Here is a 144,179-nt window from a genome sequence, read left to right as displayed (position 1 = left end):
GTAAGCTGTGGGGAGGCAGTTTGCTTCTCTTTCACAGGCTGCTACTCAATTTGGGGGAAAAAACAGCTTTAAAGAGGAACTCAATTACATCCCCAACAGCTGTTCAGGGAAAGCTGGATTGCCTGCCCTTGCTCACTTCTAGCACTGTCTGGCAAGCGGAGGGTGAAAAATGGCCATGTTATTAGTTCTTTAAGATGTGTCCTAAAGAATACCTACTCTAAAATATACTTCTTAAGTAATGGATTTATCGTTTCCATCAACTTAGAAAATGCTGCATATGCTATTTGCCTCTGGAAATTCACAACAAACCCTTTCTAGTAAAGCTCTGAAAAGTTCCACAATAAACAGTTCTTCATTTTAAAATCAAGCAAACAAAAAGTATATTACATGTGTATGGTACTAGAAAGGATCAACTAGAATAGAGCTTCTTGGAAACAAGAACCGTGTCTTAATTCACCTTTCCAACCTTGGCCCTTAGCACAGTACCTGATACATGACAATGTTCACATTTTTTTTTTTTTTGAAAAACTGGAAAAGCCTGGAGCCTGGAAATACGGCAAATGCTTTTAATTAGGTCCTGCCTAGCTAAAGTAAAAAGTATTAAGAAAATGCAAGTGTAAAAGTAAAATGTACAGCCACAAAACAACAGTTTCCATGAGGACAGATAAATAAAATCGAGCCAATAAGTTCCATGACACCCTTTCCTTAGGCACTAAGGGGGAAAGCCGGAAACAAAATACACCGCACAGGGCTTATGAAAGCACTGTGCTCCACACGAACTCGATAAACATTAGCTGACGTTTCCCAGCAGTGTCCATAACTTATTTATCTAGCCACTTAGGTTCCCAATGCCTCAATTTCTCTGTCTATAAAATAATCACATATTTACTGTAAAATAAAACAGCAATCCTTACTCACTGAGAAGTTAGGATGCATATGACACCACCCTTATGGCAGAAAGCGAAGAAGAACTAAAGAGCCTCTTGATGAAAGTAAAAGAGGAGAGTGAAAAAGTTGGCTTAAAACTCAATATTCAGAAAACTAAAATCATAGCATCTGGTCCCATCACTTCAAGGCAAATAGATAGGGAAACAATGGAAACAGTGAGAGACTTTATTTTGGGAGGCTCCAAAATCACTGTAGATGGTGACTCCAGCCAGGAAATTAAAAGACACTTGATCCTTGGAAGAAAAGCTATGACCAACCTAGACAGCATATTAAAAAGCAGAGATACTACTTTGCCAACAAAGGTCTGTCTAGTCAAAGCTATGGTTTTCTCAGTAGTCATGTATATGGATGTGTGAGTTGGACTATAAAGAAAGCTGACCACTGAAGAACTGATGCTTTTGAACTGTAGTGCTGGAGAAGACTCTTGAGAGTCCCTTGGACTGCAAGGAGATCAAACCAGTCCATCCTAAAGGGAATCAGTCCTAAATATTCATTCTAAGAACTGATGCTGAAGCTGAAACTCCGATACTTTGGTCACTTGATGGGAAGAACTGACTCATTTGAAAAGACCCTGATGCTGGGAAAGATTGAAGGTGGGAGGAGAAGGGGACGATAGAGGATGAGATCGTTGGATGGCATCACTGACTCAATGGATGTCAGTTTGAGTAAACTCCAGGAGTTGGTGATGGACAGGGAGGCCTGGTGTGCTGCAGTCCATGGGGTCGCAAAGAGTCATACACAACTGTATTGAACTGAGCCTCTAATAATCTTTACAAATTCCAATTTTTCTAGCTGTCCCCCCACCAATTTTTTAAGGTTGATTTGTTCAAGAGGACCACATACATTTTGTTGTAAATTTCCTTTAATCTGGAATTGTTCCTTGAAGAACTATTTTTTTAAAACCATGTCACAAGGGAAAAATTCAAATATACCAAAAAACAAGAGAGAATAGTGGGATGAACTCCAAGTACCCATCACCTAGCAACACTAAGCATCAACTCATGGGCATTCTTGTTTAATCTCATTTGCATCCTCTTTCCCATGCCCCACTTCCTGGGTTATTTTGAAGCAAATCCTAGATATCATAGCATTTTACCTGTACATATTTTAGTCTGCTTCTACAAAAGTTGAGTTCTTAAAGAAAAACTACAGTACGTAAAAAAAATTAACGATGATTCCTGAGTATAATCCAATGTCCAAGCATATTTTCCTATTAAAAATAGTTGGCTTATTCTAATCAAAATGCAAATGAGGCTCAAACACTGCATTTGGTTGATATGTCTCTTTATTGTTGTTGTTTAATTGCTAAGCTGTGTCTGACTCTTTTACGACTCCATGGACTGTAGCCTGGCAGTCTCCTCTGTCCATGGGATAGTTCCCAGGCAAGAATACTGGAGTGGGTTGGTGTGCCCTCCTCCAGGGGATCTTCGTAACCAGGATCCAACTGAGGTCTCCTGGATCACAGTCAGATTCTTTACTATCTGAGCAACCAGGTAGTTAGTGTTAAAACTTTTGATTTTATTCAGTTTTTTTTTTTTGGTACAAATACTCACCAATATAATGTCTTGTTTCTTTTTGTTATACTAGCAGCCATTGATTATCATTGCGTAGGACTATTATGTCACAAGGGGTTACCATCTCATTTTTTTAATGTTGTTTTTCATGACATTGACTTATGGATAACATCAGTTTAGATATTATGGAGATTGTCTCCTTGGATTTATTAGATCATTTCACATGCCATTTAACTTGTTACTTTGACCCTTGAAAGTTCCTGTAAGCTGGATAGTAGCACTTAAAAGTTTGAAAGTTTAGTCACTCAGTCGTGTCCAACTCTTTGTGACCCCATGGACTGTAGACTACCAGGCTCCTCCGTCCACAGGATTTTCCAGGCAAGAGCACTGGAGTGGGTTGTCATTTCCTTCTCCAGAGGATCTTCCCGACCCAGGGATCGAACCTGGGTCTCCCACATTGTAGGCAGACACCTTACCATCTGAGCCACCAGGGAAGACCCTTCATTAATTCAAGTTAATGTTTTTGGCATGATTACTTCATAGGTGATATTGTGTACTTCATAGTACATCACTTGAGCAGGTACATAATATTTTTGTGCCCTCATTTTGAAGGCCCCTCTCCAAATCATGTCTATATTCATCAGTGTATCCACATTCTACATTAAAAAATTAAACCGTAACCATTTTAAAAGACTTTAAAAATAATTTCATAATTTTAAATTTAGTTCAGAATAAAATTTTCATTTTGTTACTGGAACTTTTAAATTGATTATTTATGTAACTATATGAGATGGTTTTCAGTTGATTGGGTAATATCATCTTATTTTTGAAGATTCTTTTTTTCCTTTTTATTATGAAGAATTTTAATATATACAAAGATGAGCCAGCTCCCCATCCACATCTCCCTTCTTGGATTATTAAAACTTTTTTTAATGAGATACAATTCACATACCAGAAAACTCACTCTTTTCAAGTGTACAGTTCAGTGGTTTTTAATATATTCACAAAGTTATGCAGCCAATACTAGTCAGTGATTTTTAATATATTACAGTTATACAACAATCACAAATCTCTTTTTAGTCTATAGATTTTTTTTCTCCAAATCTCTTTTTCTTTCTTTTAAAAATTTTATGTATTTAATTTTTGGCTGGTCTTTGCTGCTGTGTGAGAGCTACTCTCTAGTTGTGGTGCAAGGACAGGCTCTAGGGTGCCAGGCTTCAGCAGTTGCAGGGTGTGGGTTTGGTCGGGCAGTTGGGCTTAGTTGCCCGGAGACATGTGGAATCTTACAGAGTAGGGACTGAACCAGGTCCCGTGCATTTGCAGGCGGATTCTTAACCACGGATTACCAGGGAAATCTCCAAATCTTTTTTCTTTGTAATTTTTGTTGAAGAAATTTGTTTTTTTATCCTGTAGAATATTCATAGTCTAGATTTTGCTTTTTGCATCTCTATAGTATTACTTTTACTTTTCACTTTCATGCACTGGAGAAGGAAATGGCAACCCACTCCAGTATTCTGGCCTGGAGAATCCCAGGGATGGGAGCCTGGTGGGCTGGCGTCTATGGGGTCACACAGAGTCGGACACGACTGAAGTGGCTTAGCAGCAGCAGCAGCAGTATTTTTTTAATGTTTATCTGGCCTCCATATTTCTTATAAATTGGTAGTTAGATATAGATGTCTGATGGGATTCCGGTCCAATTTTTTATCTACAAGAGTACAGTCATGTTTCCATTCTAGAGGCATATGTCTCAACTTTTTGTGATAACGTAGTTGATGCTCAATGACTTAATCTCTCAATTAATTAGAGGTTACAAAATGGTGATTATCATTCATCACTTATCACTCATCATTTATTACTTGGAATACTCCTATAAAAAGAAAATTTTCTTCATCTACTATTTCGTTACTCAATGGTACGGATTCTTTATAAACATTAACATTTTAATAATTTTAATATTTTAGAGCCATAGACTACCCCCCCGACCCCACCCCCACCCGCCAGATCTCAAACATTTTCCTAAGTAGTGCTTTCTAATGCTTCATGGGAAAAATTATCTGCCCACAGGGACTGAAAATAACAAAAGAAGGAGGCGGGGACAGTGAAACTCCAAACATGCACCAAGAGGATACACATCCTCAGCTCCAGCAGATTTTCTTTTTTCTCCGCATCACATAAGGTTTTCCTGTATGAAGCATCATGCAAAAAAAAAAAAAAAAAGTCACCTGATCTAAAAATCTTGAAAAGTTTTGTTTCTCTTCAGGAATTAATATGGTTTTCTCTTACCATTCATAAACATCAGTGAACAACCTATTTTCCTACTTTGCACTGTGCCCAGTTAAGTTCAAAGCCAATTTTTCCATTTAATTTTGGAACAGTAGAGTTCCTCATCTCTGCATCTACATTTTTCTTTGATCTTCATCCTCTGTACCTGTTCCTGTCTTCCGGCTGCTTTGAATTTTCTACTAGCAAAAAGGAGTTTGACTGAACAAAAACATTTACAGTGCCGTCAGTCATCTACGAAAGAACCTTTTTCTTGGCACTCTAATTCTCTACTGGATGTTATTTAAGGAATCTAAAGTAATAAGCTTGAAATGGTTTCTCATTGGGATCTCAATTTGTATTTCTACAGTTATTAGTGAGCTCGAACATCTTCCCACATTTGATAACCAGGTTTAAAATTGTTCGTTTGCGTGGGATGTGGCTTATATTAAATTAGGGAGGAATTCTCCAGTGGACCGAAAGACAGGACAAATGAAATCTCATTCTTACATTTAAGCTTTGACTCTGTCTCTGTTTTTTTTCCCCCGTCCAGGACAGCTCTTTGCAGAACACTGTATTGCCTCAAAATATGTGTACTGTGTCAGCGTCCTGTTTCTGCTTTCAGTGTTTATGGGGGAAGAGTTCCTGAATCCTGAACACGCCTGGATTCCCGGCTATCGTCGGGACTCTTTCTGCAGGCGTGGCCTCTCTCACTCGGCCTTCGATTGGCCCGCCTGACCCCTCAGGAGTCACCGCGCCGCGGGTTTGCTTAGCGCGGTGGATGCTAGTAATGAGTGACTGCTTCTGCCTTTCTCCACCAGCCCCCAACTTCTTTCTTTTTTTTTTTTTTTAAGCCATAGCTATGGTTACCACGTATCTCCCCGCCTCCCTCCACCTACCAAGAAGACGACTGGCCATTGGCTATCTGTCACCAAGTTACTCAGTCATTGGCCGCTGGTGAGACTGGGCGCTCCCCCTTCCCCGGTCTCCCGGGTCTCTTGAGGAGCCCAGGAAGGAGGCTCCGCTAGTGCCGCCGGGCCACGGGCTGCTGCGACCAGGCTGCGGCAGTCGTTAGCCGGTCATGTCGGCCGCCCAGGGCTGGGACAGGAACCGCCGGAGGGGAGGAGGCGCAGCCGGCGGTGGCGGCGGAGGTACGCGGGGCCGGCGGGGGCAGTGGGGGCAACGGGGGTCGGGGGACTGGTCAGCTCAACCGCTTCGTGCAACTCTCCGGGCGGCCGCACCTGCCAGGTGAGTGGTGGAGCACGGTCCTGACGGCTCGCAGGCGGGGTGGGAAGGTGACTGCTCCCTTTTCTTTTCTCCCTGCCTTTCTTTTCCTTGTGAGGAGCAAAGGCAGGCCCCACGCACAGCAGAACGATGGGGGCTTAGAGAAAAGGAAAGGTGTCTTTGAGGTCAGGGAGGGAACAGGAGCCCGGCGGGGGGGAAAAAAAAGTATTTTTGATCTGTTGAAAGCTCTGTGCTGAAAGTTGTTGTGTTTTCTTTTCAAAGGAGAGGCCGTCGTCTCATTGACATTCCCAAATGTTTCGCTTACTCGGTTCCCAGTCTCGCCCTCTTCCGCAGTTTGATCTTGTAAAAGAAAGACATTGTCGCCTGCCTAGCTGTGGGAAATTATTCTTAAAGAGAGAAAGAGGGAAGAGCATTCCAAGGGGTGATTTTTGTAAAAACCACCTCAAGTGTGGAAGAGTTAGGCATTCTGAAACAAGAAAGGAGGAAGAAGGGGGTGGGTGGGAGGTGGGTAGGAAACAGAACCAAGAGAATTAGGGAGAACTAGTTGAATTATTAATATTTTGGAATATACATAGAATGGATAGCGTGTATGGATTTTAACGGGAAAAAAATGAAGATCAAGAATATCGTTAGTGACAAAATTATGCTGTCTACCATATGAAATCCCATGGACTGAGGAGCCTGGCAGGCTACAGTCCAGGGGGTCCCGAAAGAGCCGGACCCTACTTAGCGACTAAACACACACCCCCCATATGAACAACTTATTGAAAACTGGAAAATGTACCCAGTGTGATTATTTAACGTTTTTGTCTAAATTTACTATCCCTGTGTTCCGATGCCTTGAAAGACAAATCAAATCGATGTGTGTGTGCAGCAAATTTTAAAGAGCTACATTTGTAGGTGAATATTCAGTATAGAGAATGAAAGTGTACTACCCAGAATGTCAAATATTATGTTGAGCAAGCTTATTTTTACCATGAAGAGAACTATCAAGAATGTGTGTTAATCATTCACCATGTTTTTGTGAATAAGATTGACATTGATTTTATCAGTGATTTTATATTTGTTTAGCTGATGAGTTTTGAGAATGAGGGTGTTTGAAATGTGTTTACTACCATGCCTTGTACTAAGTAGTAAAAAAATTATTTGATTAATTTGAAGAGAAAGGGAATTTTGCATATTAAGTGCGACACTTGCTTATGTTTGTGATAAGGTTATTGATTTATGCTAGAAATGCACATTAATCTGTTTATATGCACCATTAAAATTAACTGTGAAGCAGTTTTAGTCAAATATATAATACACCAGGAATTGGGTTTGAGATGATCGTATCAGACTGGGTATTCTAAAATTGCTAAATATGTACTCTTTAACGTCAAAAAGGAAAAAGGAGAAATCTTTTTTTTACCCCAAAGTAATAGCAAAAACTTTCATTTTTGTGTATTGACAGGTTAGCAGATAAAGCTCTTACCAAAGACTGTAACTAGTTTGTCTTCTATTACTGCAATCTTAAATCTTTGAGCTTAGATTAATTGTACCATAGTCTTCATATTGGCATTCCCAGGCTCCAAGAAACTGGTTGGTGCACTTCCTCACTGCCACCACTTGATGGCAGTGGAAGCCTTGGTTTCTGAAAAGGGGCTTCGGTGTGGCGCTATTTCTGCATTCTCTGCACATAAGACCAGTAACAGCCATTTGTCCAGAGGTAAAGATAAACGTGTTTAAATTGTGAAAATTCATGCAATGGGGCCATCAGCTCTTTTTTTCTGCTTTCTTTCCCCCTTGAGTGGCATTTCATTCTTTCTTCCCCAAGTAGAAAGCCTCAGTCTTCTCTTGACTCTCAGAATTGGAAACATCTGATATTTCAATATATACTTTGAAATTCTTTCACACCAATTCTTTTTTTTCCTCCCCAAGCATTTCATTTTAAGCCTTGCCTCTCCCCTTGATTGAAAGGTTTTATTTTGAGACATTCAACAAGATTTTAAGTGAAAGGGGTAGAAATATCTAGGCTTTTTTATGGCTGACCCTGAAGATTCAAAAATAATAATAATAATACATCTTTGTAGGTAACTTTCTCCCACCTTTGATTTCTAATCCCATTTAACATTTTTCCTCCTGCTCTACAAAGATTTTCAGGTACCAAGCAGTGAGCAACCCTTCTTACTTTTTTGCATATCTACCTTCTACCTGGGAAGCTCCGGTGGCTCAGAGGTAAAGAATCTACCTGCCAATGCAGGAAATGCGGGTTCAATCCCTGGGGCAGGAAGATCCCCTAGGAGGAAATAGCAACCCACTCCGGTGTTCTTGCCTGAAAAAAGGCATGGACAAAGGAACTTGGCGGGCTCCAATTCCATAGGGTCAAAGAATCGTACTCGACTGAGCATGCACACAATACACCTTCCTCCAGCCACCAGTGAACCAAAAACAGAACTATCTGGTCTTGGGGTGTTCTCTCTTTCACCAGTAGCATCTTTATCCCTGCAGTTATGCAAGCCTGAAACTTGGGCGTCCTCCTTAACGGTTTCCTCTTCCTTGCATTTCTGTTGTAATCAGTCACCAAGTCCTATTTATTTTATTTGTGCCGGACGATGCAGCCATCATCCCTGCCCTAGGTCTCCTACACTAGCTTTCTAAGAAGTCTTCCTGCTTGTGCTCTTGCCCTCCAGTTTGTACAGCACACTCATCTTTTGCATGCACAAATTTGTTTTCATCTCAGCTTACAACCCCTTACTTGCTTTTCATTGCTCTTAAAATAAGGCAAAAATCCTCAACATGGCCTAAAAGCCACTGAGTGGTCTGGCCCCTCTCTAGCTCTCCAGATAACCCTACATCATGTTGTCTTGTTCTTTGAGCTTTTCCCACCTCTTTAGATCATGCTTCCTTCTGCCACAGGACGGTTGTACTTGCTATTCCATCATCTAGTAACCCTGTTAATCCTCATTCTGTTCTCTCTCTCTTTTTAAGCTTCTCTCCCATTGGATCTCAGCTTAATCACACTGTTTTTCAGAAAAGTCATCTCTGACCTTTTATTTGTTCTCTGTATACACACTAGTAGCCACATGTGGTTCCATTTGTATGTAATTCTTTGATATGCATGATTTGCTACTCTTTACATATATTTACACACACAAACATCAAATATATACATGTATTAATATACAGACACACATATGTATTTTTAAATTCTAAATTAATACATTGGCATTATGTGTAAACAGTTAAATTCTTGTGAAGGTGATTGATCAGTGTGGTTCAGTTCCCTTTTGCCCCATTGACTCTGGACAAATGGATACAATCAGTTTCTTGAACATAAAGATAGTGGACTAGACTTTGCATCCGTGGTGGCAGCACAAATAATGTTTTGTGAAACCTTGTTTGAGCAGCTTCTCACCTTTTTTTTTTGTCTCCTAAAATACAGTAGTGATTATGCATTTGCCCCATAGGCCAAGAAATTCATAGCTTCTTAAACCTGGGTTTCTCCCCACTCATAATCTTTCCGTGCGCAGCAGAGAAGAGGGACAGTGCTCTTGCAGCCATAGAGCTCGGGCATGGAGCTCACGGGGACAGTGGAGCCCATGTTATCATTGTGATTTAAGTGTAAATTTGAGTGAATGCCATGTGTTACCTAGGGAAACAGCTAAACAATGTCGCTAACATGGGGACTGGAAAACTGACAAAGAAAAAGGAGGAAAAATGTAACAATTGGTAAAGCTGGGTAAAAATAATACTGAAGATATTAACTGAGAATTTTTCTTGTGATATATGTTTATGATATAAGGCACAAATGGTAAAAGGCAACTTTTCCTTCTTCCTTTGACCAGTAATTGGCTTCTTTCCCTTGAAGCACTGATTTCGTGTGTATCTTTTCCAGAAAAGTGTGTGTGTGTGTTGGAGGGGAGAAAAATGGTAGCATTTCTTTGTTTGGATGGGCATTTAAAACGTTTACAGTCTTACTAATACAAAGGATAATACAGTTAATATTTTTGTATGTATATAATTTTGCACATTAGTGAGTCTGTCTTTAGAATAAATTCCTAGAAGTACAATTGCTGGGTCAAAGGATATGTGCTATTTAAATTTTGATAGACATTATCAGTTGCCTTTCATAGAGGTTGTGCTGGATTGTGTTCATTGATGTTGGAGTTCTGGCTTCCCATAGCTTTGGTAACAGAGTGGGTTATTAAAGTTTTTTTACATTGCCAATTTAAAAGGTATATTTTTCTTCATCTTTTCAGTAGATATAAAAACCATACAGCCATATTTGTTTCCTTTATTTATAACATCTGCTTATATTTCCTATTCACCTGGTTATGTTTTTTATTTCTCTGTTGGAATGTTTAACATTGTAGGAGCTCTGTTTTACAGAAATTAGTTCTTTGTCTCAGTTTTGTGTTGCAGGTACTTGTCACAGTTTCATTTAGCTTTTGACTTTGTTTACAATATATTTTTTCAGCAGAAATTAAAATATTTGTATAGTTTAATTATTAATCTTTTTTTATTTTAGGTTTTTTTGATCATAAAAAAGGCCTTTCCTATTTCAATCTTATTGCTAATTAAAATTAAAATTCTTGTTTTTTTTCTTGGTAATTTTATAATTTATTTTTAAGTTAAATGCACTTATTGATACAAAATTTAGTTAGGTAAAGTATTTAGGGAGGATTTAACTTCACTTTTCTTCTAGGTGGCTACCCAGTTATCACAGTATTGAAGTATTGCCTATCGGTGTGCTTAGTTTCTATATATAATTTGGTATTTTTACTAGACTTTTATTCTGTTTCATTGATCAGATTACCTATTTATACCTAGTGACATCATTCTTTGATTATAATCCTCTTTCATTCTACTTCTTGGAGTTTTCCTGGATACTCTTTGTTTGTTCTGTAAAACTTAGAATTAGTTTATTGAACTCCCTCCCCCCATCTTCTGGTATTTTTATTGATACTGCATTATATTTGAAGATTGATTTAGAGATCATTGACTTCTTTTTAAGGTTAGTCTCCTGTTCAGGAAGAGGGTGTACATTCATTTCTTGTTTTTCAAATTTTTTTTTTGTATCCCTCGACAGTAATTTAGTTTTTTTCATGTAGACCTTTTATCATTTCTTTTATATGTATTCCTGGTATTTTACCTTTTTTTGTTGCTATTGTAAATGGGGCTTCTATTGCTGTTATATCTTTTATCTTGCTCTTTGAACATGGTGATGCTATTAATTTCTGAGTATTAATTTTGTACTTGGCCACCTTTGGAATCTCAGTACTATCTGTTATGGTTTCCCAGTTGTTTTTCTAAGGTTTTGCAATTAAATAATATCATTGGGCTTCCCAGGTGGCTCAGTGGTAAAGAATCCACCTGCCAATGCAGGAGACTAGGAGGCGCGGATTAGATCCCTAGGTTGGAAAGATCCCCAGGAAGAGGAAATGGCAAACCACTCCAGTATTCTTGCCTGGAAAATTCCATGGGCAGAGAAACTTGGCGGGCTACCGTCCACCGGGTCACACAGAGTCAGACATGACTGAGTGACTGCACACAATATCGTTAGCAAATAGAGATAACTTAATCTTCTCTTTTCCGGTTTTTATACTTATTTCTTTTTTTTGGCAAATCAGTTTAGTTAGTACTTTCCAAAAATGTTAAACAGTAAAATAGTAGTGGGTTTTTGTCTTATTCCTGACTTAAATGTGAGTTTTTTAGTGCTTTCCTATTAATATTAGGCCTGACTTTAAGTTAAAGTGTACATACTATGTTAGTCAGCTCTTACCATTTTATAAATATCTTTTAAAATATGGAAGTTAAAATTTCAGCCTCTGTGGGAATTATGTGATTTTTTTCCCTTTGTTTACTATTTTGGTGAGTTGTACTAATAGATTTACTCTCACTGGAACATCCTTGCTTTCTTAAATCAATTCACTTTGTTATTGTGTATTATTTTATATGTGCTCTTGGGTTCTGTTTGCTAAACTTTATTTAGAAATTTTGCATCATCCCTCTTAAGCTAAATTGCTTTGTAGTTTTCTTTTATGTATTTTATCTTTGTTGGATTATGCCACTTTCATAAAAATAATTTCAAACTCTTATTTTTCTGTGCTTTTTTCTCCTCTCTGGTTAAATGGCATTCGAGTTAAATATTTGGTTGAATTGCCTGTGAGATTATTGGACCTTGAGTATTTTGGGAGGAGACTAGTTCTTTGACAGTTATCTCTTTACTTCTATGATAATTTGCTTATCGTTTATATCTTTGTGAGGAAGCTTTGCCAATTTGTATTATCCTACAAAATAATCTGATTCACCCACATTTTCAAAATTATTTGTGTAACATGAGCAAGGTACTCTTTTGTGATTAAAAAAAAATTTCCTGTGTCTGTGACTACACTGTCACTTTACTCATTATCACTTCTTATTTAGTATATGTGAGGCCTTGCCTTTTTGTTGTTGTTTACAACCAGGTCTTGGATTTTTAAAAAAATTAGTTCTGTTATTTTCTTTTTTCTTTTTTATATTTTTCTTTCACTGTTTTAAATCCTTCCTTTAGCTTTTGTTAGGTTTATTTTGTGGCTGTTTTCCTGTCTTCTTGTGTGGAATCCTTAATGTTCTTTTCATTCTTGTGTTTGTGAATGTTTGTATTCGTGCTTAGTTATATCTGACTGTTTGTGACCCCAGAGACTGTAGCCCACCAGGATTCCCTGTCCACAGAGAATCCAGGATTTTCCAGGCAAGAATACTGGAGTGGGTTGCCATTTCCTTCTCCAGGGGAATCTCCCCGACCCAGGGATTGAACCTGCATCTCCTGCATTGGCAAGCGGATTCTTAACCACTGCACCACCTGCGTGTTAAATTTTGAGTTTTCTTCTGAACAGTACTTGAGTTGTGTCTTGTAAGTTATAGGTTTCTTGTATTTATTTTCTGAATATTTTTGTAGTTCAATTTTTGATTTATTTTCTTTAGCACAGGAGTAGTTAATCCTTTTAAACTTTAACATATCCATTTATATGGCTTTAGTAGCGTTATTGAAATTTAATTCACATACTGTACAGTTCACTATTTAAAGTGTACAATTCAGTGATTTTTAGTATATTCAGGCTTGTGGAATTATTACCACAGTCAATTTTAGAACATTTTCATCCCCTCAAGAAGAAGCCCTATGTCCGTTAAGTTGTCCCTCCCTTATCTTCCTGCTCCTCTTCTCCCTCACCCTCTACCCTAGCTCCTAAGTAACCATAATCTGCTTTCTTTCTCTCTGTATTTTCCTGTTATGGACTTCCTCCTATGAATAGAATCATAGTCTTTTTGACTGCCATCTTTCATTTCCATACTGTTTTTTAAGTTTATTAATTTGATGCAGATATCAGTACTTCATTCCTTTTTCTGGGTAAATAATATTCCACTATATGGATAGACCACATTTTGTTTACCCATTAATGGACATATAGATTGTTTTCCCCTTTTTGGTTGTTGTAAATAAACATTTGTGTATCGATCTCTGTGTGGACATATGTTTTCATTTCTCTCAGGTACATGCCTAAGTAGGATTTCCCTGGTGGTGCAGTGGTAAAGAACCTGCCTGCCAATAGAGGAGACATGAGATGAGGGTTCGATCCCTGTGTCAGGACGATCCCATGGAAAAGGAAATCCCATGGAAAAGGAAAAAGGAAATGTATCCTGGGAAATCCCATGGATAGAGGAGCCTGGCAGGCTACGTCTATGGGGTCACAAAGAGCTGGACATGACTGAGCAACTTTACACACACATGTACACACACACATATCTATGTATAGAATTGTTGGGTCAGTTAGTAACTATGCTTGACATTTAATCATTTCAGAAACTGTCAAACTGTTTTCCAAAGTGGGTGGAATTTTTCATTCCTACCAGCAGTGTAAGAGGGTTCCAGTTTTTCCACATCCTTGCCAACACTTGTTGTTCTCTGACTTTTTGATTTCAGTCATCCTAGTGGGTATGAAGTGGCATCTCTTGTACTTTTTGACTTGCATTTCCCTCATGACTAATGATGTCAAGCATCTTTAACTTGTTTTTCTCTTTTCTTTCCTCCTCCTTTCTAGTTTTTTTTCTTTTAAGCTGTGATTGGCATTGTTCATCTTTTCATGTATTTGTTGGCTAATTGTATGTCTTCTTTGAAGAAATGTCTATTAGATTGTTTGCTCAATTTTTAATTGGATTATTTGTCTTTATTATTGAATGGTAAGAACTCTTTATACATTTTAGCTTTCTTTACATTTTTTTAAATGTATTTCAAGTCCTTTGTCAAATATATGATTTGCAAATATTTTTCTTGTTCTGTTGTTGTCTTATCAGTTTCTTAATTGTTCCTTTTGAAGCATAAAAGTTTTAAATTTTGGTGAAGACTGGTTTATCTTACTGTTGTTATTTTATTTTTTTGCTTTTGCTTTTGTTGTCTATCTAAGAATCTTTTACCAAATCCAGGATCATGAAGGCCTGTATTTTTTCTAAGAATTTTATAGTTTTGCTCTAATATTTATGCATGTGGTAAAGGTTATCTTAATTGACTGTCCTGTTGAAAAGACTGTGCTTTCCCCCATTGAATAGTCTTGGCATTCTTGTTGAAAACCAGTCAACCTTAAACATGTATAGGCTTATTTATGGGCTTTTAATTCTGTTCCATTAATCTATATGTCTGTCCATGTGCCAGTGTCATAGTGCCTCAGTTACTGTTGCTTTGGACATAGTTTTGAAATCAGAAAATGTGAATTCTCCTACTTTATTCTTTTTCAGGTTTGTTTTGGCTATTTTGGGTCCCTGCAATTCCATATAAATTTGAGAATCAACTTGTCAATTTGTAGGAAGAACTCAGCTGGGGTTCTCATAGGGATTGCCATCTGTACATCAGTGTGAAGATATCACCATCTTTTAATGTTGTCTTCTAATCCCTGCACATGGGATATTTTCCCATTTATTTGGATTTTCTTTAATTCTTTCAACGATGTTTTATGGTTTCCAGAGTTTGTTTATATTAATATCTCACTTGCCTTTCTCAAGCAAGAAAATGTTGTTCAAGTGCTTTACTATATTTTCAGCAGTGTTTGTACTCCTTTGTGTTAGTTACAATGAAGATTTCATTTCTGCATTGGTTTTATTTTTTTCCTTCCATTTCTTTTCTGTTCCCTGCCTGCTGACATTTTGTCTCTGTTATCTTGTCTTCTTCAATTAGAATTACTTGTCTTTTCTGCCCATGAGGCAGCATTAATTTTGGTAAAGCTTATTGTCTTCCACTTCCTACCACCACTGTAAAAGGAATACAAGCTCTCATAGTGGCATTATTTATAAAAGCCAGTATATGGAAACAGCTTAAGTGTCCATTAACAGATTAATAAATAAAGATGATGTGGTGTATATATACAATGGAATACTACTCAGTCATAAAAAAAGAATGAGATTTGGCTATTTGCAGCAACATGGGTGGACTTGGAAGGCACTTTGCTAGGTGAAATAAGTCAGAGAAAGACAAATACTGTATGATATTACTTAAATGCGAAATGTAAAAAACATAACAATCTAGTGAATAGAACAAAAAAAAAGAAGCAAGCTCACAGATACAGAGAACAAGCTAGTAGTTACCTGTGAGGTAAAGGAGGGGGGAGGGGCAATATAGGGATAGGAGATTAAGAGGTACGAAATATTAGGTAGAAAATAAGCTGCAAGGATATATTATACAACCTATGGAATATAACAAATGTTTTATAATAACTAAATGAAATATAATCTTTAAAATTGTAGATCACTATATTGTACATCTGTAAAATATATAATACTGTATACCAGCTATACTTCAATTTTTAAAAAAGGATTACTGCTCATTAAAATTTGGAAAATATTAAAAACTTGAAACAAGAAAATCATCTATAGTAATTCCATTTGATACTTGTGTCAGCATTTTGATATTTTGCTTTTTTAGTCTTTTATCAGTGAATTGTGTTATATTTAATATTGTATAAATCATTACATACTACTAGTGGCAACTTGGGATTCTCTTAAACCTGTTCTGTATTAAATGTTTTCTCTTATTTTACCAAGTAGACTCTGTTTCTCCTCAATTTTCATACAAATAACTGTTTAGATTTTTTTCTAGCTGATGTACTATTTTCTTTTTTCTTCACAGCCAAGGTTTTGGAAGAATAGACTCAATTGTTTAATTTCTTTTTTTCCTCTTCAGTCTATTGCACTTCTGCCTCCATTGTTCTACTCAAGTCTTCTTGCTGAAGTAATAACTTCTTAACTGCCAAATTCATTAGATATCTCTTAGTCTTCATCCTACCCAGTTTCTGTAGATTTTGATTTCAACTAGCCCCTTTGCTAAAGCCTGGGAATATATAACTAGACACAGTCTGTATTCCTAAAGAGCTCTTAGTTACCCTTTTTATCGCTTGAATTTCTCATTAGTTTTTCTTTATCTGGTGCTTAATACTGATATCCAAGAGTATATCTGTTTGTTTCCCACCTCATTCTTATATTTTCCTCTGGGTGATGTCATTAATATCCTGACAACATAGATCAGACCTCTTTTCCTGGCCTGTTTGCCAGTGGCTACTAGACAGTGCCACTCCAGTGACTAACGAGTGCCTTAAATTCAGCTTGTCTGAAAACAATTTCAATATCTTTCCTGCCAAACCTGTTCTTGCTCCTGTGTCCCTTATTCTGACTAATTTAATGGCTACCTCATCAATTTAGTGAATGAAGCCAGAAATCTGAGAATCACATTAGATTCCTTTCTTTTGTTCACCCCTTGTACAGTTGGTCACAAAGTCTTGCCAGTTTTTCCTCTTTACTCTAATTATTTTTGACCTTTTCCATGACTACAGCCTCACCACTTATCTCTTTCATTTTATATTTCAGCTATAGAACTATTTGCAGTTAGTTGCTTTAAATTCTTAGAAGAAGTTAGCTTGGGAGGGTGAGATTTTTTTAAGTTGCAATTTCCTGCAGTACCACACTGTGTCATGATTCTACACATAACCATTTTTTTCTTAGACTGCCATTTCCTAAATCCCTTCTAAGACCCACCCAAGTATACGTTACACAGCTTGTTTTCTGTTCTCTCTTTTAATACAAATAGATTACTTATACTGGGTAGTTACTGTGTGTCTGCCTCTGTTCAGGGTGTTTTACAAATATTAATTCATTTAATCCTCATAACTTTGTGAGGTAAGTAGCTTTCTTATCCCCTTCTGTGATGAAGAACTGAGGCTTATAGAGAAACTGCAGAACTTGCACGAAGTGCATATAGCTAATAAATGTCAGAGTTAGGATTCAGACCGTCTGTTAGACTTCAGAGTCCATGCTGTTTTGCCTCTTCTTTGTGCCATCACCTTCTTTTATATATACAAAGGATCACAGTACTTATATTGAATTGCTTTGCAAGTATTTGTTTTCAAACTTATCTAACTATTGGCTTTTTTTTTTAATTGGAAGACAGTTGCTTTGCAATATTGTATTAGCCTCTGCCTTACAATGTGGATCAGCTGTTAGTATACATACATATATCTCCTCCCTCCTGAGCCTCCTTGCCACCCCCTCTACGTTGTCACAAAGCACCGGGAACTGAGCTCCCTATGTAACTATGGGCTTCTTAAAGGGAAAAATAATGTCTTATTCTCTGTCACCTTCCACAGGACTAGAACACTGCCCCATTTATAGCTGACTTTTCATAAATATTTATTGAATGAATTAGTAATTGTCAATATCTGTAGTTACTCAGGCAGAAGAGTTGAGTTTAGGTTATTTTACATTACATAAGGCTAAATAAACTTTTTAACCTAGGTATTTAGCACATACAGTTTTTGCATGGCTTTTCCAAGTACAGTTTTATTGTTTGATCTTATCAGTGATTGTTGTATCCTTCTGTCTTTTCCTCAATTCCACCCCTTCCTGCCTTTTCAGACTTTTCAGAATATTTACATTTTTATAACTTATCTGTCTTCAGACCCTTTCTTTTGATCAAGTCATCCCTTTAGCATTTGAGCTTGCTCAAGTTTTATCTTTCTGGTCTTCTAGCCTCTCTGAAATAGCTCAGTTGAGAGAGTGTTAGACCGAAGATCTTTCTGGTCTTCCCCTTTTCTTCAGAGCCAAGTTCGTGAAAATATTGACTAGAGTTGAGGTCTTCATTGCCACATCTCCTCTTTTCTTTAAAGTAGCTCTTGTTAAAGTCACAGGTGACTTATGTGTTGTCCAATCAAGTGATGTTTTTCAGTTTCCACCTTACCTGATCTCTCTTCATTTTGAAACATCCTTTTTCCTCTGCTTCTCTGGCATCAGCTCTGGTTTTCTTTTTGTGTCTGGCTTCTCATACTAAGTCTTCTTTGTTGATCCTTCTTCTACCAGGCCTTTAAGGAATTTGAGTTCTCAAGTCTTGGTCCCAGGCCTCTGCCCTTCTTTTTTCAAATTATTTTAGGTATTTTTTTTTCCAAATCCGTGGTTTTCATTTTTCAGTTATACATGAAGAAGTCAGGCCACTTTGTAATTCTGCCTAAATCGCTCTTGAGAGCCAAATACTTGCTTTCTTCATGTCTCCACTTACATGGCATTTACCCTTCAAGTTCAGCATGTCTAAAACGGAATTTGTGATGTTTCTTTATTCTAAGCGGGGGAACTATTGGACAGTTTTAAGCAGGGTAGTATGTGATGTGATTTACATTTTTTTGTGTCTGTGTGATTTACATTTTTTTAAAGCTTCCTGTAACTGCCAGGTGGAGAATGGATTGTGGGAAATGGTAAAAGTGAAGCATAAAGGCTATTTAGAAAAATACTGCAATAGGTCTCCTAAAAAGATGATGGTGCCTTGGAGAAGGGTATAGTGGTATAAGTGGTGAGAATAATTAAGTATGAGATATATTTTGAAAATAGTATGAACAAGATTTATTGTGAGATATGAAGGAAAGAGAAAGATCAGGATGACTCCAAAGTTTTTGTCTTAAGCAACTGAATGGATGATGGTGTCATTAAATGTGACGGAGCAGACTGAGACAAGAAGGATTGTGGAAGTCAGTCAAGAGTTCTGTTTTGGCTGTGTTAAGCTTGACATGCCTATTTGACATCTAAGTAGAGGATATAAGGTAGACAATCCCCATATATAAATCAAATCAAGGGAGAGGTAGAGGCTCAGGATATAAAATTTGGAATTATTAGCATGCAGATGGTACTTACAGTCACTGTGGAAAATTCTAAAAGAGATGGAAATACCAGACCACCTTACCTCTCTTATGAGAAACCTGTACGCAAGTCAAGAAGCAGCAGTTAGAACTGGACATGGAACAATGGGCTTGTTCAGAATTGGAATGTCAAGGCTGTATATTGTCACCCTGCTAATTTAACTTATTTGCAGAGTATATCATGCAAAATGCCAGGCTGGATGAAGCACAAGCTGGAATCAAGATTGCCAGGAGAAATATCAATAACCTCAGATATGCAAGTGATACTACTTCAGTGGCAGACAGTGAAGAGAAACTAAAGAATCTCTTGAAGGTGAAACAGGAGAATAAAAAAGCTGGCTTAAAACTCAGCGTTCAAAAAATTAAGATCATGACATCTGGTCACATCACTTCATGGCAAATAGATGGGAAAACAATGGAAACAGTGACAGATTTTATTTACTTGGGCTCCAAAATCCCTGGACAGCGACTGCAGCCTTGAAATTAAAGACGCTTGTTCCTTTGAAGAAAAGCTATGACAAACCTAGACAGTGCATAAAAAAACAGAGACATCACTTTGCTAACGAAGATCTGTACACCCAAAGCTGTGGTTTTTCCAGTAGTCATATACAGATGTGAGAGCTGGACCGTAAAGAAGGCTGAGCACTAAAGAATTAGCTTTCGAATTGTGGTGCTGGAGAAGACCCTTGAGAGTCCCTTGGACAGCAAGGAGATCAAACCAGTCATTCCTAAAGGAAATCAGTCCTGAATATCATTGGAAGGACTGATGCTGAAGCTCCAACACTTTGGCCATGTGATGCGAAGAGCTGACTCATTAGAAAAGACCCTGATGCTGGGAAAGACTGAAGGCAGGAGAAGGGGGCAACAGAGGATGAGATGATTGGATGACATTACCTACTCAGTGGACATGAATTTGAGCAAACTCCGGGAGATAGTGAAGGATAGGGAAGCCTGGCATGCTGCAGTCCATGAGTCGCAGGGAGTCAGACGTGAGTTAGCGACCAAACAACAACAGATGCGTTTTAAGGTTCAGTTTGTCTATTGTCCTTGAGCTATTTTTAAGATTTTTTTTTTTTTAACAGTCTTTAGTGTTTTTGAACACCCAGGTCATTAGACTGTTACCAGTATCTATACTGGGCAAACTTGTAGAACACATAAAAAAGTTATGCTCACTTACATATGTAAATATGATTTCTTATTATTGAACTCAACCTTACCTGCCTGTCTTTTTTTTTTTAATTATTTTTTTTTAAACTGAAAATCACTTTATAAGCCTGATAAAATAGTACACAAGGGAGACCAAATCTCTCTTCTCTTTAGATCACTAATTCTCCAGTTTCTCCCCAGAGGTATCACATCTGTTAGTTTTTAGTGTATCTTTCAAGAATTAAAATTTGCATATGTATACATATAGGTATGGGGTTTCCCTGATAGCTCAGTTGATAAAGAATCCGCCTGCAATCAGGAGACCCTGGTTCATTCCTGGGTCGGGAAGATCCGCTGGGCAAGGGATAGGCTCCCCATTGTAGTATTCTTGGGCTTCCCTTGTAGCTCAGCTGCAATGTGGGAGACCTGGGTTAGATCCCTGGGTGAAGATCCCCTGGAGGAAGGGAAAGGCTACCCACTCCAGTATTCTGGCCTGGAGAATTCCATGCAGTGTATAGTCCATGAGGTCGCAAAGAGTCAGACATAGCTGAGTGACTTTCACTTTCACTACACATATAGATATGTAGATATGTTATCTTTATTTTTGAACAAATTAGAGTAAATACATAAAGAATACATGGAGTACGTATTCTTTCTGCATCTGTCTTTTTTTATTTTTACTAAAAATATATTGTTGGAATTGTTCTATATTAGCATATTTAGATCTGATTCTTCTTCATGGCTGAAAGTATTGCATTGTGTGGATGTATAGTAATTTACCAGCTACACAGTTTTTTTAAAAAAAGTTTATTGGAGTATAGTTGATTTTCAATGTTGTGTTAGTTTCAAAGCATACAGCAAAGTGCCAGCCACACAATTGATAGATATTTATATTTTTTCTGGTCTTTTACTCTTTAAAAAGATTGTGTAATGCACGGTGGTAAATACTGCTGACTCGCCCTTCAGTATCTGTGTTTATTAAGTTTTCTTCAAGTTATAGAATTTTAAAACTCACATGATAGTTATCTCTTTACCTTACTCAACTTTCCCATCCAGCTAGTCTTTAAGCCCTTGTGTTTTATCTGCATATAGTAACTATTATTAGCTAAGAATTTTTATAAACATTTACTCATCACCTAATGAGGAGTAGGTACTGTTATTGTTCCCTTTTCATAGAGAAAGAAACTGAGGCCCAGAGGGTAACACCGTTTCTAAGGCCATATAATTCACAAGGGACAGAACCCTTATGATTTGGATACAGGCAATGTGGTTCCAATGTCCATGCTTTTAACTACTGTGCTGTCCTCATCTCTGTTGCCTGTCTTTCCCAGTAGTGCCATAATTCAGGCATTCATTGCCTCAAATTTGACTTTATTAATACAGGTAAAGGCTTCCCCAGTGGCTCAGTGGTAAAGAATCTATCTGCCAAGCAGGAAACGCAGGTTCAGTCTATGTGTTGAGAAGATCTCCTGGAGAAGAAAATGGCAACCCACTCCAGTATTCTTGCCTCAGAAATATCATGGACAGAGGAGCCTGGTAGGCTACAGTCTCTGGGGTCACTAAAGAGTTGGACATGACTTAGCAACTAAGAAAACAAATAGACAAATACAGGTATTTCCCACTTTTCCAAGTTTACTTTACACCTCTTTTAAGAAAGTCCTGTGTTAGTGTCTCTTTTCACTAACTGAAAGAAATTGGAAGAGGATTGTCACTTTTATGATAAAGCAAAAAAATGGGTTCAACATTTGTTTTGCAGTGAGCTGGTACAGAGGCAGCACACACCCCAAAAGCAGTGAGAGTGGCCCTGCCAGGCTCCTTCCCTGGAAACTACACTCATCATCTCAGCATCAAGCCACCATAGCTTTGCACTGTGTCTGTGAGCATCTGGGCTTTATCAGGATTTATTTTTTACATCAGTTAGCACAAAGGTAATTAAGGTAATTGCTTCTTCACATACCACCATTTTGCTTAGGAAAGGTTTCATTGGGAACACGCTACTTTAGGATAACAGGGAAACCTGTAATGTTTTTGTCACTCTCAATCTTCCTTTCCTATTTCATTCTATATACTGAAACAAGATTAATCTCCCTAAAGCGTAACTATGATTATTGCTTCCCAGATCAAAATCCTTAGTAGCTTCCTGCTGCATTTAGAATTCAGCTCGATCTCATGCTCTTCCTTTTTATATGTGCTATACTGTCAGTTTGCTCCAAGCTTTATCTAAGGTGTGATCATTGAGTTGTCTAAAGACTAGACAATGAAATTAGAAGTAATTAAGCCAAAAAAAAAAAAAAAGATGAGGTAAATATGGAGTTGAATGGTGCTTTTTTAGAAAAGTTGTTTCCCTTTTTACTCAGTGTCCCTTGCCATATGGTTTCATCAGCAAACTATCAACCCAGTTAATTTGAATCAGATGTGTAATTGATCAAACCAAAGCTTAGCTGCAAACATCTTGGTGTCACATAAAATAAATTCCTTCAAACACATGGAAGTACACAAACTTGATGCAGAAATTGAATTTTCTAATGTGAATTGAAAAGGGAAAAGGAGAAGCCCCAGCAAGACGGTAGGAGGGGTGAAACTGTGTTTAGAACCAAACCCACCAGAGACTTTCAGAGGGCTCTAACAAAACCTGGTGCACACAGGAGACCCCACAGAGACTGAGCCAGACCTGCCTGTGAGTGTTTGAGTGTCTCCTATGGAGGTATGGGTCTACAGTGGCCTGCCACAGGGGCAGGGGCTCTGGGTGCAGCAGACCTGGGTGTGGCATAAGCCCTCTTGGATGAGGTTGCCATTAACCCCACCATGGAGCCACCAGAACTTGCAGAGGACTGGGGAAACAGACTCTTGGAGGGCACAAACAGAACCTTGTGTGCACCAGGACCCAGGAGAAAGTAGTGACCCCACAAGAGATTGACCCAGACTTCCCTGTAAGTGTCCAGGAGTCTCCAGTGGACACGTGGATCTGCGGTGGCCTGCTGCAGCATTGGAGGCCTGCTGCAGGGTTGAGTGTGGCAGTGCATGCATGGGACCTTTTGAAGGAGGTCACCATTATCTTCATTATCTCCACCATAGTTTTGTCTCAGGTCAAACAACATTTAGGGAACACAGCCCTGCCCATCAACAGAAAATTGGATTAAACATTTACTGAGAATGGACCCACCCATCAGAACAAGACCCACTTTCCCCCACAATCAGTCTCTTCCAACAGGAAGCTTCCATAAGCTTCTTATCCTTATCCATCAGAGGGCAGACAGAATGAAAACCACAATCAGAAAACTAATTGAACTGTTCACATGGACCACAGCCTTGTCTAACTCAATGAAACAATGAGCCATGCTCTGTAGGGCCACCCAAGACAGACGGGTCATGGTGGAGAGTTCTGACAAAATGTGGTCCACTGAAGAAGGGAATGGCAAACCACTTCAGTATTCTTGCCTTGAGAACCCCATGAACAGTATGAAAAGGCAAAAAATATGACACTGAAAGATGAGCTCCCTAGGTTGGTTAGGTGCCCAATATGCTACTGGAGAAAAATGGAGAAATAACTCCAGAAAGAATGAAGAGATGGAGCTAAAGCAAAAACAACGCCCAGTTATGGACGTGACTGGTGATGGAAGTAAAGTCCGATGCTGGAAAGAATAATATTGCATACGAACCTGGAATCAGGGTAAATTGGAAGTGGTCAAACAGGAGATGGCAAGAGTAAACATCGACATTTTAGGAATCAGTGAACTAAAATGGACTGGAATGGATGAATTTGACTCAGATGACCTTTATATCTACTATTGTGGGCAAGAATCCTTAGAAGAAATGGAATAGTCAACAAAAGTCCAAAATGCAGTACTTGGGTACAATCTCAAAAATGACAGCATGATCTCTGTTCATTTACAAGGCAAACCATTCAATATCACAGTAATCCAAGTCTATGCCCCAACCAGGAGTGCTGAAGAAGCTCAAGTTGAACAGTTCTATGAAGACCTACAAGACCTTCTAGAACTAACACCCAAAAAAGATGTTGTTTTCATCATAGGAGAATGGAATGCAAAAGTAGGAAGTCAAGAGATACCAGGAATAACAGGCAAATTTGGCCTTGGAGTACAAAATGAAGCAGGGTGAAGGCTAATGGAGTTTTGCCAAGAGAACGCACTGGTCATAGCTGACACCCTCTTCCAACACCACAAGAAAAGACTCTACACATGGACATCACCAGATGGTCAATACCGAAATCAGATTGATTATGTTCTTTGCAGCCAATGATGGAGAAGCTCTATACAGTCAGCAAAAACAAGACTGGGACCTGACTGTTGTTCAGATCATGAACTCCTTATTGCGAAATTCAGACTTAAATTGAAGAAAGTAGGCAAAACCATTAGACCATCCAGGTATGACCTAAATCAAATCCCTTATGATTATACAGTGCAAGTGACAAATAGACTCAAGAGATTAGCTCTGATAGACAGAGTGCCTGAAGAACTATGAACAGAGGTTAATGGCATTGTACAGGAGGCGTGATCAAGACCATCCCCAAGAAAAGAAATGCAAAAAGGCAAAATGGTTGTCTGAGGAGGCCTTACAAATAGCTGTGAAAAGAAGAGAAGCTAAAAGCAAAGGAGAAAAGGAAAGATATACTAGAGTTCCAAAGAATAGCAAAGAGAGATAAGAAAGCCTTCCTCAGTGATCAATGCAAAGAAATAGAGGAAAACAATAGAATGGGAAAGACTAGAGATCTCTTCAAGAAAATTAGAGATACCAAGGGAACAATTTCATGCAAAGATGGGCACAGTAAAGGACAGAAATGATATGGACCTCACAGAAGCAGAAGATATTAAGAAGAGGTGGCAAGAATACACAGAAAACTATACAAAAAAGATCTTCATGACCCAGATAACCATGATGGTGTGGTCACCCACCTAGAGCCAGACATCCTGGAATGTGAAGTCAAGTGGGCCTTGGGAAGCTTCACTACGAACAAAGCTAGTGGAGGTGATGGAATTCCAGTTGAGCTATTTCAAATCCTGAAAGATGCTGCTGTGAAAGTGCTGCATCAATATACCAGCATATTTGGAAAACTCAGCAGTGGCCATAGGACTGGAAAAGATCAGTTTTCGTTCCAATCCCAAAGAAAGGCAGTGCCAAAGAATGTTCAAACTACATACAGCTGCACTCATCTTACATGCTAGGAAAGTAATGCCCAAATTCTCCAAGCCAGGCTTCAACAGTATGTAAACCATGAACTTGCAGATGTTCAAGCTGGATTTAGAAAGGCAGGGACACCAGAGATCAAATTGCTAACATCCATTGGATCATCGAAAAACCAAGAGAGTTCCAGAAAAACATCTGCTTTATTGACTACTTCCAAAGCCTTTGACTGTGTGGATCACAACAAACTGTGGAAAATTCTTCAGGAGATGGGAATAACCAGACCACCTGACTTGCCTCCTGAGAAATCTGTATGCAGGTCAAGAAGCAGCAGTTAGAACTGGACATAGAACAACAGACTGGTTCCAAATCGGGAAAGGAGTACGTCAAGGCTGTATATTGTCACCCTGCTTATTTAACTTCTATGCAGAATACATCATGCGAAATACCGGGCTGGATGAAGCACAAGCTGGAATCAAAATTGCTGGGAGAATTATCAATAACCTCAGATATGCGCAGATGACACCACCCTATGGCAGAAAGTGAAGAAGAACTAAAGAGCCTCTAATTCAAGTGAAAGAGAAGAGTGAAAAAGCTGGCTTAAAACTCAACATTCAGAAAATGAATTTCATGGCATCCGGTCCCATCACTTCATAGCAAATAGTTGGGGAAACAATGGAAACAGTGACAGACTTACTTTTTTGGGCTCCAAAATCACTGCAGATTGTGACTGCAGCCATGAAATTAAAAGACGCTTGCTCCTTGGAAGAACAGCTATGACCAACCTAGACAGCATATTAAAAAGCAGAGACATTACTTTGCTGTCTGTCTAGTCAAAGCTCTGGTTTCTCCAGTAGTCATGTATGGATGTGAGAGTTGGACTATAAAGAAAGCTAAGCACTGATGAATTGATGCTTTTGAATTGTGTTGGAGAAGACTCTTGGGAGTCCCTTGAACTGCACGGAGATCAAACCAGTCCATCCTAAAGGATATCAGTCCTGAATATTCATTGGAAGGACTGATGCTGAAGCTGAAACTCCAATACTTTGGCCACCTAATGCAAAGAACTAACTCTTTGGAGAAGACCCTGAGGCTGGGGACGACTGAAGGCAGGAGGAGAAGGGAATGACAGAGGATCAGATGGTTGGATGGCATCACCAACTCAGTGGACATGAGTTTGAGCAAGCTCCAAGAATTGGTGATGGACAGGAAGCCTGGTGTGCTGCAGTCCGTGGGGTCGCAAAGAGTTGTATACGACTGAGTGACTGAACTGAACTGAATGTGAATTGGGTACCTTAGAAAGAGGTAATGTCTTTAGCTTTAAATACTATGCATATACAAAGGAAAACAGTGAGGAAAGCATTCAGGAAGAAAAATAACTTTTCAAAGCTGTAACAAAATCTTTTCTATTCAGTTTTGATTTTAAGTCCAAAATTTATCTGTGCATTTTTAGAAAGAATACTTTAGCGCAAGTGTTCTTGTGAAATGTTACTTTTTGTAATTTTTGTTTCTAAGTAAAGAATAGCTATTTCTGAATATAATGCTTCATGAAAATATTTTACTAGAAATCATGTGTGGCCATATTCATATCTGGCATTTTTTTTTAGTTTTGCATTTAAGATATTGGCTCTCTGCTTATTATCTAACAGGATTATTATCAATTTTTCAGGATAGTTTCTAAATATCAAATTTTAAGAGTTTTTTTTAAAATCCAATATTAAAAATTAATTATTTAATGAATATTTTGTTGCTTTTGCCCAAATTTAGTCCACCACAAGCTCTCATTGCCATTGGTTGAGTCTAAATCTTTTCTTGGAAAACACTGCATTTACCAATAGAAAATGGTGACTTGAGAGAAAGCAAAGTTAATTCATATAAAACAGTTGTGTCTTCACTTTCAAAACTCATCACTTTTCTAGTTTTAATCAAGAAACAATGAATAGAAAAAATATAAATGGCATTTCTGGATACAGTTGTTTGACTGTTGGAATTTTTGAATTTCCGTCTCCTTAGGAGTTCCTCAGTTTCACTTGCAGAAATAGCATGGACTCTGTGTCTCTAAGGATCTACCCATCTTCAGTGTTCCTTAAAGGAGGGAGGTTGCAAAATTTTAGATCAGCAGGCTTTGTCAAAATGTATTGATTTAGAAATCTGTTTTTCATATTTAGTCTCCTTACATCTATACTCATAGAGTACATAGTCTTTTTTTTTCTCTCTCTCTCTCAGGGATGTTTTTGGGGAAAGAAGTTATTCTCTGGAAATTCAAGTTACAGAGTACAAGAAATCCAGGAGCAAGTAAAGACCAAACAGTGTAGTCTAGCTCTTGGGTGAATTATTACTGTAAATTTTCATTTCAGTATAATTAGGATTCAGATATGTAGTTGTTAGCAAAGAAACTGATCAGATTATTTTTTAGGGTTGTAGAAAAATATTTGCTATGTTTAATACAGATTCTTTTGCTATAGTTTACATTTCTAGACAGGCACACATCAACACGACATTGTAAATCAACTATACTTCAGTTAAAAAAAGCCACATTGACACAGATAACTTATTTTTTTAATAGACTTATAAATTTATTAATTTATTTTTCATTTATTTTTATTAGTTGGAGGCTAATTACTATACAGTATTGTAGTGGTTTTTGCCATACATTGACATGAATCAGCCATGGATTTACATGTGTTCCCCATCCTGAACCCCCCTCCCACCTCCCTTCCCATCCCATCCCTCTGGGTCATCCCAGTGCACCAGCCCCGAGCACTTGTCTCATGCATCCAACCTGGGCTGGCAGTCTGTTTCACACTGATAATATACATGTTTTGATGCTGTTCTCTCAGATCATCCCACCCTCGCCTTCTCCCATAGAGTCCCGAAGTCTGTTCTATACATCTATGACAGATAACTTAGAGCACAAATGCAGACTCTTTTTTAAATCTTAAACACAGAAAACAACCTATAAGAGGTAAAAAAAGTTTTAAAATTACTTTTGATTCTCCCCTTTTCCCCTCCTCTAAAACTTCTTAGAATCATAAAACATTAAAATTGAAAAAGACCTTGGAAGTCATCTTGCTTTATCTTTTACCCAGTGTAGATATCCTTTCCACAATAGCTCTTAATTTTTTTTTTTAATCTCTGTTTAAAGAGATCTGCTTATTTTGATTTCTTCATTTATTGGGTTGCCTGTTTGCAGAGAGAGCTGTCAGATTATTTATTGTCTCTAATTGTTACAAAGATTTGCCTTAAATTCAGCTGCAACTTTGAGTTTCTCCCAGTTGTGTTTTCTGGTAGAATACTACTCTTTGAAGACAGTTATAATATTCTGGGTCTAAAGTCTTTTCAGTTGTATCTTCTGGTAGAATATGGAATAAATCCATTCCTTCTTCATTTAACTACCCTTTGAAAACAATTTTAACTTTCTGGGTCTAAATTCTTTTTAATTTTTTAACTTGGGGTCTATAAATTCACGAGTCTGTGGATAGTCTTCAGAGGATTATATCATATGTAAAATTGTGAACATATATATGCATTTTTCTGGGAAGAGAGCCATAATTTTTATTAGTCTCAGTGGAACCCAGTTCCCTACCAGAGTTAATGTACCAGACCTACTGGAATGGACCTGGTAATCTGCTTTTTGTTTTTATATTTTTTAATAAGCTTGCAGTGAGCCATCTAGTCCAGCATCTCAGGAACCATTGCACTGGGTAAGTTCTAAGATTAAAGCCTTTCTGATTCTGTTGAAAATGGTAGAATTTTTAGAACTTTGGAGACTGTCTAGTATACATATAGTTTGTGATGTGCTTATAGTTATATCCTTCCTGTCAAAAGATTAAACTGGTCCAAAAGGGTGGGGTTTTTATTTAAAACTTTATTTCAAAGTCTTGGCAGCCTGCGATGATGTCATTTTAAATTAGAAGTGTTCCTAGAATTTTTGTTTGTTAGATCCAGATATAATATTTCAATCTAACACAAGTTTATGAATTACAGTACTTTTTGATTAATTTTTAATCTGTAAAAATTTTAGCCTCTTTCATTTTTACTATTTCTAAGGAAGGATAGTATCATTTATGAACACTGGTTTCACGGCTACCTTTTGGAACAGTTTAGTTACAGCTCCTCCTGTGCTCCCTCCCTCCTCCGAAGACAAAACTACTCACCCAACAAGCCCACCTTTTTTTTCCAGTAAAGTAGTACTTGAAAAACTAATAATATAAACTGAAATGACAAAGAATAGCTTAAGATTTGAAGATGTCTCTCAGTGTGCTGTGATTACTTTATTCTTAAAGAATAAAAGAAATCTATGACAGGCCTACCTTTTGCTACACATGTCAGAGGAGTGATGTCAGGAGAGCAGAGAGACTAAAGTGAAAGAAAACAGAAATGAAGCATGCAAGGTAATGAGTATGTTTTAATGACCAGTGGAAATGGCGGCAACAAAAAGGCGAGAACCGGTGATTTTAGTTCATTTACCACTTATTTATAGAGTTGGCTTATAAGCAGATACATGTGAAAATGGAATATTTAAAATAAATAAGGAGTGTGGTTAAAAAACAGAAGATATAACATCTGATGTCTGGGGGGCAAATAGCTGCTTTTGCTTCAATATTGTTAGTTCTGTAAAGATACATTTCCTTTGCATGTATTTGGGAAGTGCAATAGAAACCAGTAAGTAGTCAACAGCTGCTCACACTCTACTTGAAAGCCTCTAAAAGAAATCAGAGTGGTCTTCAAGTTGCCAGCACAGTTGTTCGTCACAATTTTTGACTCCTAAAAACCTAAGAGATGGGAAGTATTAACAGTTATTCCAGTAGTTAGGAATGACTTACTATGGTTTTATTCTTAATAATTAAGTGGCAGTATAATGATACAGTTAGCTTTCTCTATCCACGAGTTCCACATCCCATGGACTCAGCCAACCTCAGATCAAAAATATTTGGGGAAAATAGAAAGTCCCAAATAGCAAACACTGAATCTGCTGCACTCCAGCAACTATTTACAGATAATTTACATTGTATTTACAACTACTTACCTAGCATTTACATTGTATTAGGTATTATCAATCTAGAGAGGATTTGAAGTATACAGGAAGATGTATGAGTAGGTTGTATGCCTACTTAAGCCTTAACCATTTTATAGAATAAGGGAGTTGAACATCCTTGGATTTTGGTATTTGTAGGGGGCCCTGGAACCAATCCCCAGTTGATATTGAGGGATGATTGTATAATGGAGAATCTTGGGAGAGGAGAGCAACTTCTTTAGGGAGTTGGGAGAGTGTACTTTTGGTTGAGAATTACTCCCTCAATATTCATTCATTCATTTAACAAGTATTTATTCAAGTGCCTCTTTTATACATACTTTTTTCAGGTGCCAAATTGAATTCTGGTTATGAGCATTATTGACTGCATGGGTTTGAATCCTGGAGTTTTTACTTACTTACTTAGCTAAGTGACCTTGGGCAAATTACTTAATCTCTCTGTGTCTTAATTTCCTCATCTGTAAATTTGGGATCATAATTTTTATCTATCTCTCAGTTGTGATAAGGATTAAATGAGTTCTTGGAAGAGTATTTTTATTAAGGAATACAGTTTTCACATACACACATACAAACATATATACATATACATAATGCGTGACTAAACCAGAACACAGTACAGTTTAGCACTGTAACTCATATTTTGGTTTGTATTGATTTATACACTGCTTTGTTTCAAAAAGGATTTGAGGCAGAACCAAAGCCTCCTAAGGAATACTCTACCCAGGCAGCACAGCAGAATTGATACAGGTTCAGATCTTATTTTGAAAGGCAAAGGCAGACGTTTAAAAATGAATGTATATGCATGCTGGGAATAGAGTGTATACTCAGTAAATGTCATTTCTCTTATGTTTAAAAGGAAGCAGTTTACTTAACAAGTTGGTCACTGTCGGCCCAAAGTGTGCCATGGCACAGGTAGACGTAGTTCTGTGAGTACATTAGGAGTGGAGTGCAGGCTGAATTTTAGCTCCCATTTAGCCACTTGGCATGGAGTTCTCATGCAGTCAGCAGTCTGCACAACCGTGCAGTGATTCTGAATACAGTATTAATTTGTTTCTCATTTGAAATTCATTATAAATATTGAATTGTATAAAGTAGTAGGACCATATCATCTAAACTAGAATTCTTAGATCGAGTTCTCTGTCAATAGTTCTGATTGTTAAAATATTCATTCTTGTTTCTGATATGTCATTTTGAATGCAGTCTGCTCCATATCAACATAGTTGGGTTTTTCTTCTTCATTCTGGTTTTTATTTTGTTTTTCATACTTTTTACCTTGAGATATTATAAATTTGCATGCAGTTGTAAGGAATAATTCAGAGAGATCCATATATCCTTCATCCAGTTTCCCAGATGATAATATCTTGTTGCTGTCCCATAGTAACACAACCAGGAAATTGACCTTGATGCCATCAACTTACTTTACTCAGATTTCATTAGTTTTACATGCACTAATTCATGTGTGTGTCTATACATGTGTTTTGAGTGTTGTGTAATTTTGTCATGTGTAGATTTTCATGGCCACCTAGTCAAGATACGGCACAGATCCATTTACAAGGGCCCCTCATGTATAGGCACAGCCACCTCCCCCAGCGAACCTCTGGCACCCACTAGTCTGTCTTCCATCTCTATATAGTTTGATCATTTCAGTTACGTTATACAAGTGGAATCATGTAGCCTTTTTTTCTTTTCCATGTAACCCTTTGACACCGGCTTTTTTATTCAGCATAGTTCCCTTGAGAGCCATGCAGGTCGTTGCCCCATCGGTAGTGAGTTTATTGGTACTGAGTCGTCTGCCACGGTACAGACAGAACCGCCGTTTGTCTCCCCATTCTGATTGATTGAAAAGTTGTTCAAGCTTTGGCTGTTGCTAATGAACTTTCTGTGAACATCTGTGGACAGGTTTTTGTGTAAGCACAAGTTGTTTTTTTCCTCCCACTTTGCTTGGTGTGGAATTTTATCAAGTGCTTTTTCTCCATTTATTAAGATGATTGTATAGTTTTTCCTCTTTATTCTGTTTTTGTGGTGAATTATACTTATTTTTGAATTTTTTATCAGTCTCACATTTTGGGGACAAATTTCACTTAGTCATGATGTGTTACCCTTTTTATGTAATTTTGATTTGATAATATTTTGTTTAGAATTTTTGTGCCTGTGTTTCAAAGGATGTTGACCTGTAATGATTTTTAATACCTTTGTCAGACTTTGATATGTGGGTTCTACTAGTCTCATAAATGAGATTCTCTATTCTTTGTAAGCATTTGTGTCTGCCTTAAATGTTTGGAGTGAAGCCATATTAAAGTCTTTACATGATACTTAAATTTATATTTTCCATCAATATCTATATTAGTCACCCTCTGCATCTTTTTTTTTTTAACCCGTTCATGAACTTACCCTTCTCCCAACCCTGCTTTTTACCTTTACAATTATTTCTGTCAGTATCACCTGAGAGTACACTTTTGAATGTTAGCAAGCTTTTGTTTTACTAAAACACTTATATTTAGGAAGTCAGCAATTCTCTGCTTACTCTTTTCTTTTACTTTGATGATGATTATTGAATTTTTTAGAAAATTCTAGATATATATCTTTGAGTAATTCTTTCACCAGAACTCTTGAGAGAAGCAAAAATTTTGTGTCTTTGTACACTCAAAAATGTCTTGGGAGGGACTTCCCTGGTGGTCCAGTGGTTAAACCTCCATGTTTCCTCTGCATGTGTCATGGGTTTGATCCCTGGTTGGGGAACTAAGATCCCACGAGCCATGCAGTGCAGCCAAAAAATAATAATAATAAAATTTTAAGAATGTCTCAATTTCATTCTCACAGCTGACTGAGAGTTTAAGTTGATACAGAATTCTAGTTTAAAAGTATATTTAGTTGTCCCAGGACCATTTGTTGAAAAGATTATGCTTTTCTCATTGAGTATTCTTGTCACCTTTGTTAAAAGTCAGTTGACCAGAGGTGTATGGATTTACTTGTAGACTCTTCAGTTCTGTCCCATTAATACACATGTCTATCCTTATGCCAGTACTACAGTTTTGAATACTATGTCTTTGCAGTAAGCTTTGACTCCAGGAAGTATAAGTCTTCCAGTTCAGTTCTTTTTCAAGATTGTTTTGGTTTTCTGAGTTCCTTGTGTTTCATATGAAGTTTCATATTAGCTTGTCTGTTTCTGCAAAAAAAGCAGGTGGAATTTTTATAATAATTGCTCAATTCCCTTTTATATCTTAACTTATTAAAATGCTTCCCACTTCTTTTTCCTTCTGTACTGTATTCAGGTGAATTTCTTTGGCTCCATCTTTTAAAAGGCGAAAGATTTATACGATCTGAAGAGAAACCAGAGTATTGGCTCCATCTTTTAAACTAGTAGTTTAACTTGTTCTTTTTTCCCATTCTTAATTAGTTTTTTGTTAGTTAAATGATCAAAATTTAATTTCTAAAGTTCCAGTTTATTTCTTTTTAAATGTATTACTGTCTGGTATATCTCAGGATAGCAACTGTAGCTAATCTAAGGTCTTACTCTATTTAATTTGTTAGCTCTTTCTTTGGGTGAGTTCTTTTTGTCACATTAATAACTTTTTCATGTTTGGGTCTTGGTTTTGTGCTCACTCATCTTTATTTGAGAGTCCTTGTTAGCCTTCCTGTGAATATTACATCTGTTTACTGCAGCAAGTCTTCACTGACTGTGGGTAGAGATGGAATATACAGTGAGGTAGAATGTACCAATTGCCAGTCTTATCTAGTGTCTGTCCCCTCTTTTTCCTGTGATTTAATATCCACCCAGAACTCTGTCCTGTCTTTTTGATCTAAGTGTTTATATACTCATTGTTCCTACCTGGGGAGTGACACCTTTCTAGTTTGATGCCATTGTTCTTATCTGGAACGGTTAGCTAACCTGTTATGCTAAAATTCTGTAAATTATTTAGGTTCTTCCTGCTTTCACCTCTGGGCTTATTTAGTTATCTCGGAGGGCTGTTCAGGTCACTTGCAATAGCCTTCTACTCTGGGTGTGTAGGACTGTGGTAAACCTCCTTTAAGCTGATTCTATCAGCTTTTCATTTTTCAGTGATTGACTAAGACTATTTCTTGCTCTTTTTTTATTATATATTTTTAAAAATGGCTTTTGCGTTATTTGTGAGGTTTTGGGGAGACGGGAGTTGCTTGCAGTGTGCTCAGCCTACCATCTTGATTATTGAGGACTACATCATATTTATAGTGAAATAAATAAAGAGGAAAAACTTAAAAGCTAGCCAAAAGTAAAATCTTGATGAAATGATTAGAAAATTATGGTTTTTGTTTTGAAGAGTAGAAGCAATCACAAATGAAGATTGACACTCAAATATATAAAAATTAAAGTTTCAATGAACAAAACTTCAGGAATATGTTTACTTGAAATTGCAAAGATATATTTGGTATGTTGCTGGTTTCTCTTTTTATCTGCTCTTTGGCTAAACGAAGAAAACAAGGGTTCTGAAGTTAGTGCCTACTTCGCCTGAATAACCCTCTGTAGAGTCAATATTAGCCTATGCCTTTGACGGACTTATGTTGGTTGCTGACAGAGAAGCAGGCCAAAGATGTATGACAAAGCTCTGAAAAAACATCAAAAAGAATTTTTGATTACAACTTTGGTTCAGTAATTTTCAGTGTTACTCCCTCACTGTTATCTAAATTTGTTTTATATTTTTCCATTATAAAATAATGTATGTCTTAGAACTTTGGGATAATATAAAAGGAGTGATAATCCTCAACCTGAATCATAACCACTGTTAACACTTTGATATTTCTTTATAGTATTTTCTTATCATAGCTTCAAAAAAATTAGTAATGTGGTATTATTTTTCTTCCAGTCCAAAAGTAATACCTACTCAGTGAGAAAGCTTGGAAATTAAGAGAGAGCACTAAGAAAAGAAAACAAAATTGCTCTTAATAACTACCCAAAGATAACCACAATTAAAATCTGATGTCTATCCTGCCTGAATTTTTCATGACTATATACACTTTTTTCTTTGTTGATATGGTATAATACGCTACTGCTATTTTGTACCTGTACCTTTCATTTGCAATATATTGTGAATATGAATATTAGCAAGTACTCTTTTATGTACTTTTACTGGTGCGTAGAATGTGAATATATTTAAGTATGTTTACTTAGCATACTTACTTAACCATCTTCCTATGGTTGGACTCTGAAAGTGTTTCAGATTTTTTACCATTATAAATAATACCGTAGTACCTTTGTCCATACATCTTTCCATGCATGCATGATTGTTTCTTTAGGAATAAATTCCTAGAAGTGGAATAGCTGGGTCAAAGGGTATGTACATTTCAATGCTTTTGATACATAAAGATGTCAAATTTTAAGCTAATCACTTGTTATATTTTGTCTTGTATTGCTAATTGTTTTATGTGTTTGTCTTGTCTCCCTAATTAGAATATAAGCTCCTTGAGGGCAAGGGGAGTTTCTTATGCATCCTATGTATCCTTTGATAGTGTGGTTTACAGTGTTGGACTTATGAGTGATCGACAAGTATTGTATTGATTTAAAGCTGTGGTTCTAAAAAAAAAACAACAAAAAAATAAAGCTGTGGTTTTCCAATCTTTGGATGCCATAAATCTATAAATTAAAAAATATGTATCTATTTGGGGATACACACAGGCTTGCAGAATTTCTATTTTTCCAAGAAAGAATATTAAAAAACAAAACCAGCTACCATTTTCTATCACCTTCATCTCACAAAAGAATATTTAATAACAAAAGTTTCTAATTTCTGAAAAAGGGATAGACTTTCAAATGGAACATTTTAGTATTTAAAAAACTTACTGCCTTGTCCATATTTTTATTATTTTGTGTTGTATTGGTAAATCTGTACCTTAGCCCAGCAGTGGCCTATAGGCCAACATTTGGGAACTACTGATTTAAAAGACTTAGAGGATTAACAGATAAACTGTTTGCAAAATAAATAATTCTTCCCTTTGCCCACATGTCTATCTTCTCCACAATATTAAGTATACATGTACAGGTAATGCCATTTCATTACACAGAATTTGTGTATCTGTACATACAAGTGCTACATCTAAGATATTTCCATTTGCCAAAATAAAAAGCTATATGCTTTCTAAGGAATTTGAGACAGGTTAAGTGTGATGTAGTAGAAAGAAGGCATGTATCATGACTCAGACTGCCCAGACTTGACTCCTGGCTTTGGCATTAAGTCACTTAATTTTTTTTTTTAGCTTCCTTACTTATAAATTAAGATGATAATATCTTCCTTGAAGTGTTTTTATTGCCCCTGTTATAGCAGTTACCTCACTGAAATGTAATTATTTGTTTAGGCATCTGCCTTCCTCAGAAGACCATGAGTTCTTGGGGCTAGGAGTCATATCCTCCTCTGGCTACTGTGGAGCCTGGCCTGGGGCTCACAGCAGAGCAGGTGCTTAATGAAATGACTGTTCAGTCCATACAGGCTTATTGTGAGGATCAAATGAGATAACATGTATAGAAGCTCTTTGTAAACTTTAAATTCAATACCAATGTTAATTGTTTTTATTGCCTACAAGAGCTGTCTTTGGGAGCTATCAAAACTTTGAGAAGAGACAAAATTATCCCATTAACACTTTGCATTTTTCTTCTATAAGAAAATAAGTTTTAATTGGGATTAATGTGCAGTTAATTTGCTTCCTGTGAAGGCAGAAAAATTTCCTTATTTTTCTCCCCCCACAGTGGAATTGTCAAATGTTAAATGTTTGTTTTATTTGTTTGCTATCATAAAATTTTAATTTAGTGAGATCAGCTTATTTCATATTTAAAGGATGATGCCCATTGCTTTATCCTGTTAACCATAAAACTGACAAAAGAATTACCAAACCCAGAAGAGAACAGGAGCCTACGTTATATCAGATTAGTTTTAGTAAGAGCTCCCTTTTTAACATTCACTCATTTTTAAAAATGTCATCGTTTCTGATCTGTTTATAAAGCTCCTGGTCAATTTTTGCCACAAGATGGCATTGGTGATTATTGAATGCATGTTCTATTGAACCAGAATTTTGGAAAATGGTGCACATAATTGTTCATATTGTTTTGGGGATGAATTGAAAACCTTCATCACTGCTTATATATTAATTTGATTTTGTTTTGACTTCCAAAACAGGGTTAAATGCTACTTTACATCGTTTCTTTCTGTATTCAAGTATTGTTTTGTTTCCTGTTTTTCTGTCTTTATAACTACAGTTGCTATGTATTATTTGCCATGTGTTGTATGTGTCTGACTTATTGCTGATAATTGTGGTAACAGGTAAGAAGAAAATACGATGGGACCCAGTTAGGAGGCGCTTCATTCAGTCCTGTCCCATCATAAGGATCCCTAACAGGTTTTTGAGAGGTGGGTGATAACTAGCAAGAGATCTGTGCTTCGTATGGGTTAAAGGGAGCTTTGAATTTTCTAAACTCAAAACTCTGGTTGTTAAAAATTGTCTGAACAGCTAAAATTGAATTAAGGAAAGTCTATAATTTTAATTTTAAACCTGTATTTCATATTGAGCACTGTTGGAACTGTAATTATAAGTTTCAGGAAGTTAGAATCACTTCATATGTATTAGATGGTAAAAATAAATCATCTCACTGATACCAGTATTATTCCCCTGTAAATATATTAAAAAGAACTTTGAATAATTTATAAAATAAGGGTATGGGAAATGCTTTTCTAAATATGATTTTAAGGAAGAAATAAAATTTATATGACTATAAATTTGTATGTTAGAAACCATTAATAAAAAGATAAAGGGGCAAATATTTGTAACAAATGGTTAGTATCATGAATATATAAAGAGCTCTTACAAATCAAAAGTTTAAAAACAAATACCCATTGGAAAAATAGGCAAAAGAACATGAATAATCAATTAATTAAAAAATAATAAAAAGCTCAATAAATATGAACAGATGTTTATTTTCACTATTGTTATAAACATAACTGAAATAATAAGATTTTTTTGCCTATTAGATCAGCAAAGACTAAAAATAAGAGTACTCAGTGTTGCAATGGTATGGGGAAATCCAAGCTCATATATTGAAGGAAGTATAAATTTAACACCGCCTTTCTGGATTTAATTTGGCAGTATGTATCAAAAGCCTTAAAAATGTTCACATCCTTTGACCTAGTAACCTTACTTTTAGGTTTCATTCTTTCTGTTGTTTTTTTTTTGTTTGTTTGTTTGTTTCAATAAAACATACTCCTACTGAAAAAAATTAAATCTCAGAAAAGGGTTGAAAATTCTGGTTCACACTCTTGTTCTAGATATAACAAATTGTCAGACAAGCATTCTTAATATTATAATTTAGACCCTATTTAAAAGCCAGTTTATCTAATTTTGACTGAGGAGACTATTTAAAAAAAAGTCTAGGAAAAAGGCCTTCAGCAGCTAAAGATGTCTCTGTGTCTAGGGCCTAGTCTATTTTTAGCAGCCCCTCCAGATCATGAACAAATACAAGCTAAATAGGTCAAGATGAGATACAGAGGGTGCTATGCTACCTTTTTTAAGAATTTGCTTTTTCTTTTATTTTTTGGCTGCACTGCACGGCTTGTGGGGTTTTAGTTCCCCAATTAGGGATTGAACCTGGGCCATGGAAGTGAAGGCACCTAGTCATAACCACTGGACCACCAGGGAATTCCTGCTGTGCTACCTTCTAGCAAAAATAATTTTATTAATAGAAACTAAGAGGTAATTTTAGTGTTATGTGACCAAAAAAAAAAAAAAAAAACCCATTGTGAACACGTGGCCAAGCAGTACATATAATTCTATAACATAATTTTTCTTTTTCCTGTTTAAAAGATTAAAATGCTTATTGATTTATAATGAGAAAGCTAACTTGGGCTGACTAAATTTAAGTATAATTAAGCAATTGTGTAATTAGGATATAAAATTCAATATGATATCAATTTTGTACAATTATAAACATAAAAAAAAGGAAATAGTGAAATAACATTTTGTCTGGTTGGTGGGATTTTATTTTCTTTCGTATATTCTCTGTTTTCCAATGTTTTAATCATGGAAAAAGATTAGTACAGGTAAGTTTCATACCTTTCATTATTTTTGTAAGCCCTAAATTGCCTCAAAAAATGGCTGAGGAAGAAGGACTTTGACTGTGCTGAGAAGAGGGAGGTGGGACTAAACTCAGCATTAGCAACATCAAGATCCCCAGTGACCACCCCTAACGCAGTGGCCTTGTCTTAGTTCTCACTTTTGACCTGTTTGTAGTGTTTGACCTGTTGACCACCTGCACCTTCTTAAATTTTTCTCTCCTTTTGGGTTATACTTTGATGTACAGTCTGAGATGTTTTCTTCCAACCTCTTTTTGATTGTTCATTCTGTTTCCTGTACTAGCTTCTTTCTTCCTTCTCACTAAAGATGGGTATTACTCCAACGTTCTGTCCTCTCCATTATCTCCTTCTGTTATGTCATCAGATTTTACAGACTTAACTAACCTTGTTCGTTCATTCATGCTTTCATTCTTTCAGTATTTTTTGACTGCCTCCTGGGTAACAGGCTCTATGCTAGCTCACTAATTTAGATACTAGAGAATCAGGTAAAGAAATAATTACAGAATAATTTGAATGTGTAATTCTTTGTGGTAAATGTCCTGATGAGGTAGTATGGTGTGGGAGCACAAGAAGAGGTACCTGACTCAGCATGTGGGAAGGACAGAGGAAGGGAAGTCATCAGGACGACTTTTCAGAAGAGATACACTGTGTAGTCTGAGTAGGTGTTAACAGGGCAGGGTTGGGGACCAAGCAGCTTGAGTAAAGGCAGTTAGGCAGAACAGAGTGTGGTCTTTCAGAGGAACAGTAGGAAGTTCAGCGGAGTGGGAGAGAGTGCAGATAGAAGCTGGAGAGGGCCCAGATCAAGTTGGGCACCGTCCCCGGGGAGTTTTTAGGATCAGTTTATTTAACTAGCAGAGAGATTCAGTGGAAGACCAGTTACAAGGCTGTTAGAGTTATCAAGGTGAGAAATGATGGAGACTACAACTAAGGTAGTTACATATAGTAGGACTAGAAAGTAGGTAATTGGTTTAAAATGTAACGAAGTGGAATTAGATGAGACTTGATTACCACTTGAAGAGGAGGAGGGAAAAGTCAAGAAAGCTTCAGCTTTCTGTGTGGACCATTTTCTCTTTACCAGGTGTTGTATTAGATGGATGGAAGGGCAGATTGAGGGAAAAGATAATAAATTCAGTTTAAACTTACCAAACCAATAATAGCATATCCTTGGACACTCAGTCTAAGAGTTATTTCTAGGGAAACCTTTTTGGAAGCCTGCCTCTTTGTTTTGATTGCACCCTCTGTGTACCTGCCTATATCATAGTACTTATCACACTGAATTATAGTCACTTGTTTACTTGTTTTGTGCCTGCCATAGACTGTAAGCTCTGTAAGGGCAGGGACAGTGGAACAGTGCCTTTCATTTCTTTGTCTCCAGTTTGTAGCACAGTGCATGTGGTAGGTGTATCCTATGTATTTGAGTTGAACTTGTTACTTGTAAGGCTGCTGTCAAGAGAATAGGATGGGACTAAAATTTTAGTACATTTTTTACTTCCTTCTGGTGATAGTGACAGCAAACTAATGAGTTGCTGAGAATATGAAAATGCAGTTTAGTGTTCCCTTAGTTTTTTTTTTTTTTTTTTAAGTTATCTATACTCTTGAAATTGCCACTTTTAAACCTCTCATTTTGGGACTCCTACACGTTACCTCTTTTGATTCTGATTAAACAGTTTCATGGTACTCATTTTCTGTCACTAGTTTCCTTCACTAGATCCTGTATCTTTTCTAAAAGATATTTTCTGCCCCTGTAAAAAGTAGTGTGAAAACAATATCAGTGTAGTGAAGACAGTGTGTTTTCATTGCAAAATGATGGTCCGATTATACCCATTTCCTCTCCCATACTATATTACTGAAAATAATAAAACAGACATACAAAAAAGAATGAATCGTAATTGTGTTGAAAAACAGTAAAGGGAGGCTTTGAAGCCAGGTTACCCATGTCTGAATCCAGGCTCTGGCATTTACCAACTATGTGACTTTGGGCAAGTTGCTTATTCTTTTTTTTTTTTTTAACCTCAATTTCCTCATCTGCAAAATTAAGATGATGATAATGATGCCAGCTTCCTAGGGCTGCTGTGAGTATCAAGAGAGGTAACATGTGCAAAGCACTCAAGAGCTTTTACGTTCAGCCAGTATTGACTTAATGTTAGCTGCTGTCATTCTTGCTATTGTTATAATACCAGAAAATTGGTGGAATTTCAGGGTAATAGAAAACAGTTGGAGTTACAATGATTGAGAAACCAGAACAGAATAAAATGCAACCCCAAGTAGGTACTCCTGCTGCATGCTGAAAGAGAATTTCTTAATGGAACTTCTTTCCTGAAACTCAGAGCCTAGAATCAGCAAGTGTAGGAGGAAGGAGAAGGTTGGGGGAAAATGGAACATCAGGGCAAATAATTAAGAGACTGCCTTCAAAACTGCTATTTCCTCTACTTCTTCTCTTCCTCCCTGGCAGTGGCTTTGTTATTGTTGTTTAGCCATATCCAACTCGTTGCCACCCCATGGACTGTAGCCTGCCAGGTTCTTCTGTCCATGGGATTTCCCAGGAAAAAAATACTGGAGTGGGTTGCCATTTTCTTTTCCAGGGGACCTTCTCCGCCCTGGGATCAATCCTGCTCTCCTGCATTGGCAGGCAGGTTCTTTACCACTGAGCCAGCAGCGAAGAGCAGTGGCTTTTGCTCTGAGGACAGTTCTTCAGCAGAGTAGGGGTTTTGTTGGAGGGAGGACTGAGCAGACAGTGGACCTGGGATTGGAAAGAGTGTGAACGCAAAGCAGAGCTTTAGGTAATGGATTTCCACAACAGATTGGATGAGGTGGATGGAATGTGGGGAGAAGAAGAAAGTGAGGTCCACTGAAGACTGAGGTGTGTTAAATGACTGTATCATCAAAATACAGCCTTCCTTATTTTGGAAAAACTGGGTTTTTTCCTCCACTTCTAAAGAGAAACCTGTCTGTGAGTATACCACATACCTGCAGAGACCCACAGTCAAACATATCTCCCATTTGGAGGTTTGGAGACAGAGTAATACAACTGTGGAGGAAACCTGTTATCTTGAAGAGCAGACTCATTGGAAAAGACCCTGATGCTGAGAAAGATGTAGAAGGCAAAAGGAGAAGGGGGTGGCAGAGGATGTGATGGGTAGATAGCATCACCGACTCAATGGACATGAATTTGAGCAAACTCTGGGAGATAGTAGAGGGCAGAGGAACCTGGAGTGCTGCTGAACCTGGGATGCTCAGTTGGGTCGCAGAGTCAGACACTACTGAGCGACTGGACAACAAGAACAAAGCTTGAAAAAAGGTTAATAAGCTGAATAAATGAAACAGCTGACTATGGAAATAGAGATACTGAGGAAGCAGAATGGAACTTGAGGAAGTTCTGATCACAGCAGGTTCCCTCAGAGTCAAGAGAAAATTGGGTTTACAAATAAAAAGATAACTGCTGTGCAGGAAAAAAGGAGTGGTTAAAGAATTAGTTCCAATTGAAATTTGATTGCTGAAATAAAATGCAGTTAGTTAAAACAGTACACAGCTGCTGCTGCTGCGAAGTCGCTTCAGTCGTGTCCGACTCTGTGCAGCCCCATAGACGGCAGCCCACCAGGCTTCCCCGTCCCTGGGATTCTCCAGGCAAGAACACTGGAGTGGGTTGCCATTTCCTTCTCCAGTGCATGAAAGTGAAAAGTGAAAGTGAAGTCGCTCAGTTGTGTCCGACTCAAATAGCACACAGACTTAAGACCAATTTTTACAAAATTAAAGTAGAGGAAATTTATTGACCATAAAGCAACAGGACAAAAAGAGAAAGTACATGAGGAAAATTATGCTATTAGGGTAGATCTAGGTGATCCAGTATCCATTTTATAGAGGTACATATGGAAAGACAGTGAAAGAGAAAATAGAAAGAAATAAGGAATATTTCCCTGTGCTGAAGAAAGACTGAGTTTTCAAGTGTAAAGAGCCCACCAGGGAACAAGCTTGAGAAATGTAAAAGCAAAAAGCATCTGTCCGTACATCACTGAACTAGTTATGATTCCAAAGATGAAAAACAGGCTACATAGGAAGACTCAAGGCTAAGAATCAGACTGGTTTTGGATGCAACATAGTTTTCTAGAAAATAAGTGCCTTCAGCGTTCTGAGGGAAAAGTATTTTGAACACAGAACTGTATGCAGCCTCACTAATATTTGAATGTTTAAATAGGGGTCAAAATAAATAAGGACTCTGAAAGTAGGTGAACCACCTTTTTTGAGAAAATTACTTGAAGAGGTATTCCCAGTAAAATGGAAAACAAATCCAAGAAAGAGGAAGATTTGGACACAAGAAGTGGTGATGTGTGAAAAACACAGTAAAACTTTTAGAGTTCCATTGTAATACAGGGACTGTGAAGCCTGGTATAATTGATAACAAAAGATTTCTAAACAGAATAATAATAAAAAATACATATGTATATGTATGTATGTGTGTATATATATATATGAAATATTCTCTAACATTTCAGATGATTTAAATAAACTAGGGAGAAAGTACAACTGCTAAAGATCTTAAAATTTATTGTTTTAGAATTTATAGGTACAGTATATGCTTATTAAAATTAAAATAATATGGAAATATATAGGGTGAAAAATGAATGCCCTTATCTCAAGCATATAAAACAAATTTTTACAAATCAATCAGAAAAAGACATCTCAGTACAAGAATGTATAAAAGACTTGAGCACGCACTTCTCAAAAGGATTAATCCAGTTGGCCAGTAAACAAGAAAAGGTGCTCCACCTCATTAGTCATGAGATAAATGCATATTAAAACCACGGTGAGCTAGGTCTACAAGAATTGCTAAATTAAAAGGACTGAAGACATTAATACTAAATAATTTGTAAACAGGCCTTATCTAGTAAAGATTTTTGTAGCTTATGATTTCAGAAACTCCATTTCTACTTTTATAGCCAACAAATATAGGTCTCTATACACCTGAAAATACATACAAAAGTGTTTATACAACATTAAGAACCGCTGATTTGAACAACCCAAATGTCCATTTGTCCACACAACATAGACTGGGTAAATTGTGGTATGTATTCATACAAAGACAGACACTATTTGGCAGTAGAAATGAACAGACCACCTCTAAGCCCAACAACATGGATGAATCTCAGAAACACAGTAGTGAATGAAAGATCCCAGAAAGAAAACATACTATATTATTCTATACAAATACACTTTAAAACTAGGCCAAAATAAACAGGACTGTTTAGAGATGCGTACTTAGGTTAATCAAGCTGTTAAAGCAAGTTTTATGATTGCTATAAAATATTAGGAAATAGGTTTTCTCTAAAAGTGAAGCCAATGGGATGGAGAGAGTTGTAATCAAAAGGGGCAGGTAAGGGGGGCATCTGTGTGCTGGCAATATTCTATTTTTGGACCTAGATGATGGTTCCATGTTACCTTTCTGATAAATTTGTTAAACTATACATTTATAATTATGTATGTCTTATATTTGACATGTCTTATGACATGTCTATACATGTCATATTTCACAATAAGAGAACTTAAATTAAAAAAGCAAGATGCCATTTCACATCTTTATTTCTCACCTTATTCCCCTTCCCAGAAGTAACCACTGTTAATAGCCAAGTTTCTTTCCAGGCCTCGTTTATTCTTAGTATTGTTAGAGAAATACAAATTTATGGGTTTTAAAAGAATATTAGGGGGTAATAGTATGTACATCTCCTGAGGAAAAAAAGAAACCTTGATTATTTCAGTAAGATTAGGTAAGTGGGAAAATGAAACAATAAGAAAGCATGACAAGTTCTTAAGAACTGTGTATATATATATATGTATATAAGATGGCAGGGGTAATATAAAGAAAATCAAGATCAAATTGGGTTTATCTGTGGAATGTAGTACTTTAAAAGGTTAAAAGAAACAATTTGATTTTTCTGTTATCAAAAAACATTTAATAGAATTTGATACTCAATGTGTTCATTTTATTAAAATCCATCAAACTATACTCTTACGATATCTGCCCTTTTCTGTATATACATTTTAATAAAGACTTTTAAATCATACTCATTCCTGATTAAGAAATGTAGACATCCAGGAATAAAAGTAAGTTTGTTTTACTGATGGACTATCTATAAGAAACCAATTGCAAATTTCATATATAATGGTGAAACATTACCAATATCCTCACTGAAAAAGTGAAAACTGAGACAGAAATGCCCATTGTCATCTCCATCATTCAACCTTGTTCTGAAGGTTTCAGCCAATACAATAAAAGATGGAGGGGGGAAAAAGGTAGGTATGTTAGAAAGAGCTGCAAATTGCCATTAATAACAGGATGATTACTATAAAATTCAAGATAATTAACTAATGATAGCTAATACTAGAATTTAGAAAATTAGATAAAATTTAAACTTTAAAGATGAATTACTTTCCTGTATATTAACAATTGCCTGAGTGCTTTCCTGGTGACTCAGATGGTAAAGAATCCGCCTGCAATATGGGAGACCTGGGTTCCATCCCTGGGTTGGGAAGATCCCCTGGAGAAGGAAATTGCAACCCACTCCAGTATTCTTGCCTGGGAAATCCCATGGACAGGAGCCTGGTGGGCTACAGACCATATATTAACAACGAATTAAAAAATCAAACCAGTCAATCCTAAAGGCAATCAGTCCTGAATACTCGTTGGAAGGACTGATGCTGAAGCTGAAGCTCTAATACTTTGGCCACCTGATGCGAAGAACTCATTGGAAAAGACCCTGATGCTGGGCAAGATTGAAGCAGGAGAAGGGGACGGCAGAGGATGAAATGGTTGGATGGTATCACCGACTCAATGGACATGAGTTTGATCAACCTCCCGGAGTTGGTGATGGACAGAGAAGCCTGGCGTGCTGCAGTTCTTGGGGTTGCAAAGAGTCAGACATGACTGAGCAACTGAACTGAATTAAAAAGTAAAAGATGTCTATTAATAGTTGTACAGAAAATTTTACTTAGGAATAAAAAATAAGAAAACTGAAAGCATACTGATGATACAAAAAGATGAGGATAAATGGCTAGAGATTATATTCCTTTATGGGTCATCTCAAAATCTTCAGGAGACTTCCTTAAAATTGAGCTTTTATTTTTACATAATTTCAGACTTACAGAGCAGTTACAAAAATGATAAAATTTTCCTGTATTCTTTACCAGGATCCCGCAGATGTTAACATTTGATCATACTTGCTTTATCCTGCTCCCTCTTTTCTTTTTCTTCTCCCCTTTCTCCCCTCTCTATCTATAATACATATGCATATACATACTGTTTTTCTGTTTGAATCATTTGAGATTAAGCTGCAGACTCAATGCTCCTTTACCCCTAAATATTTTGGTGTCTGTTCCTGGAACACAGATACTCTCTTGTGTAGTTGCAGAACAGGTATTAAAATTGAGAAATTAACACTATAAATAATGGGCTGAATTAACACTATTATCAGATTTACAGACCTCATTTTGGATTTTGCTAGTTCTTCCAAAAATGTCCTTTATAGTAAAATAAAATCCCTGATCATGTGTTGCATTCAGTTCTCATGTATCTTTAGCCTTAAGATACTTCAGAGCTGTCATAATTAAAACAGTGTAGTAATGGTACAAGTATTAATAAATAGCAGGACTGAACAGAGCTGAGAAACCCAGGCCAATATGTAGTGACAGCTATCACAAGCACGCTTTGCTCAGCACTTGAACTCATGGCAGCACCAGTGTCTGTCAGACCAAGTTTCTTTTATTGCCGCCAACTTACACTGAAGATTACTCTGCTCTTAGAAGCCAGATCTTAATAAAATCTTACACAGGGTATGGAAGCCCTGCAGTAGGAGACACTTACATAACCAAGAATATTGTGTGCTGCTGTTAATGGATGGCCTTTGCCTGAGCAACTTGGACTCTAGGACTAGTAAAAAGGCCTGCCTACCAGTCAAGGGTGGGAGCCAGCTGGCACAGTCCAGGCCTCCAAGTGTACAACAGAAGACCTGTCTTCTCAGGTAGAGGTAATGGTAGGCTTTATATTTGGAAAGAAGTGACCAGTTAAATTGGTTGGATGTCATCAGGGATTCAATGAACATGAGGTGGTTGGATGTCATCACAGACTCAATGGACATGAGTTTGAGCAAGCTCCGGGAGATGGTGAAGGACAGGGAAGCCTGGCATGCTGCAGTCCATGGGGTCGCAAAGAGGTGGACACGACAGCAACTAAACAACAGCAGCCAGTTAAACAGTTCATCCTTTAAGCTCTATGATATTTATAACTGGTTAGTGCTTTTAGAAGGTCCTAATTTTTTTTTAATAGTGACCTTACACAAATGTTTCATAGCACATCAAGAGGTGGCTTCATCTTGTAAGTGATAGGCTTATTAAGCTAAAATGTTATATTCTGTTTGCAAGCTTTTGCATTTAAGAGTGTGTGGTGTCTTTATGTTGATTGTATGCATTCTTAAAGAGCAAAAGATTTTGTGTCCATGGTGATTAGACCTGGATATTGAGATTTTCCTAATTCTACTCTAGAACTTGTCAGTGTGGTATACAGTAAAGACCAAAAGGGTAATGGTACAGTTGGACATGACTGAAGTGACTTAGCATGCATACACTACTCTGGCTTCAAAGACAGCTTTTCAGTTCAGTGTTAGAGGGATAGCTTTCCATAAGGGGTTCAGGGACAATAGCCTACCCATTTTGTGAGAAATATTAGTGTCCTATCTCATAAAATATACAAAAATATGTTTTTAATGTATTCAGGTTCTGAATATGAAAAACCAAAACTAAAAAATTATTAGAAATAAATGAAAATAGTAATCTTATAATTATGCTTTCCAGGTGGCACAGTAGTAAAAGAATCCTGCCTGCCAGTGCAAGAGAGCCAGGTTTAATCCCTGGCTCAGGAAGATACCTGGAGTAGGAAATGGCAACCCACTCCAGTATTCTTGCCTGGAAAATTCCACAGACAGAGGAGCCTGGTGGGCTACAGTCCATGGGGTCATAAAGAGTCAGATACAACTGAACAGGAGCACAAAGGCATGAGGAATCTTATAATGTAAGATGTAAAGCAAATGAGCCTTTTGTTAAGAGCCTTAAAAGATTGAGAGATTCACTTGTACAAAAACTTCCATATGTTAAAGGATACCATAAATAAAATTAAAAGACCAGAGTAGGCTGGAAGAAAGAAATAGAACAAATAAATAATTTCTACAAATCTGTGAGAAGACAATAAAGTAGATAAGAAAGTGGACAAAGGATATGTGATCAGGCAGTTCCCCAAAGAAGTACAAATCGGCTGATAAACATGTGATAATCAGGGAAATGCAAATTGGTTTGATACCCATCACATTGGGACAGACTAAAAAGGTTGAAGAGGGCCTGAAGAAATAGGCACTTCTATACACTATTTTCAGTCTTCTTGAAAAGCAATATAGCTCAGTTATAACCCTGTTGCATCTGTGACAACTTTAAGTGTATATTCCTTTGACCCCAGACCCAAAGAAATCTTTAGTTACTGACTAGAGAGAAAGAATAGTTAACTCTTTACTCCCAGCCCTAGGACTTCTTGATGGGATGTTTAATATTTATCAAACGTTGATCAGATGCTCAACTCAGCAGTTTTATTTGCATAGATAATGGCATTATTTACAGAAGCCATCAATTGAACTAGACCAGTGCTCTTGATAGAAATATTATGTAAGCCACAAAATTTTAAATTTTCTAGTAGCCTAATGAAAAAAGTAAAAAACAGGTGACATTAATCTTAATTTTTATTTGATCAGGAGATCAAAAATATCACTTCAACCTATATTCAGATATAAAAATTAGTAACTTTACATTCATTTTTGGATACTAAGTCTGTTAAATCCAGGGAGCATTTTACAATTAAAGCTTAACTCAGTTTGGACCAGCCTCATTTCAGATGCTTGGTAGTCGTATGTGGCTAGCGGCCACTGTGTTGGACAGCACAGGAATAACTGTAAGCCCCAGAGGACAGAAAGGAATGATCTTATCATTGTATCCTTAGCACCTAGTACAGTACCTGCCATATAGCAGGCGCCCAGTAATATTTTTGGCTCAACGAATAAATGGATAAATATAAAGTCATCTTTTCATTGACTTCTCAACCTTTAATCATATGTTATATTTGTCTCAAAAATAGTTGGCAGTAAACATAAAATGGAATGACTTCTCTGCTGTGCAGTCATTTAGAGAAAATCCTGGAATATACTATATGTCTTTTCATATCTGCTCAAAAGCAGTTTCAAAAATTTCTGTTGGTTCCAGGTAATAAAGCAAATGACACTATAGAAAATCTTAGAGTTCCTGTTTGTTGACCATAGCAACTGTTGAGTTTTTTTTTTTCATTAAATTTGTCTTGCTAATTCTTAGAAGCATTTATGTTTTAAGAAGACCATTGCATAATCCAATTCCTGTCCCCAAAATTGTATCTCATTCTAAGTACAGTATCAAAGTCCAGTGAGAGCTGTACACTGTTTTGATCATTCCCGTTACTGTTAACTTTGACCTGAAGTTAATATCAATGAAACTTCTAGTGTCTGTTATACATTTCTGCTTTAGATGTTGTGGTGATACAGAAATAATTGCTATATGTGATTTTTGCCCTTTATTTGGAGAAGAAAATTATTAATGAAATGAATAGAGAAAAATTAAAAATTGTAAATTTGTTCAGTAGTTCCTGTGTTCCTTAGGCCTGGTAATAGAAAGGTAAATACAAATGCATTCTGTTTCCCTCAAATAGTTTATTGCCTCCTAGGAAGATGCATATATTAACCAATAAACATAGTTTAACAAAACAGCAAGTATAATATATCTGTGAAGTACAAAAATATTATTCCTTCATACAAAGCAAGCTGAGACTCAGTGAGGGTCAGTGACTTGTTCAAGGAAGCAGTTAGAACCTGGATTCAAATCTAGATATTTATAGAAGTTATTGCTCTTCCTTCCACACCACATTTTCTGCTTCAAGATTTTTAGAAATAGAAATTTAGCTCTTCACTTGAGATAAATCATAGCTCATGAGTAAACTCCAAACTGATTATAGTTTGTGTAATATTATATTTATTATGTACTTATCTAGTTATCGTGTAGTCATCTTATTAATTGTCCATGTCTATCCTAATATTTGAGTGGTGTGGCGGTAAAGGCCGCGAGTTTTCTCTTTTTGGCCGTGCCACACAGCTTGCAGGATCTCAGTTTCCTGACCAGGGATTGAAGCTGGGCCGTGGCAGTGAAAGCCCGGGATCTTAACCACTAGGCCACCAGGGAACTCCCAGGGTCATAGAGTTTTTGTTTTTGCCATAGAGTTTTATTGATGAGACAGCTATATGGACTGAGCTCTGAGGTCTTGCCACACCAGACATTGAAGGTTGCTGCTGCTAAGTCGCTTCAGTCGTGTCCGACTCTGTGCGACCCCACAGACGGTAGCCTACCAGGCTCCTCCATCCCTGGGATTCTCCAGGCAAGAACACTGGAGTGGGTTGCCATTTCCTTCTCCAATGCATGAAAGTGAAAAGTGAAAGCGAAGTCGCTCAGTCTTGTCTGACTCTTAGCGACCCCATGGACTGCAACCTACCAGGCTCCTCCGTCCATGGGAGTTTCCGGGCAAGAGTACTGGAGTGGGTGCCGTTGCCTTCTCTGCATTGAAGGCTAGGTGGACCAGGTCAAGGGCTAAGGGAAGGACTCGGCTTTCCAAGTAGAGAGACAGACTTAAACAGGCAGGAGTGTAGGAGCAGGGAAGGCTCTGAATTGCTGTTTGAGAACTTCTCAGGACCTACAGGTTGGACTTGAGTGATTCGATGGCCATGGTTTGTTCATTTGGCTTTTAGTTTTTCTAGGTCTGTGCAGTTTCATTTCAGTTCTTGTTTCAAAGCATACTGTAGGAAGTAGGATTTTGAGTTTAAAAAAATATAGGTGAGGCCTGTATTAGGCTGATAATGTTTATATAACAGTGTTTATTAGATGTCCAGCATTGTCATAAATACTAATGTTATACTAGTATCCATTCATAATATATGAAAGTAGATAAGTCTTTAGGATAACAGACAACCTAATACCTTACTCCATCCAGTGTATATTTAATCATCTTTGGTTCTATAGCTATGTAAGGATTTGTGTAGACTGGTACAAAAACTGTAAGGATAGTAGAAATAATATAAATTTGGGGTTTTTTTTACTCTAAAATAATCGAAGTAACTTCTAGTGAACTATTTGACAATTTAAACTTCAGAGAGCTTGCAGATACAGATGGTAGAAACAGCTTTTTTTTTTTTTAATTGTGTTGTTTGTGGGATCTTAGTTTCCCAATTAGGAATGAAACCTGGGGCCCCAGCAGTGAAAGTACTGAATCCTAACCACTGGACCACCAGGGAATTCCCTGAAATAGCTTTTCTTAATAAAGTTCTTAACAGGATGAAAGATGCTCTTTAAAATAAGTATAGGGACATTCTTTGTTAACTACCATAATGCCTGGAGTGGTGTTTAAATTCTAAACTTCGCTATAACTCTTTGAAAGCCAGTTTTCTTTTTAAGTGTATAATTATATATTGTAGAAAAATCACAGATTTTATGTATGTGTATTTTTATTTATACATGACTCATTCACATTTGTGATTATATTTATGTAGTTCTCTAATACTTTCAGTTTAATTTAGTTGGCCTGTGTTTTTCCTCCTCTAAGAAAATAGAAGATTCGTCCTTTTAGCTTTTGGATTTTTAAACCCTTCCTCCTCCTATTCTTGAAAATTCTGTCACCAGCCATTTTCTCAAGTTTATGATGCTGTTTTGCCTTCCTTGGGAAAAATCCTTTTACAGTTATCCAGATTTGAAAATAGTTCTATGAAATAGAAATGGAGACTAGCTCCTTAAAATCCTAAGTAGTATGTGTGAACATATAAAATAACCTAGTTAAAAAAAAGTGCATCCACATCATAAATTTTCCCTGATTACCTTTTAAAGATAAAATACTTGTTACCAAATTTTGTGTGTACTTTTAATCTGCTGGGCCACCTGTGAAAAACTGTCCTCTTCTCTCCTAGGCCACAGACCTCCACCAGCACGAAGTGGACATCGTTGTGTGGCAGATAATACCAATCTGTATGTGTTTGGAGGTTATAACCCAGATTATGATGAATCAGGAGGGCCAGATAATGAAGACTATCCTCTCTTCAGGGAGCTTTGGAGGTATCATTTTGCTACAGGAGTATGGCACCAGATGGGCACAGATGGCTACATGCCCCGAGAATTGGCATCTATGTCACGTGAGTGCAAGCAGTTCTGAACTTTGGGCTATATGAAATGTCTCAGAGGTCTGGTTCAATGTTAGGTGTTTTTCTTGTTAATGATTTTTAAGAATACCAAATCAAAATAGTAATATGATTAAGCCCTGTTAATGGGTAGACTCTCACTATGATAATACTATAGCATTGTATTCAGAATCAATTGTGAATTGGATCGTCCTGAGTTTGAATTTAGCTGTATGTCACATACTTGCCTAATGATTTTTCGCTTCTAATTCCTTACCCATAAAATGGGATTAATATCTTAGAGGGTACAACATAAAGTATCATATATAAGCCTGGCAAAATGTAGTAGAAGATCAACAAATGGTATTTACAGCTGTTGAGCAAAGTGCTTCACACATGGTATCTGTTTAATCCTCACAGCATCTCTATGGTGCCAGCACTGGAATTCTTGCCATTGTACAGATGAGGAGACTGAGGCTTTAGAGGGGCCCTAAGGACGTGGCTGTGAGTGCAGGCTCTGGAGCTAGACTGCCTGGGATTGAACCCTAGCTTGACAAGGTTCTTTTTAGAAAACCTTCAACAAGTTATTTAAACCTTTCACCACTTTCTATTTCATCATCTATAAAAATGAAGAAGAGAATAATAGTTCCTACCTCATAGGGTTGTTGGAAAGATTAATTTAAAGAGATTAAATAACTTTCCTGAGGTCACATAAGACTTAAAACCCAGCTTTCACTGTCTCTAGAGCTCCTGCTGTTGACTCTATCAATTGAAGAATTGGTTAAAAAAAAATCATTGAAGTGATACAGTAGCTGTATTTTCAGAATATTTGCCATAAGAGAAAGAATATACAAGTGTGTTTGATGACAGGAACAGAAAGTTGCCAGCAGGATATTCATGTTCTTTTTATTAGGTGTAGGATTAAGATGACAGAAACTATAATTTAACATGTAGCGATCATTCCCCTGGAAAAAAACAGAATGATCCTTTTATCCCTTCATCCTGAGTCCCACTGGGTCTTTGCTAAGGCAAAGATGAGCCTTCATTTTCTTCTGCTCTACTGTGTACTTGAACTGTGTTAAGCAGCAGTGGTGGATTGTAGTTCATATCATTCTGTATTGTTATATACCGTGTTTCATGAATTCCAAAAATGTGCATTGAATACATGTCACGTATCAAAGAGTGAGCCATGTGATGTAGTGTGAATTAGATCTTTTTCTGTAGAACTTACAGTAGTTATATGTCAGTGGTTTGAGTTATTTTTTGAAAGCATTAAAGCAGACATTTTCTAGTTTCTCTGATATCCTGGGTTAATGTGGGAGTACCGTGCAAGTAGCCAGTATGAAAATGAAATTCATGCTTCTTCTTTTCCAGTTGTGCTGCATGGAAACAACCTGTTAGTGTTTGGAGGTACTGGCATCCCATTTGGTGAGAGCAATGGCAATGATGTCCACGTCTGCAACGTGAAATATAAGAGATGGGCTTTGCTCAGCTGTCGGGGGAAGAAACCCAGTCGTATATATGGACAGGTACCAATCTATGGCCAGTCATGGTGGATGAATTTGTTCAGATTCTTTAGTTCCAGGAACAACGTCAGAATATTTATATTACCACCAATTTTTTAAACGGAAAATAAATCCATTGTTACTATTCGATTTTTCAGTTTCAGTGTGAAATTGTAAATCTGGTTGCTTGCCTTCTTCTTTCCGTTCTTTTCCTCCCTCTTTTTTTTTTTCCTACTCCAACTTTTAGGATCAATGATCTAGACCTATATGGAAGTTTCCTTAAATATCAGGACCTCACTTACCCTCAGTGAGAGATTGGGCTATATATATGGTCCAAGCCCTATCGTCTTTAGAGTGATATGATGCTTTGAAGAGCTTTCTGACCTAAGTTTTGAGTAGATGTTCCCTGCACTTGGTTAAGAGACTTTTATACAGATCTTGGCTAAAACACAGATTACACAGAAATTAGCTTCCAGTTGGTGGCTCAGAGGTTAAAGTGTCTGCCTGCAATGCGGGAGACCCAGGTTCGATCCCTGGGTCGGGAAGATCCCCTGGAGAAGGAAGTGGCAACCCACTCCAGTATTCTTGCCTGGAGAATCCCATGGACGGAGGAGCCTGGTGGGCTACAGTCCATGGGGGTTGCAAAGAGTTGGACACGACTGAGCGACTTCACTTTCACTTTCACTTTAGGTTCTAGTACTTCAGACTTTAGGTTTTGTACTTCAGACTTTAGGAAAGTACAAAGTACTTCAGACTTTAGGAAAGTTTTGTACAAAAAGGTAGGAAGCAACTCATCATACATCAGAGACCCTTTGAGAATAATGGGCTAAGCTTAAAACAGCTAAAGCAATAGCTTCTTTCTCAACTAGCTGGCATTGATACTGATACGTAGCTTCTGGACTGTGTGTAGAAGCACAGACTAGATGACTGTATCCCACCACAGGTTTAAACTCTTAAGAAATGACTATACCAAAAGCCAAACTTACATTGAGAAGAGTCTTGTGGAAAATGTCAAGTTTTGAGAACTTTCTTACTTAAGGGATTCTGGGGTCTTATTTTCATATCTGCTGCTGCTTCTTAAAGACATTTTTCTCTAGACTCCTTAGAAAGTGAAGCAGCTTTCAGTGGAAATGCTCATGTCCATGATCTGTAAATTCTTTGGTTGGCTAAGACCCCTAAGGAGCCCTTTGCCCATCTAGACAGAACTTGCTTTCCAGTTGAGAAAAACTTATTTTTCTAAAAACAATCTCTGTGTTTTCTAAAATCTTTAATCCTTTAAGAGTCTGATTTTTAGAAGGATAAAAAGTACAAGAAAACTTAATAAAACTTGATTTTGGGGTATCTAATAAGTTTACATTCTTTAACCATGTGTTAACGAGGCAGTCTTGTTCACACCTCCTCATTATCCAGGCTATGGCTATCATCAATGGCTCCCTTTATGTATTTGGAGGGACAACTGGCTATATTTACAGCACAGACCTGCACAAATTAGATCTCAATACCAGAGAGTGGACACAACTGAAACCAAACAACCTATCCTGTGATCTACCAGAAGAGAGGTGAGATTCTAGGATTAAAGCATATTCTTTCTTGCTAAGATTTTACTTTTTTTTTAGAATATTGGCAGTATGGTTTGAAGAAGCCCTTTGCCCTTGTTGAAATAGCTGACTGGCTATTAGATCCCTATTCAGCATTAAAGAAGGGTTTTCTGGTGAGGAAATGGTATTTCCCCTCTGAACTATAGCATTTTTTTCACGTTACTTCCTTTTATGCTTCAGTTTTCCTGCATTAAGAAAGTACACTTGCCTGGAAAATCCCAGGGGTGGCGGAGCCTGGTAGGCTGTAGTACATGGGGTCCCTGAGTCGGACATGACTGAGCGACTTCACTTTCACTTTTCACTTTCATGCATTGGAGAAGGAAATGGCAACCCACTCCAGTGTTCTTGCCTGGAGAATCCCAGGGACAGGGGAGCCTGGTGGGCTGCCGTCTATGGGGTCGCAGAGTCGGACATGACGGCGCAGAGTCGGACATGACGGCAGTGACTCAGCAGCAGCAGCCCTTTAGAAAAAAACAGTGAAAAAAGAAAAAAAAAGTGGTAACAATTGTAACTAAATTTCATATTACTGGCACAGCAGTTACTTTCTAGTTACTTTTTGATTTCCCTTCTTAACTTGGTATTAGGATTCTTTGGCTCCCTTGCTTAACAACCTATCCCCAGAAAGGATACAGTGCCTTGCTCATGTGGTACTCAGTGAATGTTGATTGAATGGGTGGTTGGATGGATGGAAGAAAGGGAGGGAAGATTGTGTCTTTTAAGTGCTCTATTAAACACTCAGACATCACATGATTCTCTTTAGTTACCTTTTAGTAGCAGTCCTACATGAACTATCTCTCATTTTTCTTTCCTAACAGCAGTTGCCTCTTCTTGGAATTAAACCCACCAGAAAACTTAAAGAGGTGTCTTTTTTTCCCCCCTCTAGTTTAAAAGCAAAGACAATAAACAATTTTTAACTTACTGTTAGACTATTCTTTGTTGGCTTTTTAAAAATGGCATATGGGTGCTAAGGAAGATTTATCTCTATTGTAGTATCTTAGTGCTCTGATTATTGCAGAACTACCATAGGAGGACTTGGGAGATGGCTTGGTACAGGGAATAATTTTGATGTATAATATTTTTTCAGCACCAAGGCCTTCAGGAAAAGGAGAAACTAGATTAAGTTTTCAAAGTATTTTCACATAGTTGCCTTCTTTGAGTAATTTTATGGATATATTATAAATTGTTTCAGCTTTTAGCTAAACTACTTGGATAAAAGTTCTGGTAGGTGTTTCATATTATATTCACAGCTTTATGTAGCATGATTTTTCCTGATAATCCTTGTATCTGTTAAATAAGTGTGTTAGTTTGAAAACCCATAGTCTAGACTTTCTGATTAAATGTAGGCAGCTCACTTTTTAAAACTCTGTAATATTTTCCCCCTTATACAGTTACCACAAAAAGATTATAGAAAATCTAGAAGATACAAATAAGCAAAATGAAGAAAATAAAAAATAAAGTCTAAACTCAGGGATAACCAGGGTTAACATTTTACATGTATTCTTATAGTCATTTTTCTGTTGCATTATTTGTATATCTGTAAATTTTTAGTAGGATTATAACCTATCTGCTCTTATCTAACTGATTTTTTTCAGTCAGTGACATGAAAAAGAAGTTTTCAGTATATTAACATTCTCTGTACCTACATTCTCATTGGTTGCATACTAATCTATTTTTTATATTGTATAACTTATTTAACCAATTCATTATTATTTGACACTTGAGTCATTTCCAATAATTTATTATTATAAATAACGATGCAGTAAAAGTCTTCCAGCCAACTCTTACGTAGGTCATTTCCCCCTTAATTATAAATGTATTTGTTGTATATTTTCAGGTACAGACATGAAATTGCACATGATGGGCAGAGGATTTACATCTTGGGAGGTGGTACTTCTTGGACAGCTTATTCCTTAAACAAGGTACATTAAAAAGGAAAGACAGAGGAAGAGGGCCAGAGGAAAGGCATTGTTACACTGAGCATAATGAGTAACAGTTCTGTTATGGTAGACATTTTAATTTTCAAGCAGGTTCTTTATGAAGACCTATTTTGCGTTGGATGCTCTTTATAATATAGGGTTGAACTCTGTGCCCCTAATGTGCTTTCCCGTTGACGGTTGTATAACCACACACTGAAAATCCTTTATTAGACTTATCCCTTTGTGCTCGATGAGAAAAGATATTAAAAGAAAGATACAGTTGCTCAAATGGGGCAACTAATTAGAATTGGAACCAGGATTCTCAGAATGTCACATTGCTCTCATTGTCAGTGCTGTGTATCTAAAAAGAACAGGCATGTTTAGGATGACACATCACTAACCTTAGAAAGCTGAGCTCTGAAGGGCTTCTGTTCATCCATCCCTGTGGCATTTCTAAATCCACATGTCCCAGAGGAAGTCTATAGGCCTCAGAGCTCCTGGTCTGCTTTGAAATCTTAATGGTCCTTTCCAAGTTTTGTCAAAACTTCATTCTCATATTTACTTAAAAACAGTTGCTTTTTTCTGTTATACAAATGATATATGTTTATCACAGAATATGTGGAAGCAGTAGAATTCCAACTTTTTCCCTCATTTTTTTCTATGACTTAAAAATAATAAAATTATGTATGTGCTGAATTTTCAACTGCTTCATTTAATGTTTTGCTTTATATTAGAATTAGGAACGATCAGAGGATAGCAAAGGAAAAGAAGCATTTTCAACCAGGAATATGTTTGTACAGGCTGTTGTGAAAATCCAGTTTTCGGGCTAACTAAAGTTATTTGTGTGTCTTCTATTTTCTGTCTCCAAGATTCATGCATACAACCTTGAAACGAATGCATGGGAGGAAATTGCAACAAAACCCCATGAAAAAATAGGTAAATTTAAAGTATTGATTCATTTATCTTTAATAAATGTACTTTACAGTTGGTTCTGAAAGTGAAAAGTGATTTTATTGCATTATATGACAAGAAAAATGTCTGTTGAACTGGCATTAGAGATTACTTATGGGACTTCCCTGGAGGTTCAGTGGTTAAGACTCGTGTTTTCACTGCAGGGGACAACGAGTTTGATCCCTGGTTGGGGAACTAGGAAAAAGAAAGAGAGAAATTACTTGTATTCCTTAGCCCAATTATTCTTCCTCAGCAGCTGAGCAAAGACTTTTAATGGGGATTGCTGAATTCTGTGGCAGAGGGACGTCTGGGTAGGATAAGAAGTAGGCACTTATGTACCTGTCTCTTTGTGGGTAAAAGGGCTTGGGAGATCCACTAATAACCCTTGCCCACTGCCACCTCACTTTATTTTGCTGACATCTTAACATTATATGATTGTGATGGAACTTCTGATGGCTTTATTTGAGTGTGAAATAAGGGAGGGTTGGAAGGACTAGTCAGTGTTTGCTTAATGCAACAAAGGGATTGTTTTAAATAACTTATTCATAGTTTGTCTTTTGCTGTATCTTATGAATAATGGAATTTCCATGTTTATGTGTTTGGCAGGTTTTCCTGCAGCCCGGAGATGTCACAGTTGTGTTCAAATAAAAAATGGTAAGGATTTCAAATAGCATGCTGGTTCCATTTTTGTAATTGTATATTCTGAGAATATCTTATTTCTTAATGATAACCCTAAAAGAGTCATAGCATACCTTTGGGGAGAGTCTATTTCTTGTAGTTTATACTTAAAGGGAAATCCATAAACTTATGCTTCTCTCAGGAATTTTCATAAAGTAAACTAATGTGCTTGGGTTCCTTCTTATCAGAGAACTCAAAAATAAGCGATAAGTAAGCTTTTACTATACCACCTAATCTTTCAGCACTGTACCTTAACAGATGTCTATGGTTATTATGGGTAACACTAATAATCCTGACATACAATAGAGACCTTGGTAGACATTGTATTAACATTGTAATAACTCCTTCAGAGTGTTATTTCATAAAGTTTATTCTGTTCTCTGTCTGATGCCAAATAGAACTCTTAGCTCATTCTTTGGCCATATTACAACACAGGCATTGTATGGCTTCAGAAAGCAGCTGCAGCTACTTTATCTAAGTGTGATAAATGACTCCTCTTTGGACAACCTTCCTGTCTTTTAATTTACAGTTTATTTTATAGTTGGATATACTGCCTTAAAGTTTTGGAGAGGAAGAAGGTGTGTATAAACGAGTTTGATAGCCTATATCCTTTTAGCAGCTTAGTTCAGATTTTACTAGGATTATGCTGCCATCTCTAGTACAGAGGTGCTTTTTATTATGCTTTGCTCTTTAGGTAAGATTTATAGATAGTGGCATTGTTCAGCTTGCCTCTCTAAAAATGGAACCATACTTTTTTTTGAATCCTAGCCAAAAATGTTTCTAGTGTATTTTATAGTTTAATTAGGTATTAGCTTAAACTTGATCTAGACCTGAGTTAAGACAAGGGTTCATTTGGTTCTTTGAATCCAGGCACCATACAAGCTGAACTCAGCTGTAGTTCTGAGCATTTAGTTTAAAGTTTCACATAGCCTTTGTTACATGTTGTATACTTGGTTATAACTGACTTTACAAAAACAAACAGAACAATAACAGCAATTTGAAAAAAAAAAACCCAACAATTTTGATTCTGGAAAGGTTTTTTCCTGACATTAATAACTAGCACAGATCAACTTGGGTTTCAGACTGTTCTCTTTGGGCTGAAGAAAGCTTGGAAAAACCTTTGTGCCCCCAAACTAAACATTGCAGGCTAATTGTCTACATAGAGAATGTTTGTCTCTATGGGCAGATAAATGTCTATCCTTAATAGGGACATTATTTAAAAGAAGGCTTAGCAAACTGGTGGCCTGCAGTTGTATTTTGTTTGGCTCATGTGTATATTACAGTTTTTGAATTAGTGGTCAATACTTAAAAATCAAAAAGTTTCAAAAAAATCTGGATTTCCAACTTCTCTTACAAACTTGGAAGGTCTGGCTATTGCTGACCTTATGTCCTGTGTAGCTCCATCAGCTGGAGCTGCATCACCATCTTCCCCGTTAGAGCACGTGCACTCCTATAGCTGGCTTATCTATTTTCCCTGAATCTTCTTGCTGATTCACTTCCTATGCCTGGCACTTAAAAGTGTTTGAATTTAAGAACCTGGACGTGAAGCCTCCTCAGAGGCTTGTTTCCTTAGCCCTAGAGAAAATCCGAACACCGAGTTCAGACTTTGGTTAGGGACAAGGCAGCAGTGTGAGAAGCCCGCCAGCTGAAGTCCCCTGTGGTGTGGGCACTGGACTGGCCCCATGTCAGCTAGCCATGAGCGCCATGACAGGACATGCTGGCACCGTGGCTCTTTCCCTTTGCATGATTTTGGTTTCTCTTCCACTGATAGATGTGTTTATTTGCGGGGGCTATAATGGAGAAGTGATCCTAGGAGATATCTGGAAGCTGAATCTGCAGACTTTTCAATGGGTTAAGCTCCCAGCTACCATGCCAGAGCCAGTTTATTTTCACTGTGCAGCTGTTACACCAGTAAGTTTTTGTTTTCTTATCTTCTTTATGTAATTGCAGATGATAAGGAAATACTTTTAGGGATAGAGCAAGAAAAAAAGATGTCTGATATTAGCAAAGCTTGGATTAAGAATGTGTTTTTAAAACCTTTCTTCCAAAGCTAGCTCTTCCTCTGAGAAAAAGGGAGAAAATCCATCATGTACAAGCTTAAAAGAGCCACATAAAATGTAAAAGAAATGCTGCATGTGGTATTCAGGCCTTGACGGTGATATCAAAGATGTTTCCTGGGAGGGCAGAATAATTTTACCCCCAAAATTCTGTGTTATTGAAGATTCTACTAGCTTCTTGAATGCTAAGAGCTTTATCTTAATCTCTGTATTCTTATCTTTGGCACAATGGGTACTTAATATAATCTTAATTTAACGATGTCAAAGTTGTTGAAGTAAAAGTAATCTCTAGTTTTTCCCTTAGTAACTCATTCATTATATAAATCTTTCTTGATCTCTGCACTATGTTGGGATCAGTGAGAAGTTTTTGATTTCACTTCATTCAGTTCAGCCTACTATGAATTTTTTTTGCTGAATGTTCAGCTTAAGTATCTGTTATTTATCCTCTTTTGACTGCCATTTCTTCATAGGCTGGTTGCATGTACATTCATGGAGGAGTGGTGAACATCCACGAAAATAAACGGACTGGGTCATTGTTTAAGATCTGGCTGGTGGTTCCTAGCCTGCTGGAACTGGCGTGGGAGAAGCTGCTTGCGGCCTTCCCCAACCTAGCAAACCTCTCCCGAACACAGCTTCTGCACCTTGGACTCACACAGGGACTCATCGAGCGCTTGAAATGAGGATTACTGGACTGTTCATTGATACTGGAAATGTTAATTTAAAGAGACTCCTTTATTTATGGGCAGTGTAGAATGTGCTACAGAGAGAATTGGTTACCCTGATCAAGGCCTTATTCAGAAAATACATCAAATGCCTTTCTGTAAATTGTTTTAAGTTTATGGAATCTCACTTTCCCTTGTGCTTTTTTCTTTGCTTCTTTCCTTTCTGCCCCAGTACACACACATACTCACATACTCCCTCTTCCCTGATGGAAGTTGAGGGAGAGTCTGAAGGTTACCTTCATAACATTATGAATCAAGATAAGATAAAGAAAATGTTAAAGGAACTCTCACCATATGACCATGTTAGGCATTGCTCTATAAATTAAAGCAACATCATCAGTAAAAACAAAAATTAAAAAAAAGTAAATCCAGCAATGACAAGAAATAGCACTGGGGATAGAACAAGAAGGCTAACCTTGAGAATCCTGCAGATTATAGGGAAAGCTCAGTGTTTAACTTGCTGTTTTCAAAGGTATATCTAATTGAGTAGCTGGATGTAATGGCAGCAGTGGCTGGTATCTTGCAGCCTAGATACCCAAACCTGCCCTTGAACTTACTTTAGAGGAAAGTTGAGCAGCTCAGCGACTCTCAATCAATGATTTCTGTTCTCATCCTTCTGGTGCCAGCAGTGGTTAGAGTTGACGTGTCTAAAGACTTCGTGTGTGGTGGTTGTGCTGTTTGTTGTTGCTCTTAGAAATTACGGCACGAGAACATTTCAAATCAAGAAACTTAGGGTGGTCAAAGTTCTTCATTCTGGGCAGTTTTTAAATTCTCCTATGCCTGTTAATGGTTTCAAGTATCTTTTTGACTCCATCATGGGGAACTGCAGACCCTAAACATGTGTGGCATTCATACCGTGGGACATAAGGTTCGCGAGAGGCCAGAGAAGAGCAGGGCAGGAAGGGCTTCTGCTCTTGGGCTATGAGCTTTGACTGTCATACGGGCCATTCCCTTTTAGAACGTTTCTTTTCTCACTCTGGGCCATACACCTACCATATTCTCAGGCAGTGGGTTTTATCTCTAGAAAGCCAATTGGCCCTTGATTTTTCTCTTAGCTTTTTGCCTCGTTTTCTGTCTGCTTTAATGTGCATGGTGCTGTAATTGCCTAGTAATTGGATAACAGGTCTTGGGGAAAGCCACAGGTCATTCTTCCTGAAGAACTAAGTATCATTTTAAAAACTAGCATGCAGAAGAAAAGAAGCTGAGAATCATTCACTTCTTTGGTGTGAAGTTTTAGTTCTGGTTTGTTTTATATTGTATTTTAATTTTAAAACAGAAATGACTTAAATTTTCACTTGCTTTGCCATCAGTGACCTACTGAGACGCGAGCAGTCGGAGGTCCTTATGTGTATGAAAGGTGCTAAAGGTGTGCAGGACGGCACAGTGCTGATGATCCCGTTGGTTACATCACAACAGGAGACTCAAGACAGGAGACTGGGGACATATTTTTCCTTTAAGTGCCTCTTTTTCACTTAGCTTTTAAGATTATTCATGTTTTTCCTTCATCTCAGAAGGGAATCTCTTAGGCTCATGTGTGGATTTAAAATCACCTTTGAGTTGTAGCTGAAAAGTTACTATTTAGTGTTTGGTTCTGAGAAAGAGAAAAATGTGGCCTCTGGACTTGGACTCCTAACATCCTGGCCTTATTATAATCTCCCAACCATGTGGGATTGAGTTCATGGAGCCTGTATTCTGAAGGGTCTTACCATCTTTCATCTGTGAGTTTGGGTCCTTTGCGGGGGTGAGGGGGTAGGGGAGACGAGGAAAGGAGCAATTCTTCTGGAAGCCTCACCCCCACATTGCCATGACCAGTCTGGCCTTTTAACCTCTTACCACCCACTGCTAGGCTTGTTCCTGTGAGGAGCTCTCCAGACCAAGTCAGTCTGAGCAGCTCTGTTAGTTCAAAACAAAGCTTCATTGAAAGACTCCAGTCTAGTCTCTGGATGTTTTGGGGGGTGGGGGTGGGGGAACAATCCATAATTAAGTCACACTACTCAGGGTGGCAGAAGGATCTTTGTCATAGATTCATAGGGACCAAAGACTGAATGCGCAGCCTCTGTGCTTATCCTTCCATAGTCTTGGGATATAAGCAGGTCTCTACTTCTGTGACACCTGAGAGCTAAAAGAGAGACTGGTTCAATCCACACTTGCTAGCTTCCTTTTTAAAGCCTTCGGAAGGCAGTCTTCTTTGACGTGGACTTTGGAGGCCTGACATCTAAGACCTTGTGTGTGACATTTTCATAAAAATACATACCCTTGGTCTAAAGTGTCTTCTTTTAATATAACACTAGTGAAAATGATGTAGTATGATCAGCTCCGAGTGCTATAGAACCACACAGGTGCACATGTTCTGGATGCCAAATGAGACTGTGTGTATAATCACTTAAATGTAGATGACTAGAGTTTTATATAGGTGGTCACCAGGCATTTAGTATATCCATAACCAGCACTCTGAATGCCTGACACTGTTACTTGATTTAGAAAAGTTTATGCCTGCTGCTTCTCTGCCTCTTTGAGGTACTCCCAGCCATCTTACTGCAGTCCTATAAGTGCAATACATAGAAACACATATGGATATATACAGATTATATATAAGGTGTGACTGTAAAGCAGGTAGACTACTTTTTTGTATCTGTCTTGGGGAAGCCAGCTCACTACTTTAGAGTTAAAATTATACCAGAAATTTGAGATGTGATTGGCTGACTTAGGGCAACTCTTGGTAAACCTGGATTTCAAGTCCAGTGTCTCCTTACTGCAACTGTTAGAGATTTATTGTTTCTTGGGCTTATTACCACTGAGACTTTTCCCCAGTCATCTTTGTACTCAATCCCATGTTTGCATATCTTCTTACATTTCTTTGCCCAGCAACAAGGAAGTCTACCTATAAGAAGTTTTTTAAATGGAGAATTAAAACCTAATATTTAATACTATCAGTTCTCCCATGTATATACTAATTTATCTGTGAATGTAATACTTTATTACATGAAGAAAATGTTGACTTTCTTCATGTAATAAAGTATTTTCCATATTCTGGAAAATCTATAAATCAATATAGAATAGATTGAAATTTTAACTGTTCTTCAGGGGTCAAACTGAAACCCTTTTCTACTGGCAGAATCTTCTTTTTTCAGGGCCTTGGAACATGAAATAAAAATTTGCCCTAAACTATTCATGTCCAATACATAGCTAATTTTAAAATATAATAATAAACATTAACATTTCTAAGCAAAAGGTATATTAACAGTGACCTTTGGTTACCCAGAGTAACCAGATTAAAGCACAGGTAATTGAAATCCATAGATAATCAGTGTTTCAACTTTCCTATCAAAAAATTGATTCATTTATAGTTCTTCCTTCTCCCTACCCTTTTCCCACAAGTACCTCATTTTCAGTGGAGTGGGGCTAATGCGTAGCTAGAAATGGAAAAGCAGGAATCCGGGAGGGGCTAGAAACCAGCCAACATAAAAGCAGCTCAATTAGCTGTAATTGGTCAACAAGATGACAGCTGTTAATGCTGAGTTTAGATATCACTCTTTGCTCTTCTGCTTTGGCATAGTCTCCTGCCCTGAGTTCTAGGCTGTCTCTCCTGTGACCACCAAAGAACTCTTAGCACATATAAGAAGAAAGAGCTGTGTATGATGCACAAGAAATCCCATCATTTGAATACATTTCTTTGGCTCTCTTTGCAAACACTTGCTTTCCCACTGTTCTTGAAGGAACCTTCGTTTTCCCACTGTTCTTGAAGGAACCTTCGTTTTCCTTAGGAGATACCTTTTCCAGCCATACTGCTTGGCTTGTAGGAAAGGTTAAATTATCCTTTAAGACTGTGTTGGTCTTAATCTCTAAAATCAGTTTGTTTTTATGTGTCTTACAGATGTTTAGAAGGTGGTATAGGTTATTGAATTGTCTACCTGCCAGCCCTCTGATGTAGCACAATAAGCCATTTTCCTTCTTCTTCATTGTTCTAGCATTGAGCTCCAGGATGGATGAGGGTTTATGGTCCTAAGATCATAAGCTTCCAAAACCAGTCACCATTGGTTTTAATTGCTTAAGTTCCCCAAATGTCATGGGGCTCCAGGGCCTTGGCAGGGCCTGAGGTAGGTTTGGTAGAGTTCCATGTCCTCTGTGCGTCGCGACCAGGTCATGCCCATCAGTGGTGTTTCCCTTCTAAGGTCATTAGATTTGGTAGAAAATGACTTCTTCCCTCATCTGGTGTTAAGAAAAAAAGTTTTGCGTTGTGCTTCAAAAAGTGGTACCATCTTTTTAGTATAATTTTAATGTTTTTATCTTTTTTTCTTCTTCACTTTTTGTAAGTTTTGAAAAGGACCTGCTTAGTCACTGTACAGGGTGAGTCAGAGCTCAGTCACCAAGCTGTAGTAATTGCTATTTTACTAGTTGCACATTTAGAATACAAAGGAGGCATCAGAAACACACTGACTTTCTCTAAAGCTACTTTCTTGTACACAGAGTCTGAGCAGGGACAGCGCCAGGCATCTCCCTCTAAGGGCACCTGCCAGTGAGGCTTTCAGTGGAAGGACGTGGGCACGAAAGGGAACCCTCACGCAGTCTCTGAGGATGAGCCTGGGCTTGGCTCTTGGTACAGGGTATGCTTAGGCCACACACGATGCTTGCCTTACTTTAAAGCTATTTGCCACAGTCCTGTTAAATAGTGTGGAAGTCCTTTTGCAGTCTGGTGTGCATGCCATATGATCAGGACAGCTTTTCCACCTTACCTGGTTTCCTACAAGCAGGTAGGAAATATAGTGAATTTACCCTAAAATGTCCAATCTGTATTTATGTATCTTGTCAGTGTTTTGCTGTTGGTTTTCTAAAACAATCTGATCAATAAATCTTACCCAGATCTATTTGGTTCAAGGTCACCTTGATTGTCTGATGGTAATGTGAGCTCACCTGTATGACCTAAGCATCAGTCCCACCTGCCGCCACCACATCCTTTACCACCCATTGCTACTGCTACTGCTAAGTCACTTCAGGCATGTCCGACTCTGTGCGACCCCACAGACGGCAGCCCACCAGGCTCCCCCGTCCCTGGGATTCTCCAGGCAAGAATACTGGAGTGGGTTGCCATTTCCTTCTCCAATGCATGAAAGTGAAAAATGAAAGTGAAGTTGCTCAGTCGTGTCCAGCTCTTAGCGACCCCATGGACTGCAGCCTACCAGACTCCTCCGTCCATGGGATTTTCCAGGCAAGAGTACTGGAGTGGGGTGCCATTGCCTTCTCCGTTACCACGCACAGGGACAGCTTTTCTCTGTAATATCTGTGTGTCTTCCACCTTTCATGCCCACAGGCACTGTGTGTGCCTTCTCTCTGCTCCCGTTCTGGAACTCCTGGACACACGTAGTCCCCTCAACACAACTCGGCTCCCTCCAGGACATCAGCAAGGGAGTGACTGCGGGGCAAGTCATACCCCCTTTTACTGTCTCGTCCCATATATTCCCCAGACCACTGCTAGACAAGTTTATATGGATGTACCAAGACTTCTGAAGGGTTGGAGAAGCTACAGAGAATTCAGAGGGAAAATGTGAATCTTTACGTACAGAATTGTGACTCTCTGTATGATTCAAGGGAAAAATCACTGGTTTCTAAGCATGAGGCACGACTGTTAAAAACAAAGATTCTTAGGTCCAAATCCCAAAGATTGTTTTTGTAGGTGAGTTACTTTAACAAACTCCTTAGTTGATTGCATTTTAGCTGATCAATGACATTTGGGAATCCCTGTCCTACAGCTGAGCTAACTGCCTGGTGCTGGCTGAGATGGCCAGGAGACCTCTGTACCTTACTTGTCACCGTCACACTAATTTGCCCAACAAGGAACTAGAGCAAAGGCCAAAATGAATGCTTCCGAAAACTTGCCCTGTTAGAACTGAGTGCACGGATGGCAGATTGGCCACCCATGTTTATCTCCTCTCCCTCTTGGTAAACCACTAGTGATAATAGTAAAATAGTCCTAGTTTTCTTTTCCCTAAGATGGGGCTAATAACTATAACCCATCTCTTGATATTATTGTGTGGCTTAAACATATGTATAAAGTGCTCAGAATGATGTTCGGCACATAATAAGCATTATTAGGTTGCTCTCTAGAGATGATGGAATAAGAAATAAAGGTGAAGTAACTTTACTTATTAAAATTGTAAAGATAACCCAGTAAAGAAACTAAATAGAGGAAGATGAGGTAGTAGAGTGAGTATTGGAAGAGAGAGAAATCCTCATTTTCCATGTGAGGAAGGAAATACATAGAATACCTAAAATAACCAGGAAAGTGTATTGATTAGAAACGTAAAGAAGAAACAGGGGCTTCCCTGGTGGCTCAGTGGTAAAGACTATGCCTGCCAGTGCAGGAGACATGGGTTTGATCCCATGGGAAGATCCTACATGCCGCGAGGCCCATGTACAACTCCTAAGCCTGTGCTCTAGAGCTGGGGAGCCACTTAAACTCTAGAGTTCATGCTCCACAGAAGAAAGCCACTGTAGTGAGAAGCCCTGTGCCCCACACCTAGAGAAAAGCCTGTGCAGCAACCAAGACCCAGCACAGCCTAAATAAAATTTTAAAAAGAAGAAATGGAGGAGAAAAACAAAGGAGCTAACAACTGTAAGCGAGTTTGGGAGATAAGATGGGCTGCAGAGGGAGCTGCTGTTTCCTTAAGTGTGTGTTCTTGGTGGTTTTTTTTTTTTTTTATAATGCAGAACCCTGTGCAGCTCTATTTAGTTCTTCAAGATACTGTAACTCTGGGTCCCTTCTGGCCAAGTCTGCTTGTAAATGATTGGATGATTAAAAGGATGGAGAAGTCTTACCCCCTTTCACAGACTGTGAAACCAAGACAAGCCAACTTATGTGATTTGCCACGAGAGTTACCCAGACCTGCAAAGCCCAGAAAAAGGGCGCCCTGCCTACATTTCCGAGAGGTTTTCTGTAAGAATTGTCATCCACCAGGCAGGGCCTGGCTGCAGACAGCAGGTCATGACCAAGAAAATCCTAGTGGAAGGGCATCTGGAGAACCATACCCCTCCACCCCCACCTCCTGGGGGTGGGCCGTTTGGGGCGGTGAAGCTCTGGCTCTGAGTTACACCTCAGGACGCAGGATACCCCACATGCCCCTCCACTCCAGGACTGAGATTCCAGCCGCCCTGCCACCCTGGCTCTTTCCCCGTTGGGCAGGGTTGGGGATGTCCGCTGCGCACACACTGGGCACTGTTTCTCTGTCAGCAGCAAGATGGCCTGGTGGGGACTTCCCTGGTGGTCCAACAGTTAAGACTCCGAGCTTCCAATACAGGGGGTATGGATTCAGTCCCAAATTGGGGGATTAAGAGGCTGCAACCCAATGCTGCAGCCAAAAAAATAAATAAAGGTGGCCTGGTGCTGAACTCGAACATCCTGAAGAGCTGTCTGGGTGGCTCCCTGCCAATTCCGCCCTCTTCCCCGCCAGCAAAAATGAAGCCAATGGAGCTTCCCTAGAGGAGGCAATCGCTTCCTGGTGCGCCATGCAGCAGGGAATATGGCCCGGTCTTCAGGGAGCTTCCATCTGGGGTGGGTGGAATGGGGCTGATTTAATAAGAACTATTTTACGTTTCACATAGAAAAGTTAGATAAAACCCAGGAACCCATTGAATGTGGAGGAAGCTAGAAAGCGCCAGTGAGGACGAATGTTACTATAACGGACCAGAGCATTTCAGATGTTGTTACAACGAACCTGACACAGACAAAAGCCACCTCCTGGAGTCTTCTACAAGGAAGGAGCAAGGGGAACCCGGAAGCAGGGAACCCGGAAGCAGAGGTGCCGGATGCGAAAAAGGAGAGGCAGGTGAGGCAGATCAAGAAGAGCTGGGGAAATAGTTTGCCTTTTAAGAGCAAGTGAGACGCTTTTCAGCCAGAGAGAACACGGAAGGATGCTTCTGGCTGCCCCAGGGAGGGTGCGAGGGGAAGCAGGACTCTGTTGGGAGGACCTGGCAGTGGTCCAGGCAGGGTGAGGATGCTTCCGGCCGGCCAGGGCACACCGGTCAGGGCTGGATTTCAGCTCTCCTCCTTCCCCACCCTCAGCAGGGCGCCCCTGTGTCGTGAACACCTGTCTAGTTCTGATCAGAGGCCGGCGAGAGGAGCCTCGGACCCTCTCCACTAACGCTACCGGAAGGCCCAGAGTTTCCTCCTGCGGCCCACCAGGCCTAGCCGAGCGGCTCCCAGGATTGGAAAGGGGCGGGAGGAGCGGGGGTGGGGACCACTCTGAACCGGAATGATCTGGTTTAGAGCAGGCTGGCTTTCTCTCCTCCCTCTCCCCGTCCCTCCGCCCTCCCTCCCCTTCCGCCGCAGGCTGGTTTTTGCCGCAGTCCCTTACCAAGGTAAACAGAGAGGAGAAGAGGAGAGAGGAATGCTCTGTTTCCATGGCAACCCTGAGGGCCGTCGATAATGGCGCTCTCGGGTTTGTGAGCGTGACTTCTGGGGGAAGGAAAGGCTCACTAGAAAAGCCACGGGGAGGAAGGCCGGCTCCACCACGCACCCGGTTGGGGTGGGGGAGATTGTTCTGGAACGTGGCGTGGGCCTGGAGGAGGGGAGGAGAAGAGGCAGGAGTTGGGCCCTGGGGGGGGTTGGGGGGTTGGGGAACAGGCAGATAAGCCAGAGGGCAGGGGACACACACAGCTATGGCGCTGTCACGCATCCTCACACCCAGGGGAGCAGAAAACAGCTGCCAGAGCTCTCGCAGCCTCCCTGGACTCACACTTCGCTTTCCCTTTCCGGAAGGATCCTTTCGTGGGGCAGCTTAGCGGAGGGGCAGTCACAGATGCGATTCAGTGCCGCAGGCCCAAAGACAGGGTTTGTCTGAAAGGAACAAACTGCGCGGGAGAGCTAGGGGGGACACTGCGTTCCCTGCCATGCTCCACTCAGAAGCTTTCCTGGGCTCTTCCTGTCCCTCCTTGGGAAGGCTTTGACACCTCAATGTGGCGTCATGACTGGAAAAGTCGTTCTTTTGTTGAAGGGGTGAGGGTAATGAAATAACAGGCTAACTTCCACACAGGACTTCGGGTGTGGGGGGGGGGGGGTCATAGAGGAGTGCCCCCTCACCCCTCAGGCCTCTAGAGGACAGGGACTGCCTTTCACCGTGCCTCGCTCCAGTTGCTGACAGGAGCCCTCCTTCACACTGCGTTCCGCCCTTACGAGCAACATGAGGGCATCATTAACCGCGTCTGGTTTCAAGGCTTCGCCTTCCACCGGAGGAGTGGGCCCAGCTGCTGAAAGCCTTTCTTTCTTATCTCTCACCTGTGTGCATAGGCATGGGAGAAAAATCCCCGACAGAAGGAGCTTGTAGGTGGTAAAATTCCTGCCCCAGTGAAGCAGAAGGAACCTGCTCAGAGACAAAACCTGCCATAGTGACACTACAGGGGGAGCCGCAGGGAGAGGTCCTCTAACCTCGGTTTCCTCAGGCACGTGGAGAACCCTGGCAGTGGGGCTTCAGAGCCCAGGAAACGCTTCCCCCTCTCTGCATGCTCTCCAGCCCACACCCTTCTCTTAGCCTGGGCCCTGGGCTGTGGTCTGCCTGGGGGTAGACACCTTCAGGGCAGGCCAGAACCCCAGGGGAGCACCAGAACAAGACACAGAGATGCTTTCTTCTTTGAACACCCGAGTGTCAACTTTACTCAGCTCTTTTCATGGCCCGTTAATTCCAAACTTCTCTGACTTCTAACTCCTGCCACCCTCTTCCAGCCACGGCACCTCCCCGCTGTACCTCGACCAGTCAAGCATGCTCCTTGACACTGGAAGGTTCCCTCTGCCTGGAAGGCTCTTCCTTCCAGTTTCCGCATGGCTCAGCCTCTCACCTCCTTCGGTTCTTTATTCAAATGTCACCTCCATGAGGCAGAACCAGGGCTAGAATGAGGTTAGTGAGGCAAACAGCCTTCCCTGACTCTTCTATTTAAAATTGTAGACTGCCACCCACACTAGTAGTCCCTGTCCTCTTCTGAAAGCATGGAACACCATCTCACTTAGTATTTATCTTATTTGTTGTCCAACTTCTCTATTAAAGGTGTCATGAGGGTAGGAATCATCTCTGCCATGTTCTTGATCTGTTTTCCCCAAGAGCCTAGAACAGAGCCTTACATGCAGTAGGTTGCTCAATATACACAGATGGATGGATGGATGGATGGGCTGATGCATGGGTAAATGAGGCCACAGCTTCAATGTGCTCAGTCGTTTCCAACTCTTTGAGACCCCATGGACTGTAGCCCGCCAAGCTCCTCTGTCCATAGGATTATCCAGGCAAGAATATGGGAGTAGGTTGCCATTCCCTTCTCCAGGGGATTCTTCTCAACTCAGGGATCGAACCTGCATCTCTTGTGTCTCCTGCATTGGCAGGCGGATTCTTTGCCACTAGCAAAGAAGTGGGAAGCCTGATACGGGTTCAGTGTGTTTTGTCTTTCAGCTGTTCTCAAAACAAGTAAAAGGTGTTTTGCATGCAGCCTGAGAAGGGAGTGGCAAAGTGACTTCTAACACTCTCCTGGTAAGGCACACATGGGATGCTCAGGATTTACTACTAAAAAGAAGGAAAACTAGCTAGAAAAAAAAAAAATGAAGATTGACACTGCTATTTCTACCAGGCTTGAGAGCCCCTGCAGGCTTTAAAATTCCTTCTGTGGGGCAGCATTGATGGAGCCTGGAGTCCAGGAGCCTGCCCACTGGGTGGAGTAAAGTGGAGGGCAGTAGCTAAGCTGTGCTCCCTGCTCCCTCCCCAGGCCTAGGAGTTTGGGACACTGCTTAGCGTGGAAAGCCATGAGGCAGTTCTCTGTGGGCTTTGAGCCCAAATGGGACACCAAGAGACTCAGAGGGTGCACTGAGAGAAAATGCAAGAAAGGCGGTGGAGGGGGTGAAGAGAGTTGGGGGAGGGCCACTCTTAGAACACTAGTTCTTCTCTCCAGCTGGAGCCCTGACACCTGCACCTGTGGGTTCCACATGTCCCTCTGGTTCATGAGGCTGCCTATGTACTGCTCACTGACTCACTGATGCCAAGTCCCCTGACGGTAACCAGCAACAGAAGGTTCTAACAATCCATCAGTCAAACTCCCACTTGCGGCGTGAATCACCTTCAATTTCCTGCTGCCCTCCTCTTTCCTGATTGACCTGATAAATTCGGGACAGCTTTTATTGCTTTCAGCAAAAAACAAAAAACTGCTATTAAGATTTACAGAGCCGAAAGCCAGTACAATGTAATCTTCAGAGTAATTTACACAGTGAGTTTCAGAAGATGAGAAGTTAGCATTTCAGAGGTAATTTCATAAAAAGGATGATCCGATTAATCACTGTGTCAACTTAATAGTGGTGTCTAAAATAATTAATTAGTTTTCTTGGAGTCAGCAGTGCGAAAAGGGACTCTAAAAGATATAAAAATGACTGTGTCAGACAGTAAGTGTGTTTTGGGCAACAGATCTTGAGAAAATTCTCACTAGTGGAACGTCTGGCATGGCTTCTTTGCAACAGAGACAGATGGGAAAGAGAAAAGCTCTGAGAGTGCCTAGGTTCCCTGAGACCCTCTGGTGGAGACTTGTCTGTGCTTGTTGAATGCAGGCTGACCTGCCACGTGTAGACCTGTCCAGGGACACCTGGAAAATATGTGTAACCACGCTGCCAGTTGACAGGCTGCTCTGATGGGAGAGCAGGAATGAGTGGCAGTCTGCTTGTGAAATTACCTGTGAGACTCCAAGATGGAATAAAATCTGCTTGGCCGGGGCTGGTTATAAACACTGTCTGAATGGCTCCATAGCAACATAGCACTCAACCAGCTGCCACATGTTGGAGCAAGGCTGTGTCCTCAGCAGGCATTATGGGTTGCACTGTGTCCCCGAAAAAAAAGATATGTTGCAGTCCTAACTTGTAGTACCTCAGAAAGTGACCTTATTCAGTGATAGGGTCTTTACAGAGATAAATTAAAATGAAATCATTAGGATGGGTCCTACCTAATCCAACATGACTGGCGTGTTTAGAAAAAGGGGAAATTTGCACACACACACAGACACACAGAGAACAGCATGTGAATGTGAAGGCAGAAACAGGTGATACATCTGCAAGCTAAGGAACACCAAAGATTACCAGCCAACCACCACAGCTAGGAGAGAGGTATGAACCCTGTCAAATCTTGATCCAGAACTGGTAGCCTCCAGAGCTATGTGACAATTTCTGTTGAAGTCAGCAGGTTTGCGGTATGTTGTTATGACTGACCTACAGAACTACAGAACTACTTCCATGGGGGCACTGTAGAGGCTCTGTGTAGAGACTTAGGTGTTATTGTTCTTAATGTTTCTGTACTTTTGTTTTTTACAAGATTATCTTTTTTTTTTTGGAGCAGTTTAAGGTTTACAGCAAAACAGAGAAAGGTACAGAGATTTTCCATGTACTCCCTGCCACTACACAGCCACAGCTTCTTCCACTATTAACATCACCCACCAAAGGGGTACGTCTGTTGCAAAGGATGACACATCATAAGCAGGCATAATTCAGTTTTCCTTAGGGTTCACTCTTGTACATTCTATGTATTTTATTAATACTTTTTAAAATTAAAGATACATATTACAGTGCTTGCTTCAGCAGCACATGTACTAAAATTGGAATGATGCTGAGAATATTAGCATGGCCCCTGCTCAAGGATGACATGCAAATTTGTGAAGCATTTCATATTAAAAAAAAAAGAGAGAGTGATACATGTCACATGTATCTACCATCACAGTATCATACTGAATAATGTCACTGCCCTAAAAATCTTTTATGCATTACCAATTCACCTCCCCTCCCCTCATCCCCTGGCAACCACTGATATTTTCACTGTCTACATGGTTTTGCTTTTTCCAGAATGTCATAGTTGGGGTAATGCAATATGTAGCCTTTTCAGATTGGTTTCTTTCACTAGGTTTCCTCCATGTCTTTTCATAGTTTGATGGCCCATTTAAGTGCTGAATAATACTCCTCTATCTGGATATACTACAGTTTATCTATTATGTTTTTTCTTAAAAAATCTTTTTTCAACACCAACTCAGGGCTGAGTAGTAGGTATAAGACAAATCTGAGGAGTAAGCATAAGAGTATTCTCTATACTTTCTCTTAAAGGATTAAAAAAGAAGACTCAGTGTCTTTTTACTGGCATGGGTGGCGCTGAGCCTTGGGTCATGTGATTTCCGCCTGTGGAGGGACAAGCCAGCAGCTGAGTGGGCTCTGATGCCCTGGGTGCACCTGGACCCAGCTGGCCAGGCCCCGGGGGGTTAGTTACATGAGCTTTAAAGCAAAGGTGACTTTGAGTCTCACGGTTCTATTTAGAATGTGACCTTCTGGACCTTGCTTTCCTCCTCTCTGAAATGAGAAAAACTGCCCTCTAAAGGTTGTGAGACCCTAGCCAAAGAAGAAAAAAAAAAAGAGTGACCTGTAAAGTGCCAGTGTCAGCAGGCATCTGATTAGATTCTTCCCGGGTGGTCGATGCCATACGTTACAGCCTGGGAGGAGCGCTGGTCCCCGCCTCGGGAGCCGCACCATCCACCCAGCTGCCGTCCCCCCAGCCCCATTCCCACCTCAAGCCCCGGCTGACCTCATGAGGCTCTCTCGCCGGGGTTTGCTTCTCGAGCTTCAGGAAGCGAGCTCTTCCTCACCACCACTTCTTCCCACCACAGTCAGGCCACCCCAACCTCTGTAGCTCAAGCTGCTCCCTGGGAGGATGACTGACAGTCAGTTCCTTCAGAAAGGGCATGAGTGGCCGAGACGCTGATGACCTCCAGGGCCGGTTTGTGGTGTCCTACCAGTCAAAGGGGGCAACGCTTCCAGGGCTGAAGAAAGGAGTCAACGAGGTCAGAGGGCGAGCTGGCCAAGCAGTGCAAGGCTGCAGTATGTCCTTCAGTGGGGAGATGCCCCCCAAACTGCCGCATCATATACATCCCTTTGGGGGAGAGAAGAGCTCAGCCCCTTCCTCACAGTAGCACTTCCAAGAGCAGAGCCTAAGCCTCAGCCTGAGTTTCAATCCTGCCTTCTTCCTGCTCCCTTAGCCTCTTATTCCCAGGGATAAGGTGGGGCATCAGGTTCCTCAGCCATTGCCGGGGCCAGGGGTGGGGGCATGGGAGTTTTTGGGCGGCCTTCCAGTCTCGAAATTCAGGCTTCCTGTCAGTGGTTCCTCAAAAAAAGGGAAAGTCAGCATGAACCACTAACACTCCTTCCCGATCCTGCCTCTATGGTCACCGCTGGGAAGACTACTCTATCTTTCCTTCACAGATTTAGCTGTAAGTTCCCCCAATGACAGCAGGATGGCCTCCAGAAGAGGCCTGGGAAATCCTGAACTTGGACTTGAGGGAAGAATTCACCCATTTTCTTGTCTTTTCAACCAGTGTTATCGACTCCCTGCTTTTTAAGACTTTTCCACATTTCTTCCCTGGGAGCCCTCTTGTGGTACTGTCAGTCCTTCCCAAAGACGCCATGTTGGAATTGTGGACCTGGAACGGGGCATAGAGGAGGGCTCGGGTGGGGTGGGGGCAATGGGATGCAGGAAGCAGATGATACTTTAGATATAAGCTGTTTGGGACCACAGCTTATCTTTGGGTAAACTTTAATCCTAAAGTGTTGCAGTCACTCACTTTTCCCCAGGAGGGAAGTCAAACCCAGATGGTGCCATCCATTTCCCTTACACTCTGGCAAGGTCACTGAAGGGCCAGCTGGCAGCTTTCTTGTTATTGTAACTATTTAACTCCTTAACGTTCTACTGATTAAAGTCCTTAAATTTCAAGACGTCAGATAGAAGCCAAGTAATAGCGCCTTTCTGGTTTCCTTTTCATGAGATCAGGATTGGGAGAGGACTTGGACAAGACAGAGGATGGAGACGCTGTTGGCTAGGTGCCCTGGAGTTCGTTGTCCATAGGGCTTGGTGAGCCGTGAATGACTTTCACAGCTCCTCCCTGCAGGGAGTGTTGTCAGTCTCTATTTTCCAGAAAGCTCTCATAATAGTTCTGTATGACTTTGGGCTTCACAGGCTTCAGTTAAAATCTGACTCGGTTAAGAAAACTGCCCAAGGCCACTTAGCTGGTAAACAGGGGAGTTGGAGCTCTGAATGCAAAACCTAAATGCTTTTGCTATAACATGAGTTAATCTCCAGCTGAAACTGAAGTTCCAATACTTTGACCACCTGATGCAAAGAGCTGACTCATTGGAAAAGACCCTGATGCTGGGAAGGACTGAAGGCAGGAGGAGAAGGGACAACAGAGGATGAGATGGTTGGATGACATCAATCACTGATTCAATGGACAAGAGTTTGAGCAAGCTTGGGGACATGGTGAAGGACAGGGAAACCTGACGTGCTGTAGTCCATAGCGTCAGAGTCGGACACAACTAAGTGACTGAACAACAACAGATTGGGGAGAGGGAGGCTAAGAGCCTGACAAGACATTTTACCGTGAAAACCTCGAATTCCTCCTGCTCCCCCCGAGGGTTGCCTGGCATATAATCCTGGAGAGAGGCACTGAGGCTGTGCTGCATGCTCCCCCAAATCCTGCTGCCTGGGGTCTAATGGTGGGGTGCAGCTTCAGGTCCTACTCCCTGCAGAAGAGCTCCAGGCAGCCCACCAGCAGTGGGCACACTGAACCCAGCTCTCAACCCAGGACATGCCGGCTAAGGACAGCCACCTGCTGCCCTGCCCCAGCTGCACCCACATCTGCTCTAGGTCTGTCAGGAGTGGCCTCCTCTCCAACATTCATCTAATGAAGAGGGTGTGGGGGTGCAGACCGAGGGGCTGAGGGGATAGCCTCAGGGAAGAGGACCCCCACGGCCTGGTAAGAGTCTCTCCTGCCCTCTTTTTATTTCATAAACAGTTTAGTACCAGCTGTGTACACAGTCCCACATTAGACACACATGCCACATCACAGAAAAGCTATATACCACACCACACACACCTCTCCACATACACCACATGAAATACATACCCCCCTACAGAGCCCAGATATACTAGGGTCCTAGATATACTACAACCATTCACCCCTGTACCAGCCTCTAATCCAAGCTATATACCACACCACACACATATACCACATATACCACTCAAAATACACAGCACACACACACCACATATACTAGGGCACGCACATGCACACCCCCACCCAAATATACCAGGGACACACACACGCCAAATATGCCAGGGGCACACACACTCCCCCCAAATATACCAGGGACACACACCCCAAATACACCGGGGGCGCGCACACACACCGCAAATATAGCAAGGACCCCCACCACCACCACCACACACACACACCCCAAATATACCAGGGAGACAGCACCGCCCCCCGCCACCCCCGCCACACAGCCATTCACCCCTGTCCCGGCCTCCAGGCGAGGTTGGGGAGTTGGCCGCCCACGCGGTGACGCAGGAGGCAGCAGCACGAGGCCGCTCGCTCTGTCTTTGGAAAGAAAGCGCGTCACCGCCTGGAGCGGCGGGCCTGTTGTTCCTTCCCAAGCTATGCCTTGGGAGGGCCTCTTACCTCAGAGCCGAGATGTATTGATCTCATTTTGCAGACAGAGAAAATGGAGGCGGGGAACGTGAGCGGAAGGTGAAAGCAGCTTCAGAAGCCCCAGCCTCAGAACGGTCTATGCCTCCGCGAGGGACGCAGGAGGAGGGAGGGGACACGCAGGGCCGCGTGCGGGGTTGAGCCCGGGACAGAGGCCAGCAGGCCTGGCCGGCCCTCACCTGCTGGGGCCGGAGACATGTGGCCTCCTCCTCCTGGCGCCCGCCCCACCCCCACCCCTCCTCAGCAAGGGTAGAGAAGCTTCTGGCAGCAGAGGGGCGAGCATCAGTGACCAGGCCAGGGTGTGAAGAACTCCCTGGTCCTCGAGGAGACATTGGCACGGCTGTGGGCAGGCTAACATCTGGCGCGTGGCAGCTGGGTGACCTCCTGGATCAGGGTGGAGCTGATGCTAGGATAACTCCAGGGCCCAAGAGTGGGAAGAGGCCCCTGTAGACCTTCCTCCCTCTCCCTGGAGGGCAGAGTTCGGGGACAGAAGCGCCCCAGGGCCCCTGGGCAGAGGTGGGCATCCTGTGGCTTCAGACGTGCGCTCGGCCCTGCGTTTCTGAACAGCCCCTCCCCGTGGGCTCCCTGTCACCCCCGGTCTCGGCCCTCTGCTCTCCCCATCTTTGATGAACCCCCGAGAAGCAGAGCCCAGGGGGGAGGGGCCATCGGCTCTGAAAAGGGAATTCTAGGAACAGGGCCGCAGGACGTTCATCTTCTGGGGCTGTAGGGACCAGGGAACCCACACGATGAGGGACCTGGTGGCATGGGGAGCCACTCACAGCTCTCCAGCCTCCGGGGAAGAGCAATTGTAGGGTTTCTTTACCACAGCTCCCCAGGGCGCCAGAAACCTAGTGGACACAGGCCTAGGAGTCATGGGGAGGCAGGGACTGCCTGCGGTGGTGTGACCATGACTGCCAGCACCTCGGGGTGCGTTAGACCTAGACGCTCTCTCCTTCACCCACGGGGTGCAGGTTCTGTCCTTCGGGTCAGAGTGGCGCTGGGAGGGAGCCTGGGGGAACTTCTGCCTCCCTGGAGCTCTTCAGAAACCCCAAGTCCTCAGAGTGTGGGGGGGAAGGGGGCACGGGGGAGGGATCTCAGGCCTGCTCACTGGGAGGGTGTCTGAGGCCAGCAAGGAGGCCCAGAGGCAGAGATGCCCGTGGACTCTGGATCCCAGCCAGGAGCCAGGTGGCCATCAGGCCCCAGGCCCCACCTCGCGAGGCCCCGCAGGAAGCCTGGCACCTCTGCCGGAGCCTGCTGGGCTGCCTTGCCACCACGTCTGCACCCGGGAGAGCCCGCAGCCTGCACGCGCTGCCCTGGGGACTGGATGCGTGACTCAATCCCTGCTTTGCTAATCACTCTGCTCTCCTCTCTCTCGCGTCTCGCACAGCCTTCCTTCCCCTGGAGAAAAGTGTGCCCATCTGACAACTCGCGCGCCTGCTCTCCGTGGCGCATTCATCTGTCCTTGCCCCTGCTTCTGCTCTGCGCAGCCCCCACACTGCCCTCCCCAGCTTGCTGTCTCCTGCTCCAGCCTCCACCAGGATGACTGTCTGCGTGCCCATACCTCACCCCGGCCAGTGTCTGTCAGGGTGAACCCTCTGCTGTGTCAGGCAGCCCTCCTGTAACCTCTCTGCCCACTTACAGGGGCACAGAACCACCGCCAGGAGTTAACTGGGGAGGGAGCGTGGGAACGCAGTGGCCAAGCTCTTCCTTCTCAGGCCAGCCACTCAGCCTTTCCATGACCAGCAGTACCTCCCCTAAAGGGAATCAAGAACAAGGTGACTTTCTGGTTGTTTTTTCTCTGCTTTGACCAGAGCCTGGAAGAAGAGTCTAGCCCAAGAAAGCAGTGGGAAGTCCCAAGACTGTCCAGGGTGCCTGTGACCTGACACCACAGAGCCTGCCTGATGGGAAAAATGACCCCTCCTGCAGTGCAGTCAGGGCGCCCAGGGGGCACAGTGTAGGGGTCAGACTGCTAGAGTGGCTCTGGTACCAGCACCCCGCCACACCCCAGGCACTCACAGATCCTCTCTGAAAGTAGTGAAAAGTCAGACTCTTTGCAACTCTATGGACAGTCTATGGAATTCTCCAGGCCAGAACACTGGAGTGGGTAGCCTTTCCCTTCTCCAGGGGATCTTCCCAACCCAGGGATTGAACCCAGGTCTTCTGTATTGCAGGCAGATTCTTTACCAACTGAGCTATAAGGGAAGCCCCAAGATCCTCTCTGGGCTTCTGTAAAATCAAACAGTCCAACTGTTTGATTCCCAAGGCCATTTCTATGTTTTCAGAGCCATGACAAAGAAAAAAAAAACTCCCCTAAAAGTTGAAGCAGGCTGAAAAGCCAACATTACTTGCCTGTGGGTTTCATGATATATAATAACTCCTTTCTTTTTTTTAAGACTAAATGACTTCACAGGCCTGTGACCTGGGTAGTCATACAGAACCCCACACTTTGAATGGCCCTGTGTTGGGTTTAATGCTCTGTTGTGGCTGTCTTAAAAGTCTTGATAAGTTTTGTACAAGGGCCCCACATTTTTTATTTTACAATGGATCCTGCAGTTGTGATGCTGATGCTGGCTACAAATACTTAGAATGTTGGTCAAGGTGAACCATGGAAAAGTCTGAAGTGTTTTTTGTTTTATAGAATTGTGGCATCTGGAATACAGAAATGTTGGACATTTCCTCATTTTCAGTTCCCTGGGGAAGGCGGAGAGGGTGAGGCAATTAGGAAGCACTTGATGAGAGTTAAATTGTTCAAGGGGACCAGGAGTTCTGTATCCACAGTTACTGTTTTTGCAGTTAGGTGCAGTCAGGGCTCTGGAGATTGATTCAGACATCTCCTGCAGGGAAAGACTACTACTGTTGCCTGATACTCATTATCTGCTTCTTCTGAAGTGCTCAGATTATTAGCTGGTCATGGCCAGAAAAACAACAACAAAAAAAACAAAAACTTTCTCCAGTTTCTTTTGCAGTTAGTTATGTTTGTGTGATTTTGGCCATGCCATGCAGCATATGGGATCTTAGTTTCCCAGCGAGAGATTAAACCTGTGCCCCTTGTTTTGGAAGCACAGATTCCCAACCACTGGGCCACCAAGGAAGTCCTGTCCGTGTGATTAAGTGCTGTTCAGTGGGATGTGTGTGCTACCACCCCTTTGGTATGTGGTCTTCTGTAACATCACAGATAAGTTTGAAACTTTTAGACTAGGATCTGAAGAAAAAACACATGCTATTAGTTGTTATCATTTCACAGTAGAAGTTTATTTAGGAGCGAATTGATAAATGTGGTGTGTGCTCTGTTGCTCAGTCATGTCTAAATCTTTTCAACTCCATGGACTGTAGCCCGCCAGACTCCTCTTTCCATGGAATTTCCCAGACAAGACGGAGTGGGTTGCCATTTCCTACTCCAGGGGATCTTCCTGACCCAGGGATCCAACTTGCATCTCCTTCATTGGCAGGCAGATTCTTTACTGTTACCACTGTGCCACCTGGGAAGCCTAATTGATACATAGATGCCCTTTAGTGTATAGTTCCTCAAACAGGAAGATGAGACTGGCATTCCATCTCTAAGGGGATTCGAGTGGAGGGAGCAGATAATAAGTAAAATATCAGGTATATGCAATGAAGACGAACTGAGCAGGTGGGCTATAGGGATGGTAAGTGCCAGGGATGTCATTTCAAAGGTAACATGAAAGGGTCTGAGGAGGTGATTTTTGAGGAGAGGGCTTAGTGAAGACAGGGAGGAGCTGTTACAGATAGCTGGGGTAAGAACATTTGAGGGAAAAGGATATAGTCAAATTGTTCTGCCAAAAGTGGAAGTCTCTTGAGATTCAGACTTGTATTTCCAATTATCGGTTGTCATCTCCATCTCGATGCCCCAATAGCATCTCAAACTCAACATGTTTAAAATTTCTCTTCTGCTCCAAACCAGTTCCTCTTCCTCTGTTTCTGTTAGTGCTACTAACTTCATATCATAATAAGCTAAACTGAAATGTTGCATTGTGTGCACCAGGTTACCAAGTTGTGACCATTTTTCTTCTACAAATGCTCTCTAGTCTTTTCTGCCACCCCTGGCATCCAGGCCCCGGGATTACTGCAGCAGCCTCCTCACAGATCTCCATGCCTGTAGCTGCTCCAGCTTCTCTCCATCTTCAAGACTGTGCTCAGTCATCTTCCTTCAGCACCACTTTGACTTCCTCTGCTCAGAAAGCTTCAGAGTCTCTACAAATAAAGTCTGCAATCCTTAGCCTAGTAACTAAGGTCCATTCATTCTGGTCCCATCTTCCCATGCTCTTTTAAGTACATCTTTATTTGGATTTTTTGCAGTTTTCCAAAGACAGCTCTTCCTCTCCTGTCTTCATGTCTTGATTCCTTCTGCTTCCTCCTCCTCCTGGAATTCGATTGCCACCTTTCCCATGAAGCCTTTCCTCAGCTCCTTGCTCAGCAGAGCTTTTTCATCCTTTGACCTACAGGATCCTCTTTGTGTCACCCATGAACAGAGAAGCCTGGTGGGCTACAGTCCATGCGGTCGCAAAAGTTGGACACGATTTAGTGACTAAACCACCACCTCCAAGTGTCTTACGGAGTCGACGTACTATAATTTATAAGACCATCTATCACTGACATTTGATGAGTTTTGTTATAGTTGAGCTATTAATAGACTAGAAAGCTATTTCAAAGTGAAAAGGAAATCTTAAGGCTTCTATTCCTAGCACCTAGCTAACTGCTTCAATCAGCATTTGTTGGATGGATGGATAAACAAATGCACACAGTGAACATCCTTAGACATAACTTTTTTTTCTGTTGAATATTTTCCCAGCCAAAGAGTGCTAAAAGAGCATTAACATCTTATATAAAATATTTTAATATAAAATTAACATTCTGGGGGGCTTTGCACATTGTGAAGTGAAAGTATTAGTTGCTCAGTCATGTCCAACTCTTCGCAACCCCATGGACTATAGCCCGCCAGCCTCCTCTATCCTTGGGATTCAGTTGTTCAGTCGTGTCAGACTCTTTGCGACCCCATGGACTGCAGCATGCCAGGCTTCCCTGTCCATCACCAACTCCTGGAGCCTACTCAAACTCATGTTCATCACATCGGTGATGCCATCCAACCATCTCATCAACAGAATACAGTGGAAGAAACATGGAACTTTCAAGCCCAGGTTATAAAAGGCAATAGGCTTTGTCTCTATCTCCCCCTCTTTCTTAAGACACTTGCTCTTGGAATTCAGCCACTATGTTATTAGGAAGCCCAAGCCACATGTAGAGACCACATGTGGGCCTTGTGCCCGCACTCCCAATGATGTCCCCAGTTAATACCCAGAATCAACCACTGAACGTGGGAGTGAACAGCCTTCAGATGATTCAATCATCCAGCCCCACACACTGTGGAGAAGAGAGAAGCCATCCCCATTGTACCCTATCTGAATTCCTGATCCACAGAGAGATACCAATGATTATTGTTTGGGGACAATTTGTTATGCAGCAGAAGTGGCTAAAACACACAGTTAGTCCCATGTTGTGTTCTGAAAGATTTGTAGTAATTTGCAGGTTCACCACAACCTCATGAGCCGTAGTATGTGGCCTCTTTGTGGGCATTGACCTCAAAGTCTGCAAATCTCATCTCTGTTTCTCATCTGTGAGCTCCTTGAGGGGATACATCACTGCGTTTTTATTCTCAGTTCTTAGCAGGCACTTGGTAAATGTTTATCCATTTGTACATTTGTTAGAAGTATATATAACTAGGGTATGCATTGTCCTGGCCAGGAAGCACAGAGTCTGACTGTGTAGTAGACTGAAGCTATCTTGGTTTCCTCATTAGAGAAAGCAGATTCTAGAGAAGTGGCTCAGAGAACACATGCTCTAGTCCAATTACACACAAGCTTGGAGGAAACTATGCAGTGTGTCTGGGAACGGGATAATGGTATCCACTCTGATAATGGATCGGAGTGTTCCCAGCCCTTACAGCTGCTCCTAATACAGCTCCAGCTGTAAGGGCCTGCACGATGCCACCAATTTTGCTTTCTAGTGAGAAACTACCAGCAGATACATGTCTAGATGGTATTTCTCCCACCGCCATGCCTACTGTTTACTACTGAATCAATTTTCATAGAGCCCAGCACAAAGGAATGCATGGAAATGTAGAGCAGGCCCTCTGCCTTTCCTTCTATAAGTTTAGATCCACTGCCAGTTGCCAGCTTCTTGCTTCCTCTCTTCTCTGCCACAGTTCCACTCTCCAGCCAGAGAGCTCTCCGTATGTCCTCTCCCTTTGAAACTGTTCAGTTGTTGATCAACAGAATGCAGTAGAAGAAACACAGAACTTTCAAGCCCAGGTTGTAAAAAGTAATATGCTCTGCCTCTACCTGCTCCCTTTTTTCTCAGGATACTTGCCCTTGGAATTCAGCCACTATGTTATGAGGAAGCCCAGGTCACATGTAGAGGCCACATGTGGGCCTTCTGCCCGCTTTCCCAATGATGGTCTTTAGCACAGAAAGCACACTCAAAAAATTCCAGTCAAAAAAAATAAATGATTGCTTTTCAAGTGAATTCTGTCTACTTAACCCAATTATTAATTCAACAAATATTTACTGAACACCTGACATGCACCTGCCCTCAAGAACAATAAGGAAGTCACAGTCTAACAGAAGCTTATCATTCATAGGAGTTCTGTCCAATCAAGAGACTTGCAGTTTTCCTTGGGTACTTGTTTTAGCATAGCCCCACTATTACAGGTGCCAGGTCAGGGTCAAGAGGGCAAGTCAGCCTGGGGTTGGTTGAGTGGAGAGGTAGGATGTGTGGGAAAATAAAAGTTGTGAGGTGGGAAAAAGAGGAGAGTGAAAAAAACTGGATTAAAACTCAACATTCAGAAAACTAAGATCATGTCATCTGGTCCCATCACTTCATCGCAAATAGATGGGGAAACAATGGAAACTGACAGACTATTTTCTTGGACTCCAAAATCACTGTGGATGGTGACTGCAGTCATGAGATTAAAAGATGTTTGCTCCTTGGAAGAAAAGCAGTGATAGACCTAGACAGTGTATTAAAAAGCAGAGACATTACTTTGCCTACAAATGTCTGTATAGTCAAAGTTATGATTTTTCCAGTAGTCATGTATGGATATGAGAGCTGGAAATGAGCTCTTTGGCAGTATGAGCACCAAAGAATTGATGCTTTCGAACTGTGGTGCTGGAGAAAACTCTTGAGAGTCCCTTGGACAGCACAGAGATCAAACCAGTCAATCCTAAAGGAAATCAACCCTGAATATTCATTGGAAGGACTGATGATGAAGCCAAAGCTCCAGTACTTTGGCCACCTGATGCTCATTGGAAAAGACCCTGATGCTGGGAAAGACTGAAGGCAGGAGGAGAAGGGAATGAGATGGTTGGATGGCATCACTGACTCAGTGGACATGAGTTTGAGCAAACTTCGGGAGATGGTGATAGACTGGGAAGCCAGGTGTGCTGGAGTCCCTGGGGTCGCAAAGAGTCAGACATGACTGAGTGACTGAACAACAATGAGGTGGGAAAAAGTAGCAACTTAGATACAGTAGTTTAAATGAAAAATCATTTCTCTGGCTACACAGAAAAACACCTAGTGTTTTATTGAAGAGACACTGTATGTTAGGATGTGGACTTTGCCTCCAGGTTCTATCCAAGGCACTTGGTCTAAGTGGAGTCTAACCACCACTTTAAGGCAGTGAACTCCAGGAATTCTCAAGATGGCATAAAAAAACTTTAAAGAATTCATGCAGAGCATTTAACTGGAAGCAGAGCATTATACTGAATTTATTTTTAATGTTGGTTAACTAACTTGAGATGGAAGCTGTAAAACACCTTTTCAAACCACCAGGTTTGGGGACTGATGGCTTTAGTACAGACTCCCTTCTGCCAAGTCTCACTTTGACAAGTTAACGGGACTACTCCTCTGCCCCTCAGGGTGTCCAGTGGATGATACCCTCCCCATTAGGAACAAAGGGGGCCTTTCTTTGGAGTTGCAGCTCAGCCAGTTAATGCCTGTATTCCTGGCCAAAACTATCACAGAGCTCCTGGTTCCAGTCTACACACCATGTATTTGAGGAAGAATCATGCCTGGCTTCGACTTCTGAAAAAACAAATTTTGCCCCCAACAGAGCAGATCACCACCTTCTGACTTTCTTCCTGTGGGATGCAGTTCATGAAAGCAGAGTCTGATTCAGGGTTGTTATTTTTTCCTTCTAGTTTAGAAATGGTAAAGGAGGGAGACAGTGTTTTTCTTGGTAGACCAGAAAGCGCAGCCTTCAAGATACAAGGGCATTACTGTCTCTGATTGGGGAATGGCCAGGTCTGGGGTCGGGGAAGAAAATAGGGAGCAGGAGGCAGATCCGGCTGGGCTAGGAGAGTAGGGCTGGGTGTGAGTGTGTCAAGGCATGAAGATCTATATACATCTCAGCACAGTCCAAGAATGATAGGGTTGCTTTACAATGCCAAAACAGCCATTTCCTAGTTTTATATTAATGTTATTCTGAAAGACTTTTTTATTTTTTAAAAAATACTTATTTGGCCATGTCAGGTCTTAGTTGAGGAATGCAGGATCTTCGATCTTAATTGCAGCATGTGGGATCTAGTGCCCTGACCAGGCATTGAACTCGTGCTCCCTGCATTGGGAGCAGAGTCTCAGCCACTGGACCACCAGGGAAGTCCCCTGAAAGACTTTTTAAGTCCATTTTTTCCCTTACCCTAAAGCACACTGATTGTTTTCATTCAGCTTCTCAGTGATCACTGAGGTATGAATATCTTTCTTATGCCCAGAAATCAGTGTAAAAGGTTAACTGCCCTGCCCCAACAGTGACAGAGTTCAGTCCTTCCAAGTCACAACTGGTTCAAGCCAGTGGCTCTTCTAGCCAGATGGACTGTGGAATATTCAATTTGCTTTGGGGGCATGAAAGGATTTAGTTATAACTTTACATTTCATCCTTAGTAGTGCCTGAGATTGTTTGCATGTTGACTTTGCTGTGGAATATCTCTGGGATCACTGCTGTCCTGGGTAAACAGGATTCTGGGCACACATGAGGTTGTTCTCTATACCTATCCTGCCGTACTGGACTCTTCTTCCTAAGGCTGACTGAGGTGCCACCCTCCATAGAATCCATAACCTATTCCCCAAGCCAGTGCGGTTCATTCGGTGTGGAAATGGAATTACTGATGACCATTCAGGGATCAAATTAGAGACGTGGCTCAGAGCTAATGCCTAACAATCCTGCAGTCTCAGCACAAAGCCACTGGCATACGCAGTGAGACACGGTAATGTCACTGGGGCCTAAGAAGCACAGGTGCTGATTGTGCAAACTGCTCTCACTCCAAGTGGCCAACCACCTGTTCCCCCCACCCCCTCCCAGATCCTTCCCAAAAGGCTTTTTGCGGGAGATCCCAGCCCTCTGCTGCTTGGCCCTATCTATAACCTGGGGAGTGCTGTGACTGAAGCCACCTGGACAGATGGTTGGGCCAGCTGACCTCTCCCAGGTCCTCACAGTGGACCCTGTAGCATCTGGGCCAATGTGCTGCTGTTAAGTGCAATGGCCTCAAACCAGTTCATTAAGGAAGATTCCCCAAGAGAACAAGGAATTGGCTGTGTGTTTTCCTAACGCCTACACTTTTTAGGCAGTGTCCCCGCTACAGCTCTTCAGGCGAGAAATGTTTCCTCCTTCTTAGTGTTACAGGCTTCCCTGGTGGATGAAATGGCAAGAGTCCACCTGCAATTCAGGAGACCCTTGGTTTGATCCCTGGGTCAGGAAGATCCCTTGGGAAAGAAAATGGCAACCCACTCCAGTATTCTTGCCTGGAGAATTCCATGCACAGAAGCGCCTAGCAGGCTACAGTCTGGCTGCAAAAGGAAAGCCAGTGCTCCTTGCTGCTCAAAAGATATCCTTTGAAAAGAACTCAAGCCTTTCCCAAAAGGTAGCTTTCAGTTCAGTTCAGTTGCTCAGTTGTGTCCGACTCTTTGTGACCCCATGAATTGCAGCACGCCAGGCTTCCCTGTCCATCACCAGCTCCCGGACTTTACTCGAACTTATTTCCATCGAGTTGGTGATGCCATCCAGCCATCTCATCCTCTGTCGTCCCTTTCTCCTCCTGCCCCCATCCTTCCCAGCATCAGGGTCTTTTCCAGTGAGTCAACTCTTTCCATGAAGTGGCTGAAGTATTGCTTTAGCCATCGTCAAATTCGGCCTGAACAGCAGCAGGGCTCAGACCAGTGGAACACTGGATGAGACAAGCTACGAGAACCCACCAAGACTAAAAGTCACTTCTCAATTCACTCATATGGCTGCTGAGTGCCAAAAAAGGGGGAAAGACCTAATCACTTTGGAGGAGAAATTAATGCCGGCTGCAGCGGTCAGGATCAACTCCCCCAAATAGTAGGTTTAATGAGAGCAAAGTCTCAAGGGAAGGGCAGAGGGGAGGGGACATCCCAGAGATCAGGAAGAGCAGGAGGTACATGTGCAGAGAGCCCAGCAAGGAGCAGCCTACATTGACTAAAGCCAAGGATCCAGGTGGATAAGGCTAGCCTCGGGCCACACTGTGGAGGGCTTTAAATGTCAGGCCAAGGAATTTACCAGAACAAAACTGATCAAACAGGTGTTTTAGGAAAATGAATTTGAGGAGGACATGCAGGATGAATTGGAAAATCTGGAAGCATGGCAACAATTAGGAAGCTGTGAGATTAATTAGGCTGTTGTAGTAGTCCTATGTGAGTTGATAAGGATATAAATGAGCATAGTGGCAGCAGAGATGGAAAGGGACAGCTGCAAGAGACATTGTTAAGAATGGATGAGGCTGCTGCCTGATTGGACTGGGGACCCAGGGAGCTCAAGGGATCAAGATGGAAGCAGAGTGTTGAGTGTGGGCGACTAGTAGGACAATGAACAGAGAAAGGGATATGAGAAGAGGGAGCTGTTTCAGTACATATGAATTCAGTGCCACACATGAAGAATGTGCAGGATATCCAAGTGGAAATGTCTGACAGGTCACAGGAAATTTAACACTAGAGCTCAGGAGAGAGTTACAGTTGGTGATAAACTTGGGAATCAAGTGCAGGGTAAGTCATAGAATGAATGAGACCTTGAAGAAAAAGCATAAACAGTGAGACAGAGGACCAAAGCCTGACCTTTAAGGAATGCCCTCATTCAAAGGATTTATATATATATATATATATATATATATATATATATATATATATTACAAAGCTGAGTTTAGAAGTGCCAACTATATATATGCTGCTTGTCTTCACCACTGAAATATCAGCTTTAAGTGTGTATCTGTTTGAGAAAGCCAAGCAACACAGTATTATGTCACAGTAGGAACTAAATTATAAACACCTAAACATGCTTCTAAAAAAAATCTGGCTGAAGAAAAGGCTGATATTCATAAAGAAAAAAGAATGATACAGTGAACATAATCTAGAAGATTAAGTGTATTTGACCCCATAAGGATGAGTCAAGTGAAGAAAAATTTTAAGAAATATACTATAAATAACATTAGAGAAAAGATTATTTACTCAGAAGTACCAAAAAATTTAATTTGCAATGCAGTATGTTCTTGAAGTATGAATTCAAACTAATTCATTAAAGTATTTTTAATAAAAGCTATAATAAGTATATGTTGGCTGAGATATTTGTGAAGACAAATTAATATATGAAAGCTACCCATAGTAACCCATACCACCCTTAGTAGGCAAACAAAGTCTTTCCTTTTTTAACATGTACCATTAGACTTTATGTGAAATACTTAGTATATATATTGCATTTTTGACACATAAACTTTAATATAAGAAATGACACATTATCTTTTATTTTTTATAATTGTGAAGTAGATACACAAACTTTTGAAATGGTAGGCTTAGACTGTAACATGTTCTTATATTTAACATGTTCAATTGATATTTTATCCTAACAAACAAATTTAGCACATATCAAAAGCAGTTATAAGATAGAGACCTCCTTTTTTTTGACATCTGACTTTTTAAAAGCAGGAAAAAGATTTACAAATTATATAAAAGCAGCAGCATATATAACACCAACATGGAGTTTTGGAGAAGATACTGGTTTTCCAGGTAAAGCAGTCTCTAATAATATGTCAACCCAGAAAACATACACAGATGCTAGGTAGCCTTAGATATACTACTTATACATTTAAAAAAATAGATGGAGAGTCAAGGAAAACTTACAAACTTGGTAATTTCCTACTCTCCAGATATTTTGAACACATCTAAGAAATTTAAACAGATAAGATAGCATATGATCTTAAAGAACGGAACTCAATATTAGGGAACAGTGAAACCGAGTTATTAAAACCAAGGCAATTGTTTTCCTGATGTCTTCAGCCTCTTGACTAAGACCTAAATAGTTTAATTCTATCAGCTAAATTTAACCCAAGTTGACTTTTTATTTTTCTATTTAGTTTATGGTCTTTTATTCACATCAAGTCTTTGATGTAATTTTACATTCACAGCACATTACAATTCAGACAAGGTGTGTTTCAAGTACTTAAAAGCCTTAGGTGGCTGCTGGAATTGAACAGCTCAGGTGTAAAGAGACATAAAGAGATGCACGTGCAAGTGTGATTTCAAACCACTTCTTGGTGATAAGAAGCTAAGTTGAAAGGTACCGGGAGAGAGAACAGTCAGAGGGCCTGGGGGAATGGTGGTGGTGGTGGGAATGGAAAGGGGACGGGGAGGGATAATCCCTTGGGAAAGTAACATTTAGGCAGAACTTATAAGGGTACTGAGGAGGGCCAGAAAGACCAAGAGTGGGGCAGGAATGTCTCAGGCAGTGGGAGTGCATGGAGGCCACTGAGAGGGCCAGCCTGGCTGGGGCAGGGAAGGAGAGAGGTAAGGCAAGACTGGAGTGGAAAGGGCGAGGGCATCACAGAGACCATGCAGCATTTTTCAAACCATGTTCAAAAACTGTGAACTTCATAGAGAGCTGGCTTTTTAAACATTAATACCATCAAACCTCTTTCAGTAGTATTTTAAAAATACACAAGAATTAGCATTATTTAGAAGTTTATCTCATTTCTTTAAATCTGGGCCTTGGGCTGATTTGCCAAATACTGGGGAAATATAGACATTTTAAAAAAATGAGCAATTTGCTTGTTTCTTTTTAATTATTTATACTAAATAACTCAACTGAAAAAACAATTTTGTGGGGAACAATCAGGTGAATGATTCTTATTTGGTGGTTACAATGAAGAAGGACTCGAATTAATTAAGGGGTAACTGCAGTGTTTTGCTCAACAAAAATCTGAAGGGTTGTGTTTTTTTTCTGAAATGATAAAAAATTGAAGGTAATTTTCTTGGTGTAGAATATGTTTCATACTAGCTATTTTCTGTGTATATCTAAAGAGTCTGTAACATACACATAGTATCTTATATCAGAAGGAGCAGTGACTCAGATGCTTAGATTCAACTTTTGATTCAGTCAAATAAAGTCCAAATATTTGGAATTAAATTATCCACTACTCTCCAAAAATCCACAAAATATTCACACCAGATAGGCCAAGATTAACTCTCCTAAAAAAGGAAGAAAAAAAAATTAGTGAAATTGATTGCCAAGCATTTAAGGTCTTTTTTTCCCCCAAATAATAGAAGTCTTTACAAGGAATACAAATTTAATTGACATTTAGTGCTTTTCTGCAATCAGTTATGTTATACATGGTTTATCAGGTAAATTCTAGTAACAGTAATTACTTTATTACCTGTGCTTAAAACCCAAATTTAGAACAGTTTATGGAGTGTTGAAAATTAATTTTTCAGTGGAACTCAAGAACTATTACAACAGATAGAGTTAACAGGACAATTTTAGCAAGTAAGTAAAAGTGTCAATTAAATTTTTTAAAATGGAGATTTAGAGGTGCTAGGCCTCTTAGAGAACTTTACATATTTGATTTCAATTAGGAGTTTTCTAATTATTTGGGATACTTCAGTAAATATGGGTATTACTAATATAGCTTAAATTAAGCCTTACTGCACATAATATAAAGAAAAATCTACTCCAGAGAGTAATACAGCTGTATTCAAAGTAAGAGGGAAGGAGAAGAGGGCCGCAAGAGAACAATGACCCATCTAACAGGATGACAGTCAAAGGAGCACTACACATCTCTACTATCTGGAGCTAGAAGAGTTTTAAGCAGTTGCTTTTGGGAGGTGGGCTTGGGGAATACTGGGAATGCCTTATTTCTGTCATGAAATTTTAGCACACTGTAACTTTAAAAATTATGAGTATGTATTAATTTTGATAAAAAATTTTTTTTAATGTACCAAAAATGCCCTTCAGAGTTTCATCAACTGTGTTTTCTCAGTTCTCCATATCCTCAACAACATGGCAAATGAGAAATTTCAGTATGATAGGGAAAAAACAAATTTTAATTTTGGCTTGCTTGTAAATGAGACTAAGCCTCTTTTCATGTTTATCAACCATCTGCACAACACTCTTCTATGAAAAAGTCTTTCGTTCATGTCTTTGACCATTTTCTGTATTTTTCTTTTCTAATTTACGTGCTCTTTATATATGATGGATATTAACTTAGCTTTGCTCTAAGCATTACAATTATAATGCCTTGTCTCAGTTTGTCACTTAGTTTCAAACTTCATTTATGGTGTCTTTTGCTAAACAGGACACTTTACTGTGCAGTCAATTCTGTCTAGATTTTTTTCCTTCTTGGGAGTAAAACATTCATCTCATTCCAGTAACTGCACAAATACGTGGCACTGAATTGATAATGTATTTGTATGAATCTGCCGTATTATGGGCATGATTCTAAGTGGACTATATTTGAGCCGCTTGCTTATTTCCTTTGTGATGCAGGAGGGCAGTTTTTAACATTTGGTTGTCCTACAATGTATTAAAAAAATCAATCATATTTTAAAAGCTAGTAATTTCAAAGTTTTTTTCCCCTGGATTAAAAAAATCCCAAATAAATAAAACACAGATTAGTTTTAGTCTAAAAAGTTTCACTTATGTTTCCACATATAAGGGGCTCAGTCAGAGAAGATAAGCACTTTAAAAACTGTATCAATTCTTTTGGGCCTCTGAGTAAATCACTGCCCCACTAAGTACTTTGAAAGATTTTACATTTGTATGTATTTGACAAACTACATATGGCACTCAACACAAGCTTGTATCAACTATCAATTTGGATTTTCAGAGGAAAACATAAATTTTCAATTAAAATAAAAAATTCACTATTTAAAATACTGCTAAATTAATTCCCCACTTCAAAAAATAAGACTTCCAGAAACACTTTTAAATGAAGAATTACAAAACCACAGCACATTCCATCTTTCTAATACATGTATATCTATAACCAAATGCTGCTAGAAAATTTAGGAAAAAAGTCTATTTATTAACACAGAAAAATATCCAAGCTATACCATAAGATTAAAAGGCAGCTCACAAGGTAATATGTTTGGGTACAATATATTTTTAAACAAAATGAAAAATAAAAACAAAATCAACTTTCTCCATAAAGTAACTGGAAAAACATACACCTCAAACTGATAACCCAGTGGATACCTTGAAGGAGTGGCACTGAGAGCAAGCTGATCAGAGGGGAGTTCTCACTTTCTAGTTTATACACTACTGTATTGTTTAAACGTTTCTATATTGAGCATGCGTTATTTTTGTAGTTAAAAAATAAAAAAGAACCACGGTAGCAGAGATGCCTGACAAAAACGAGTTTCTTATTTAATCTTTCTTACATTAAAAAAATACATGCTACAGGAAGCTGATAAATTTCTTAGAAAGCTGTTTATAAATTTCAGTTTATGTCCCCCAAAATCTTTGCATCTAATATGTTTAATTAAAGACAGGAGTTTGTCTTTCTCCAGTGCAGTGCTGTCCAACAGAATATAATATATAACCTTAAAAACTAAACAGTAAAAAGAAACAACTGAAAATAATTTTAATAATATATTTCATTTAACTCAGTATATCCAACATATTATTTCAACATGTAATCAATATACAAAATTATTAACGAGATATTTTACTTCATTATTTGATACTAGGTCTTTAAATTCTAGTCTGCGTATTTCACACTGTAGTGCATGTGTACATGCTCAGCATGTCTGACTCTTTGCAACCCCGTGGACTGTTGCCCTCCAGGTTCCTCTGTCCATGAAATTTCCCAGGCAAGAATACTGGAGTGGGTTGCCACTTCCTCCCCCAGGGGATCTTTTACATTGACAGCCCATCTCAACCTAAACTAGTCATGTTTCAAACACTCAATGCCACACACATGTGGCTTGTGGCTGCTGTGTAGGACAGTGCCGTTCTAGAACCTGTATTAAATAGGACGTGTAAATAGAACTGAACAGAAACATGCAGATCAGAGCTGAAGAGACTGATGCTTTCTATTCAGCTCGTCCCTTTTCATTTTTTTAGGCTCAGGTTACTTAGTGCAGGCAGAGATGCACCCAGAACCCAGATTCTCAGACTTCTAGCCCATGCATTACCAGATTTATCCAGCATTAGCTGGGGTCCATTTACTTCACATATTGTTTTAAAGCAGTGAAATTTCAAATCACCAAAATGACAAGACAGCAATTTTGAGTTTACTGTAACTGTATGTGAGCTTCATTACTAAATATTTAGAAGACACAAAGTAAATAATTTCAACTGACCATTTTTCCACTCCAATTAACAGTATTATGGAACGGATGCTGAGTCAGTCTCTTTGGAAGTGTAAATATTTTGCAGAAGGCTCTGTGTCTGAAATGGGATAGCCTGAACAAACAGGACTCCAGTTGGTTTGTTTTTTTAAATTTTAAAGTGGCTAGAGCTGGATATATCCAAATTGTCCCTCTGGGGGACACCGCTGTAAAAGCCAATAATGTGGTTGAATTTCCTTTTTATTCATAGGGAAATGGAGGTTCCAAGGAATTAATGGACTTGCTCAAGATGGCAGAACTGGTTAGTGTAAGTGCTGAGCCAGTAGTAGAAGCCATGTCTTGAATTGTTTAGTCCACAAATCTTTTCAGTGTATGATGCTGCCTTCTGCAGAATCCGAACATAAGAAAAACTGTATGAAATAAGTACTTGTATTTTTAAAGCATAAATACCTACCCAAGCATTCCTGACTCTTTGGTTTTTATAATGTAGAGGAACATCAACAACGTATGAAACATGTTATTTCGGCCCTGGAACAAAGGAAAAGACCCAGCAAGATTTAAACCAAACCAAAATAAAAATTCAGTCTGAGAGTAAGTGCGGATCCTATCAATTTATATTCTGCTAATTCAGAATTCCATGTAATTCAGGCTTTCATTCATTCATTAAACGAAGTGCCTACTTTTGTGCTATAAGTGGGACTTCTGTGGTGAATAAATCAGAGAGGATCCATGTAATCAAGGAGCTTAAAGTCTAGCAGAAGGAAAGGCAGACAGGAAACTCAGAACTAACATGTGATGAATGTTATGGGAGAGGAGGAGGTGCAGGGTGCCATGGGAACGAATACATAAAAACCAGAGCAGTGAAGCAATGCCTCCCTGAGAAGAGATATTTTTAAGTTGAGACCTGAAAGATAAGCAGAAATAAACACACTGGGAAGTTCACACAAGGGGAGCAGCATTTACGAAGGACTGGATGGGAGATACTCTGAAGTTAGTACCTCTATATCCTACACACAAAACACTATCCCAAAAATTAACAGCTTAAACAAAAGTGTTGAGATTAAAAAACCTTTAATCACACTTTAAAATACATTATGGGGACTTCCCTGGTGGTCCAGTGGCTAAGACTCTGCACTCCCAGTGCAGGAGACCCAGGTTTGATCCCTGGTCAGGGAACTAGATCCCACATGCTGCAACAAAGACTCAACTCACCCAAATAAATAAATATTTAAAAAATAAATAAAATAAAATACATTATGATATATAACAGTTTAAGTAATATATTAAATGTAAATTTATTTTATCTACAAGGGACAAGGCAGCATTTTGCTAGCACTAAAATCAAACTATTAATAGCTCCTGATTTAGATTTTCAGTTTACTGATTACCTTATACCTGTCCACTCTGATTTAAGTGTTTTGACTAAAATATCTTTAGGATATATGATTTTTAAAGATAGTGTTTCTTTAAATGGCCTAAATTATTTACACTTACAAAGCTGAAACATTAAACTTAAAAAAAAATGAAATATCCTCTCCTGGGTATCTGACAGAATGAAGGATACAATTTATGATTTAGTCTACATAAAATTTCTTTAGTAAAGATGCTGGTAACAAAATAACCACAAAGGTCATCAACAGAACTGTTTATAATTAAGAGTAAAATGCCTGGATAGAAGTGTAAACTGGTACAATAAAATTTTTCATATAGGAATTTGATAATATATTTTAACAGCCTTGAAAATATTCTATTACCTAGAATTCCACTTTTGGACTTTGAGCTAAAAAATTACCCAAAATACAGATAGTCATATACATAAAGGTATTTATGACAATGAAGGATTAGAAACATCCAAAATATCCAACTGCAGGGAGTGGCTGGTTTCATAAATTATATCTTTATTATGAAGTTTTAAAATAGTTATTAAAAAGTGTTTTTATGAAGACTTTTAAAGTCATGGAAAATTATGTTATGTTAGTTTTTTAAAGGATATAACACTATACAAATATGATTTCAACCCATAAAAAAGTACAAAGAAAGACCAAAATGAAATTAAAAAAAAAAAAAAAAACAAAAACACCAAATAGTAACTGCTTCCTCTAAGTAATGGAATGAATTTTTCTTCCTTTTCTTCATACTTTTCCAAATTAAGTATATATTACTTTCAGAATTTTTAAAAAAGGGGTATATAAAAATAGCACTTTCCCCCTAACTTAAGAAGTTTACCTATTTCATAAAGAGAATCTAATTTTAAAAGAAATATCAAAGCAAGTCATCCATGACCATTAGTAATAGCAACTGCTATATTTAGAAGTACCTTTGGAAGATTGTAGACATGACGCTGGTAGATTAGCTCATAATGGGGAGGGTTGATAGCACTCTGATAAATGCAGAAAACATTCTCATTTGTCACATCTATAAAGGAAAATAGGCTACATTAAAAAATGAACAAAAAGCCCCCACTACATTATTTCATGTGAAAAGCTCAACTCATTCTTTTAGGAGAGGTTGTTTATACCTGGTTTGTTTGGTGTCTGAACAAAGTGTTGAGAAGTAAATGTTTTTCCATCAGGATATTTAGGATGTGGAGGTAATCTGGAATCAAGGTAGGTGCAAAATACATGCATGATGATCTGAAGACAAAGAAATAATTTTTCAAAGTCAGCATGAAAACCTATGTGTGTAAAGTATTTAGCCTCCAACTAATAAAAATAAATGAAAAAAAAAAAAGAAAAGAAAACCTATGTGTGGTACTTTTCAAACATCTGTTTATGATTGCAATTTTTAAATTTTTCCCCAGAGAAAGAATTAGCAAAAATGCTTTCAAGTGGTTATATTTGTAAGATGAAATCTATAAAATGAAAAGATAAAAGACATTCCTACTTTTGTGTTAAGTGGATTATTCACCCTCATATAGTTAATTAACAGCAAAATCAAGATAAAATACACATATATTCAATTCTTGAGTATCAGCATTTAAAACTTCATTTTCACATGCAACAGTCATTTAAAAAAAACAAACATAATTTTGAGAAACTTTTAAATGCTCAAAACTTTATAGTCTTTGATCTCATAAATCTAATTCTAGGAATCTTTCTTAAAGTCATAACCCCAAATTAAAAAGAAACATACATTATGTTACTCCCGACAGTATTTAAGATAGAAAAACAAAAATCCCCCCCTCCACTACATATTTCCAAAACTTTTAGGTCAGTTAAATGACAGTGAGTAATAATGCAAATACTTAAACACTGAAAAGTGAAAAAAAGCAGGACACAAATTTTACAATTACATCTATCATAAAAACATTAAAAATAGCACAATCTAAGTAAAGAAAAAATAAGAAAATACACCAAAATATTAACAGTGGTTGGGTTAAGACGCCAGTACAATTTTAATTTTTTATTTCTACTTAATTTCTAAAGTTTTTTTATTTAAAAACATTTTTTTCAAATTTTTTTTTTCTTTTTCAGCCATGGCTTGCAGCTTGCAGATCTTAGTTCCCTGACCAGGGATTGAACCTGGGCTTACAGCAGTAAAAGCAGTGAGTCCTAACCACTGGACCACCAGGGAATTCCCTCTAAGTTCTTTTAATGCTTATTTTATAATGGAAAAATAGACCCATAACAAAAATGTCAAACTGAGAAAACAAAATAAAACTGAGGACTTACAGCAGAATCAGTGGGCAGGTCTGTATCCCACTTGCGACCTTTAAAGTCTCCACCTCTATTCCATCGAAATGAGCTCATACAGCCTCCCTGAGAAAGTTCTGTAGCAACAGAGGTGAAATTTAAAAAGCTTAGAGTGTGTAAGAAAGAAGGAGAAACAGGCCAAGGGGTTACAGCAAGGAAAGCACGTCATCTTAAAAACCCAATCAAAACATTAAAACGAAGAAATACACGATATAAAAAAATTAATTTAAATAGCACCATGAAGAAAGAATAAGATAAATCCAATGTAAGACATGATTACTGTTCTGGATTCTTAAAAAGGCAATGTCACATGGGGGGAAAAAAGTTGGCAGAACTGTTTTAGACAAAGAGACCAAAAAAAGAGAAAGCAACACAATGTAATGTGTGAACATAAACTATTCCAGTTAGAAAAAAAAGGGGTATATAACAGTCTCTGGACAAATGGGAAATCTAAATATAAACTGGATTATTAGATATAGCAATATTCATTCTTAAGGTCTGATAATTGCATTACGGTTATGTAGAATGTTCTTACTTTTAGGAACTCATGTGCTGAGAAGTAATGATGTCCACAATGTTAGAGCAAAAAAAATATGTGTGTATATGTAAAATGCATGTGTATGTATATATAGAGAATCAAATATGGTAAAAGGATGGTAATTGTTCAATCTAGAAGCCCCATATAAATGTTCACTGTGTTTGTTAAACATTTTTGTATACTTGACATATATATATATACACACACACACTCTGTATATATGTGCACACACACATCTTTTTTTGGATGTAAAAATATCCTGTTAGTATGAGGCAAAGTGAAGAGTTAGTCACTCAGTTGTGCCTGACTCTTTGCAACCCCATGGACTGTAGCCTGTCAGACTTTTTCATCCATGGGATTTTCCAGGCAAGAACACTGCAGTGGGTTGCCACTTCTCCTCCAGGGGATCTTCCCAAACCAGGGATCAAACCTGGGTTTCCCCACATTGGCAGGCGGATTCTTTATCACTGTGCCACCTGGCTATGTATATAAGCTATATACTTCATAAGATAAAAATATGAGGTGTGATCACTGTGGTTCTCTTTTTAAAAGGCCTTTTCTTCTTCTACAGATACATATCAAGATCCTTGCATATAATCTGATGATGACATATAGAACTGGCCTCAAATAATGCAGGAAGGGAGGATGTAGCTGGGAATATGGAAAGGGTAAGGGCTGCACAGGGACTGATGGCTGCTAGAACTGGGTGCTAGGTATAAGAAGGCTGAGCAGACTCCTGTGTCTAGTTTTAAATATGTTTTAATTCTCCTTATACAGAACATTTCTGGGGCGAAGGAGAGGGTGGGACGAATTGAGAGAGTAGCACTGACATACACTACCATGTGTAGGACAGCTAGCTAGTGGGAAGCTGAGGCACAGCGCGGGGAGCTCAGCTCTGTGATGACCTAGAGGGGTGGGACTTGGGGGCAGTGATGGGAGGGGAGGATATATGTACACATGTATGGTGGAAACTAACACAACATTAGAAAGCAATTATACTTAAAAAAAAAGTCATGATAAATGTTTATTCCTGAACCCTAGTCTAAACCTAGAATACAGAAGGGGCAACATAACGCTTGCAAATTAAGATTTATGATAAATCTAAAAAGTGAGATAATATTTCTAAAACTTGTTTTAGTGATGAGACCATTTTACAGAGTATCCAAATAAATGTAGGGAGGCATAAACAGAGTATGTGGGGGTATCAGGGAGGCCAGATACCCTGATTCTCAAGTTAGTCTCCCAAGAAGACTGTGTACGTGTATACACGAGCACATGCTCTGTCACTCAGTCATGTCTGACTCTTTGAGACCTCACAGGCTGCAGCCCGCCAGGCTCCTCTGTCTACGGGATTTTACAGGTGAGAATACAGGAGTGGGTTGCCATTCTCTTCTCCAGGGGATCTTCCCAACCCAGGAAAATAACCAGGGTTATTTTCCCCAAACAATCAGACTATAACAGAAATATAAAGAAGCAACATCTTACACATGACTTATAAAAACTGAAAGAAATAAGATCAGCAAATAAAAGAATGTCATTGTGGCATCCATTCTTGGTGGTTTAAGAATAGAAAACGAATGAAATACTCATGTAAGCCCATTTAGCTCATATTTAAATTTCCCTATACAGGACAAAATTATTACTGTATTCAAGTATAACTACATTATTTTGACCATTTTTAAGCATATGAAATATAAAACCCCAAACTTGTCCAAGTATTAGCCTTAATGAAGCCATAATGTGTATTTATAAAGTAAGATCATACTTAGTGATAATAATGAAAAAAAATTTCTTTCCCATGTTACCTTTATAAAATTTCAAAGTAGTGAAACAGTTCTCATTTTTTTTCCCTCTTCAAATCAATAATTACCTTTGATCCTTTCAAACAAGTATTCCTGATTTGGAGTGAGGTCTAGATATTGCACGATTGTATTCAGAGTTGGAATGAGTGGAGCTTTGACTAAAGCAGCCTGTTTCAAGCTAGTAATACTAGCCTCTGTTAAAATTAAAACACACAGGACACACAGGTTATTCTTCATGTGGACCTTCAAAAAAACTTCAAATGCTCTTCCCTGAATAGACGTTGAAGGAATAAATAAAAGCAATGATAGTTTATCTTAACAACCTGCATCATCTACTTTACCTCCAATTTACTTGACCATTTCTGGCAAGGTGGCAGCTATATAAACAACTAATACACAGGAGATTCTTGCGGGGTGTATATATTAATAAAAAGATACACAATAGCTTTCAAAATCAGATTGAGTTAAAAGATGTCTATTATGCCACTGACAGGTGAAAACTTTATGACAGTGATTTCTCTCATTTCATGAAAGACTACTATCCAAAGAAATTAATAAACCAACAGAAAGTTTCAAAATGTCCAACTTTAACTTTACTATACAATGTTGAGAAAAGAGGCTTTCTTATAGGTGACATTATTGCTAGACTATAAATTGGTTTAAGCTTTTTGAAGGATTATGTACAAAGGCTTAATACATTTATACCTATTGAACTTACAACTTCACCTCTCAGAAATTATCCTAAAGAAGTAATTATAAATGTACATAAATATTTAGGTAAAAGGACATTTACTCACAGCACTATTAGTAACATTAAGGGGAAAAATCTTCTTTAAATGACAAAAGATCAGTTAAATACAATATATTACATTAAAAAAAAGAAATATAAACTAGCCATAAAAATAGTACCGGAAAAAAAAATAGTACTGGAGAATAAATACTTAACAAAAAGAAAAAGTGGAGGGAAAAAAGGAGGTATGACTTCAATTAAAAATATATACACATACATATTATTTGCTCAACTCCCAAATACATACTTTTCACATTTTAATGTTCTTAAATTATGATATAACGTACAACTGATATATACAGTATCATAGTATCTTTCTCCAAAAAAGAATACACGACTATGACTAAAACTTACTGATTTTCCATTTTTTTTTTTTTTTTTAATTTACGGACAATTGCTTTACAGAATTTTGTTGCTTTCTGCCAAATAAAAACATGAAATCAGCCATAGGTATACATATGTCCCCTCCCTCTTGAAAGATCTTTCTATGAAAACTAAAACTGAACAGTTTTCATGATTAAAGTAAAAAACAAAACAAAAAAACTGACTGACTGTAGTTATCTCCTGAAGTACAATCACAGGTAATATTCTTTGTGTATTTCTACATTGTTGTTTAGTTACTAAGTCGTGTCCAACTCTTTTGTGACCCCATGGACTGTAGCCCACCGGACTCCTCTGTCCATGGGATTTCCCAGGCAAGAATACCGGAGTGGGTTGCCATTTCCTTCTCTTTCCAAATTTGCTACAGTGAACATACACATGTTGTTTTTGTAGTGATAAAACATGCTGTTCTTTTCCAAAAAGCATATCAAACTGGTAAAATGTGAAACATACTTACTTTTATAGCTTATAAAAAATCTCAAAAAAGATAACTGTAAGTTCAAATAATACTACAAAGACCTAGAAAGCAACCCTTCTAACTTTGGAGTCAGAGAGCTTTGGTCTCAAATCAATGCTCTGTGACACTGGGCTAGTTACTTTACCTCTCTGAGTCTTAGCGGCCTGTTCCATAAAATAGGCACTAAAAGCTAGCTTTCAAGGTTAATGTGAATGTGTGTACATTATATATAAAACATCTGGGGACTTCCGCAATGCAGGGGGCCCAGGTTTGATCCCTGGTCAGGGAACTAGATCCCACATGCTGCAACTAAGTAAGACCCAGCACAGCCAAATAAATAACTAAACAAAAAAATCTGGGCGCTCAGTAAATAGGTGTTTTATTGTTGTTCAGCGGCTCAGTTGTGTCTTCCTCTGTGACCCTTGGCTGCAGCACGTCCCGCTTTCCTGTCCTTCACTATCTCCCAGAGTTTGCTCAAACTCAAGTCCACTGAGTCGATGATGCCAGTACTTTGGCAATGTACAATTCTACACTTAACCCAGAGAATAAAGACTGATGAAAAGATACCCAAAGCAAGTGGAAAGTGTTAATATGCAGTTCAAAGCTTTTACGTATTTCAAAGAGAAATCCGTTCTCTAGAAATATCTGGTTGACTAAAATACTCCTTATAATTTTGAAACTTAATGACTTAGCACTAAGTAAATTAGAGTATATATACTTTAGGCAAATTATATTATACTAAACCTTAACAGTTTTATTTTTAGCAGATAAATTGAAAATGGGGGATTTAAAATTAGCATTGTTATACATTTTTTATTCTTTGTAAAATTTTGTAATTAATATCTAATAAGCGACTTGTATCTTGAATATACAAAGAACACCTACAACTCAATAATAAAGACAACTCAATTTAAAAATGGCTAAAGGCGAAAAAAAAAATGGGTAAAAGATGTGAAAAGGTGTTTTTCCTAAGAAGATATACAAATGGCCCAGCACATGAATAGATGTTCAGTATTATTGGCCATCAGGAAAATGTTAAAAAAAAAAAAAAAAAAAGAAAGGTAACAAAGGATGCTGTTAAATAACCCATTACAAGAAGAAATTTTCCACTTGGCAGATTCACTGAAGGAACTCAAATGCTGGGCTCTGTTCTCACATACCTCCTATTTGCAGCTCTGGACAACCCATTCGCCTCATCTGCGTGCTGACAGACTCAATCTCTTGTACAAGCGGCACTAATATTGTCTCGTTGATCCACTAGGGAGAAAGGAGATGAATGATTTTACACACATTATTTTAAAGCAGTTCTCAAAAGATTATTTTCATGAAAGTTTTTTTTAACTGTCTTGTACTTGAATATTAATAGAGTACATAGTGAAACAGAATGGAAGTAACAGCACCCGAAGTCTACAGAGTTAAGTAAATATGCCAACAGAATATAAGTTAATGAAGTTATACTCTTAAATCAGATATGCCTGTTTGCCTGTTTTTTGAAGAAGATATAAAATTTACAGTTACATGTGAAGTTTTTCTTAAATTCTTCTATGATTTTATATTAACATTTAGTTAAAAGGATCATCTTCAGTTTATATTTCTAGGGTAATTAGTTACCTATTTACGCATGTAGCATTTTTTACTGGTTTGTGATTAGTTAATAGTTTTTAAAACTAGCATGACTGATTACCTCTCAGCAGGCTCCCTCAATTCCTTAACCATGTGGAAAACTGATATTATTATATTTAAAACTAGTTTTTGAATATTATACTATTCACTTTAGGACTAGGAATTTCAAACGCCATTTTGCATGGCTGATATCAAACTCATCCTGGTATGTGAAAAGACTGTCCAAAGAATCCACACCCAACCTGGTTTTTGTGTTATGGGTTTTGGGTGTGTGTTCAACACCAGCTTCAACTACCCTTTCTGCTTCCACATTTCTGTTTAACCATAAAGCAGAAGGATGAAAAAAAGTTCCAAATCAAATACAAGTTATACAATTCTTAATAAATTTTTTGAATTAAAAAACCTCTGAAAATGATGTGTTTTTATAATTTAGTTAACAAGAAAATTTGATATATTGGCAAGACCTGAATTGAATTCCTATGGAACTATTTTTAGACTTTATCTTACTCAGCATGACTGCTCATATGTTTTGCTGCAGAAACAATAATGTGGTTGATCACTGAGTACTAAAAAGACCCTGCTAATGTATTATAAAATATAAGGTATATGTATATACGCTGCTTTTCAAAAGAAACTACAAAAAAACCCCTAAATTTCAGAACATTGTAGCCTAAGGAATTCAGATAAAGGATTGTGTTTGCATTTCTTCCAAGATAATACTCCTGACCAAGACTGTATTTTAAATATAATAGCATTTTTTAGATAAGCCTGTAAGTGGAAATAAAAGGAAGTACAGTTCTAGGACATCATTTTGCTTGTTCATTCTTCCAACACTTACTAAATGTATCCTACTTGCCAGCCACAATTAGGCTGCAAGAAAATTGTCTGAGGTGCAGGATAGAGATCGAGGCCTCACTCCTAGAAGGCCTTACTGAGTAGTTCTAGGGCTGGCTCTGGAATTTTTAATCAAAAAAGCCAACCAGGCTTCTGGTTCAATAAAGTAGTCTACTATTTTTACCATTCCCTCTCTTGATACCCTATGTAAATTATAGCCAAAAAACAGAAAACGAGTACAAATGACTTCAATATATAGTATTTCCAGAAGATGGGGAGTCGGTGAGAAAATGATGGAGGATGAAACAGTGGAAGAAGCTTCTACAGAGTCTAAGTGGAGCTTCCTGCAGTGAAGGAGGGGCCAATTTACCCCCTAGACCGGGGACATGTGGGTACTACAGAGAGCAATAGAATGAGGTAGGGTTGAAACCAGGGAACTCACTCACTCTGTATGTCGGAGAGCTGGCTTTTGCCAACCTCCAGGCCAAAGATTAGAAGGCTCTTCTCATGAAAAATTGAAGAAAAGGATACACTGTGAAGTAGCTTCAAGTATATGTTATGTTCTTTAACACTGAAGTTTTCAGAGAATAATGACCTCATTTTTGCTTCCCTCACATGTCTAGACACACAACAGGCTCTGATAGGAAAGCTCTCTGAAAAGCAAAATTGAGATGTTGGGAAAGGGAAGATCTTAACAACTCAATACACTCTTCCTTTACTCTCTCAAGATACAGTGATTTGCTAAGTACTGAAGGGGGAAAAGTCCCAAGAATGCAGATACCATATGGTAAACACCATGTTTATCCTTATGTGTGTCACCCATAGTGCACTTTTAGTAATATTTAATTCTGATAGTCTAATAATTAACACCTCCAATTGATAGTCTAATAACTGACTTTGTATATGAAGAAGCATTAATATCGTCCACAGAGTAATATCAAAACTCACATTTCTGAACTTAGCTGTCCATGAATCCATATGATCAAGAAGTTGTCTATTCATAGTTACTCTTGCCCAAACCTATTTAAAAAAATGTTTAGAATGAACAATCAGTGAGAAAAAGTCTTGCCAGGTTATCAGTCATTCCTTTCCCCACCCTCAGAAATATTTGGAATACTTGCAAAAAACTTCATGATCAAAAAACTTCATGACCTGATTAACATGTAGTAGTTGCTACTCAAGCACATACATTTAAAATTCCTTACATCTGTATGTTTAAAGAACATTCTTCCTTTTAAGAAGAAAATTCAGATCCTTTATTTGCTACTAAACTGATGAAACTACAAAATGTTCTATATCAAATGTGTATTCTAGTCAAATTTTCTAATCCAAATGTATTTTAAGAGCAAGAATCTTGTATATGTTAAGTACAAATAAATACCTGGAATATCTTTTTATGAATGAGTGCCAGAAAATGTTTTAGGTAGGACACTAATGTTAACTCTGTGTCGTAAAGAGTAAAATGTAGAATATAATTCAATTTTCAGTACACAAGTTAGCTAGGGGTCTTTCTAGTGTTCGAGAAAGTGACAGTGAAGTCGCTCAGTTGTGTCCGACTCTTTGAGTCCCCATGGACTGTAGTGGTTTGCCATTTCCTTCTCCAGAGGATCCTGTGACCCAGGGATTGAACCCAGGTCTCCCACACTGCGGGCAGACTCTTCACCATCTGAGCCACCAGAAAGGCCCCTTTCTAGTGTATAACATGTGCCAAATTTACATTTCTAGCCAGTAAAAGTGGATGTCACAGAAAACAATTTCCAGCAGTAGAAAAGAAGACTTTCGAACAACCTGCAAATCACAAACATCAAGTCATTTTCATTCTCCATTTACCTCCTCAGCAGCTTGTTTAGAGCTGAGATCGGCTTCATCTTTGTTAGCGCATGGCGCCTGACTCCTGCAGGCAAGCTGATATTGAAACTTCTTCAAAGTTTGTGCATAATCCCCCATAGAACGATTGTAGTTCCAGAAAGTAGGACTGGTGGAAGGCGAAGTAGAATCTGGGCTTCCTACAATGATGAATGTAAGGAGTATCACAGTGTGTTGTAGTAATTTTGATATCAGGGGCTGGTATATGAGCTCTGGGAAGCTAGGAACCTATGCAATGGCAACCCAAGACAAAGCCTTCTCCCCTCCAAACATTATCTTTTCTTTAGAGAAATGGAGTGCTGGTGCTAAACATTAAAAGGAACTTTTTCTGAACAGTATCACTTTAACAGCCGTAAGATTTCTAAGTGGTTGAAAGTGTCTGCTTATTTTTGTTGTAAAATTAAGCTAGTTTCATTCTCTAAGACCTTCCAATGATTCAGAGAGAAACAAAAGACAAATTTCATCAGGAAATAAATAGGCTAAGTTCTTGCTTGAATTTTTAGAAGCTCTTTCTGAATGGGATAACTACAGCCTCCTATTAATATACTAGTCTTTTGGCTAGCAGCTAAACTCACTCTTCCCAGCACTACACTGTGGTCTATTTATAGTCTGTAGTAATGCTTGCGTTGTATCAAAAGAGACCATCTGCAGATTACACTTCTAAGTTTATCATTTTACTTTTAGGAAATGTAAACAGTCACATTTAGGGACTTAATACTACAGGGGACTTTACCACAGTACTTACCACACTTTCCGGTTTGTCTCCTTTCCCAAACAAAATTTGAGCTCCTTGAGGGCAGGGAGTAATTTTTTCCCTAGTGTCTAGCACATGTGTGCTCAATTGTGTCTGACTCTTTACAAGCCCAAGGACTGTAGCCCACCAGGCTCCTCTGTCCATGGAATTTTCCAGGCAAGAGTACTAGAGTGGGTTGCCATTTCCTTCTCTAGGGATCTTCCCAACCCAGGGATTGAACCCATGTCTTCTGCATTAGCAGGCAGGTGCTTTACCACTGCGCCACCTGGGAAGCCCAGCATCTAGCACAATTCCTTAATAAACAGCAAATTTTCAAGGACAACTATATGATACTTTGTTGTTGTTGTTCAGTCACTCAGTTGTGTCTGACTCTGTGACCCCATGGACTGCAGCACCCCAGGTTTCCCGCCCTTTATCATCTCCTGGAGCTTGGTCAAACTCACGTCCATTGACACTTAGGAAGAGTTTATTTTTTTCAAAGTCTAACTGATGTCAAAATATCAATTGATACTTCATACCCTCACAGAAAAATCACAAATAGAGACTACTCTTTTTAATCTTAGCAGTATTTTTGAAGGGCATGATTGTAAAATAATAAAATTGGTTCTCTTTTGAGGTTTAGAGGCATAGAGGATGAGAAATCATGAAAGGGACATGTGGCAGTATTTCAAGTCACAGCATCAAAACCTTGGAGGTGAGCCAGCCTTGTGCTGGTAGCACTGGTGAAAGTATGCTCCACACTGGCATAAAAATAATAACTATGTATAATAAAGAAATATCACACTTGGTGTGATATTTCCAAGTAGAACTTCTGGCAACAATGACTTAGAGGAATGAATTAATGTCAAGAAAAGTTTTAAACAAGTACAACGACTAAATAAATAGAAATTAAAAAGGAAGAGACATGGGGTCATGATAAGAGCAAACAGTTTATCCTATTTTGACTAATTATTTTGACTTAACTTTAAAAATGATAATCATGCTTTCTGAGGGCAAACCTGAACTTAAGGAAAATTTCAAAGAAGACTGGCTTTAGATGACAAAAGTTCTATGTAGATGACAGAAATACATTTTTATATCTGTTGAACATGAGCTAAAGTACAAGGAAAATATATAGCAAGAAGTGACACAATAGGGCCTCTCTGTAATGACCATCACCACCAAAACAGCACAACATCCACAGCTGGACAACCCCAAAGACGTAAGAATAATAAAATATGTAATTTAAATGAACAATGGAGCTTGCAAATATGTAACGGAATAGCTGCTGAAAATGAAGAGGGAACTGAAAATCAGAGTGGCCAGTGGCCTGTGTGTGAAGTGATGCTGCGGTTGCTCTGGAGAATTTTGTAGGCTTTGGGAAACCTATCAGAGTGCATTTCAGTGCCTGGGAACTGGAAATGTGCATACAGGTCCAGGAGAGGTATCGGGCTAGACTGAGACCTCCTTCCTGCCTCTATTCCCTGCACCTGGCACACAGCCGAGGACCTCAGGGGGCCGCATTCTCAGTGGATAAGGAAGAGAACACCTGTTCACTGACACCAGGAGGTAACAAGGAAGCCTGTCTCTTTTAGGTTGTTTTTAAAAAAGAAATCCCCAGAGATTTAAAAATTACAGATCCGCCTTCATGTGTGTTTACAGCGCCCATTTACACTCCCTGTAAGGTCCAAGAACTTCCAAGCCCAGAAATTACTTAAATTAATTCAGGATCAATGATATTCCTCAACCACTGATAGAGGCAAATATGAAACTGCTAGGAGGAAACAAAAGGCTTCCATCCAGCCTGCCAAGGAGAGAAAAAGCACAGATGAAACTCTACTGAAGATGAGCTTACCAAAAATGAAAAACGTGTAAAACACAAAGAAACATGTCTCCAAGCAAATGTGTCAACAAGAAAAAAATGTTAGTATGTAATCTCCAAGAACTTTAGATAATGGAGCTATTGGACAGGAATTTTAAAGTATGCTTAAAGTGACTAAGAAAAAGAATGGAAAACATAAGAACAAAGCAAAATACTCTAAAATAAATCAGGTATATACCAAAGAGAAGCAAATAAAATGTTGAAACCAGAAAAAAAAAAAAAGACAAATTAAAAAACTCAATGAGTTAAACAGCAGTTTAAAGTTTAAATTAAAAAGACAGAACCATCAGTCCAAACTGGATAAAACAAATTGTGGGGTGAGGAGAACAGAATGCTCTTCTTTATAGCAGAATGCCAAACTACTAAACGTACACTGAAAAAATGGAAGTATTAGAAAGTCTCCATTTTGCAACTACTACTGTAGTAACTCACTGGATCATCAATGGATGCTAAAACTGCTGGAGTGAAAGACTGCTTAAGGGAACAGAATAGTCATAAGTCTCAAAAGCATCATACTATAGATTGTTTATAAATTACAGAAGGGAAAAGCTACTATGAACAAACTGTGCCATCACTATGACCAGGAGATCCAATTTAACTTTGCCAATAGAGGGACAAGTGATATCATCTATCCTCTGATGTGATGCACTGAAAGGAACCACCAGCTAAGTTTTATTCTTGCCAAAAAATATTTTAAATGAATCTAACAATGAGAAAACAATCACACAAATACAAATCTACAAAACTGGCCTTGTACCTTCAAAATATAAATGTCAAAAAAGACAAAAAAGAGAACACTCATAAATGGTCCAGATGAAAAAAGACTAAGGAAGCACGACAATTAAACGAAATATATGGTCCCTGACTGGATCCTCCATCAATAAAAGAAAAGAGCTACCAAGGTCATTATTGGGTCCACTGGAAGAAACGTAAATATGAAGACTAGTAGTAACTTAAATATGAAAATCGTATGGTAGTCAGAAAGGAAAATGTCCTTGTTCTTAGGAGATGCATGTGAACTACCTTGTGAGAAACCTGGGTACAGGTCAAGAAGCAACAGTTAGAACCCGATATGGAACAACGGATTGGTTCCAAATTGCAAAAGGAATATGGCAAGGCTGTATATGGTCACCCTGCTTATTTAACTTCTATGCAGAGTACATCATGTGAAATGATGGGCTGGATGAAGCACAAGCTGGAATCAAGATTGCCAGGAGAAATATCAACAAGCTCATAAATGCAGATGACACCATTCTAATGGCAAAGAGGAACTAAAGAACCTCTTGATGAGGGTGAAAGAGGAGAGTGAAAATGTTGGCTAAAAACTCAACATTCAAAAAATGAACATCATGGCATCTGGTTCCATCACTTCATGGCAAACAGAAGGGGAGAAAGCGGAAGCAGTGACACACTTTATTTTTTCGGGCTCTAAAATCACTGCAGACAGTGGCTGCAGCCATGAAATTAAAAGATGTTCCTTGCAATTAAAAGATAAACCTAGACAGGGTATTAAAAGGCAGAGACATCACTTTGACAACAAAGATGTGTATAAGTCAAAGTTGTGGTTTTTCCAGTAGTCAGGTATGGATGTGAGAGTTCGATGATAAAGCAGGCTGAGCACTGAAGAATAGATGCTTTTGGACTGTGGTCTTGGACAGGACTCCTGAGAGGCCCCTAGATTGCAAGGAAGTCAAACCAGTCAATCCTAAAGGAAATCAACCCTGAATATTCAGTGGAGGGACTGATGCTGAAGCTGAGGCTTTAATACCTTGGCCACCTGATGCGAAGAATTATCTCAATGGAAAAGACTGATGCTGGGAAAGATAAGGCAAAAGGAGAAGGTGACGACAGAGGATGAGATGATTAGACAGCATCACTGACTCCATGGACGTGAATTTGAGCAAGCTCTAAGAGATAGTGGAAGACAGAGGAGACTGGTGTGCTCCTCTGTCCATGGGGTCACAAAGAGTCAGACATGACTTAGTGACTGAATAACAAACAAAGAGTATATGTGAGTGCCCATTTTCTCATTACTGGGGAAAAGAGTTATAAATATGTCAACAGAGGAGGCTAAGACAAACCCTGTATAGTTGGACTGGAATTGAAGGTACCATAGAACTCATGGTTTTTAATACATATAGACAGATTCCCTGGTAGCTCAGACAGTAAAGAGTCTGCTTGCAATGTGGGAGAGCTGGGTTCGATCCCTGGGTTAGGAAGATCTCCTGCAGAAGGAAATGTCAACCCACTCCAATATTCTTGCCTGGAAAATCCCATGGACCGAGGAGCCTGGTGGGCTACAGTCTGTAGGGTCACAAGGAATTGGACACAACTGAGCAACTTCACTTTCACTTTCATGGATGGATGGAGAAATATACAAGTGTGTGTATGTGTGTGTTTCCATATCTGTTTCCTAGCTGTCTGCATGGTGGACTTAAGATTAACCATGACATATCCAGTGCACAGACATTAATTACGAAATATCTTTCTCCACTAGAAGCAAACATGACCCCTGGAAAAACAGACTAACTCCAGAGCTAGTTACTAGAGAAAGAAGAGCCTGGAATAGCTTATGGGAGGTGGGCTGGGGGTAGGGCTGGGGGAGGGGGGAGGAGTGTTCAAAGAATGATACCAGAAGAACACAGAAGCTAGACAATCACACTAGCCAAATCTGAGACAATCTAAGCATCAAAATAAATAACCTATCTGGAGGGAAAGAAGCTCTACCTTACAGAAGAATACTAACAAATACGTATATTTAAGAAGTGGCTGCACAACAAACTGAATGTACATAATACTAAATGATACACTTAAAATGTTTAAAATGGTAACTGTTATGTAAATTTAACCACACACACACACACACACACTAAAAGTTTATAAAAAACATAAAAGGAATAAATAAAGGAATGAAAAAATTAGAGAAATACCATGACAGCCAGTAATAATTAACTTTGAAAAGAATCTTAGAAGGGTGTTAAAGCTATTCAGTGACTATTTGATAAGGAAAAGGATATTTATAGTCTCAAAGTAGTTTTCCACAAAATATTAATTAATACAGATTAACTCATACAAAATACTTAATTATCTAAACCCTATGGACACAGAAGGCTTAAAAGTATACAGATGGACATAGATACACAGGCAAATAATACCCAAAAGAAAATTAGTATAGCTGTTAATGTCAGACACAACAGACTCAAAGGTAAAAAGCCTAAGAGAGAAAGATAAAACTGACTAGAAGGATATTCTGAATTTATATGCACGTAACGTAATCTCATAAATATTTGGCAAATTTGAAAGTTACAGGGAGACATTCACTGGGACACAATCAGTGGGTGCATTTAGCACACTTTCTTAGTAACAAATTAAGCAGAAAAAAAATAATAAAGAATTTAAGAATATCATTATGAAGCTTGACTCAATGAACAAACATGAAGCCCAATATTTATAGACTATGCATTCTCTTCAACACACTAAGATCCACTCACAAAAGGTGGTCATAAATAGCAGGCCTAAGTACAAGTTTCAAAAACTATAAAAAAAATTAATAGGGTACAGATCAAAATCTCTAGTCACCGTACAATTAACTTAGGGGAGGAAAAAAAATAGATAACGAAGCCTTTCATTTCCCATATTTGGAAATTCAAAGCAATACCAATCACCAACAATACTTCCAAACAGTATTTCTAAATAACTTGTATAGGTCAAAGAAAGAAATAAAATAAAGAAATAAAGAAATAAAAATGGAAGCCAGAAAATATCTGGCTGTGACAAAGGCAATAAAGAAATAAAGAAATAAAAATGGAAGCCAGAAAATATCTGGCTGTGACAAAGGCAATGTAGAGGGTACACAGGGTTCTTTGTATTTTACTCTATAATTTTCAGTTTCCTTGAAATAATTCCAAATTTAAAAGAAGAAAAAGCATGTATCGACAAATAACAAGGTAATATTGATTTGTTTCTTTGACATCTGTGGCACTTTCAGGCAAAATGAAATTAAAAATCAATAGAGAGAGTTCGAGTGACACAAAGAGCCATGGTCCAATAACCGGCTTCCTCATTGTGGCTGTGCTTTAGCACCAAAGGCACTTTCTGTGAAAGTTCTTGATGGGGAAAAATCATCTCTCGGCTCGATAACCTAATTTGGTTTCAAATAATTGACTTTGTAATAATCAAATCCACCCCAAAGAGATTAAGATTTGCTAACATTGTTTCCCAAGGTAAACGAGAGACAAGTTAAAAAATGTTCTGAAGAACAGCAGCACGTCTGGTGTAAATCCACACTCCCTCCATTCTCCCTCCCACACCGACCTTCGCAAGAACTACCCCAGGAGACAATCCTCACTTCACCACGCCCTGCCACACACCGCTTCAAAAACATTTTATAATCTTAACTTCTAAACAAATTATAAATTACGCTGTACGAAAAAGCTTTTAACCGTAAATCAAAGGTTTAAGATTTCTGTTAGCTCAGCTCTATTTTACATCTTAAATTTAGGTGAACTTGATTCTAACAGCACAAAGTACAAAAACAAAATAAATTCCTCTGCTAAGCTACACAAGGTGTATTAGTAAAAAGACTTAAAACGATTATGCACGGGATCAAAGTAAGAAAAATAATAGATGAAAGATAACACGACACCCCAAATATATATATTAGCTCAAAATAAAATATATACATACCCAGCTTAACTCTATGCTGTTTTTCTTCTTCACTTCTAAGAAAAGTATCCAAGGTTCGCAGGTCCGTCATGTAATCTTCTTTGTCAGTAGGGGAGTTGTAGACGGTGGGTGAGGAACGGTAGCGAGATCTCAATCCACTGCTCTCCACTGGACCAACAGTGGTAGGATACGGAGAAGGAGGAGAGGGACTATAGCTTGCCAGCTGTACAAAATAAAAGAACTTGATTTTATTTCTCTTTAATTGCTATTTCTTTGTCTTGGTTTTTGAACTTTCAAAAAGTAACACACCAACTAGAATGGTCAAAATCCAGAGCACTGACAACATCAAATGCTGGCAAGGATGTAGAGTAACAGGAACTTGGATTCATCGCTGGTAAGAATGCAAAACAGTAGTCACTTTGGAAGACAGTTGGGTACTTTCATACAAAACTAAACCACACAATAGCAAACATCCTGCTCCCTCGAATTTACCCAAAAAAGCTGAAAATTTAAGCCCATACAAAGACTTGCACACAGGTCTTGTTTTAATTTCCAGACACTTCTCATTTAACAAGAGACATTAGGGAACCAACACCCCACATGCCATGCTGTATGCCCCAAAATAAAATTAAACAATAAATAAAGAGTCTGCAGAAAAATCCTAGATGGTGACCCTCAGTACATTGTCTTTTGCAAAAGCTAAATCTTTTTTTTTTTTGAGGATTCTTTTAAGATGTGATATAAAGAACTTCTAAACTGGTGTCAGGAAATCTGGATTCTATTCTTGGCTCTTTTTTTAAAATTTTGGCTGTGCTGGGTCTTCACTATTTGTGGAGAGTGGGGGCTTCCCTCTACTGTGTGGGCATCTCATTGCGGTTGTTTCTCTTACTGCAGAGCAGGGGCTCTGGGCGCAGGGGCTTAAGCAGTTGCTGCACGTGGGCACAGCAGTTGTGGCTCCCAGGTCTGGAGGGCAGGCTCAGTAACTGCAGGGCACAGGTTTAGTTGTCTCATGGCAATCTTCCCAGACTAGGGATCAAACCCACGTCTCCTGTACTGGCTGGCGGATTCTTCACCACTGAGCCACCAGGGAAGCCCTATTTTTGGCTCTCAAATAGGCAAATTTGGGCAAGTCAGTTACCCACTGGTTTTGGGTTTCTTCATTGATTAAAAAAAAAGTTTTGACTCACTAGGTGATTTTCAACTCAAACCTCCCACTTCTAAAATAGTCATCAAAATAGTAGTAGTTGAGAAACAGTAAGTAAAATAGTAGGAGATAAGAGTCCTACCTTGTTATAACCACTGATGGGGGAGTAGGTCACTCCAGGGCTGTAAGATCCACTGCCACCTGATGACAGACCTTGCAGCTGAGGGCTGTATCCAGTTATACAGCTGGTGGTGAACTTGGGGCTGGTACTCGGTGAGCGAGATGGGCTATAACTTAACACACTCTGACCCTGAATTGAAGGAGAAGGTGGAGAGGGGGGGATTTGGGCTGCTGCCAGATCACGTGGAGGAGTAGTCTGTACAACTAGAAGGAACAAAAAAATAATTCTGTGTAAGTATACTGCCTGCCAATGCAGGAGACACAACAGACAAAGAGTTCGACCCCTGGGTAGGGAAGATCCCCTCGGGGAGGAAATGGCAACCCACTCCATGGACAGAGGAGCCCCGAGGGCCACAGTCCATAGATCAAAAGTTTGACCAGTGAGTTTCAAAGAGTTGCAAAGAATCCGTCACCACTGAGCAACTGAGCCCACATACGGTAAATAAAATTTCTATTTCAAATGAACTTAATCTTTTTTTGTCAGGGAAACAGCAAGTAAGTGTGACTTGGCTGTTAAATTACATAAAGTATTATCAAAGGACACAAGTGGTTGTGTACCATTTTCCATCGACTTCAAAATAAGAAACTGGCTTTAATGCAGCAAAAATTAGTCATTTAATTGTAACTGTAATTAAACAATGGAACAAACTTCCATGAGGCTATGAATGTTATTTAATTTATATAAATAGGAGTCATAATCACTGATATTAAGACAATTTATTGTAAAACTGTTTAATAGAGTTGAACCAGGTGGCGTAGAAGTCCCTTCTAGCTGAGTTTATGAGAAAATTAAATTGAGAGATTTACTGTCAAACTTTCCCCTCACCTTTGCAAAAGGTATAAAAAAAAACACTTACCAGCTGTTTTCAACCCTAAAAGTGTTTGCTGTCCAGGGCTAACAACCAGACTTGTTGGTGCCACAGTGTATTTGAAATACCTCCAAAAATCAAATAAGGCATTTAGACTGAAGAGAGATGCAAGGGCAAGCTCTGGAAGAGAACAATTTATTTTTTAAAAGTGGAGTGGAACATTTAAATGGGGGAAACAAAACCATGCATACTTCAGCAAATTAACAACAAAATTAAAAACTGTATTCTTATTCCTCATGACAGTTAACATTTAATGAATGTCTATAATGTGTAGGGCATTTACCAGTGAGCTTCAAAATATTATCATTAATCCTTACAACCTTTTACAATAAACACTTTCACCTTCATTTTAAAGCTCTGCCAACAGTTGTAAAGAAGTCAGGTGACTTGCAATAGCACACAGCTAGTTGCTGAAGCCATGACTCTAACTCAGGTATACAGATTTCAAAACTCTTGCTCTTCCACTTGCCCCTTCACTTCCCTATCACTGACTTTAATGTGTTTATTAGACTTTGGAATTCATTTTAATGGGCACAAAGACTACTGAAGAGCAGGGAGAGGAAGAAATGAGGAAACTGAGGAAGGTATCAATGGGAAAAAAATCTGGTTGGTCTTGAAAGGTGAAAAGATAGAGAAGTAAGGAAAGGTAATTCAGGGAGAATAACAAATACAAATCCTACCAGCTCCAAAGTTTATTTTTCTTCACAGAACTCATGATTATCTGGAATTGTACTGTTTATTAACTTGATTGTCTCTTCTACTAGAGTATTCCTTCCATGAGGATACAGACTTCCTGGTGTATTCCCAGTTTTGGGAACATAGCAGGCATTCAAATATGTGTTGAATGAAGGGATGAATACTAAGTTGAATTCAACTTGAGTGCAGTTTTTCATTGGGAGTAACTCTAAATCACAGTGAAAATTACTTACCTATATACCAGAGGGGCCAATATGTCACATTATAATAAGAACTAATCAATTTTCCAGTCCTGAAAAAAATCAGAAAGGTTTTTTAATATTAAGACACACACACACCAAAAATCAAAACACAAAACCTGTGGAACCAACTGTTGGCCTCTTAAGTTTTTACTTTTTTCGCATTTTTGGGGGCTAATTAACTTACATTTCAGTATATATCATTCCAGCCATAGACACATTTAGGAGTCCCCAGGCTAAAACCACTTTCCTAGCTTCTGTTTCTCTTCTCATCTTGATGGTTCTGTCAATAAGGGAAGCACTTGGGTTTGGCTCCCCTTGCATCTATTTAAAATCAAAAGGCATAGGAATTAATCAACATGAACTACTGCTCCATTTAAGAAATCAAACTTGTGTCTATTATTGTTGTTCAGTCGCTCAGTGGGTAACTTAAAACTGTACATATTTTTCCTCATCTTTCAAATGTTTTTCCAAATTGTTTTTACCCTTTAATATATGAAAAAGGAACCCTAAATGACAGCTTCATTGGCACCACAGTGTAATCAACAGAGAACTGGGTGGTCCCTTCAGAGAGTAATTTAATATTTCCAATAAAGAAAACTCTTACTTTGCAATTCAAGGGTTAGTGTTGTACAATTACGTTATATTGTGTTTTTGGAATATGTAATAAGGACCAGGCCAAGGACTATAAGAAAGCCAAAATACCAAGTTTGGTGAGAAAATATTCCAAATAAAATCTGTCATTATTCTCCTGCTACATGTTTGTGCAGAAATCATTAACTGCCTACGATCTTTACCAACTCTGCAACCACGCCATCCCCGTTTTGTGTTGCTAATAAAAGTATAAGGATTTAAGTTTTAGAAGGGCGAATACTCGCGGTGTGAAGGGAGTAAGGGTAAGTGGGGTCAGTGAGCAGTTTTGCTCCACACTGGGATCTATACTTCCTCTGTTTCGCTAGGCCTAATCTCTTGCATTCAAGTGTTAAGGCCTGTTCCTGCTCTATGGAGTCGTATCCCATTAAGTACAGACCAGTGCCCTTCCCGCCACCCTGACCCGGAGTCAATATTCCCCAATGCAGAAAGCTTCCCTCCCTGGCTGTCCCAGTACAAACTTTAGCAACTCCTATGGTTTCCTTCCTCCCTTCCACTACGGGCAGTGGGTGGTCTGGCCACAGTCCCCTTTGGCTGAACCCTCGCCAGGTCCGCAGGCGCTAAACTCCTAAGGCCCGCGCGGACTCCTAGTCCAGGAAGCACAAAGATGACCCCGAAAACGCACCGTGTTCATCGGCCGGAAGCGGCGGGTTCGCGCCACTCCCCACTGCACATGCGCGAAACCAAGCTCGACAGCGAAATCGACCAGCTCGTGCGTCTACAGTTACCGGAAGGACGGGACTGTCTCTTCTCGCGGGAAGAGGAGGCGGGGCGGGGGAAGGAGGCTGGGAGCGTTACCAGGGAAACAGCCTCCGGATCTGTGGCTCCCACTCTGGTGCGGGGAGAAAGCTGAGCAGCAAAAATTCAGACCAGGTTCTGAACCCACAGTAAAAAGTAATAACTATAGCAAGCTGATTTTCTATATATTAATATCATTTTAGCTTCCTTTGGGCGTTTATGGACTCATATTTTTGAGCAGATTTTTTAAGCAGTGTGGGTAATTGTAGGATACAGAGTACTTGGTAATGTGTCCAGACACCTTCAGCAATGAGAAAGCATTTTTCACACCTCTGTGTTAAAAAAAATTAAGTGTCCTGGCCCCTTGTAAAGTTTTAAATATCTGTGTAATGAGGTTGCGGCAGTAACAAGAAAAACCAAATTGTGTTTTGTTAAAGTTGTTAGTGGTTTTGAGGTTTTAAAAAGAAACAGTCTTTACTTCTGCATATTCTTTAGAAGAACTTCTAATCCTGAGGAAAAGGTTCATCAGGGAGTTCATTTTGCTTTTATTTAACAAATATAGATACCTACAATGTGCCGCTGAACCGCGCGCGGGATGATGTGAAAGTAAAACTTTCTCTGTTTTCTGCCTGGAGTAGCTCAGAGAGGGGATTGAGGTGGGATGGGGAGGCGGGAAGGTGCACTAGAAAGGTAGGTGAGGTGGAGTGCAGTGAGCCCCGAGGAAGCGTGGTGGGCCCAGCCCAAGATCCCCACGAGCTTCCTGGAGGAGATGACGCGGGCCTGAAACAGTCAAGATCCAGGATGCACAAGGTCTGGAGACTTGCTTGTGGGGATGCAGAGAAGCGTGCCTCTAATAGAAACATCACACTGTGTCCTGATAAGCTAGGGGGATTGTCACAGCACGTCCCAATGGCCAGAAATTTTCCTAAAATGCTTCTAAGGTCCAACAGAAGAAAATGAAGTTTCCTTGTGGTATTGCATGTTAATGAAAATCTGTAGGTATGCTATGCTGTTAAAGATCTAAGGGATTTTTTTAAAGTGGAATTTTTATAATTTTTAGATTGCCTTAGCAGCAACCATGGTTTGCTCTAGTTTTAGATTTAGGGATAAACTAACTTGAAAATTGTTCAAATGTACAAAATTAGAATGGAGAAGGAAATGGCAACCCACTCCAGTATTCTTGCCCAGAGAATCCCATGGACAGAGGAGCCTGGTGGGCTCCATGGGATTTCGAAGAGCATGACTGAGCAACTAACACACACACAAAATTCGAATACCAGTTTCCTCCCCAACACACGCTGAAAGAAATTGTATGTGTTATATGTAACTCACAACAGATACATCTATGTTTTCCCTCTTAATGTAATCTGTGAATTACTGTGCATTTATTCAAGACTTAGACAGGAACACTACTACTACCTAATTTAGATACATTGTTGGCATTATGTATTAGTTTTCCAGGGTTGCCATAGGAAAATACCACAGACTGCATAGTTTAAACAACAGGAATTTATTTTTTTCACAGTTGTAGGGGTCGGAAATCTAAGATCAAGGTGCTAGCAGGACTAATTTCTCCTGAACCTGTGTCCTTTGGCTTGCAGATGGACCTCTTCTGTGTCCTCACATAGTCTTGTCTTTTTTTCCTCCTGTGCTTGCACATTCTAGATGTCTCTTCCTTTTCTCATAAGAACACCAGTGATATTGGACTAGGGCCCCATCCTTATGACTTCATTTAACCTTAATTACCTCTTTTAAGGCTCTATCTACAATTATAGTCAAATCGGGGCTTGAAGTTTCAACATAGGCTTTTTGGGGACCACAGTTCAGTCTACAACACATTAGAACTATATGTTAAATTACAGTGGTATGATATATATCAAAGAGACTGAAAAATGAATGGATACCTTAGAGACTTAGATTTACGTAAAGAAAATACCATGTATACAAGTTTCAAGACGAACACACAAAAAGATTAAGGCAGAATGCACCATATTGAGGTATAGGGAATTACCTTAAACTTTCATAGATGTGACTTACACAGATCTTTCAAAAATTTAGCAATCCAAGAAACGTTTGTCAGTTCCTGTCACAATTAATGAAGTGTATATGTCATAATAGGTTGCCAAGGAAGTTGTCATACACCTCAAGTACTTCCCAGTCATCTTCAGCCCTATGAGCATGTTTTATTTTCAAAGCAAGAAGTCATCATGGGAGATCTTTTTTCTTTATTTTGGGAGGTAGATCCTCCCGCCATGCCTGTAAGTTTTACCATTCCAAATCAAGATTATGAATGCCGGAAGGATGATTCTTGTGGTGCAATAGGGAACTTCCTGCTTTGGTATTTCGTCATTATACTGGTCCTGATGTTCTTCTCTCGGGCTTCTGTCTGGGTAGGATATCATTTTTCATTTTAAATAATATACATTTAAATAGATTTACTGTATACTAGGGAATTTCCGTAAAACAAATTTTACAGTGGTGAAACTAGTTTTTACAAGTTTGTTTTCTAGTTTTGAAAATAATGCAGTATCATTCTAGAGGATCCAAAAATATAGAAAAGGATGAAGAAAATTTATCTACTGTTTCCTATTTTCCTAGAGATAAGCACTGTTAACATTTTGGAGTATGTTCTCCTAGTTCTTTTTTTTGTATCACAGTATATCTCTCTTTATCTCTATTTTTGATCTTAGATGGTTTGCATTATGTTGTATATATTTTCATATCCTACTTTTTTAAACTTAACATTATGTTGTAATAATACTTCATCAAATTATTTTCACACAGAAGCACTCTTAATGACTGCATAATTTTGTCTTATGGTTGCACCATAGCAAATCTGCAATTTTGAGACATTTAGATTGTTCTGTTTCTCCACATGCTAAGTAAGCTGGGATAAACTTCCCTACTGTTTAATGACCTCCAAATTCCTTTTGTTACCATGTAATTCTAATCAGAGATACCAAAGTTGTCATATTTATAGGATACATGTTGTAGGAATGAGGCAGTACATTATCCACACAGAATAAGATCCAGGACTTAACTAAAGTTAAGTCACCCCTCTGGACCACCCATTAGGAGAAGAAAATGCCATCTTGGCGTTCTCTGGTGGCTCAGATGGTAATGAATCTGCCTGCAATGTGGGAGACCTGGGTTTAATCTTTGGTTTGGGAAGATCCCCTGGAGAAGGAAATGGTAACCCACTCCAGTACTCTTGCCTAGAAAATCCCATGGGCGGAGGAGCCTGGTAGGCTACATTTCATGGGGTTGCAAAGAGTCGGACCCAACTGAGTGACATTCTTTCTTTCTTTCACCTGCTTCAGTATTCTTGCCTGAAGAATTCCATGGACAGAGGACAGGCTACTGTCCATGGTGTCATAGAGAGTTGGACACAACTGAACAGCTTTCACACACACACACAAGGAGTGAGATAGTCCACTTAATCAGAGCTCTGATGCTCCCATATATTATGAGTAACCAAGCTCTTATAAGTCACAGATAAGGAATCCTTGCTGGCCTTTATTACCAGGCTGATGATTAATAAAACCACTACCATTTAGCCTTACAGCCAGAGCACTGGGCTGGCAATTGTCAGCTAGACTGAGTGCTGTCTATCAGCTCTAGATGGATGGATGGAGAGGAGGAGGCATATTATGTTTATGCCAGCTAGATTCCATTATAATAATCAAAGACTGTTCTCCACCTCCTTCCCGTAAAAAGTTTCATCTAAAGTCTATATGCTTAAGGTAGATATTTTGCCAAAAGAATATTTAGAATACCGATAACTTATATAGGTCTTAGACTCCCTAGCTAAGAACATTGAACTTGTCTAGACTGGCAAGAAAAGCTACTTTAGAAAATTAATAAAAAATTGAAAATGATTCTTGACAATTTCATCATGAAGACCATTTGAGAGGTCTAAGTTATTTCTCTGCTCCCATACTGTACCAGCTTTCTGGAGTCATAGAGCAATGAGCTTCAAGGACCTCAAAAGAGCATATGGTTTAGCCTCCTCTTTGTAGGCAAGGAAGATATCAGTATCTTTCCTTTGGTTTTTTTTTTCTTTTTTTTCCATTGATAAAGCCCAAAGAGATTAAGTGACTTGTCCCGTGTCGTGAGTGGTTATGACAGAATAGACCCAGGTTTCCTGCCATATCATTTGTTTGTTTCATAGCATAGTTGAAATGTTGAATTATATCTATTCAGTGCTGATTAAAGTCCACGGGGTCGCAAAGAGTCGGATAAGACTGAGTGATTGAACTGGACTGAACTGAAGTGCTGATTAAAACCTTAATTATCTGAGCGGTTTTGTCTTTCACTTTATACCCTTATAGCAGCTATAATCCATTCAACTGCCTCTTCTAAAGGGTCCCAGATTTGAAATCTGAGAACCACATGCGAACTAGTCAAAAAGGATGAAATTTTTCCTTCACTTTGAACTTAATTTTCTCTGCTAAATTATGAACCTTTATTTACAAACCTTGAAGTAATGGTAAAAGAGTGATGGAAATGTGGTGATAATTATCCTCCAACATAAAGCACACTGATCTCTGGATTTGCTACTTTTTAAGACACATTTACCCTTTTGCTTTCATAGACTATATATGCTATATTTAGTTTATATGTTTAGTGTTTATTCAGACAGTTAGTGCTGATATTTTTCCAAACAGTACCAGTCCCAGTCCAAGCTCCTCTTTTTGCATATGTGGAAGTGGAGCTTAGAAGGGGTTAAGTGGCTTGGTAAAATCCCAGTGGCAGAAAGGCAGAGCCATAGTCCAGAGCTCCTCACTGTCCTACCCTCCCCTTTGGGGCAGGCTCTTCTGTTTTCACTCAACTGAATCACACCCAGAGACACTTAATAAAATACTTTTGGTAACCATGTTCATATGATTCCACTTAGCTTGATGTAAAATCTTTCTTTTGATTTTGTGATTGTATTTTGATTTGACATCAACTCAAATATGGAAGCTTTCCATGAAAAGAATATAAACCTAACTTTTTAAAGTTCGTAAACTTCTAATATCTTCATAATCACCTCTGAACATTTTACATTTAAAATAAGGCCACCCAAAAACATTCTTCAAAAGGTATCCTTAAAGAGGATTCCATTCAAAATTCTCAGAAAATTATTTCAGTAACCCAAAAAACAAAGAGGTACCTCATTAGAGAAACTTGCTAAACCTTGTGAAGATGGAGTATTAAGAAAAGAATGATCTCAAAGATCATTCAGACTGCAGTTATAAATACCCAAGTATGGTACTTTTCAATCCAAAGGTAGTTTGGCTTTCTACATAAATTCATTTTTCCCCTAATTGTAAACAGTTTGAAGGATTAGATGGAAAAAAATCAGTTTCAACCCTCAAAGCCACTGTTGCTAACTCTTGTGAAACACTGCTAACTCTTGTGCTAACATTCCTTAGTATTTCTTCTTTTCATATTTTTAGCTAAGTTGTGATCATACTGCATATACCAATTGGCATCTTGATTTTTAAATTAATATTATAACATTTATTTCCTCATGTTATGACATAGCCTTATTATAATAATTTTTATAACTATATATGATATGATTATATCATAATTTAACTATTGTCTACTTTTGAATTTTGTATTTATATTATCCTAATTACATTGGGAGAATATGTCTGTACACAAAACTTTCTTTTGGAGTTTATTTCTCAGTGATAGATTCCCAGAATTATTATGTGTCAAAAGTGTTATGAGTATTTCTAAAGTACTTGATTATTCTGAAAGAGTTGCTTTGTATGTGTATTTTTTGGCAAAACAATTTTATTTATTTATTTATTTATTTATTATTTATTTATTTTTCATTTATTTTTGTTAGTTGGAGGCTAATTACTTCACAACATTGCAGTGGGTTTTGTCACACATTGACATGAATCAGCCATGGAGTTACATGTATTCCCCATCCCGATCCCCCCTCCCACCTCCTTCTCCACCGGATTCCTCTGGGTCTTCCCAGTGCACCAGGCCCGAGCACTTGTCTCATGCATCCAACCTGGGCTGGTGATCTGTTTCACCACAGATAATATACATGCTGTTCTCTCGAAACATCCCAACCTCGCCTTCTCCCACAGAGTCCAAAAGTCTGTTCTGTACATCTGTGTCTCTTTTTCTGTTTTGCATATAGGGTTATCATTACCATCTTTCTAAATTCCATATATATGTGTTAGTATGCTGTAATGTTCTTTATCTTTCTGGCTTACTTCACTCTGTATAATGGGCTCCAGTTTCATCCATTTCATTAGAACTGATTCAAATGAATTCTTTTTAATGGCTGAGTAATATTCCATGGTGTATATGTACCACAGCTTCCTTATCCATTCGTCTGCTGATGGGCATCTAGGTTGCTTCCATGTCCTGGCTATTATAAACAGTGCTGCGATGAACATTGGGTTGCACATTATCTCTTTCAGATCTGGTTTCCTCAGTGTGTATGCCCATAAGTGGGATTGCTGGGTCATATGGCAGTTCTATTTCCAGTTTTTTAAGAAATATCCACACTGTTCTCCATAGTGGCTGCTAGTTTGCATTCCCACCAACAGTGTAAGAGGGTTCCCTTTTCTCCACACCCTCTCCAGCATTTATTGCTTGTAGACTTTTGGATAGCAGCCATTCTGACTGGCGTGTAATGGTACCTCATTGTGGTTTTGATTTGCATTTCTCTGATAATGAGTGATGTTGAGCATCTTTTCATGTGTTTGTTAACCATCTGTATGTCTTTGGAGAAATGTCTGTTTAGTTCTTCGGCCCATTATTTGATTGGGTCATTTATTTTTCTGGAATTGAGCTTCAGGAGTTGCTTGTATATTTTTGAGATTAATCCTTTGTCTGTTGCTTCATTTGCTATTATTTTCTCCCAATCCGAGGGCTGTCTTTTCACCTTACTTATAGTGTCCTTAGTTGTGCAAAAGCTTTTAAGTTTCATTAGGTCCCATTTGTTTATTTTTGCTTTTATTTCCAATATTCTGGGAGGTGGGTCATAGCGGATCCTGCTGTGATTCATGTCGGAGAGTGGGCAAAACAATTTTTAGAATCAAAAAGTGGAATATTGATCTGAAAAATGGGACAAATATATTTATGGAGTATTGGGGCAGAATATTTGAAATTGGAATTATTCAAAGAAATCAATTTCTTCTGATTGTCATGTTCACAAGTAATATATTATGGTTGCATTTTGGAGGAATGTGTCTGAAGGATTTAGGAGATAGTAAGTGTATGAATTCATATGAAGATCTTAAAGAATTATCATAATGTGACCTGATAAAATGTCCTTTTAAAAGTAATTTAAAACTAATCCTAGTACTATCATCTTTTTAAGATTATGTTTTGTGTTAGTTGCTCAGTCGTGTCTGACTGTTTACAACCCCATAGACTGTAGCCTTCCAGGCTCCTCTGTCCATGGAATTCTCTAGGCAAGAATACTGGAGTGGGTAGTCATTCCCTTCTCCCGGGGATCTTCCCAACCCAGATACTGAACCCAAGTCTCCCACATTGCAGGCAGATTCTTTATGGTCTGAGTCATTTTTAAATGACATTTAAACAGTATTTCTCTATAATGTCAGTGAGTTCAGGAAAACTTTATAACTTATAGGTTGTCATCAGTCTTATTTTCTCTCAATCTTTTTTTCCATTTTGCTGTTCAAAACATTTTGGTAGATCCTGCTGTCAAAGCATGGTCTTTTTAATGGTCTGCAGAAGTAGGATCACTATAATAAGAACTCAGTAAGTATTTATTGGACCGCACTGACTTCTTAAAATAGACACTATCAAAGTAAATATGAGTAAAAAACAACCAACTGAGATCACTATTACTAATCTGTATTTCTTAAATAGATGTCTGAGAAGAAAAAGGATGAAGACAATGGGACAAGTACTTCACCAAGTAAAGGTAAGAGCCAATACTTATTTGATATTGGACTAAAACAAACAAAAAAAAATGTTTGGTGTGGAAAGCAGACAACAGAGATAAACAGTCACAAGAGCATTATAGAGCCTCCCCAGACTCTGGTGGCCCATGGATGAGCACTTTGCTTTGGTGCAGAAGGACAGCTTAGCTACTTCAGCAGAGCTGCTAGAGGCTATACATTACTGGTAGGTAGAGCTCAAGCTGTCTTTTCATTTCTCAGCATTCTCCCATCACACAGCTTGCCTTTCACACATAATTATTGCTAGTGTTTCTGCAAGACTATGAGCTATACATGACATCTTTTTGAATAACTTATACGCAGTGGTGGTGAAGGAAATGGCAACCCATTCCAGTACTCTTGCCTGGAAAATCCCATGGACAGAGGAGCCTGGTAGGCTACAGTCCATGGGGTTTCGAAGAGTCAGACGCGACTGAGCGACTTCACTTCACTCACTTCATACTTTCTCACTGGAGGAGGAAATGGCAACCCACTCCAGAATTCTTGCCTGGAGAAGCCAGGCGAGAGGAGCCTGGCAGGACACTGTCCATGGGGTCGCAGAGTTGGACACGACTGGAGTGACTAAGCACATACAAGCACTGGTGTGCTGATAAGTCTTTAACAACTGGCTCTCCAAAAATGTGTGTAGTATATATCATTTAAAATTTTACTAGTATAAAGTATGTATATCAGATAATTTACAAATAATAAAATATAAAATATTCTTTATGGTAAATACCATATAGACCACTGATTCTCACAAAGTACTTCTTTGATTTTGGCCACTTTCAGCCTTAGCCAACCTATAGTTACAATAGATAAATGGGTTTAGTTCCAATATGACTGTTACTTTCCTTTAAGTTAAGGAATAGGACAAAAGAAACAGAAAGAGGTATGTTGGAACTTAACTTGGCTGTTAATGAGGTGAATGACTTCTTAGATGAGCTGGATAATAGTTTTAGAATACTCTGGAAGAATATTTCCTCATTTTGGGTGCTATTCACACTATAGTGGCTATAGGCATGATACCTTTAAATGTTATCTGCATCAGTAACTTGTTCTCCACTACTTTGGGCTGTGTGTTAAGTTGCTTCAGTCATATCCGACTCTTTATGACTCCATGGACTGTAGCCCACCAGGCTCCTCTATCTATTGGATTCTCTAGGCAAGAATACCAGAGTGGGTTGCCATTTCCTCCTCCAAGGGATCTTCCCAACCCAGGGATCGAACCTAGGTCTCTTATATCACCTGCATTGGTAGGTGGGTTCTTTACCACCACTGCCACCTGGGAAGTCTGTCCAGACAATCTACAGAACTGTAAATGAAGACCTGATTCTTAGTGCTTGTTGATTTTTATCCCATCAAAACTCCTTTCAGGTTACCAACATAATGTCACTGAACATGGGAGTTAGAAAGAGATGTATAACAGTACATCATTACATAGTATTTTTAATATCCAGAAAGAACAGACATAAATAGTAGCTTTAAGAGTAAACCTCATAATGAAATGTAGTAAAATAATTAAGGAAGTGATGAGTTTTGAGTATTTATTACATTTATTTGTAGCAAATTGATTTAGTGGTAAGCATGTATAATTTAATTTTTACTAATGGCTACATTTAACAGCCGTCTTGCAAAGTTCCGGAAAGTTTATCATTTCTTGTGAGCTGGCTGATATGAGCCAACTCCACTACACCAGTGTATACAGAGAAAATTCTTTTTCATTTTCTGCTACCCAAATCACATTCATATACACACTTGAATCTTTAAAACATCAAGGCAGGGACTTGTCTGGTGGTCCAGTGGCTAGGACTCTGATCTTTCATTGCTGGGGTCCTGGGTTTGATCCCTGGTTGGGGAACTAGATCCCACATGCCACAACTAAGACCCTGTGCAGCCAAATAAGTAAATAAAAATAAATATTTTTTTAAAAAAAACATCAAGGCAAAGGTTAAAAGGGTCCTCCTCAGAAAAGTTTGGAGACCTTTCTGTTGATATTATTTCAAGGGTCCATGAAACTTCAAAAGTAATATGTCAAGCATCTATTTGATCCTTTTGGTTTTGATCCTTTTGGTATGGCACTGGAAAATGAAGTCAGCTGCCAACACTTGCAAATGAGTGGGGAAAAGTGGTGGCTTGGCAAATGGCAGCAAAGAGTGAGCCACACCATAGGCTTCCTTTTTAGGTAAGATGAGGTTATAGTAACCAAAAATGTGCCTAACTTGTTGATTTCTTTCATTGTTGTTAGAAAGCAAAGATATTTCCAATAAGCGGCGAGACAAAGAGGGTGCCTGGGATTCTTTGCAAATGATGAAAAAACCAAAGCAGAGCCAACTTACCCCTGTAACTGACTCAGAAGTGGCTTTGGTAAATGCCTGTCTTGAACAAAGACGAGCGAGGCGCTATTCTGAATTCAATCAAGTGAATCGGACCCAACATGACAGTGATACTACTGAGTGTGACAGTGAAGAATCTAACTCCGGAGTCTCCTCATGGAAGGAGAGTGAAAGTGAACACCACCCATCACCAGCCAGTATTAAGAAGAGAAAAATAGCTCAGAGGCAAAGGAATATGGGAGGTTACCAAATCAGGGAAAGGCCCTGCCTCCACTGCAAAGCCATGAGAACCAATGAATGGCTAACTCGCCATTTCCTTCAAAATGCTTCAGTAACAAGCTCAATGCAGGGAGATATTCAAGATGAAAATTCTGGACCTGATATTAAGACACAATTCAGTAAATTTTGAATTTCATCAAGTCCTTACCTCCCTTGAAGTCAAATGAAAGAGATGAATAAAACATGAAAAATCACCAGAGGTCTAGATGAGGAGGCTTTTACAATAAAGTCTCTCTACTAACAACAAAAACATTCTTGGAACCCAAGAGGTAAAATTTCAGATAATTCTTTGTCCAAAAACAGGCCAGTGAATTTGTTTATGGCACCACTGAAGCATCAGAGATCTGCATCCACTATGATTTTTTTTTAATGCAAAAGAGCACCAGACAGATATTTTATGCCTTGAGTGTATGTATTTTGTTAATGTCTGTAATACAAATAAGGAAGGTCTTTGAAAATATATTTATGTTTAGAAACCACTTAAATTTATTCATATGTTTTGATTATCCAGTTGACTGAATGAATTAGGGAATGTTGGTTGGAATGGAATTGGCCCCCATTCCCCAGATCCATATTTTACACGTGAGTCTACCTGAGTTGTATATTTTTTTTGCTGCACAGCTTGTAGATCTTCATTCCCCGACTGGGGATTGAATCTAGGCCCTCAGCAATGAGAACATGGCATCCTGACCGTGGAGTCCTAACCACAGGACCACCAGGGAATTCCCCACATGAGCTGTATTGTTACACGTGTCAGCCTGGGGCTGGTGAGAAGGAGCTGGAACGAGGCCTGATTCCTGCAGTAGACCAGAAGGACAGCTGGGCCATGGGCTATCCTGGTTATTGTCTGAAAGGCATGACAAGTGTTACAAAAATTATTCTGACAGTGTTAAAATGGTAAGGAAGACTTTAATCATGACTACTTGTAATAGGTGTCCAATCTGTTGCAACTGGAGAGAGAAATCAAGCTCAACTCCAAATACAGCAAATTCAAGTGGGGATTTGTAGCCAAGGGAAGGGTATCAGTGGATGGGATAGAAAATTCCTACAAGGAGCCACCAAAGGTAGGAGAATTTGTACTAAATTGACCTAGCATGATTCTTGCAAAAGGCAGACCAAGGACTTTGGACCAAGGACCTCCACTTATACATCAAAAGTGGAGGATGAGGAACTTGATCAGATGTCAAGGGTGATCAGACATCAATGGTGGGAAACACTAAACTTACTTAGCAGAATTCTTGCAAAAACTGGTCTGGGCAGCCAAAGGCAGGATGGGCACCAAGGGTAAGATCAGGGTAAGAAGATGGCTCGGAGGAGACTAACTAGAATTTGTCAAATAAAGAGTCTTTACTGAAAGTTAGTCTCAATCGAGATATACTTGGGGCTTAGTTTTCCAGTTAGGTGGGGGCCCCAGTGTGGGGCCTGGAATTCAAACAGATCGAGTAGATAGTTGGCCATCTGGGAGGATGGCAGAGCTCCAACTGGGATACAAAACAAGACCCAGATCCCAGAGAACAGTCTGGCAAAGACAAGCCACAAGGGCTCTGCTCACTTAAGAAGGGCTTAAGTGTTTGGGAAAGATTTGGATACCACATTGATAAAGACTGCAGCTTAATACTAAGAACTGAGCCTTTTATGGGGTATTGGGAGAGATACAACAGAGCTATGACTGTGGACTTGGAGGTTACTCCTGATGACTTCAAGTTCCTTAACTGAGGCCAACAAGGAGACCAGGGAGGCAATGTGGGAGCCCCAGCCATTGGAACTAGGCCCCTGGAATCCAGGACATGGGGTGACATTTCTGAGCTTTTTTGTAGAGACTGTCTTAATCAGATTTCCTCAGGGTTCGAATTGGTCTGAGGCTGCAAGTGAAAAAGCAGGACAGCTTCAAGATTTGACCTGGGCATCAATCTTTTCCACAGAGACTTCCTTTACTTCTTGATATCGTCCTCCACTTTGTCCCCTTAGGTGTAACTTGTGCCCTCCCTTATGCTCCAATGTACCTTGAAACGTTCTCTATCTCAGCACCTGTAACATTTTTTTTTTTAAGGGAAATTAGGGGCTCATAGGTAATGAGGTTTTAAAATTTTTTTAAATTTATTTTTGGCTGTGCTGATTCTTTGTTGCTGTGTGTGGGCTTTTCTCTAGTTGCAGCGAGTGGGGGCTACTTTCTAGTTGTGGTGCCTGGGTTTCCCGTGTTGGCTTCTCTTATTGCATAGCACGGTCTCTAAGGCATGCAGGCTTTAGTAGTTGTGGCTTACAGGCTTAGTTGCCTTGTGGCATGTGGTATCTTTCTGGACCAGGAGTCAAATCTGTGTCCCCTGCATTGGTAGGTGGATTCTTAAGCACTGGACCACCAGGGAAGTTCATCACTTTTAGCATTTTAATGCCTGTATTTATTTCCAAGTCCCTCTGTCATTTATATATATGTCCCTGGGTTGGGAAGATAACTACATGTATATATATACATATTATCCAACCCTGCACAGTGCCAAACAACATGATAGATAAATAATTTAGTTGAATCAATATGCAAAGGAATTCATGAATGCAAAAGAGAGAAACTGAGGAAAGCAGAGGCAGAGAAAGCAGAGGAGCCAATATCTAAAATTTAGTGAATGATTCTTATATTTCTAACTTGATATGATCAAGATGCTTGTTACTTTGTTTGTTTAAATAGCACCCAAATAATCAAACCCCAAGTACTGAAAAAAAAAAAGAGAAAAGACTCAAAATATAGTAGTAAGTTGCAGGAGTGGGATTTAAATCTGAGTCAGCTGACTTTGGAGTTTGGGCTCTTAATTACTGTGGTCTTAGCCACTATTCCCTGAAGCTGGAAGATCCTGATTCCAAGGTAAGTCAATTACCACCTCCTACACAGCCATAAGTGATTAAAAAAAAAAAAAAGTGTTAGTCACCCAGTTGTGTCTGACTCTTAGCGACCCATGGACTGTAGCCTGCCAGGCTCCTCTGTCCATGGGTTTCTCCAGGCAAGAATACTGGAGTGGGTTGTCATTCCCTTCTCCAGGGTATCTTCCCGATCCAAGGATCAAACCCAGATCTTCTGCATTGCAGGTGGATTCTTTACTATTCTGTCTGAGTTTCCCTGATAGCTCAGTTGGTAAAGAATCCACTTGCAATGCAGGAGACTCTGGTTTGATTCCTGGGTTGGGAAGATCCCCTAGAGAAGGGATAGGCTACCCACTCCAGTATTCTTGGGCTTCCCTGTGGCTCAGCTTGTAAAGAATCCGCCTGCAATGCGAGACGTGGGTTTGATCCCTGGGTTGGGAAGATCTCCTGGAGAAGTGAAAGGCTACCCACTCCAGTATTCTGGCCTGGAGAATTCCATGGACTGTGTAGTCCATGGGGTGTCAAGGAGTCAGACACGACTGAGAGACTTTCACTTCACTTTCACTGAGCCACCAGGGAAGCCCCATACCCAAGCTGATATAATCTCATCAGGAAAAGGAGGACAATGACAATTTTCCAGATGATAGAGTAAGTGACCATGTCCCAGATGTTTTGCTTGTAGATCCAAAAATATAACTGATGAACTATTATCCAAAAAGTCATTTATATCAAAGATTGCTACTTTTTATGGTCTCATCTATGGGACTAATAGGTCAAAGTTGGGGGTGAGTGATAGCTGCATATTGGAAGAAGGAATCATGGACAAGTTAAATCAGGGGGTATAAATATGAAGGAGTTGGTTAGGGTAGTTTGTAATTTCATTAAACCCAAAGCAAAGACCAAAAATAGCTGGAAGGACAACCAAAGCCAAGGAGAGAAATACACTGAATCAAAGGAATAAGGCAACGGCAAGGACATGGAAGGATGAGCAAAAGCATGGCCAGGCTCACTGGAAATGTATCAATGAGTGAGGTACAGAACATGTGAAGTGGGAGATAGTTCATGAAACTAAGGCTGCAAATACTAGTTTTGGCTTGGTGTTGATTGTATGCAGAGCCTGTGTGAGCTGTCAGGGTGTCCCTTGGGCTCCACAACAGTCCCTTCTTCAGTCTTTCCTTGCTGAATGGGATAAATTTGGCCACATCTGGTTTTTATGGTAGAAGGTTGTAACCTGTTTGGGTGGCTTACTTGTGGGGAAGCATGGAATTCTTGGGCTTGCTTCCTATCTGTGGTCCATCATTGCAACTAAATGATCAGAACTGACCTTTGTAGGGATGTCGACCTACATCAAGCATCATAACTCTTGTCAGGAACCATAAAGGAGGAAACTATGGGATTCACTGAAGATTCTAACTGGGACAGATATAGTGAAAAATGATAGTATACACACAGGTGTTTGGAGAGAGGTTGGAGAATAGGGGAACTGGAACGTATGGCTACACTAGGTAGTCTCAAACTCTGAACCTCTCTGTCTTTCAAAGATCGGATGTTACGGTTTTGGTGGGAGGGGAGACAAGCCAGTAGGTTAAACAAATAACAGCAACAGTAATAATACTGATCATAGATGACATTTAGGGAGTGTTTGCTATATGCCAGGCATTAAGTAAGCATTTTATAAGGATTAGTTTACCCTTCAGAAGCCTGCATCCAGTTTTATGGATGATGTAACCAAGACTCAGGGAAATCAAAGGATACACCCAAGATCATATGAGTGTGAGTGTCTTGGATTTTGTCTGATCCCAAAGATTTTGTTTTTACGGTGGTGATAACACACCATGTTCTTAATGGAGAGCAATTAGATAAGAACTTGAGAGACCAGACATCAAATACCAAACTGAGTCCAGAGACTAAACAAGGACTGTTCATGGAAAACGGTGCAATTAAGTGAAGCAGGGAAGGGCTCACACGGTTGAGTGGAGAGGCCTGACAGCATCATCTTGTCTCACCTGCAGTGGGTAAGCCTGGATGACTATCAGTAGGTCAGGCAGAAACTCAGGGTAGGCTTTTGAAAAAAGAAGGGAAATGGAAACTTAGCTGGAAGGGTAGATGAAGGAAGGAATGAGCTTTTTTAGTGAATGTTGAGAAACAGGAGGCAGTAGTGACTAGAGCAGTGAGGTTGATGGGCAAGGATTTGCGAGAAGAATGAGGGGAGAAAATCAGATAGCTACAGTTCCTTCTATTATTACTGACCCTCCTATCTCAGGTGCCCAAAAGGGTCCTCCTGCCTTGTGTCATTGGAACCAACAGAATGAGGCTGAGCTGGGTTCAGAAGTAAAGGGATGCTGTGCTCTGCCATCAAAGAATGGAGAGGTGGCAACTCGTGCCTCTAGAGTCCACACCCTTCCCAAAAGGCCCTGGGCAGGGCTGCACAGGCGGATCTTGTCAGCAGTGATGGGGCGCAGATCTTGTAGTGTGGGTACAGCTGCTCTGCGCTGCTCCGGGTTGCAGTGCCGGGTGCAGTGTGTCTGCACACGGCCCACTCTGCCGCCATCTTGAACTGCAGTGTCGGGTACAGAGCTTCCGCACAGACCTCGCTGAGCTGAGGTGTCCGAGCAGCCATTTTGCATAGAAACTCTCGGCTGAAGTGATGGATGCGAGGCAGGACTCCATGAGCAAGTGAAACTAGATAAAGCACAAAGGAAAGGAAAGACAGGGAAAAAATTTTTTTTAAAAAGGTTAGACTTGATTACCAAGATTCTATTTTTATTTCCTAGGAATTTTTAATGGGCTTTTCTGGTTACATCACCGCTTACCCTGTTCTCTCACAAAAGAATACAATCTCCCAACAGATTCTAGGGTGCATGCGAGTGTCCTAAGTCGCTTTGGTCGTGTCTGACTCTTTGCGACCCTATGAACGTAGCCCGCCAGGCTCCTCTGTCCATGGGATTCCCCAGCAAGAATACTGGAGACGGATGCCATTTCCTCTTCCAGGGGATCTTCCCCACCCAGGGATCGAACCTGCGTCTTTTATGTCTCCTGCATTGGCATGTGGGTTGTTTTCCGCTAGCGCCACCAGATTCTAGGTTAGTGTTTCCAAAACAGCGACCTATGAATAGATTATGAAATTAATTTAGTGGATAGTAACTAACATTTATTTAAAGAATAAATAGAAAGTGTCACACAAAATAAAGATAAGTATTGTTTTTGTTTCAGTGTGTGTACCAAGTTGCAATCACCGTAAAATGTGCTTCTTACTCTGGTAGGATAGAAAATAAAACCCACTGCTCTGGAATAGTTTTTTTTTTTTTTTTTAATAGTTTTGTCAATTTTCTGTATTTGCCAGCTATTCCACTAAGTTAGTGAAGGCAGGTGTCACTATACGCATTCGTGGTTGTTGTATGCTAGTAATTAGTAAATCTTCACTTACCCTATAGGATGGACCAACTGTCTAGATTAGTGAAAAGCTTGAATTAAATTATACAACTTTGAAAGAACTTGAGATTTATTATTTTCAAATAGAGTAAGTGAAAGCAAGCTAACCAACTGTTGCTTGGTACACTGGGGTGGGTTTTGCCTTGGTGAATAAACACGAGTAATTTGTAATTGACATTTCAAAGAAGCCTTAGAAACAGGCCAGCCTTTGTTTAAATCATAATTACCCTGTTTGTATGTAAAAGGATACTTCTAAAGCTTTTCAAAACAACTGGTTCTTTTAAGTAGATAATTATTCCCTTTCCAATCTTGTTTATACTATTCAGAATTGCAGTGAACTCTTTTTTTTTTCCATAGATAGTACAAAGGTTAACTTCAGCCAGCCCTTCCTCAAATTATCACAAATTCCCAATTAGTGAATTCTAAACAAGGTTTTCCCTGTAACAATATACCAAAGACTTGTATGATGTGTTCTTTATTGCTTTGAATAACATCTGACAAGTTTCCAAGTACCAGGCCACCTGGATATTCTCTATCTGTCAGGAACATGTGGTCACAGAGGTGCATTGGAGGGTAAGAGGAAATACAAATCAGGCACAAACATGCAGGGGTAGTAAAGGAGACAAAAGGGAGAAAAGGCCCCTTCTCTCTCTCTGTATTTTTTTTTTTAAGTATCTAATCCCAACTGAAGTGTTCATTTGTAGGCACTTTATAGTGTAAAGAAGAGTTGCAATTTATATCTAAATTTAACAAAGCTACAGATGGAATAGAAAACTAAACCTTTTTGTGTGCATTCCGGCAGTTATTAGAGGGGGTTCAAGAGAAGTTGGCAGAGAAAACACATATTACAAAAAAATTATGCTTGTCTTTTTTTGTATAACTTTTTCCTCACTGCAGATTTCCACTTAGTGTACAAAAGGAAATGCATGAAATACTTAAAAATGTTATAATCCCAAACAATCCGGTTTTCTTATCTTTTATCTTCTGAGCTTGGCCTCTTTCTCAGGCAGATCCTCGGTCTGCCTGATTACAGGGGCCTGTTGTCTGTAATTGTCTTTGTTTATTAGGGCCCTCTGTCACCATGAAGTTTTTGTGTGTTCAAAATCTTGATTTAGCAGTGAGAATATCAGGCAGGGAGCCAACTCTGCTACTAATTAGTGTAAATCAAAAGGGGGAAGCAGGGAGATAAAAACCAGGTCCCCGTGGAAGGGGCTGCAGCCAGGGTTAGTAAGACCGACGTGGCAGGTCAGAGAGTTGAATGAGACAAAAGGGCTTAGAGAAATGCGACTTAGGGCCAAGTCTTTTGTCTCTTTTCTTTGATTGCACCCCTTCAGATGCAGCAAGAGTCTGTGGTAGCCTCCACTGATTGTTCTCCTGTTCTTCTCCTTCTGTTAGCAGCTTCCCATTTTGTCCCTTTATTCCTCTTCCCTCATAGGACTTAGGTCCCAGCTGGTCTAAGTCAATCAAGGTGGTGCCATTCTCCTTGTCAGCAAGTGGCATGTGATCTAATTCTGGAAAGGGACGTTGCTAGTGGGGGCATTCTGGGAAAAGCTTCTTTGGTCTTAAAAAAGAAAACTGTTTAGCAGATGATATTGATGACTTCAACTGTGACATCTACCTGTGTTCATAAGGACATTAGTCTAAACATATTGGAGTGAGACTATGGAAAACCTAGATCCTGAGCTGCTGAGTTACATTCTGGATCCTACTTGTGGACTTCTTGTTGGGCAAGAAATTTTCCCTTAAACATTTTAAGTTGGCTTTTCTTGCAGCTGTTATGGAATCTTAGTAATCTTTTTCCTCTACAACTTTTAGAACAACTCCTTTTGCCTATTATAAAGTGCTCAGACATTAAATAAATGCTAAATAAGACATGTATTCCTTTGATGGAGCCTGTGGTGGTGCTGGTGAGAGCTGTTAATAGAAAAAGGTCTTTATAAATGTAGTGAGTTTTTTGAGTTGACTGTTTCATCCCTTTTCTTTTCCATCAGTTTTTTTTCCCCCTGATTCTCATGCATGTTGTTACAGTGTGATCCTGCCTGTTTCCACCCCTTCATCTTATCCAGGCGTTGATTTCAGTAGAACTTTCTTCCAATTGAAATTCCTTCCTGAGAATTTGGAATTGGGACCAGGAAAGAGATCAGTCTCTTTAGGTCTCTTTAGGACTTAGAGCAAGTTTTCACATTTCCCTTTATGTAGATTGGAGACCAGGGAAAGCAGGTGGCAACAGGAACAAAGAATGACACAGAGAAGGGCAGAGAGATGCAATGGAAAGTTCTGATGGTTTTCAAGTCTCTGGTTCCAGTTAATTCCCAGGGTTTGTCTGTTTGCTCACTTATGGGTATCATGACACTTCACTAGCTGAATCTTATAAGTTCCCCTTTTTGCTTACGTTAACTCGCATGAATTTCTTTTACTAGAAACTAAAAGAATCCTTAAAACAGTGGTATGCTGCTAAATGTTTAACAAGTGTCTTTGTTAAAAGCCCCGATTTTGTAGCACTTGCTGATTTCTGTGATATAAATACTCCCACTGTTGCTTATTTCAAATTACTGAAGAGACATCACTGAATGTGGAGTTGGGAAGAGATGAGCACCTTGGCTCTGGTGAGCCGGTTTGAGAAGGCTCTAGTATGCCACTGCCTACCGAATACATCACAGGGCACGCTTTTCAGAGAATCCATGTTAAACAGGAGGTTCAGGGATATATACTAAAGGCTGCTAAGCTGGGAATTCTGGTATTAAAATCTTTTCATTAATTTTAAATGTGCAGAGTCTTGGGACTCAGGGAGTAGAGAAAGTAGGGTTAAGTCTTTAAATATTGAAAAAAATACTTTTTAAAGTATTGTAATGATTTGAGTGTGTTGGGACTAGGCAGGAGATAGGGAGCTTGGACTGAGGAAGGGGAAGAGGCTGGGAGTGTAGCTGGGAAGATGTGGAAGAGGGGACCTGGGTAAGGGCAGAGTCCAGGCCTTGACAAAAAGGAGAAAAATCACCTCTGCAAGTGAGGACAGGGCTCCTAATGGTGAAAAGTCAAGGCTACCTGGTACCACCGACCACCACTCCAACAAAAGATTAAATTAGGTCATTTGACAATCTGTAAAATCTTCTGACCTGTTTTGCTTTTGTCTAAAGTTCCTTTAAAGAGGAAAAAGCCTTTTGTTATACAATTAAAGATAAGGTGTAAAATGTATATGTAAGGTTGGAGTAATGACTTTATTGTGAATGAGGTCAAATAATCAGTGAGTCTGGCATCGGATCCTTCCCTCCTTTTGAAGACAGAAAGTTGGGAGGGATGGAGAAAGATGGTATCAGGACTTTTAAGAAGATCCTTCCAAGCCTAGCCACCTTCCCACACTTGATTACTCTGCCTGAAACACCAGTCACCAAGTCTTCAAATATTGGACTCTTCAAATGTTGAACTGCTCCTCAATTTTAAGACCAATCTCAAAGCTCACTCCTCTAACATTTCCTGTGAATCTCCCAGGAAAGTTGGGTTCCCATAGTTGAGACCCCTATGTATGTATGTATAGCCCATCTTGCTGTCATGAACCCCCAACCTTTCGTCTCATAGCTTTAATGTTCAAAAACTGGAATTTTTGGACAATATGCATTGATACTCCTAAACCCAAGAACTTGGATTTTTGTACTTGAGCTCATGAATGAACATTTCAAATGCATTGTTTAGGTTCAGTGATTTCAATATCTTGGTGCACTGGTAATTTGTACACCTATTTGAATAGTTACTCCTTGACATTTATACATGAAAAAAATGAATGTGTTGATGTTAGTGATAAGGAGAGTATATCTTATAAATTTAGTTCATGAGACAAAGCTGGAAATCACTAGACACACTTGAAGGAGTACGTTTTAGCATCAGTTAGTCCAGTCCAGGGACTCAAGCCTGTTGACTTTGCTCATTTGTGGGAAAAAAAGATCAAAATTAAAGAACACATATAAAGTGCTGGAAAATATATTCCTGAAGAATATATCTGAAAGGTGATGTGATCTAATTCCTTATATAAGAATTGAGTCCAGATGGAACAAAATTGAAAGATAAAAACAAGGAAACTATAAAAGTACTAGGAAAACACACTAATAAAAAGTTTCCTAATCTCAAGTAGGGAAGACTTTTCCAAGCAAAATACAAAGTCTAGAAGCCTTAAGGCAGAAGATGAATACTTGGACTGAATAAAACTATTTAAACTTTCATAGAGAGAGAGAGAATTGAAAAAAAAAAAAACAATAAATAAAATGAAAAGACAAACTGGGAAAAATTTTGTAAGAAAATTAGGGCAGATCTTAATATCCCAAATATATAAAGAGTTTTAAAAATAAGATAAAGTCAAACAAGTTAGTAGAAAAATGGTCAAAGTATATGAATAGAAAGTTCATAGATGAGGAATGCCAAATGACAAAAAAAAGTACACAAAAAGTTGTTCAACCTCACAAATAACTAAAGAAATAAAAACTAAAGCAGTGAAATATTTTTATTTCAGATTTGCATAGGTCTCATGTGTAATGATATCAATGTTGGGAAGCTGTGGAAAGCAGGCCCTTTCAAAGCAATGTTGGTGGGAAAGAAAATTGGTATAATTTGTTTGGAGGACAACCTAGGAATATAAAAAATGATCATACTTTGTGACCTAGCAGTTCCATGATTAATAATTGGTAACATCCTTTCAGATGTGCAAAAAAAAAAAATGTAGATACATACTTAAGAATTTTCACTGAAGTATTATATACCTGCTTAGGTTGCCAGATTCCCCAAATCTACTTTTTAGAAATGACATTTTTATTATGTGCTTTCTGATTAGAAGTACTCATGTGCATTGTATGAAATTCAAATAATCCAATTTTGTTAAAATGGAAAGAAAATTCTACCCTAAAGATGATAACTGCTAACAGTTCCATACATATTATTTCTAGGCCATTTTTGAACATAAACATATGTAATAAGTTGAACCCTTGCTTTCTCTAAACTTAGAAACAGATTGGATTCAGGTAAATATTTTGAGATATATTTCTCCTAGTCCCAACTCTTAGGAGCTATCTCAAACTTACAGGCTGAATACATTCAGAAACCTTAATATCCTTCACTATCTGAATTTACTAACCAAACTTTAATTCTTGCTGTCTGAATTCAGAAATAAATAAATTTGGATAGCCAGGGATAATTATGATTTTTTTTCCACAAAAGTTGAATTTTAATATACACTAGTCAACAACTTGCTTTTTTTTTTGCTTATAAATATATTTTTGACATCATTCCATCTAAGTTCATAAAGACCTCTCTCATATCTTTTTAATGGTCACATAGCAGTCCATTGTTTAGTCACTCAGTTGTGTCTGACTCTTTTGTGACCCTGTGGACTGTACCCCACCAGTCTCCTCTGTCCACGGGATTCTCCAAGCTAGAATACTGGAGTGGGTTGCCATTTCCTTTTCCAGGGAATCTTCCCCACTCAGGGATCAAACCTGTGTCTCCTGCATTACAGGCAGATTCTTTATCACTAAGCCACAGGAGAAGCATTCTATTGCATAGCTCTATCATTTATTGAATGAGTTTCTTATTGATGAGCATTTTTTGGTAACCTTGGTTTATGTACTGACATGGAAAAGTGTCCAAGTGAGTTATTCATGTGTATGTAGAATGTATATATATTTCTTTTGTCCTCCCTTCCAGCTCTAAGAATGCATAACTATATGTATTGGGTTTTTTATTTTTGTTTGTTTTAAAATTTCAATCAGGTCCTATTTCTCTTAAACATGTGTGTGTGCCAAGTTGCTTCAGTAGTGTCAGATTCTGCAACCCTATAGGCAGTAACCCACTAGGCTCTTCTGTCCATGGGATTCTCCAGGCAAGACTACTGGAGTGGCTGCTGTGCCTTCTTCCAAGAGATCTTCCTGACCCAGGGATTGAACCCTCATCTCTTATGTCTCCTGCATTGGCAGGCAGATTCTTTAAAATTAGTACCACCTGGGAAGTTCAAGAATGTATAAATTTTAGAGTCACGTTGTTTGGTTCTTAATTATAAGCTATATTATAATTATACTTTTAATGTGTCCATGTTAGTTGTATCTCTCCATCTACAGTAAATTTTAAGCCCTTTGAAATTGCAGGAATTGTCTTCACTTCTGTGTTTTCCAAAATGCCTATGAAAATGTTCAGCACTCACTTTGGAATTGGCAGATCCTAAAAGAGTTAAACATAGAGTTACCCTCGGACCCAGCAATCCACTCTTTTACTTGTTTAAATTTAAATTTTGAAATTGATTCAAAATTCTATGTCTCTTTTACATCAACTGTAGTTTTGTTTTTTTTTTACCTTTTGACCCCCTTTGCCCAAATAATATATTTTTTAGCAAATCAGGAGGGTTTTTTATTCTTCAAAAAAAGTTTCTTGGCATTTAAAATATAATCTTGATGAAGATCTTGAAAGAAAATTACTAATTGAAATAATGTCACTGCCATCTTTTAAAAAATTTTAATTCTGTAAATGTTATGTACAAATAAAGCAACTGTTAAATTCCACAGGTGTAAAAATTACATATATATTACCATTGTTTGACAATTTCATCAAGAGAGTATAGATGAGAGCTTAGCCTGAAAGTTAAAAACACATCTTTTTTTATTTGGATTTTCTCAGGGGAAATAGCCTACAACACTGCATCTTCTGTTTGAGCATGTTTCAGGCTCTCCCCTGAGCCTGATCTTCTCCACCTATGACGGGGAAGTGTGGAAAAGTAAATGTAACAAGTATTTGTTTTAGTGAAACCTTCAGAACCCATGTCTGAGCCTGGATTGGACACTAAGCCTAGGGATTTATAAAGGCCAAGCCTGCCCTCTGAGGTTTCAACCCTTGATATTCCCTATGAGTTGAGAAAAATAATGATTTCACCTGTGTGTGTGCAAATGTTGGTTTTTTTTTTCTATCATTTTTAATTGAAGTATAGTTGATTTACAATATTATGTTTATTTCATATGTACAGCATAGTGATTCAGTATTTTTGCAAGTTATACTCCCTTATAAGTTATTACAATATAATGGGCATAATTCCCTATGTTATATAGTATATCTTTGTTGCTTACTTAATTTATTTTTAAGTTAAAAAGTTGGACAGTATGTATAGTCTAAAATTTTATAAAAGAAAAAAATAACCTGGTTAATATATACATGGAAAATAATTCTGATAAAATGTGTTTAACCAACTGGTAAGATCCCTTGAATTAGGAAATGGCAACCCACTCCAATATTCTTGCCTGGGAAATCCCATGGACAGAGGAGCCTGGTGGGCTGTAGTCCATGGGGGTGCAAAGAGTTGCATGACTTAGCAACTAAACAACAACAATAATCATCAGAGGAAGATTGGGACAAGGTAGGTGACAACATAAGAGGTAGTCACTTTTTTGTTATAATTTTCAGCAATATATGGACATTTTTATTATAAGAATATTATTTTAGAAGCAGAAAAATATATAAAAAGTATACAAATATAAGAGTGTTCCTTATGCTTTGAAACAGCAAAAAATTGGATGTCATAAATACGGGATTGGTTAAATAAATTATGTCCATATTATGGAACACAGTTTAGCTCTCCCCCAAATATAGTATCATCTCACACTTATACTGGAGAAGGCAATGGCAACCCACTCCAGTACTCTTGCCTGGAAAATCCCATGGAGGGAGGAGCCTGGTAGGCCGAAGTCCATGGGGTTGCTAAGAGTCGACACAACTGAGCAACTTCACTTTCATGCATTGGGGAAGGAAATGGCAACCACTCCAGTGTTCTTGCCTGGAGAATCCCAGGGGCGGGGGAGCCTGGTGGGCCACTGTCTATGAGGTCGCACAGAGTCGGACACGACTGATGCAACTTAGCAGCGGCAGCAGCACACTTATACAAAGAACCAATAATAATGATATGTTTCTATATAGCTCAAATTGTTAATTATATCTAGTTAAATAGCTCAACTTTCTGAGTTATTTCTGTAATGTTTCAATTCTTAATGAGCAGCATGAATTACTTTTGCAATTGGAATGAAGGGTTATTATTCAATGCATATTGAAATTATGGATTTTATAATATTTTTTAGGTCTTGAGAATTAACTACCCCACCATGTTATATCAGATAAGTCTATTGCTTAACTTTTATGTGTTAGACTT

The 144,179-nt window shown here is 39.2% G+C and overlaps 3 protein-coding genes and 1 non-coding gene across 7 annotated transcripts; 3 read left to right on the top strand and 1 right to left on the bottom strand.

Annotated features, from left to right (window-relative positions):
• The first annotated feature begins 5,679 nt into the window (after positions 1–5,679).
• On the top strand, positions 5,680–67,116 carry KLHDC10 (kelch domain containing 10). The gene is given in 11 exon segments (XM_020905613.2): positions 5,680–5,877; positions 5,879–5,969; positions 37,757–37,843; positions 52,618–52,839; positions 54,199–54,353; positions 55,740–55,888; positions 57,762–57,846; positions 58,713–58,779; positions 59,401–59,448; positions 61,244–61,383; positions 62,000–67,116. Coding segments are annotated over 11 exon segments (1,329 nt in total). The 5' UTR covers positions 5,680–5,802; the 3' UTR covers positions 62,210–67,116.
• Positions 67,117–74,821: 7,705 nt separating this feature from the next.
• On the top strand, positions 74,822–74,928 carry LOC139036603 (U6 spliceosomal RNA). Its single transcript, XR_011489422.1, has one exon. It is a non-coding gene; the product is annotated as a U6 spliceosomal RNA (small nuclear RNA).
• A 15,636-nt stretch (positions 74,929–90,564) lies between these two features.
• On the bottom strand, positions 90,565–121,266 carry TMEM209 (transmembrane protein 209). Of its 4 annotated transcripts, none has more exons than XM_020905617.2 (15): positions 121,205–121,266; positions 117,992–118,128; positions 117,799–117,857; positions 116,858–116,989; positions 115,963–116,204; positions 114,698–114,899; positions 107,361–107,536; positions 106,479–106,550; positions 104,234–104,330; positions 101,514–101,639; positions 99,085–99,182; positions 97,932–98,046; positions 97,731–97,828; positions 95,868–95,941; positions 90,565–92,314 (listed from the first exon to the last, which is right to left on the bottom strand). In XM_020905617.2, exons 2-15 carry the CDS (start codon positions 118,126–118,128, stop codon positions 92,260–92,262), a joined length of 1,683 nt encoding a protein of 560 aa, XP_020761276.1. In that variant the 5' UTR covers positions 121,205–121,266; the 3' UTR covers positions 90,565–92,259. The 4 variants fall into 4 exon arrangements, with proteins under 4 accessions (XP_020761276.1, XP_020761274.1, XP_020761275.1 ...); XM_020905615.2 differs by lacking the exon at positions 121,205–121,266 and adding an exon at positions 119,081–119,186; XM_020905616.2 differs by lacking the exon at positions 121,205–121,266 and adding an exon at positions 118,917–119,074.
• On the top strand, positions 119,214–130,212 carry SSMEM1 (serine rich single-pass membrane protein 1). Its single transcript, XM_020905619.2, has 4 exons — positions 119,214–119,349; positions 121,312–121,583; positions 127,048–127,102; positions 129,367–130,212. Exons 2-4 carry the CDS (start codon positions 121,401–121,403, stop codon positions 129,861–129,863), a joined length of 735 nt encoding a protein of 244 aa, XP_020761278.1. The 5' UTR covers positions 119,214–119,349; positions 121,312–121,400; the 3' UTR covers positions 129,864–130,212.
• Positions 130,213–144,179: the final 13,967 nt, after the last annotated feature.

Source organism: Odocoileus virginianus, chromosome 1, assembly GCF_023699985.2.
Source record: "Odocoileus virginianus isolate 20LAN1187 ecotype Illinois chromosome 1, Ovbor_1.2, whole genome shotgun sequence".
Classification (NCBI taxonomy): domain Eukaryota; kingdom Metazoa; phylum Chordata; class Mammalia; order Artiodactyla; family Cervidae; genus Odocoileus; species Odocoileus virginianus.
The sequence above is the reverse complement of the archived record's forward strand: the minus strand, read 5'-3'. Positions and strand labels throughout refer to the sequence as shown.

Coding starts and splice junctions, on each gene's coding strand:
- TMEM209 (XM_020905615.2), bottom strand. Junction 116,205..116,857: donor TTTAGGGTTGAAAACAGCTG/GTAAGTGTTTTT, acceptor TGTTCCTTCTAG/TTGTACAGACTACTCCTCCA. Junction 92,315..95,867: donor AAAGAGTCAGGAATGCTTGG/GTAGGTATTTAT, acceptor TTCCTTTTTTAG/GAGAGTTAATCTTGGCCTAT.
- SSMEM1 (XM_020905619.2), top strand. CDS start 121,401: ATGGGAGATCTTTTTTCTTTATTTTGGGAGGTAGATCCTCCCGCCATG. Junction 121,584..127,047: donor TCTCTCGGGCTTCTGTCTGG/GTAGGATATCAT, acceptor TTTCTTAAATAG/ATGTCTGAGAAGAAAAAGGA. Junction 127,103..129,366: donor AAGTACTTCACCAAGTAAAG/GTAAGAGCCAAT, acceptor CATTGTTGTTAG/AAAGCAAAGATATTTCCAAT.